This window comes from Kogia breviceps, chromosome 14 (assembly GCF_026419965.1).
Source record: "Kogia breviceps isolate mKogBre1 chromosome 14, mKogBre1 haplotype 1, whole genome shotgun sequence".
NCBI lineage: Eukaryota > Metazoa > Chordata > Mammalia > Artiodactyla > Physeteridae > Kogia > Kogia breviceps.
In genome coordinates, this window is record NC_081323.1 from 81,746,527 (window position 1) to 81,883,233 (window position 136,707).

Below are 136,707 nucleotides of genomic sequence, written 5' to 3' on the forward strand. Positions count from 1 at the left end.
CTTGTAGGGGCACAAGGAGCACGAAACCGTTAAGGGGGCTTCCTCCCTTCCAGCGCAGTGGGCCTGTTACCATGCAACACCCCAGGAGAGCACCCCTCCTTCCACAGAGTTCAGGAAACAAAACTCTTGACAGTGGGTCCTTGGGTATACTTCAGGGTGATACCTCCCCCATTTTTGCCCCTCAGTTCCTGGATCCTCAAATAACACTGAGATCCTAGAGATTTAATGCCACCCAGGCCTGGTGTCATACTTACAAAGCATGATCTAGAAGTACATGGGAACCCCCTAACCCCCACCCCACTGTTGACTTTTTTTAACATATTTTTAAATTTTTATTTATTTATCAATTTATTTATTTTTGGCTGCATTGGGTCATTATTGCTGCGCGCGGGTTTTTCTCTAGTTGCAGCGAGCAGGGGCTACTCTTCGTTGCGGTGCGTGGGCTTCTCATTGCGGTGGCTTCTCTTGTTGTGGAGCACGGGCTCTAGAGCGCAGGCTCAGTAGTTGTGGCGCACGGGCTTAGTTGCTCCGCGGCATGTGGGATCTTCCCAGACCAGAGCTCGAACCCGTATCCCCTGCATTGGCAGGAGGATTCTTAACCACTGCGCCACCAGGGAACACCCCACCATTGACTTTTGAAAGATGTCAAAGTTATCAAAATATGTGGTCTACCACAACTCAGGTGAAAACCACCTTCCCTCTCCTCTCCTCACACCCCACAATTGGTCCTAAGCAAATCTTCTAGAAGCTGCACCCCCCAAACCACTCTTTCACTCCCAGTCTAACGAGCTCCATTCCTCCCCTGCCCGTCACAACACTTTATTATATGTATCTGCATTGACTTTCCTCCAGCAAGCAACTTTTCCTCCTTATGTTCAGTAAGGTGGGAGGGGGTGGGGCAAACTTGGTGCAATTATTATTATTTATTTATTTATTTATTTATTTATTTATTTTTGCGGTACGCGGGCCTCTCACTGCTGTGGCCTCTCCTGTTGCGGAGCACAGGCTCCGGATGCGCGGGCTCAGTGGCCATGGCTCACAGGCCCAGCCACTCCGCGGCACGTGGGATCCTCCCAGACCGGGGCACGAACCCGCGTCCCCTGCATCGGCAGGCGGACTCTCAACCACTGCGCCACCAGGGAAGCCCTGGTGCAATTATTGAGTACTCTTTAGCAGGCCAGGGGAGGAGGAAGTCTGAATACACGCGTGTTCTGTCGGCAGGAGAAGCAGCTCGAGGTGTAAGAGCATTTGCAAGATGGCTGTCCGAGCTGTCACACTGTTGTCTCCCAGGGGGAACCACAGCTGTCTTCAAAGGGCCATTTCATCCCTTCTGCAAGTCCAGATGCTTCTAGATGGTGGGGTTCACGATAAAAGCAGGACTCCCAGGACATCAGCCCATACTTCTTTGGCTGTAAGGCAGCTTCCAGATCAGAAACAATATTGCAAGATTCACTAGAACAGCAAATGAGGCGTGAGTAAGTTCATGAATAGTAGCACTGGCAGATGCATGGTGCTCAAGTAAAACAAATCCAGATCCCAAACGGGCATCTGTCGATGTATGGACACACTGCTGATACCCTCACAACAGCAGTCCGGAGTGATGGCAGTCACATTAGGGTTGGCTGGCCCCTAAGGAAGGACAGTGCCATATCGATTTCAGGATTGGTGCTACTTTGTGGCCAGAGGCCACTGGGTTTGGCCTTGGTGAGAGAAAGCCCTGCGTGGACTCCCTCCCTGCCACAGTGGCCGCCCTAGTCAAAAGGCCATCGAGCAGCGACTGGGCTGTCTGGGGAAGAGGCTTCCTGGTACCCACAGGGCTGCTTATCAGCCAACAAAGATATTTGAGCTCCTTCAGCAGCAAGACTCTCCTTTCGGTTGGAGCTCAGAGTCGGGGCACAGAGTACCACAGGACTGTCCTGGCTGGGGAACGTGGCCTCTGTCAGTGATAACACAGGACGCACTAAGGGTTGAGTAACCTCTGATAGAGCCCTATCTTAAATCAACTACGCTCTCCTTGGGCCTCAGAAGCTGCTTTGTTTAACTTTGTGCTGTTTGCATAAAGATATGATAAGGTTCCCCAAGGTTTAAATAAACTTAGAAGTCAACAGAGTGCATTACCCTCTGTTCCTGGGAAGGGAGGCTTAGTGAGGTGAAGACACAGCACAGTGCAGAGGCTGGCGGCTGGGGTCTCACATGCCTCTCTCCTGCAGTGCCCCCAGCCCCAGCCTATCCCAACTGAGCTTCCCTGGGGTTTCTTTCTTTTCCTTTTCCTTTTTTCTCATTCTGGTTACCAGTAGGAGACCCAGGGCCAAAACACTAAAACTACAGAGGCTAAGCCAGGGGTCTCAAACTCAGGTGGTTACAGGGACCGAGCAGGTAATAAATAAGTGTACAGAGAACCAGGTGAAAGAAAACAGGTGTTTGTGGGGAGGGAATTCCCTGGTGGTCTAGTGTTTAGGACTCCACGCTTCCACTGCAGGTGGCACGCGTTCGATCCCCGGTCTGGGAACTAAGATCCTGCATGGCGTAGCCAAAAGAAAAAGAAAAAAAGGAAGGAAGGAAGGGAGGAAGGAAGAAGGAAAGAAAGACAGCAGTTGGGGGACTGACTCCTGAGAAGATGAAATAGACATACCTGGTCCTATTCCTTCTGCCAAAAGTCCAGCTGAAACCCCTGGACTTTATAGATAAAACAGGCATGAGAAGATTGAAAGGTGGAGGGAAGGCAGACCAACTCGTGACCTCTGGACCCAAGGACACGTGATTCCCTCATCGTTGTCACCACCCTGCTGCCCGCCCTCAGACTCCTGGTAGTTCATGATGAGTGCCACAGCTTTTCTTTTTCTTTTTTCTCCCAGTTTTATTGAGTTATCATTGATATAGGCACTGTACAAGTTTAAGGTGTACAGCATAATGATCTGATTTACATACATCGTGAAATGATTATCATGGTAAGTTCAGTGAACATCCGTCATCTCATATAGACATAAAATTAAAGAGATAGAAAAGAGGGCTTCCCTGGTGGCGCAGTGGTTGAGAGTCCACCTGCCGATGCAGGGGACGCGGGTTCGTGCCCCGGTCCAGGAAGATCCCACGTGCTGCGGAGCGGCTGGGCCCGTGAGCCATGGCCCCTGAGCCTGTGTGTCCGGAGCCTGTGCTCCGCAACGGGAGAGGCCACAGCAGTGAGAGGCCCGCGTACCGCAAAAAAAAACAACAAAAAAACAAAAAGAGAGGGGATGTGACTTTCCTCAGCCTCGCAGGTAGCAAGAGACAGAGCTCAGGGCAAAACCAGCAGGAAGCCCACTCTCAGGACAAAAGCATGTGATTTCAGGCACCCACCCTATACTCAGCCACACCGCCTGAGCGGTCTGCCTCTCCTCCGACCCAAAGCCACGCCACTAACCAGGAAACTGCAGCAGCCAGCAGTCCACTGGATGGACCTGGGCTTCGGGAAGAGATATGGGAACATATGTGTATGTATAACTGATTCACTTTGTTGTAAAACAGAAACTAGCACACCATTGTAAAGCAATTATACTCCAATAAAGATGCTAAAAAAAAAAAAAAAAAAAAAAAAAGAACTTGCTCCAGGGCAGCCCCCCCACCCCCCACCCCACCCCCATCCCCGCCCAGCACCAGCAAGGCCCTCTGGCCGGGCACTCCCAGCCCTGCCCAACCCAGCCACAACAGGCCCAGCCCAAGACCTTTGCCCCTGCGAGAAGTAGGACCCTGGTTTCCATGGGCCTCTCTGGCCCTGTTTACCTCACCCCAGGGCTTGGACCCTTACGGAGGAAGACATAGGCTGCATGCCTACATTTGAGAAATGTGCGGCAAACCAGAAAAACCCCTAGGCCCGGTTTGATGAGGTTTCTCCTCTCGCCTGGAAGTGCCCTAGGTTCCGACTAGATTCCAAAGGCACGTGACAGAGTAGTGTCCCATTATCAGTCATGTATGCCAGGAGGAGGGCCCCCAGGCAGACAAGGTTGCAGGAATGCCAGAAAGTGATGTTTTTGCATGAACTCTCTAAATCAACTTTCTCTTGACCCAGCACCGTTCTGGGCACTGAAGATACGGCAGTTAATAAAACCAGCAGAAACCCTTGCCTGTTTGGGGACCTTCTGGATGTCCCAGTGGAGCTGACATACTAGAGCAGAGAGAGAGAGAATAAAAAATAAGTAAGAAAAATATAGAGTATGATGGACGGTGTTAAATGCTAAAAAAGAATGTAAAGTATAAAAAGGGGACAGGACATAGTGGGGTGAATAGCTGCGATTTTATTTATTTATTTATTTGGCCACACCACGTGGCTTGCGGGATCTTAGTTCCCCCACCAGGGATTGAACCTGGGCCACTGCGGTGAAAGCAGGGAGTCCTAACTCCTGGACCGATGGGGAATTCCCAGCTGTGATTTTATTTTTTAATTTTTAAAAAATAATTGTATTTTATTTATTTACTTTTGGCTGCGTTGGGTCTTCGTTGCTGCGCGCGGGCTTCTTCATTGCGGTGGCTTCTCTTGTTGCAGAGCACGGGCTCTAGGCACGCGGCCTTCAGTAGTTGTGGCACACGGGCTCAGTAGTTGTGGCTCACGGGCTCTACAGTGCAGGCTCTGTAGCTGTGGCGCACGGGCTTAGTTGCTCCGTGGCATGTGGGATCCTCCCGCACCAGGGATGGAACCCGTGTCCCCTGCATTGGCAGACAGATTCTCAACCACTGGGCCACCAGGGAAGCCCCAGCTGCGATTTTAGTGTGGTTAGGGAAGGCCTGGCTGGGAACAAAAACATGAAAGGTGAAAGGAGTGAGTCATGTGGTCTCTGCAATGTCCCAGGCAGAGGACACGGCAAGAATGGGGGCCCTGAGGTGAGGGGAATCGAGGAAGGTGGGGGACAGACCCTCCAAGGCCAACTCTGTAGGGCTCTAAGCAGGGCGAGGGATAGCCCAGGTGTGGGAGCAAGGCCATTGGAGGTAATGTCTCTGACTTCCCACTTTTGCCTGGATTAAACCTCTTTCACCACCGTTTCATTAAGGTGGATCCGAGTTCTGACTCCCAGCCACCCCCGCCGGCTCAGCGGGAGAGAGGACCAGGGCTCTGTGAAGGGAGGGGACTCGATGGGGGCTGCTCTGGGAGGGGAGAGCAGCTCAGCTAAAGGGATCCAGGGTCACCGCGAGTGTTAAGAGCTGAGAGCTGGAGAGGGGCTAGAGAATCTGAGTTCCGCACTGGCTCGGGGGTGTCTTCTGGGAGCCTTTGCGGGTGGTCCCTGGCTTCCGAGTCCAGACGTCCAGGGCTGGCAACCCCATGGGCCTGGATCAGGCCGGGATCCTTTGCTGGGAGCGCTGCCTCAGAGGCCAGAGGGACCGAGGGAGCAGGTGGCGCAGCTCCCGGGGCAACGGCCCACTCTGGGAAAACAGCCGCGGCCACGCCCACAGTGGGCCCTCCCTGTCCCCGCGGATCCCTGGCAGCTGGCAGCGCCCCCTTCCCCACGCCTCCCGGGCCAACGGCGCTGAAAATGCGGGGGCGGGGGGGAGGGGGAGTGTCCAGCACTTTGTGCTTTTCACCCCACACCCTGTAGAATTCGTTTCCGAGCAGTGGGGAACCAGGAGCGAGGGGCGGGGGCGCAGGTCTCGGCCCCGCCCTCTCTTGGCACCCCCCGCCCCCACCCATCCCCGCGCCGTGAGCCACTCCTGGCCAAGTCCTTCCTCCCAGGGCGCTTAGTGAAGGTGGGAAGAGGGGCCACGTCACTGTCCCCGGGCCTGGGAGAGGGCGGCTCCGCCCCTCCCTCCCCCGCCGGAGCGCTGGGCCGGGAGCGAAGACTAACCTGCCCCAGCCCAGGCCAGCCCACTCGCTGCCGCCCGCCTACAAAGCCACAGGCAGGTGCAGGAGCAGCCGCTGCGCGAGCGGGCAGAGCGGACCCTTTAGGGCGCACGCCATCCGTGTGTCTTTCCGTCGGTCCATCAATCCGGGCGTCAGTCCGTCGGCGCACCGCGGCCCCAGCGGCCCCGGCCCCTCTTCGTCCCGCACCCGGAGCCGCCCGCCAGTGACGGCTTTGGCGCGGCAGCCATGTCCATGGGCCTGGAGATCGCGGGCACCTCGCTGGCCGTGCTGGGCTGGCTGGGCACCATCGTGTGCTGCGCGCTGCCCATGTGGCGCGTGACGGCCTTCATCGGCAGCAGCATCATCACGGCGCAGATCACCTGGGAGGGCCTGTGGATGAACTGCGTGGTGCAGAGCACGGGCCAGATGCAGTGCAAGGTGTACGACTCGCTGCTGGCGCTGCCGCAGGACCTGCAGGCGGCCCGCGCCCTCATCGTCGTCGCCATCCTGCTGGCCGCCTTCGGGCTCCTTGTGGCGCTCGTGGGTGCCCAGTGCACCAACTGCGTGCAGGACGACACGGCCAAGGCCAAGATCACCATCGTGGCGGGCGTGCTCTTCCTGCTGGCCGCCTTGCTCACCCTCGTGCCGGTGTCCTGGTCGGCCAACACCATCATCCGGGACTTCTACAACCCCTTGGTGCCAGAGGCACAGAAGCGCGAGATGGGCTCCGCCCTGTACGCGGGCTGGGCGGCCGCGGCGCTGCAGCTGCTGGGGGGCGCGCTCCTCTGCTGCTCGTGCCCGCCGCGCGAGAAGAAATACACGCCCGCCAAGATCCTCTACTCGGCGCCGCGCTCCACCGGCCCGGGCACCGGCACCGGCACAGCCTACGACCGCAAGGACTACGTCTGAGTGAGCAGCCGCGGGAAGCCTCTACCACTCCCACGAGCTGGCGCGCCCTCCAGTCCTGCGTGCGGCCTTGCATCGGAGACCAGCCCACCCAGATGCCAGGCAACTCTCTCGCTGGACTGGGAGGGGACCTCCCGGCGCCCCCTTCCCCAGCTGCCACCCCTCCTCGGGCCGGGGAGCGGGACTGCGGAGCCCAGGGGCCAGCCAGCATGGACCATGACCCCTTGCCCCTCTGGAGCGCGGAGCTGGGCTGACTGCCGCTACTCGTTCGCCCCGTCGGGCTGCGGCCTGACAGCCCTCGTTGAGCAGGGACCCGCAGTCTTGAAAAGGGCCACTTGATATTTTTCAATAAAAACCTTCCGTTTTGCAGTTGCCTGCGCCTCCTTGTCCTGAGCGCGGACAGGCCTCCACCTCCCCGCAGAGCTCTCCCCGCAAGGGTTGGCCTTGGCTGGATTCTGCTCTCGCACTGCCCGGGATGAAGCCTAGAGAGGGGCCGAGTTTCGGTAGCCGAGAAAGTGGGGGCTGTAAGCTGAGCTGGGTGCTCACTAGCCAGTTGGTCCTTTGGCCTGTTCACTGGGGATTCAGACGATGAAGCCCCAGTCTGGAGGGGCGGGATTGAGCGCTCCCGGGCATGGGGGGTGGGCGGAGGATGTCAGGGACCCCCTTCTCCAGGGTTTGTGCCTGGAGCACGAGCCCGCACAGTGCTCCCGCACACCTGAATCTCTCCTGTGGCGTGTGAAAGAGCACATTCAACGCTACGATTTCATATTTGGGAAAGGAGAACAGAAAGATCTATTGTTTTGGTAAAAACACACCACCAAAGGAAGCTGAGCGGAATCTTCTCACCAGAAAAAGAGATGAGAGAGGGGCCTCATTTTCTTCCTGAAACCCTTGAGGGAGGGAAAGAGGGAGGGTGACTCAGAACTCTCTGGTGACATTCTAATGCTAAGGTAAACAAGGTTTGGAAGCACTTGTGTCTTGGAGAAGGTGTAACAGGTTCAGGCAGTGGGAAAGGGGGCTGGTGTCCGGAGCCGGGAAAGTGGAATTCCAGTGGCTGGGGAGGTAGCAAGGTGAGGGAGGAAGTGACAATGGGGCCCTGGGCCCAGAAGAGGCCAAGTCATGGAGAATCTCGTGTGCAGAACTACAGATTTTGGACCCTAATCTAATGTTATGGGAATCATGGAAGGGACGTACCTGGTCAAATTTACGCTCTAAAATAACCTCCCCAGCTGCCCCTGCAGGACTGGGACTGGAGGGGGATGAAGGCAGGAGACCATCTTAGAGGCTGTGCAGCTATTCCCCTGTGAGATGATGCAGCCCAGAAATAGAGCAGGGACAGTGGGGTGGGGGACCAGGCCTGATGGGGAGGGGGCGTTGTAAAAGAAGCAAGATGAGCTGGGCTGGAGAACCATTTGGACATGCGGGGTGAGGGAGTGGAAAGAGCTAGGATAACCCCAATTTTCTGCCTTAGGCCACTGACTGGCTGGTGGTGCCATTTACCAAAATAGGACCAGGTTGCTGGGGGAAGATGATGGTTTCAGCTGTGAGTGAACAGAGTTTGGCAAACCTGTGGGACCTCCAGGCAGAGACGTCCAGGAAGTGACAGGACATACGTAGAGATCTGGAACTCAGACACAGTAAACCTGGCTGTTGTTAGCATACATACGGCAACCGAAACCAGGGAAGTGGATGAGGTCAGTCTAGAAACCAAAGAGAAAAACAAGAGTTTCAAGAGGGCGGGCGTTGGCGATGGCATCCGAGGCTGCGCAAGTCACCGGGCAAGAAGAAGCCTGAAGATTAAAAGCAGCAGGGTGCTCACTGGCGGCCTTAAGTAGAGGCGCGGGGGCAGATGCAGTGGACAGAAAAGTGAGTGGGAGATGAGAACCAGAACCAGAACATGTAGACCATGCGTCCTAGAGGTTTGGCGAATCCTGGCCAGGAGAGCCACTTGCAGGGGAGCAAGGGTCACAGGACAGGTATTTGGGATTGTGGAGGCTTGCAATTATTTCGAAATTATTGTATCTCGAACTTCTTGGCCGGCAGCAAAGCGAAAGCAAAAGGCCCCAGGGGCAGGCAGATTTTTTTCAGTGGAATGCTTCACATAGCTCCCAAAAAATTCTCCTCTAGTTAAGGAACAACAGACATGTTTTTACCCTTTATGACCCGAGGAAGAGGAAGTAGGCTACCATGAACAGTAAGAGTACCCTGGCTTTAGATCCTTCATTCTCTGTGAGATTCCAGGAAAGGACTTGGGGTTGCCATTACTTTCTCTCCAACCCAGTCCCCTTTGGGAACCAGTTTTCTAGCCTGGGGGGAAGGAAACAGAGTGACATGGAATATGAAGGTGAGGGGGGGCTGCTAGTGATGGATCCTAGGGAGAGCTAGAGGGAGGGGATGTGGGCTGGGGTGGGGGTGGGGTGGGACGGCTCCATGGGGAGGCCTCAGGGGAAGGTGGCGTAGCCACAGGGAAGTGAGGGGAGGGAGCCCAGTAAGAGGGAAGGGACTCAGAGAAGGGGGTCAGTGAAGGGGAGGGGGCTCCGTGGGGGGAAGTGTCAGAGAGGGAAGAGGCTTAGTGGTAGAGGGGGAGGGAACTGAGATGGGATTTGGGGGTGTAGGCAGAGGACCAAGGGATTGCATCTGCCTTCACCCACCCCCACGGTCTCTTGGTTAGTGGAACCAGGCAGCCAGGTTGGCCCAAGCCAAAACTGAGGGGCACCAGGTGGCTCCTTTGTCCCAGAGGGCCCTGCAGGCAGGAGCCAGGTTATTCATTTACCACTGGCTTCAAGAGGGCAGCCTGGATGCAACGCCTCCCAGCCACACTGTGGCGGAGCTGCAGCCTGAGGCTCTGAGCCCGCCAGCACCCCCAAACCAGAGGGATGTGGCAGAGAAGGTAGACAGACCCAATCAGATGCTCAGGTGGGGTGGGCAGGGCTCCCCTGGCTCCCTAGTCTCTCCCCAAGCCTGGGCTCTCCTGGGCTCCCCTGGCGGGCAGTGGTGAGGTATCCTACCCCATCCTACACCCTCCCACCCCAACTCGCACACACGTCCTTGCCTGGCTTCAGGATCTGTCCTAACTCAAACTCTTCTTATTCTTTCTGGAGTTTAGGGTCTAAACAGAGGGGGTAGAGTCTGCAGCCTGGAGACCACAAACAGAGGAGGGTCCCACGTGAGGGGTCCCAGGAAATCTTGAGACTGCTAGAGAAGAGAAAGGCGTTTGGCGTGACTGGACTGGGAGTCAGCTGGGATCCGCTCCTTTCCCTGTGTGACTCTGAGCAATTCCCTCCCCTTCTGGGTCTGTTTCCCCGTCATTTCAACATAGGGCTTGGACCAGAGGATCCACGGGGGCCCCTGTAACTTGCCTTTTCCATCCCCACTTGTATCCTTATCAGCCCCTGCAGAAGAAAATTCGTCAGAACCAAACTGACCAGGTAAACAGGGCAGTTCACTCTCTGAGTCTCAGTTTCCTCATCCATCAAATGGGTATGATAATAGCACTGAGCTGTGTTGAGGATTAGTTGAGCCACCCTCTGGATTCCCATGCAGTCTAGTTTCACCCCGTCACAGCACATACTACATACACTATGCTGTTGTTCTGTTTCTTGTGAGATGTCCCCTGCAGAAGGTCATCTCCCAAGGTCAGGGGCACTATCCCGAGCTTCTCTCTGTCTGCAGCACCCAGTACAGGCCAGCGCCCATGTGTGTCCCTGTCTACGTGCAGGAGTAACGCCTGGCCTGGCACAATGCTAGACTCACCGTAGAACGTCAGTTAACGCGAGTTGGTATCGTTAATATTTTGGTGTATTCAGCCAGGCAGGAGTCTGGGAACACGAGGGAGATGGCTGGGTCATGAGAAAGTCCTTGGATTTCTTCAAAATCCACAGCCCCTGGAGCCCCCTGCCAGGCCCTGGGGCTCTGTCCCACCCCACCTCCCACCATTGTGCTGCAGGCTGCCCTGGTCTTGCCACACCTGTTCTAGCTCTTCCTCCTACCAAAACCAAAAGCCAAGTGTTTTATCAAACAAATACAGCATTTATTGTGGCTCCCTCAGGGTCTGCGGCAGGCCTGGAGGGACAGACAGTACCTTCCTTCTCCCTCCCCTGCCAGGGCTCCATTCAAGGTCATCCTTGCCAAGACAAGTATGCACTGCAGAGGAGGTGAAGAGAGAGAGAGCACCTCAGCCCTGGTGAGGGACCTTGGACATTCACTGGCCACCTCCCCCTCTCCTCTGTAAGAGAGGTGATGTTGTCCCTGCTCTATTTGATCTCCATAAGAACCCTGCAAGGTAGGCATTACACGATGAGACCACCGAAGCTCACAAGCTGATGAGGCTGCGCTGCAGGCTCTGCCGCCTCCTGTCAATCACCAGCCTGTTATTATTTCTAGATACGTCCACCTCTCTTCTTCGCCACTTGTACCACCGATTCCAACCAGGCTATCACCATCTTTCTGTAACAGCCTCAAGAGGGTCTCCTATATCCAGACTGCCTCTCCCTACCCTCAACTCTGCTCAGTCCATTTCCAAGCCATTTGGAATAGCCAAGTGACACAGTGCTGAATCTGGCCATGTCACTCCCCTGTTTAAAATCCTTCCAGTCCCCCAAGCCAACATGGATCTTAAGAGCCCACCCAGACACCATGGCGTGCCTATAGAGCCCCTACAAGGGCAGAGCCGTGTTTGCCTCTCAGTTTCTGCCTGCACTCGCCGCATTGCCCAACTCGGCCTCCCCACCCCAGCCTCCAAGGCCCAACCCCACTAGACAGCCTTCCCTTCCTCAAAATTCATGCTCTCTGGACCCTCAACACAAGTCGTTCTCTTTTCTTGGCACAGTTTCCCCATCTTCACCTCACCCTTCTTGGGAAGCTTAGAGGTCACTTTATATCCCAGCTGAGGGATGCTTCCCTGACACCCAGCCTACTCTTATAGAGTCCTGGGCATCCCACGCAACACCATAGCATTTGTTCCTCTGCGTCAGAATCACCTCTTTTTTTCTTTTATTGGCCGCATTGGGTCTTCGTTGCTGCGCGCAAGCTTTTTCTAGTTGCGGCGAGCGGGGGCTACTCTTCGTTGCGGTGCGCGGGCTTCTCATTGCGGTGGCTTCTTTTGTTGCGGAGCACGGGCTCTAAGCACGTGGACTTCAGTAGTTGCAGCATACCGGCTCAGTAGTTGTGGCACACGGGCTTAGTTGCTCCGCAGCATGTGGGATCTTCCCTGACCAGGGATCAAACCCATGTCCCCTGCATTGGCAGGTGGACAGAATCACCTCTTAACTTGTCTTTCTCCTGACCTAGACCATCAGCTCTGTCGGGGAAGGACCTTAGCATCCTGTTCACCTTTGTATGCCCCAAGGCTAGCAGAATGCCCAGCACAAAGCTGATACTCAATAAAGAAGAGACAAGGTTAATGTCCGTGGTGCCCTTTGGAGACACAAATGACTGTGTCTTATGTACAATCAGGGAACAGCAGCAGGTTGGTTCTAGAAGAGTTCAGAGGTCTTGAAGAGCTGTAACAGTCTAGGAAGGCTTTGTGGGCAGGGTGGGGGGGGTCCCTGAAAAGGTCTTGAATAAGTAGGTTTTAGATGGGCAGAGCTAAGAGGAAAAGGCTTTCCAGGCAGGAGTCACTGATTGGGCAAAGGCAAGGTTTCAGACCAGAAGTCAGGAGTTGATCAAAAGGTCAACCTGGTTGAAGTACAAAATTTGTATACAAACCAGTAAGAGAAAGGTTGAAAAACTTGAGTAGGGACACGGAGTTACACCAACGTAAATTTCTCTGCCTGGTATTCCAGACCCTTCAGTGCGTCCTTCCCAGACCCAACAATGCAGCCACCTGGAGCTGTTCCAGCCTCCACAGTTTTTCTTTTATTGAAGTATAGTTGATGTACAGTAATGCTATATAAGTTACAGGTGTACAATATAGTGATCCACAATTTTTAAAGGTTATACTTCATTTATAGTTATTATAAAATATTGACTATATTCCCCATGTTGTACAACATATCCCTGTAGCTTATTTCATACCTAGTAGTTTGTACCTCTTAATCCCCTGCCCCTATATTGCCCCTCCTCCTTTCCCTCTCCCCACCCAGTCTCCACACTTTTTTTTTTTTTTTTTGGCCATGTCGCACAGCAGCATCGGCGATCTTACTTCCCTGACCAGGGATTGAACCCGTGCCCCTGCAGTGGAAAAGAGGAGTCTTAACCACTGGACCACCAGGGAAGTCCCCACACTTTTTACTATCGCTATCCTTCCACCTTGCCCTCTGTCCACATGCTAATCATTGGCAATTCATTGGGAATCCAGATGTGTTAAAGGTCTAACACGACAAACCAAACAAGCAAACTAGAAAGAACTAGAAGACAATGAAGAAAGCATTTTTAGGATATCAAAATGAGGAAAGCCTCCCTAAGCAAGACAGAAACCCCAGAAGAAGTCAAACAAAAGATGATCAGATTTGAGTGCATAAAAAATATAAAATAGGGCTTCCCTGGTGGCGCAGTGGTTGGGAGTCCACCTGCAGATGCAGGGGACGCGGGTTCGTGCCCCGGTCTGGGAGGATCCAACGTGCCGCGGAGCGGCTGGGCCCGTGAGCCATGGCCACTGAGCCTGCGCGTCCAGAGCCTGTGCTCCGCAACGGGAGAGGCCACAGCTGTGAGAGGCCCGCGGTACCGCAAAAAAAAAATAAAAAATAAAAAAAAAATATATATATATATACATTTATATATATGTATATATATATAATAAATAATCTGAAAAGGAAAGTAAGAAAACAATTCCACTTACAATAACATCAAAATGAATAAAATTCTTAGAAATAAAACTTAACCAAGGAGGTGAAAGACTTGTACACTGAAAAGTACAAAACTTTACTGAAAGAAATTAAAGAAAACACAAATAGATGGAAAGACACCCCATGTTTATGGACTGAAAGACTTAAAATTGCTCAGACATCCATACCACCCAAAGTGATGTACAGATTCAATGCAACCCCTGTCAAAATCCCAATGGCATTTTTGTTTTTGTTGTTGCAGAAATAGAAAAATTCATTCTGAAATTCATATGGAATCTCAAGGGAACTGAATAGCCAAAAAGAAGAACAAAATTGGAGAATCCACACATCTGGATTTCAAAATATTACAAAACTATAGTAATCAAATCAGTGTGGTACTAACATAAAGACAGATATATAGACCAATGAAATGGAATAGAGAACCCAGAAATACACTCTCACAAAAATGGTCAAATAAGTTTCAACAAGGATGCCAAGAACACTCAATGAGGAAAGAACAATTTTTTCAACTGGATGTCCACATGCCAAAGAATGAAGCTGGACTCTTGCCTGACAGCATATACTAAAACTAAAACTGGATCAAAGACCTAAACATAAGAGGTAAAACAACAAAACTTTTAGAAGAGTGTGGGGGAAAAGCTTCATAACATTGGACTTGGCAACAATTTCTTGGATATGACATCAAAGGCACGAGCAACAAAAGAATAGACAAATTGGACTTGAAAATTTAAAATTTTGTGCATCAAAAGATACTATGGGGGCTTCCCTGGTGGCGCAGTGGTTGAGAGTCTGCCTGCCGATGCAGGGGACACGGGTTCGTGCCCCGGTCCGGGAGGATCCCACATGCTGCAGAGCGGCTGGGCCCGTGAGCCATGCCCACTGAGCCTGCGCGTCCGGAGCCTGTGCTCCGCAGCGGGAGAGGCTGCAACAGTGAGAGAGGCCCACGTACCACAAAAAGAAAAAAAAAGATACTATGGACAGAATGAAAAGGCAATCCACGGGATGGTTTTGGAATATATTTGCAAATCATGTATCTGATATATGATTAATATCCAGGATACATAGAGAATTCCTAAAACTCAAAAAAAAAAAAAGTAACAACTGTTGGCAAGGATATAGGGAAACTGGAACTTTTGTGGACTGTTGGTGGGAATGTAAAATGGTACCGATGCTGTGGAAAACAGTATGGGGGTAAAAAACTTTAACTATCATATGATCCAACAGTGCCACTCTTGGGTATATACCCAAAAGAGTTGAAAGCAGGGTCTCAAAGAGATATTTGCACACCCATGTTCATAGTACTATTCACAATAGCCAAGGGATGGAATGTAAATGTCCATCTATAGATAAAGGGATAAGTAAAATGTGGTCTATACATAGGATGAAATATTCTTCAGCCTTAAAAAGGAAGAAAATTCTGACATATGCCATAATATGGATGAGCCTTAAAGTTAAATACTAATTGAAATAATCCAGCCACAAAAAGACAGATACTGTATGATTCCACTTATATGAGGTACATAGAGGGGTCGAATTCATAAAGACAGAAAGCAGAATGATAGCTACCAAGGCGGGGAGAGGAGGAAAAAGGGAGTTGTCCTTTAATGGGTATAGTTTCAGATTTACAAGACGAAAAAGTTCTGGGGACTTCCCTGGTAGCCCAATGGTTAAGACTCTGCGCTTCCACAGCAGGGGGAACTAAGATCCCAAATAAAGAAAAAGTTCTGAATATATGTTTCACAACAATATGAATTTATTTAAAATTGCTGAACTATACTCCATAGTTAAGGTGGTAAATTTTTTTTTTTTTTTTTTTTCCGTACGCTGGCCTCTCCCGCTGCGGAGCACAGGCTCCGGACGCGCAGGCCCAGCGGCCAGGGCTCACGGGCCCAGCCGCTCCGCGGCATGTGGGATCTTCCCAGACCGGGCACGAACCCGTGTCCCCTGCATCGGCAGGCGGACTCCCAACCACTGCGCCACCAGGGGAGTCCGTAAGGTGGTAGATTTTATGTTATGTGTTTTTTGCCACAATAAAAAAATTTACATAGAAGGGAAACATGAGCAAATGTCAAAGATAAACAAGAAACAGGGAGAAAATGTTTGCATCATATGTAACAGAAAAATGGTTAAAACACCTACTATAAAGAGTTCCTGCAAATCAACAAGAGAAAGTATAGCAGTCCAAAAGAATAATCGGCAAAGGAGAAGCAATTATAAAAATAACTATTTATGCTAATAAACATATGAAAAGATGTATAACTTCCCTACTTAGTGGTATTTCTCTAAATTCTCTAAGTGAAACAAATTTTCCCCCCTTTTAGATTGGCAAACTTTAAAGACTAATTGTATCACTGGGGGCCTGGCAGAAAGCAGACAGCATGCTGGATTTTATTCTATTTATTTATTTTTAAATTTTTTGGCCGCGTGGTCAGCGGAACTTCCCCACCAGGGATTGAACCTGTGCCCCCTGCATTGGAAGGGCAGAGTCTTAACCACTAGACCACCAGGGAAGTCCAGCATGCTTGATTTTAAAGAGCCTTTATTGGAGGGACTATGTACAGAGAGGTATGGGTAGAGCTAGGGAATTCAGTAAAGGATATTGAGGTACCAAGAAACTAACAATTTAATAAAACTAAAAGGAAAGAGGGCTTCCCTGGTGGCGCAGTGGTTAGGAATCCGCCTGCCAATACAGGGGACACGGGTTCAAGCCCTGGTCCGGGAAGATCCCACATGCCGCGGAGCAACTAAGCCCGTGCGCCACAACTACTGAGCCTGCGCTCTAGAGCCCACGAGCCACAACTACTGAGCCCACGTGCCACAGCTACTGAAGCCCACGTGCCTAGAACCCATGCTCTGCAACAAGAGAAGCCACTGCAATGAGAAGCCATGCACCACAATGAAGAGTAGCCCCTGCTAGCCGCAACTAGAGAAAGGCTGCACACAGCAACGAAGAACTAACACAGCCATAAATAAATAAATAAAAAGAGCTGCATCTCCAGCAACATTTAAAAAAAAAAAGAAAGAAAGAAAGAAAGAAACTAACAGTAGTGGGGAGCCATTACCACCCCCAAGCCTAAAGAAGCAATGGGAGGAAACTGAGTTACAGGGTTGAAAGATGGAGCCATGGAAAACAGGGTTGCTGGACAGTAGCCACAGCTATAGAAGGACACATCCTCTGCTGGAACCACAGCAAACCTGGGAGCAGCAGGAGAAACAAATAGGCCAGCATTTCTCTCTTCTCGCCCTCAGAAGCCAGAAGACAAGGGCTAATACAGCCTGCAAAGGTGAGCCTCCCAGAGGCTCAGTCAAGAGCGGAGAATGGATCTGTGACACTAACCAGCACTTTGATAAGATCCCATATGAGAGAAAATAATAGCTAACAATTTCTAAGTGTAAGTGTTGACTGAATAGTGGTATTATCATCATTATCCCCATTTTATAGATAGGAAAACTGAGGCACAGAGAAGTGATACTAATTGCCCACAGTTTACACAGACAATACACAGAGACGCTGGGCTTTGAACTCAGGCGTCTGGTCTTCTAGAGCCCAAGTTGTTAAGGACTGCTCTCCTCTGCCTCTTGTTTTCCTTTTCCCTTGTTGGTGAAGTATATATTGATACAATAACCAATTTTTTGGAGGGCAATTTGATCACTTCTACAAAAAATAAGGTCCCTTATAAGTATAAAAAAATAGTCAGAGATCCAGTAACTCCACTTCTAGGTAACATTGTTCAGAAATACTCAGTGTGCAAAGAATATGGGATATTCATTTTATGCATCTATAGATAACTAGAGCAGACCCCCACCCCCCAGCTCCAGTGAAAACTCCTGATTAGACTAAGCCAATCATGGTGGTTGGTCTCTTTCCCTCCACGGTGATTGGCTCAGAGTGGGCATGTGACATTTTTGCAGCCAGTGAGACAGGAGGGAAGGTCTGTTGCCGGGCCACAGGACTAGGCTTCCACTTGCCTAGGAAAGAAAGCACCCCATCTTCCCCTGGACGTTGTCCTGTCAGGTGGTGACATCTGGAATTCTATGCCAACTTGTACCTCCAAAGAGAATGAGCCCTAGGACTGCAACCAATGATGAGGACATCGATCTGGAGAGGAGGAACCTGGAGCCCTGGAAACATTTTCTATCCAGTAACTGTCTCCTCTTCAGGGCCCTGAATTTCCTCTAGATCTCTTGGTTGTGGGAGATGCGGCTTTTCTTATTGGTTAAGCCAGTTTGATTTGGGGTTTCCAGCCAAAGGGGTCCTAACCAGTACAACTTGGCTGCCGTAAAAGAAGAATCAAGTACAACACCTCTTGTGAAGTACCCTTGCAGAAAAACAAAAATAAAAATAGTAAATAAATAAGTGAAATCTGAATCTGATCAATCTTCTAGATCAGAAGATCAATTTACAGCACATGCAAAGGAGAGAGGAACACATATACCCAGAATACAGTCAGCAAAATCCAGATGTGGAGAACTCTATAGGACAAACGGGTTCTTCAACAACAAAAAAACTCAAGGAAAAAAGTGAGATGTAGGGACATATGGATCAAAAAAGAAGAAACACAAGACATATCAACCAATCACAGCTGTGGATTTTGTTTCCTGATTCAACCCATTAAAATTTATGGCATTTGTGAAACAATTAGAAAAGTGAACATTGAATGTATAATTGATAATATTAAGGGCTATTAAGTGGTCCAGTGGTTAAGACTCTGTGCTTCCACTGCAGGGGGTGCAGGTTCGATCCCTGGTCAGGGAAGTTCCACATGCCAGTGCTGCGGAGGGGAAGAAAGAAAAAAAGTATGGTATGTAAATGATATGGTGGTTTATGTTTAAAAAACAAATGGGTCCTTAGCTTTTAGAGAAACATACTGAAATATTTACAGATGAAATAGTATGATGTCTGAGGTTTATTTCAAAATAATGCAGAGATGGGAGAGGAGATACATGGGGTACAGATGAAACAAGATTGGCCTTGAGTTGATCATTGTTGAAGCTGGGTGATGGGTGATGGTGATTCTATCTCCCTTCATATATGTTTAAAATTTTTCATAATAAAAAGTTTTTTTTTTTTTAAAGGTAGATCCAGGGAATTTCCCTGGCGATCCAGTGGTTAGAACTCTGCACTTTCACTGTCGTGGGCCCGGGTTCAATCTCTGGTCAGGAAACTAAAATCCTGCAAGCTGCACAGCACAGCCAAAAAATAAAATTAAAAATTTAAATTTAAATTATAAAGAAAGGTAGATCCAGTAAACTAAATTAAATAATAAAAATAAATTAAAATTAAAAATTTTTTTTAATTAAAAAAATAAAAACTAAAAAAGGTAGATAGAAAAAAAAAAGGCTCCCTCAGAAATACCTTATTTCTGTTGCATTAGCAAATACCACCCACTCTCTACTATATCCTTCACATCAACATATAAACATGTTTCTCTCCCATCTTAAAAAAAAAAAGTTCCTTGACTTCACATCTCCAAAGAGATGCCACCCCATTTCTCTGTTCACCTCAAGAGTTATCTCACCCCTGATTTTGCTTCCTCCCTGCCCACATGCCAATCAGCCCCTCCTGTCTGCCCCGGCTCCCACCCATTCACCACTCCAAGCTGCTCCTGGCAAGGTCCCTGGGGCCTCCAGGTTACCATGGCCAACAGTCACTTTTCCATCCGGAGTTTACTCATGCTCTCAGCAGCTGTTGACAGAGGTGACTGCTCTCTCTCCTCCTCAGAACTCTCACTTGCCCTGCTCTTTGTGACACCACCCTCGCCTGGCCTTCCTCCTCCTTCTGTGCTCTTCCTCCATTTCCCTGCCTGCCATCCTCCAAAGGTCCTCTGTCTTAGGCCCTCTTCCCTTCCTCCAGTGCACTTTTATCCTCTGTGAGTGTCTCTCCCATTTCCACGGCTCTAGCATCCTCCAGCTCCCAGACCTCTCCTCCGAGCTCCCCACTCATGCATCCACCTGCCTCCTTGAATGCCACGAAGATAGTAGAGGACACTGGTTAACAGCATGGCCCCTGGAGCCCAACCACTTGGGATTGGATCCCGGCCCTGCAGCCTCCAAGCAATGTGATGGTGGGCAATTAATTAACCTCTCTGTTGCTCAATTCTCTCAGCTATTAAAGGAGGGATTAAATAATACATGTACCCTCTCACCGTCATTATGAGGAGTAAATGAGTTAATGGATATAAAGCATTTAGAACAGTGCTTGGCATGTTAAACTCAATAAATGTTAACTATTATGCTATCTCATGGGCATCTCAAACTTAACATGCCTCAAGTAGAACTCTAGATTCTCCCTTACCACTTGTACCCTATAGAGGGGGATATCCATCTAATTCTTCATCCAGGGAATTCCCTGGTGGTCCAGTGGTTAGGACTCTGTGCTTTCACTGCTGAGGTTGCAGGTTCGATCCCTGGTCGGGGAACTAAGATCCCACAAGCCACGCCCTGCAGCCAAAAATAAAAATAATTGTTCATCCAATCCTATTAATTCTAACTCAGAATATATCTCAAGTCTATCTACCTCTATCTCCACAGCCACCTCACAGTCCAAAGTTACCATCTTGTCTCAGCTAGATAATACAATAGCTTCCTAGCTTATTTTCCTTCCTCTCCTCCACTTCCCCTCTAATCTGTCTCTCCAGCCTTCTCCTGCATAGCCAAATAGTCTTTGTAAAATGGAAATCACATCTCTCCCCGCTTAAACACTTACTGGCTCTCATTTCTCTTTAATAAAGACCAAATCCCTTACCAGGCCCCTACATGGACCCACCCCAGCCCACCTCTTATATGCCTTTTTCCCCATGCTTTCTCTGCTCCAGCTTCCTCTGCCTTCCTCTCTGTTCTTCTAACAAGGGAAGGTCTTGTGTACTTTAGGGCCTTTGCACATACTATTCCCCCTGCCTAAAACACTATTGCCCCTGGTGTTTATATGACTGCCTCCTTCTTATCCTGCAAATTTCACCTTACCTGAGACCTTTCCCTACCACCCTACTTAACATCTCCCACCCCAATTACTGAACACAGCACCCTGCCCACTTGAAAGTAGGAATGCTGAGGGAGTTTTTGGTTTTGGCTTTTTGTGTTCCTTGAGGAAGAGGGCCATGTAACTGCCATATCCCTGACTCTAAAATTCATATTTAGCATCCGCGGGTGCCCAGTAAATATTTGCCGAATGAATGATTGGATTGTTGATTTACAAAGAAAGTCCGTGTATATGGCATTGTGGCAATTATGAAAGTCAGTTCATAAACTGAGCCATGCAATGACATTATTTCCTTGACGCTCCATTCTGCTGAAGGCAGTGGCTGGGCCACAATTCCAGGACATTCAGCAGGGTCAAATTTGCTGGGGGTGTGTTGGAGGGGGGAGATGAGGGCGGAAGCTGGGGGGAGGGTGAAGTTGGACAGTATCCAGCCCTCAGGCAACAGTGATCACTGCTGAGGCATCACCATCTTGTCTCCGTGGTCCCTTTGGTCCTGTGGTTTGTACGGTGTCTGCTTTGGGCTCAGAGCTGGGAACAGTTTTGCAAGCTGCCTACGATCCTGCCTGCCTAGTAAGCCCATGAGCCATTCCTTTCTGGGGACCCTGCCAAGAAGTAAGTGGCAGACCCCTCCCATTCTTGGCCCAAACACTTATCTCTACTGAGGCTTCCTCTTCCCCTCTGGGCTTCAGCTTTTGAAACACAAAAAACCAGCTTTTCTACTCTTTGGTCTGCCACATGCATCCCACGAGCATTGAACACAGAACCCAGAGCACAGAAAAATAGGAAAATGTAAAAAGGAACAAACTAGATTAACATAGAAATATATTATATGTTTGGAAAAGATCAAGCTGCCTACTACGTAGGGAAAATACTAGAAGGGCCAAAATGGACAGGTCCAGTGAGAAGGTGGTGATGGAGGGGCGAGATGGGGCCATGGAGATGGACAGAAGTGGATGGATATCAGAGCTATGTGTGAGATCAAAATCAACAGAACTAGGTGAGGGATTGGATGGGGGTGGAGGAGGTAAGGAAGGAGACATCAGAAATGACGCCTGATTCTGCCTTGAGAAATGGGATGGCTTTGTCATTGAACATGGTGTGCCAACTTCTGGAACACCCTCCTCCACTGTAACCCCTTCACCTGGCCGACTCCTACTCATCCTTCAGATCTCCATTCAAGCATCACTTCTGCAGGGCCAGTCGGATTCCTCTGTTTTATGCTCTCACTTTCCTTTGCATATTTACTGGGTGTGTGATCACACATCCATTCATATCTTCCCCACCAGACTGTCAGGTCTGTGAGTTGATCTGGGCTCACCCCTGCATCCTCTGTGCCTGGCACATAGCGCTCAGTAAATGAAGGCTCCAAAATGCAGGCAGAGGGGGCTGGTGTGCAACCTGCAGCCTGCTGTTTCTCAAGGGGAGTGAAGGCTGCTGGGTTTCAAAATACACAGACTCCCTCCACCCCAAAAGAGGAGGTGTCCTCACCCCACCTACTTTAAGAATGTGTGTCTGTGATGAGGCTGTGACTGAGGGTACAGTTACTGTGCACATGAGTCTGGAGGAAAAATGTTGGCAAGAGTTAGCAGGGCCGGGGCTTCCCTGGTGGCGCAGTGGTTAAGAATCTGCCTGCCAACTCAGGGGTCAGGGGTTTGCGCCCTGGTCCAGGAAGATGCCACATGCCACGGAGCAACTAAACCCGTGTGCCACAACTACGAAGCCTGGGGTCTAGAGCCTGCGAGCCACAACTACTGAAGCCCGTGCGCCTAGAGCCCGTGCTCCGCAACAAGAGAAGCCACGGCAATGAGAAGCCCGCGCACCGCAACGAAGAGTAGCCCTCGCTCACCGCAACTAGAGAAAGCCCAGCACAGCAACGAAGGCCCAACGCAGCCAAAAATAAACAAATAAATAAATTTTTTTATAAAAGAGTTAGCAGGGCCTGTCGGGGGTTCTGGAGCAGAGGAGCAAGGGTGAAAGCAGGAGACGGAGGATCTGTGGGCCTGGTGGGGACCTTGGAGGGGAGGAGGTACAGTAAGGCCTGGAGGTGGCAGAAAGGGTCCCCAGAGGTGTTCTGGACACCAGGGCTAGAGGATGATCACGCGCAGACTCTGTCTTCTACACGGGGTCCCCAGGAGCCTCCCCAACCTGCTCTGAAGAAAATAAATACTCCACACCATCCACTGTTGAGTGGTTCATTAGTCTGTTGTTTTGTTCACTGGCTGTCTCTAGAAAGGTGCCTGTGTCTAGAAAGGCATGAGGCCCCAAGAATATCTGTCGATTGTTGAATGAAAGAAGGCAGGAGCAAATGTTCTCAAAGTGTTCCCTGAGTCAGGGCCGGGTGGGGGGAGGCACAGAGGATTACCACCACTCCTACGCAGAACAGGCTGCTGTGCTGATTAAACAAGATAATGCATACGAAAGTCTTGGCAGTTTACTAAACTCAGGTTCAAAATCTGGGAAGAGAGAAGTTGGCTTGGGGGTGGGGTGCTACGGGAGGATGCTGGATGGGAGTCACTTGAGGGGGGCCACGGGGACAGCCCCAAGGGAAACCTCGAGGGGTCTTCCAGGAGCCCCGGTGACACCCGCCTGACCGACACCCCTACCCCACCTGGCGGCGGGCAGGAATGTGCCCTGGTGACCTCCCCAGGCGCCCTCCTGTCACCATGGTGACCAATCGCGGAAACAAGCAGCCTGATTGTCCCTGCTCAGCGGGGCAGGTGAAACCCTGGCCACGTGACCGATACTGAGCCAGGTGCAGTTAACGGACACCCGCAACCTCCCTGTCTTAACCCATTCAACGCCGCCGCCACCAGGGTGCAGTGTTCCTGCGGCCGCAGGCCACACCCCCTTGGCTCTCAGTCTCCGGACAGAAGCGCGGTGACGAAATACTTGGAGCCTTGCACTAGGAGTGCACTGCACTAGGAGTCACACAGCCGGGGAAGGACTTCGGGTTGCGCCACACCGGGGCTGCATGATTGGAGCTGGGTGACTTCACCTCCCAAGTCTCCATTTTCTCAGCAGTAAAATAAGGATGCTAACACCTTCCCAGGTTGGATGGCTGGGAACAGAGATGCGGAAGTGGAGAGTCGATCACCGAGGTGGAGCATCCTCAATTCTGCGCCCCGTTTCTCCCCCTACATCACCTCAGCGTATCAGGGGCTTGACGCCCCCCAAGAAGGAGACCCTCACCAACAACCAGCGAGGCCACTGGCCTGTTCCTGACAAGATGGGAGGGGTGGACGGCCCTAAGGTTGACCCCTGCCCAGCACCCCAGCACCAGAGTCCTTCCAAGGTGGCAACAACCCCTCTCCTGGCCCCACTGCTTCCAAGTGAAAACCTCAAGCCAACTGGTTTTTCTGCTTGCCGGACAGCCAGGTCCTGACTGACCACATGACACAGCTGGGGCCCAGGACTCAGGAACGTCTCAAGACTGCTTCTGCCCCTAGACCCAGGACTCTGGCTGGGGGCAGATGGGCAAGGGTTGTGGGCCAGGCTCAGGTTACCCAATTAGACAGTAGGCTGGGGTGGGGATGGCGGCCCACCTGAAACCACCTTTGAAATGCTACTCTTCTGAATCACCACCATGACGTCAACCCCCTTCCCCTTTATCCACCAGTTCTAGAAAAACTTCCTACCTGATCTCCTCCAAGGACCCCTCCCAGGCCTTGGACCAACCCCCCTCCAGGGCTCAGATGTTCTCATCATGCCCCTACTGACTATGCTGGCAACAAATGATCACACCACCTGGTGTGTTTAGAGTCCCCAGCGACCTCAAAGCCCTCCTCAGATTAGAACAAAACACCTGCCCATCACCAGGCTGGCTCAAGATGGGGGCCACTTCATTAGGTAAGGCATTTATGAGGCCACGGAGTTAGGATGCCTCCTGCTGTACTGACTCCATCAGGCTTGTCCTAAGGAGGTGGGGGAGAAGCCAGTGGAACCCTGGCTAGCCCAGGTGCCATGTCCTGAAGGGGGCACCGACCCAGCTACCAGCTGAACCTACACCTAAGCCTCAGCTAGTGCTTGAATCTCTCCATAATCATTCAGTAAAATTACTATCGCACTTTGCGCCAGATGAACAAAACATGACCCAGGTCCTTCAGGAGCCCCCAGCCTATGGTGGACACATAGAAGTTGAGACTGACAAATGTTTTGAGAACATGTGGTGGAAGAGATTAGTTTCAACTGGGAAAAGCTGGGAAGGCTTGAGGAAGAGGTGGCAGTTATCCTGGACCTTAAAAGACGTGGAGGACTTGGGCAACTGGCTATCTGGGAAGTGGACACAGCATCCCAGTGGGAAGTGGTGTGGGAAAGGACCTGAAGGGAGGTGTGCAATATAGTCCTTGGGGGTGCCTGGCACTACGCAGCTTGTGGGATCTTAGTTCCCCGACCAGGGATTGAACTCAGGTCCTCAGCAGTGAGAGCACGGAGTTCTAACCACTGGACCACCAGGGAATTCCCCCTGACCGTTTCTGAGCAGAAGAATGCTGTAGAAAGAGCAGCTACTCTTGCAACTGCTGAAGGCTGGACTGCTATGGAAGCCAGCTGAGACCTGAGACGATGTCGCCAACCGCCACCACTACCGGAGACTGGTCAGAGAAGATGGCAGCCAGTCAGTGCTCCAAAAGGAGGTGACTTCCCTGCACGATGTGCTGAGGGGGGTGGGAGGATTATTTATTTCTCTGCTGGTAAATGGGGGTCGGGGGTGAGCAGATCTGAACCATTTCAGCTCAGTGCAGCAAATGCCCCCTTTAGTACAAACACCTGGCCTCCCACCTTGACTCGCAGACCAGAGGTTACGCTCTACCGCTTGTAAAAGTTATTTGCCTCAGTTTCCTCATCAGTAAAGGGCGGGAAAGGGGGTCGAGGGGCGGGTTGGAAATGACCTCTAGAGTCCCTCCTAACTCTTTCTAAAGTAGACTTCAGGATTGGTAAGAGGTGCTCTGTCCATCCTGCCTGGGCCCCCGGCTGTGGAGCACGGCGCCTCCAAGCTGGCGCCTCTTATGGAGCCACTCATGGCTCCCCTCGCCTGCGACCGCCGGCGGCACAGAAAATACAGCATCCAGAGCAGGCCAGATGCGGGGTCCGCAGCGGGCCCAGGCAGCGCCTCCTCGGCTTGCCAAGGATCTGCTCCGCGGCCAGAGTTCAAGCCCCAAACCCAGCACGTCACGAGCTGCTGGAACGTGATTCCCATAACTCAGGATCCTACTCTCCGCAAGAATTCTGCGCGGGGAGGGGTCGGGCAGAGCTTAGCAGGGCGGGGCCAGGGTATTGGTTGGCTCCGCCCAGGGCGTGGCCAGGTGCGGTGCTCTCGCCTGTGGGCGTGGTGCCCCGTTACGTATGACGCAAGGGGCGGAGCCGGGAGGGGACACAGTTTTCCGGGATTACGTAAGGAAACGTGAGCGAAGGAGGGGCGCTCCGCGATAGGGGGCGGGGAGAAGGCGGAGCTCCAGTCGGAATTGGGCGGGGCTCTGAGCGAGGCGGAGCCGAGGGACACCACGAGGTGCGCGCCGGGCAGGAGATCCAGGAGATGCTCCGCTGGGCCCGCGCCTGGAGGCTCCCCCATAGGGGCCTCGGCCCCTCCAGTCCCAGCTTCTCCAGAGTGCCTGTCGCACCCAGCAGCAGCCAAGGCGACACCGAGCCGAGGTCAGTCAAGGGTGTCAGGTGCAAGTTCGTCCTTCGCCCCTCCCCCTCCAGTCCGACCCAGATGGCTCCACTTCCTCCGCTTGGGCCCGCCCTCTCCCCCAGGCCGCTTCGCCAGCCGGCTCAGACCCTTCCCCTACCCTTGCTCCTTCCGCCAGGCCGGTGCCGCTTTCCTACAGACTTCTGGACGGGGAGGCAACCCGCCCGCCCCTCGTCTTTCTGCATGGGCTCTTCGGCTGCAAAACCAATTTCAACTCCATCGCCAAGGCCCTGGCCCAGCAGACAGGCCGAAGGGTGAGCTTCCGGGGGAGGCGGGGACCCCAGGGAGGCGGGGCCTGGGTGGGCGGGGCCCCTAGAGGAGGCCGAGGTGTGGCCAGCTTCTCTGTCCTCGACGCTGGGAGTGGCAGGTCCTTCTCGGCAGAAATGAAAGAAGAGATTGACCTTCTAAGGCTGGTGACTCCAGGGCTGACCCAGGCCCTAGATGAACCCCATTCATTCCCTCGTGCTTTCACCCATCCAGTGCTTCATTCGTGTTACAGGCCTCCGTGCTGCACCCTAACCTAGGCTCTGCTGTCAGATGCCTAAGCACCAATACCCTACCCCCTAAGGGGGCCAGACCCTGCTTGTTCACCAGGGATGACACGGGGCTTTCCACCTTGTACAGCAGCCCGTCCTGCTGTGCTCCAGCTGTTGCCAATTCTTGGTGTCTGCTTTCTCTGGAGTTGCCACCCAGCTAGGCCAAACCTCCAGAGACGTGGTCACACTCCTTGGGCCTTCTGGCACAGTGGCTCCAGGTTCGTAATCTGGGCCTCCAAGGTCTGAGAACTGGGCCTTCTCACTTTTCGGGCCCTTCTTCCCCTTCTGGCTCTCCCCCTGACCCCAGGCTCTCCACCTCCCTCAGCCTGCAGATCTGCCAGGCTCTGGGCTATGCCCTGAATTTGGATGCCAGAGCTGCCCGCCTCGCCCACTCCCCAGGTGCTGACAGTGGATGCTCGGAATCATGGTGACAGCCCCCACAGCCCAGACATGAGCTACGAGGCCATGAGCCAGGATCTGCAGGACCTCCTGCCCCAGCTGGGCCTAGTGCCTTGCGTCCTCATTGGCCACAGCATGGGAGGCAGGACAGCCATGCTGCTGGCACTTCAGAGGGTGAGCAGTCTCTATCCAGGGCTTCTTCCCATCCGCTGTAGACCCTGAGTGCCCAGCAGGCAACCTGGAACTCCAGTGAGCCTTGGATGGCCAAGTTCAGGATCCAGAAACTAGGCCTGAGACCTGCTATGCCTGCCCTAAGGTCCCCAGCCTGCTTCTCTCCCACAGCCAGAGCTGGTGGAGCGCTTGATTGCCGTGGACATCAGCCCAGTGGAGAGCTCGTCCAGCTTGAACTTTCCAAACTACGTGGCAGCCATGAGGGCCATAGACATCCCGGATGAGGCGTCCCTCTCTAGTGCCCGAAAACTGGCAGATGAGAAGCTCAGCTGTGTTATCCAGGTAATGTACCCAAGCCCGTGTATGGTGTTGTGGGCAAAGGAAGAGTGGCAGCCCCGGGCAGTCCCTCCCACCCGCAACTGCTGGACCCCCACAGAGCATAAGCATGCGGCAGTTCCTGCTCACCAACCTGGTGGAGGTGGACGGGCACTTCATGTGGAGGGTGAACTTGGATGCCTTGGCCCAGCACTTGGACAAGATCTTGAACTTCCCACCACGACCAGAAACCTACGCTGGGCCAGCCCTCTTCCTGCTGGGTGGAAACTCTCAATTCGTGCTGTAAGCCAGGCTGGGTGGTGGGAGGGGCATACCTGACTTACCCAGCCGCCAGCCTGGGGAGGGCTGCGGTGTGGGCAGGGGGTGCCTGAAAACCCAGAAACACCACTGGGCAGGTGGACTCACGTGGCTCTCTATCCCTCCCCGCTTGGCCTCCACTTCTCTCCTTCTCTCTCCATCTTCCTACTTTCACCCCCTCTCGGTGGCCTTCTCTCCGGCGGACAGTCCCAGCCACCACCCTGAGATTAGACGGCTCTTCCCTCGGGCCCGGATGCAGACCGTGCCTAATGCTAGCCACTGGGTCCACAGTGACTGCCCACAGGACTTCATGGCTGCCGTCCGAGACTTCCTGGCCTAAGGGGTTGCTGGCCAGAGGAGGCACGAAACCCCAGGCTTCAAGGCCCCGCGGGCTGCTCCTTGTTTCTGCACAGAAGGACTCAGGTGGGCACTGAGAGGGCGCGAGGATGCGTGCGGGGTGCGTCAGACGTTAAACTTTAATGAATAAAGTTACTCCTCCCAACGTCTTGGGCTGAGCTCTCTCACTGCCAACGTCCCCACCGACTCAGGGGGAATCGGACCCAGGGGCTTCTGGCAGTTCCAGGGTCCATGGGGGCTCCCAGAGCGCCCCTGGACTCTCTCTGCAGCTGACTCTCGACCTGCTGTCTCACCAGCCGCTGCATGTCGTCCTGGGGGCAGGAGAGCAGGTTCAGGGGCCAGGCTCGTGCCCGTCTGGCCCTGCCCCCTGGGCCCGGCCGGCAGGTCCACCCTACCTCCCAGGCCTCCACCTCCTGTCTCAGTCTCAGCTTCTCCTCCAGAACTTCCAGCAGCTGGGCCTCCACAGCTTGCAACTTGGCTTTGAATATGTCCAGCTCGGCCTCCACTGCCCGCTTCCTGAGGGAGCAGAGAGAGCAGCCTGGGCGTCAGGCCCTGCAGATCTGGTTCTGGGCCCTGGGCGGGGACAAGTATGGCCACAGCCCCCGCCTGGTGACAGAGTGGGTATTTGTGTGGCTTTTCTTCCAGGAATGCCTGATGTCCCCCCTTCCCCTCCTGGCAGGACAGAGCCCGGGGGTGAGCCAGCCACCACCCTCCCGTCTCCCACAAGCAGCTTCCTCTCACTTGGCAATGGCTTCATCACGCTCCCGGAGGACCTGGTCCAGCGAGGGCTCTGTCTGGGTATCCCCCAGGGCTCCAGCCACTTGGGATTCTGGGCTCTGTGCTAGGGTGACAGAGGAGGGAGTAGTGGTTTGGGGCTTGCCTGGATGAGGTACCCCACTTGGCCCTTCCGCCCTGGCCTTGGCCCTGATGCTGATGTCAGGAGGGGAAGGGTCTGAGACGTTCTGTACCTGCCCCCCAGTGCCCCCGTCTCGTGGGCAGGGGACTGCTTTGTGCTGAGGGGATAGTAGGTGTGGCCCCTTCCCACCTAAAGGAAAGCAGAGGGGGCAGGGTGTTTGGACCCCCCCCCCCCACGCCACGCAAGGAGAAAAGGAATTCTCACCTGATCCCCAGGAAAGAGACAAGGTGGGTTCAGAAGGACACTTACCCCTCGAGGGCCCCAGACTGAGAGGGTGGCCTGGTGACTGGGACTCTTGTCAGCGGGGTGGGGCAGGTGGAGGACGTGGCCCTTTGCCCTCCCTTCCTGTCAGGGCACTCCCTGTCAGGCCCCGCCCCGGGTAGGCTAACCATGCGCCAGCCTCCACTCCTGGATCCTGGAACCCTCCAGCCGGACCCAGAGTTTCCTCGCCCATTCCTTGCCCAGGCATGCGTGCCCCTCACCTCAAGGGGGCGCTCTACTCACATCAGGAGATAAGAAAGGAGTGACAGCCGGATGATGACGTCAACGCTGAGAGACAGGTGCCCCAGTCCCCCACGCTGAAGAGTTGGCATCTTGGAAGCTTGAGTGGCATCACCACACATACAACCATAACCTTAGCTCAGCAGAAAACAGAAGGGCAAAAGTTCAACCGTTCCTGGCAAATGCCTCCTAACATCTCCAACGGTCCGTCCCCGCTAGCAATATCCTCCAGCATTTCCAACATTCTGATCCTGGAGTGTGGGTGGAGGTGCTGTGCTCTGAGGCGGAGGCAGGGGTAGTCTCAGAATCTCAGTATTCCACACCCCCCTCGATGTGACCATTGAGAGCACAAGTGACCTCAAACGTGTAAGAGGGCCTCCCCATTGAGAGGCCTTTGCAGCACGGTTCCATCTTGGGGATTAGACCCTCAACCCCACTCTAAATAGTACATACTTCCACCGAGACCCCCCAGGGAGCTCCCTGCAGACATGACTCCTGGTTGTCTGAGTCCCGCTCAGCCAGGTGCACCTCTAACAGCCAGACTCCAGTTTCTTTGGTTGAACCCAGATGGAGAGGTGGAATTGAGCTGTACCTCCAAAAACCCCTTTTGTGGAGGAGATTGATTCAGTGTGTTTCTGGGGGCTGCTCTATGTCTTGATCCAGACAGGACCTCTGCTCTCGTATCTCTGGGGCTAGCAGGGATGAAGCACAGGTAGAATCAGAAAAGGGTGTCGGGGGGGTCCAGGGACAGTGGGAGCACAAAGGCCCCTCACATCCAGTCACGGGTGTTCCACAGGAGCTTGTCCAATAATGAACCCCGCGGGCCGGCAGGAGTCAGCCAGGAAGGTCTAACACTCATGCCAGGCATTTCTTTTATTTTAACTTTTTACTTTGAAACAACTTCAAACTGCTCTCCTATGTCAATATATATATATATCCTTTTAGGGTTAAAAAAACTAATGGTATCAAACATTGCACCCAGTTGTCACATCTCTCTGGTCTCCCTCAATCTAGAACAATTTGCAGCCCTTCTTTGAATTTTGACCTTGACATGTTTGAAGATTATAGGGAACTTATTTTGTAGACGGTCCTTCAATTTGGGCTTGTCCGTTTCTTTCTCACAATTAGACCACTGTTATACATTTTGGGCAGAAATATCACAAAAACGATGCTGTGCTTTTTTTTTTTTTTTTTTTTTTTTTTGGCCACGCCGCACAGCTTGCGGGATCTTAGTTCCCCGACCAGGGATTGAACCCAGGCCACGGCAGTGAAACCGCTGAGTCCTAATCACTGGACCGCCCGGTAACTCCTGATGCTGTGTTCTTGTATTCAGTATCATTTGGAACCGTGACTGGTGTTGGTAATGTTGATCACTTGATCATAATTAATAGGTATCGGGGAAGGGAGGTACTTTAAGGCTATGAAACATCCTTTTCTTCATCCCACTTTGAACCGTAGGTTTCAGCATCCATTGATGTTTCTTGTCTGAATTAATTATTAATACAATGGTTTGCAAATGGTGATTTTCCAATTTTATCATCTCTTCTATATTTATTAGTTGGCCTTCTATTATAAAAAACTTTTTCTTCACCCCCATTTATTTATTCATTTACTTATTTATCAGATGAACTCGTGATTTCCTGTTTTATTCAATAGGTTATAGTCCATTCCTGTCATTTATTTTGATGCTTAAATTATCCCAGGATTGGTCAGCGGGTGCCCCTTGCTGACCTCTTTTCATTTTGATGTATCACATCATTCTTTGGACACGTCCATTCTTTCTGGTTCAATAAGATATTCCAGGTTCATCTTGTTTTTCCCTGCCCCAGCCCTGGAATTAGCCATTTCGGCAAGAATACCTGTTTCTTTCTGGTGGAGGATAATATTTAGAAACCAAGATCTGGGTGTTAGTTTTGCTCAATGCAATTAGGATAACTTCTACTGCCAGGCCCACTCAGTAGACACATGTTTATATACACACATAAACATACACATTTATACCTATGTTTATTCCTTTATCTGTGTGATGGTTAATTTTATATGTCAACCTCACTGATCCTCTGGATGCCCAGGTACCTGGTTAAACATTACCTCTGGGTGTGACTCTGAGGGTGTTTCCAGAAGAGGTTAGCATCTGACTTGGTGGCCTGGGTAAAGCAGGTGGCCCTCCCTGATGTGGGCGGGCATCATCCAGTTCATTGAGGGCCTGAATAAAACAAAAAGGCAGAGCAAGGTTGAATTCTCTCTTCCGGACTGTTGAGCTGGAATTGGTCTTCTCCTGCCCTTGAACTGGTACTTGCACCATTACAGCTCCCTGGTTCTCAGGCCTTCTGTCTGCATCTGGAACTCCACCACCCTGCTTTCCAAGTCTCCAGCTTGCAGACAGCAGATTGTGAGACTTCTCAGCCTCCATAATTGCGTGAGTCAGTCCCTCATAATAAGTCTCTTTCTCTGTTTTTATCCTGTTGGTTCTGGTTCTCCGAAAACCCGAACTAATACAATTTCCATATGTTGAAAAATAGTTTCCATGCAGACCTTAAATTCCAGTGGCACAGGGTTCATCCTAGCTTTCCCTCTTGCCAGATTTTTACTTCCTTTTCCCCAACTGTCTTCACTATATTTTATAATTTGTTCAGTCTCCCTGTAGGTAGCTAATCCTCTGAGACAACAGGCTGCCCCCGACTTAGATGCCCTCCTTACATGGGGTTGGGCCCAGCAGGGCTGCCTTCCAATCCCACTCCAGTGCCATCTGCATGCATGGTCCTGGCTGCCACTGGGCTATCAAACATTTCTAAGATTTTTATATTCATTCATTCTATAGATATTTATTGAGCACGTACTATGCTTCAGGCATGTTTCCAAGTGACGGACATAAAACAGGAAGATAGACAAAGTTCCCTGACCACCGGAGCTCACATTCTAGGGAAGGGAGATAGACAATAAACAATAAAGAAATAAATGAGTATACCAGATGGTAAGAAGTGCTGTGAAGAAAAAAAAGCAGGGCAAGAGAATGATAAGAGACTAGTAGATTGCTATTTTATATAATTCTGTACTACCCTAGGGAGATCACAAATATTAACCTACCACTGAGATGAAAAATAACCATTCTCATGACTTGGAATAATTTTTCCAGCAACAGCATCATTCATGGATTCAAAAAGCTCTGGGTTCCCCTGATGGTTCAGTGATTAAGATTCAGCGCTTCTACTGCAGGAGGCACGGGTTCAATCCCTAGTTGGGGAAGTTCCGCATGCCATGCAGTGCAGCCAAAAAAAAAAAAAAGTTCTGTATTTCCAAGCACACGTGAAGACGACACATTCGAGAAAACCGTATTAGGGAACTCAAAGGAGATGCTAGGGATGACACATGACATGACAATGAGAAGCAGAAATGCAAGTGAAGGGTTTGAATAAACCTTCACAAACCGTGAGCGTGGACAAGAATTGTTTCGGAATAAAGTTATTTGTAAATATATGTGATTTAAAGTATTTCCATTTTAAATGTTTTCACTAAATATCATTACTAGGGAGCCGCGTATTTCATTTGCATCCCTAAATATTTTAATTAGACTATTGGGCCAAATTCCTTTTTAAAAAATCTTCTCATTGGGAAAAGGAGGGCAATGTATTCAGGCATATAGTGAATTCCATCACAAATACCTTAAATATCACACGCTGAGCAGTGAGACTCATTCCCCAGCTGCCTACTGCCCGTATCTCCCTCCTCTGCTGCGCCCCCAGGATGGCTGAGCCCAGGCCTCAAGACTGAGCTAGAAGATAGTGGGTTGGGGTTGGGGAGTCTGGAAGGGGGAAGGAGAGCTGCCTGCTGGGCAGGGCTGGACTTTGTGGTCAAAACAGCTTGGATTTGCAGGGCTAGGTGGCTTACAAACCATGTCTCCCAACCCTCAGTACCTGGTTTGTGTTTACCTCTCTGAGGCTTATCGTCCTCATCTGTGAAATGGAGCTAAAGGAGGGCCTTCCTGATAGGGCCACAGTAAGAGTGACCCTTACACAATGGCCAGCACTTTGTACAATAATGGGCCAGGGCCAGACTTCCCAGGGGAGGAGAGAGAGGGAGTAAGTCTGCCAGAAAGCAGCAGAAAAGCCACAACAGGAGAACATCAACAACACACACGCACACGCACCCTCCCCAGCCTCGGAGCCTGGGTTGGCTGGCCCTTCCGGCTCTGCGCCCCTCACAACTCTGCCCCAGGGACAGAATTCCTGAATTCTACACAAGCTGCCTCCCCTTCCGCCTCCAGACCCCGAAAGCCCATATACTTCCACATCATTGTCTTGTCACTGTCAGGGTGTCTCTCCCACCAGCCCCAGAGCTTCTGGAGGACAGGTAGTGACTGTCGTCATTCCAAACCTGGGCACACGTGCTCAGCTGTGAGGGCGTGGGCAAGGCAACACCGGCCTTGCCCAGCAGGTGGCAGCAGTTCCCAATATTAGGGATCTCCACTCCCACCCTCCCAGCTGTTGGGATGGAAACCCCAACCCGTGCTGGGGCGAGGGAGCTCCCAGATGCCCAGCCTTTCCTTCAGTGCTCCTTTATAGGAACACGCCTCATTCAAGCATCCAAGTGTTTACAGCTCAGTCTGCAAACACGCTTTCTGTGCCAGCCCTGGGGAGTCAACAAGAACATGACCCCGTTCCTTCCCTTTATGTGTCTCCATCTAATGAGGGGACAGACATTTAACACACACTATATGCACACAGGACAATAGTGCTATAGTCGGGATAAATACAGGCCTTTGTGGGACCACGCAGAAGGAGTCCAAAGCTCATTCTTGGGTGGTCAGAGACAAATTCTTGGAGGAGGTGATGTCTAGGAGGGAAGGACTAGAAGTCATCGGCCAGCTACGTGGGGAGGAGGAGAAAAGAGGGAGGAGAGGGCCCCAGGCATGTGCAAAGGCCTGAGAGGAGGGTGCAGGTCAGGCATTAGGGCTGCTCACAGGGTGGGAGGGAAGGCGGCCTCCAAGAAGCGAGGCAGGGCCAGACCACAAGGGACCTGGAAAGCTATATTGTGGTACCAGCGTCTCCCCCGCTCCTCAAGGAAAAAAGGAAACCTGAACAAGTAGAGGGGTGCAGAATGCCAATGTTGGGGCACAGTGATGCCCCTTTAACGAGAGTGGGGAGAGGGCTCTACAGAACATTGGTCTGGACTGAATCTCCGTCAATTAACCACATTAAAGAATGGGAGTCATGTGTGTTGTGGGGACTGCCTGGTTCCCACAGAGACTAAGCCCTGCTCTCTCACTGTCCATGTCCTTGTTCACAACTTTGCCCCAGAATGCCCTTCCCCCATTCTCCACCTGGCAACCTCCTACTCATCCTTTAAACCCCAAGTCAAATGCCCCACCTCTGCGAAGTAGTCCCCGATCCCAGGGAGGTGGCTGCTCGGGTACTCATGGCACCTTGTGCAGCAGCTTCTACTTTAGCTCCTGCCATGGTTCTGGCTCCTCCGTCTCTGGCCATCCCTCACCCGTCAGTTTCATCTTCAGCCCTTCACCTTCTTCCATAGACACAGACACACACATATGCACACACTTCCCTGGACTGTGGCCCACAAATTCCATTTCCACCCCAAGCCAGACTCCTCCTTCCAAGTCTCCAGCCTGTGTGCCACACTAACTCCTCATTGACTGTCCGCCTGCCTCCTCTGGATGTCAGGGCAGAAACCTTAAATACTACACATCCTGGTCGAACCCCTTCCCCAGGTGCCAGTTCTGTGCTTATCTGCACATGGTCAGTCACAGGACCTGTGGCTTCTAATTCATAATAACTGTCACTGTTTTGTTTTGTTTTGTTTTAAATAAATTTATTTGTTTGTTTGGGGTTTTTTTGGCTGCGTTGGGTCTTCATTGCTGCGCGTGGGCTTTCTTTTTAGTTGCAATGAGAGGGGGCTACTCTTCATTGCGTTGCGCAGGTCTCTCATTGTGGTGGCTTCTCTTGTTGCGGAGCGCGGGCTCTAGGTGCATGGGCTTCAGTAGTTGTGGCACGCGGGCTCAGTAGTTTTGGTTCGCGGGCTCTAGAGCGCAGGCTCAGTAGTTGTGGTGCACAGGCTTAGCTGCTCCATGGCATGTGGAATCTTCCCGGACCAGGGCTCGAACCCATGTCCCCTGCATTGGCAGGTGGATTCTTAACCACTGCGCTACCAGTGAAGCCCCCCTCACCTCCTTTAGCTATTTACTTAAGTGACACCTTCTCAGCAAGGCCCTCCTTCACCACCTGATTTAAAACTGGAATCCGGCCTCAAACCCGGCACCCTACTCCTTCTGTCCTTCTTTATCTTCTTCATAATATATTATCACCGTTATGTATGTTATTTGCTTGTTCATCATCTCTCCTCTACTAGAACCCCATGAGGGCAAGGACTTTGTCTGGTTTTCTGCCATGCCCCCAACATCTAGAATAGTCAGCACATAGTAGATGCTTTTTGATTAAGGGAATGAAAGTCGGACCCTTGGTTGCCTCCCCGCTTGTCTACACGATGAAGTTTAACGCTCAAGGCCTCTCTCACTGGACTCATCTCCCACCCAGGCTCATCCCCACACCTGAGCACCGCAGCAGGCTCCTGAGGTTCTCCAGTTGCTCTCCACCCTCACCCCGGCGTCTGGGCACGCTCCTTCCGTCTAGAACGCCTGCACCACTGCCTGCTGCAATGCCACTTCTTCAATATCCAGCTTGAACGTCACCGGCTCTGGGAAGCCACCCTGAATCCTTCACATATTGAAACCATGTCTGTCTCTCCCACCACTCTAGGAGCACCTTAAGTGCAGAACAGTGTCCCCAGAACATGCATTCCCAGGTAACGTTTGATGAATGAATGAATGAATGAGAGTAAGACCTGTATCAGAAAGGCAGTTTAAGTTGAAGGGCACACATTCATTCTCTATTCATTTTTCACGCTACCATTTAATATTCATCTCAGTAAGTGATGCTTGGCACGACACCAGGATTCTCTGGGGGCAGCAGCTGTGTCTCCCCTTCCTGCCCTCTCCCCACAGGGCCAGACACTGGCCTCTGGGGCTGCACCCATGACTCACCCCACTGAGTCACCCTGCACAGAGGAAAGTACTCTGAACCAGGAATCAGCAGCTTCCCTGCCACCTGTTCCCTGTAACCCTGGGCAAGTCCCTCTAGCAGGTGCGTCCCGGTCTCGCATCTGTCAAATGGGGCACCACCAACACTTGCTCTGTGGGACACTCAAGGTTGAGGTCTGGACAAGTGGAAGGGATGTGGCTGCCTCTCATGCTAGGCTACATCTGAGCTAGTCTTGAACCAGACTTTCCAGGGAAGGAGGGATGGTTGGAATAGTGTCTCCAGCCTGTCTGCCAGCCAGCTAATCTGTGCCCACAGTCTGGGAGACGTGCTGGGCCTGGACACACTGGTCAGCAGGGGGCTGGCCCAGCTCCAGAGCAACACCTTGGCAACCCTGGGGAAGGGAAGGGGTAGTGCTTGGCTTGAGGTCAGAGCATCTGGGCCAGGGCACAGAGGGGGCAGCTGGGAGTGTGTGTGTGTGGCTGCTGCTCAACAAGACGCTGGCAGGAACCAGAAAAGAAGCATCTGCTACTGACTGGCCTCCCCACCCCACCCCTCCACAGTATTGAGAAGACCTTCCCATTAGTCCAGAGGAGCTCGGCACCTGCTTAGCTACTCCCAGCTTCTAGCTAGGAAGCAGGATCTCAGGCCCGGGGCTGAGATGCAGGGCTGGGAATACAGGGAAAGGGGAAGGAGATGGGGCTATAACTTAGATCACCTTCCCCCCAAATAGAGGGGTGTCTGCATCTTGCTGGGAGTGGAAACTAAAGGAAAAGTGGTGGTCACTCAGCATCAGACTCTGAACTGAGGAATCCTGGGGAAAGAAGGGGTCGGAGGCTGAGTCTGGATGAGACGCTGGGGGAAGGCAGGAAGGGTAGGGGCTCAAAGGCTGGAACTCTAGAGGGTTTTGGCTGGAGGAGGCTTTTGGAGGGGGATGCTGGAGGTCCCAAGGCAATAAAATTAAGGAGGGGGGTGGGGTCTAACCTCTAGCAAATCCCCGGGGATATGAGGGCCTCTGGGGGTGAAGAGCCCGGGTCCAGAAGGAGGGATGCTGAGCGGCTGAGTCGAGGGATGGGACGGAGGGAGGACGGAGTTGGGACGGGAGGGAGCAGAGACTCTGGGAACCGACCCCAGGCAGGGATCAGGCGGGCGTCGAGAACGCAGGGGGATGATGTCCCAGGGCTGCGACCCGCCGGAGGACCTGACTGGGTGGGGGGCAGAGTCCCGGAACTGGGCTCTAGGCTGGGACCCGCCAGGGCGGGGCGGGGGCGGGGCGGGGCCGGGCTGGGGGCTGGGGGCTGGGCCGGGGTCCCGGGGGCCGGGGCGGGGCCGGGCTGGCGCTGCGCAGCCGCGGGGCGGCCGCCGCGCATGCGGGGCTCACAGGGCTGCAGCCGGTGCCGCTGCCACTCCCGGGAGCATGAAGGACCGAACACAGGAGCTCCGCACGGTGAGTCCGGCCCCTGCGCGGCGCCCCTCGCCGCCCGCGCCCAGCGCCCGGGCCGCTCCCCGACCACCTCCGGCGACCGCTGGGGCGGTACCCCCTGCGTCCCTGGCCAGGGTGGGAGGGAGTAGTGCCGAGCCGGTGACCCCCATCCGGGTCCCGCCCCTTGGACCCACTGGGGTCACGGGCTCGCGTGAGCTTGGCTCCGATGGTTCGCGGACTGGCGACTGGAGCCCGGGGTCCTGGATAAACTTTTCGACGCCCCCTTCTTTTCGGGGGTCTGGGGGGTATTCTGGAATATCGGTGGCGGGACCGAAGCCTGGCCTCTCCCTCGCCCCGCGGAGCAGGTCCCGACTCTCTCTCCCCACGGTGCCTCATCACTGACCCTCCTGCCCTCCCTCTGGTTTAGACAGACGGCAGGACCGGTGCAAAGGGGCCGCGGGCGGTCCCCTGTCCAGAGCCCCGCTGCAGCGCGCGCTGCGGAAACGGGGCGGTCGGGTGTGGCCGGGCTCCTCCGTTGGGCTCTGTCTCGCGGGGCGACCGCCGCCCCCATCACCTTCCATCACCTGTAGCTCCCATCACCTGTGGCTCCCCACCCGGCGGCGATCGGCATCTGCTGCCCGCCCTGGCCCGGGAGGGGTCAGACCCGCTCCTGGTCCACATTCCTGGCTTCCGGGCAGCCGGGGCCGGCGTTTCCAGACCCTTCCGGGGTTCCCTGGTCTGATTCCGACCTGAACCTATTTTTCCACCTGTGTTTCGCAGGCCCCTGGGGTGTGGCTTCTGGGGCGGGGTTCCAGTGGGGGAAGTAGAAGGATACGCAAAGGTTCTGAGTCAGAGCCCGCCCTCTCCCAGCCCTGACGGAGACCCCTGCCGCCTGCTCCTCATCATCAAGGCCCACCTCCCCTGGCCTCTGCTATTAACCAGGGTGTTCGCACCTCTCCCTTTAGAGATGGCAATCCTGGGATCGGGGGGCTGGGGGGGACAGAGAAGGAAGGGAAGCCTGCCTGTGGGGAAGGGGCATCAGGGCTCTAGACCCAGTTGAGGCTCCTCTGATGCCCTGGCTGACCCCCGCTGCTGGCAGGCCCCCACCTGCTGATCTCTGTGGCGGGGGCGGGGCTAGCTCAGTGTCTCCCCAGAACACTTCCCCTGCTACCCACCTTAGAGCCAGAGACCTGGGTCTCCTTATATGGAAAGTTCCAAGGGTCCTTTGGACTTTGGATCCCATGGCTTGTCCTCTCTGCCCATAGGTTCCCTGCATTTGTGCCTGGGTCTCCCGCCCGTTGTACCAGTCTTATCTCCTGGGCAGCATGGGGCTGGAACCTGTGCTCTCCTGCCTCCGTGTCCCCCTTGCTCTGGATGCCAGCCCCCACTCTCCCGTCAGACCTGTGTTATTCCTGGCTGGGTGCCAAGCCCCCGGAGTAAACCCCACGAGGTTTCAAAGGAAGAAGATGGTCCCTCATGTTGTGTATGGTGTCTAAACACTTACCTCGCCAGCCCTGGTGGTTGCCCTCAAGTTTCCTGTGCTTGGTTGAGTCAGAAGGAGTGTGGTTATCTTGGTGATGAATGGCCGTGTGGTGCATTTGCTGGTGTTTGGGTGCTTGGTGGGTCAGGCGAGGGTGTATGTGGGAACCAGGTGATCAGGGAGGGCACAGTCCTTTCCATCTGACATCCTCTGACTCATCAGCTTCATCCCTTCTGCTGAAGGGAAAACTGAGGGACAAAAGAGATGTGGCTGGCCTGGAAGATGAAGTGGGATGGTAGAAAGGGGCTTCACCTAGTCCTAAAAATAGTCACACTCAGACCTGGCTGAGACCTAAGGCCTAAGAGATCTTGGGCTGTAGGAAGCTTGAAGCCAGCTCTTTGCTCTGGTGTGTCTGTGATTCCCCCCTTCCCCCCAGCCAGCACACATACACGCACACACACTAGCCAGAGTGGTCTTTAGGTGGTGAGGCCTGGCTTCTCTGAAAATAAACTGAGTCTTCTTCTCCAGACAGTCCCCCCAGTCCAGGCATTCAGTGCCCATGCAGGCTGCTGTACTCAGGGCTGGGTGGCTCTGCCCCTTGGGGGTTTCTAGCAGCCTTGAGGGTCCGCTGGCAGGAGCCCACACTGGGTGGGGGGGAACCATTAGTATGGGGGGCTGCCATTCCCACAGCTCTCCCTCTGGGCTGCATAGATTCCTATCTAAGAAGTGGAGGTAGGAAAACCTAGAACCCAGTTTCTCAGGGCAAGAGGGGTGGTCACAGGTCTCCTGACTCTGACTCCATATTTGGGGGAGACCTTGAACCCCAGGAGCCAGAATCCCCAGGAACTGAGACTCCAGTGCTAGCTGCTCTGGACAGAGGGTGGTGCTTGGGACAGCCACTTGCACCACACCCAGCCTCCCTCCCTCCTCCTCCCCCCTCCTCCTCCTTCCCCACCACATTTGGAAGGAAGGCGAAGGGAGCTTATTTATAAAAGTCACACTTGGGGAAGGAGCTAGCACGTTTCCTCAGCGCTGCAAGCCAGGCCCAGCCCTCCAGCCTTCTCCAGCCCTCATGTCTCCTGGAGCTGATCCTCTCATGCAGAGGGAGAATAAAGGGGTCCTCGCGGGCTGGTGTGGGAACCAGAATGCTCTCCACAGCCCTCAGAGATCAGAAGGGCATCCTGGAGGCCTAGGACGGGTGAAGACCTGGGTCACCAGAGCATACTGGGGAGACTTTGGGGACAAGGTGTCCCCAGGCAGCCCCGCCTGGCCTGCAGCTGCCTCCTTCCCCCAGTTCAGAGGCCTCCCTGGTTTTCTTTCCGAGAACTCCTTGGAGCTGACCCACCCCTCCCTGGGCCCAGAATGGTGTTTCTCTACATTCTGGGCCATGTGAGACACAGGCGCCTGCGACAGGAAAGAGGAGGGAGAATGGTGTAGCCAGACCCAGGAAGAACCTCCCTGGAAGGAGAGGACTTGGGATGGCCCAGAAGGAGGAGTTGGATTTGAATGGGAGGAGGGAGGGTGGTCCAAAAGAAGGGACCAGTGTGAGTAAAGGCAGAGGGGCTAGGATGCCCAACCGAGAGAGAATGGTGGGTTGGCCTGACATCTGGTCTAGAGCAGGGCCCAGCTCACCAGGGTAGCACCCTGCTGACCGATTCCCTTTTTCTCTCTCACCGCTGGGAAGAGACTGGGGGTCCCGGGGCAACAGCAGGCAGGTCGGTGCCTTAACTTCTCCATGCTCATTTGTACAGTGGAGCCAGCCGGCTTTGCCCTGCAGAGCAGAAGAAACGGGGGTGTAAGAATAGACCCAGGCTGGGGGCCCCCTCCTTCCTTCGTTCCTTCTCATCACCTCCTTGGAGCTTCCCCCCCACAAAAAAACCAGTGGATTTGGGCACGTGTTCATCTGAGGTACAGATGGCCTCCAGGAACTATCTAGTCCAATCTGCTATTTTACAAATGGAAAACTGGGGTCAGAAAGGGCCAGGAGTTTATCCAAGGTCACACAGCACCTGGAGGGAGGCAGAGCTCAGCCCCTCCCCACAGCCCGAAGCTGCCTCCCTGAGCTGCTCTGGGGCCCTGCTAAGGGGTAGACCCGGCTGAGGGCAGGGATCTGGGGGAGGGGGAGGTTTGCAGGATGGGGAAAGGAGGAAGGGGTCAGAAAGGAGAGCCCTCTCTTTCTGGAGACCCAGCTCGGCCTCGCGCACACCCCTGACTCAGCTCTGGGCCTCTGCTTTAGTAATACCGGCTTTGATTAGTCATTAAAAAGAACAAGGGGGAAAAAAAATAGCCCTCGAGACAGACAACAGCAACTCCTGCTCCAGCAGGAATGAATCAAGCCTGCCTGGCTGCCTGGCTGCCGCCATCCCCCAGGATGGGCCTGGAGGCTGCCTGGCCTCCGCACCCCTTGGAGGATTCACACTCTTACTTCCCGGAGGGTATCCTGGAATCCTGGAGCCTCTGCCTGGAGAGACCACCGGGGCTGCACGCGTGGTGGCTCTCGTGGGGTATTCTCTCCCCTGTCGCTGCAGGTCCCTGTGCTGGGGCAGTGCTTACTCACTGCCACCCCGATTTTCTTTTCTGATTGTTCAGGCCGCAGGTGATGAGGCTGGAGCCGAGATGGCCAGCCGGCCAGAGAGGAGTGAGACCAGACCAGTGGTTCTCAATCCTGGGGGGGGCTTAAAAAAAACTTAACCTCACCAACCCCAGCCCCATAGATTCTCATTTGGTCTGGAAGCTGTTGTTGTTGCTGTTTTTAATCCCCCACCGAGGGACTCAGGTCCTGGGCTAGGGTTGAGAACCCGGGATCACTAGAACCAAAAAACAAACGCCAAAACAAATTGGATGTTGGTTGGATGTGAGAGGAGGAGGAGGAGTGTGGATGCTCCCCCTAGTTTCTGACTTGGGGGACTCTTGAGAATGGGGGTTCTGAGCAGGGGGGTTCAGAGAAGGGGGCTCAGGAGAAAGAGGCGGAACTTAGTTTTGGCCAGGTGGCAGGCAGGGTGCCCATATGATGTCTGGGTGGGTTTGTCCAGAAGACGTTTGTACCTTTGAGCTTATAACTGCCTCACGACTCCAGCTGCCGCCTCCACGCTGCAGCCTCTCAAGTCCCCAACTCTAGTCCAGCCCTCTTTCCGGAGCTGTGACTGCCTCTTAGAGAGGGTTGGCGGATCCCCAAGGGAGCTGGGGCCCTAATCATTCAGGGCTTTGGCCTAGATGTGGATGCAGTTGCAGGGGGCAACAAAGGCATAAACCGTCAGATTCTCACAAACTGAAGCAAGGATCAGAACAAATGAAGATCCTTCCCTTGAGCCCAAAATCCAACCAAGTAAACAGGGTGGGGAAGGGCTTGGGGGCTTTCCTTGGCAGGAAGAACTATACGATCACTTCTGTGATCCCTGGCTGCATTAACAGAGGTAGACTATGTAGAAAGAGGGAGGTGATGGGTCGTCAGCTCTTTGGCACTGCTCAGACCGCAATCAGCAGCAGATTCAGTTTATATCTTGTCCTGCTGGAGAAGACAGAGGCCGAGTGGAACAAGTCTGGGGCAGGGGCTGCAACTTAAGGCCTCTGGGAGGAATCTGAAGGGGAGGGAATGGTCAACTTGAGAAGAAAAACCCAGGAAGGATGTGGATGCTACCTTCAGATCTCTGGCAGGGCCAGCCCAGGGAGAGGGCACCAACAGGCTCTTTACGGCCTGGGGCCAAACCGCAGGAAAGGGAAGGACTTTCTAACAACTGGGGCTGCCCCAGATAGGCAGAAGTGCCCGGGAGAGCTGGTACGCTCTCCATCCCCGGAGGTGTGTGAAAGCTGCGGCTAGATGCTTGGCCAAGGTGACTTTTCAGGTCCCTTAGGGCTTGAGAGTGTGTGCCTGCGGCTCCAGTAGGGATGTGAATAGGGTGTGGGGAACCAGAGGAGCAAGATACCCACCCCAGGGAGCTGGGGAAGGCTTCCGAAGGAGGTGGCATCTAAGGACGAGGGGAGTGTCAGCTTCGTGGAATTGGCACTGCCAGCACAGGGAGCCAAATGGGGAGAGCAGGGAGGATAGTGGGTAGGTTACAGGGGCAGGGAGCTGGTTCTAGGTTCTAGGCGCAGTGTGGTGGGATCAGATTTCAGGCTGGGGCAGTGAGATGAAGAGGGGGGTGAGAGTGAAGAGGTCCTGAGGGGGAAGAAGCAGTAGCACTTGGTAAGGAAGTGGAGCATCCCCTCCATGTTTTGTTCAGAGCCACAGCTGTTTGACCCAGGTTGTGAGGTCAGGCCCTAAACCCTCCAATTGATAGAGAGCATGGAGGAGGGTGTGGCATCTCTCCCGCCACCCTTCTGTTGGAGAAGCTACTCAAGTCCAGCCTCTATGCAGGGAGGTTGTGCAGGTAGCAGGACAGAACTGGCTGGATGCCTGGAGAAGATAAGTCCGTTTCACAGATGGGCAAGCTGAGGCCCAAAGGGAGGCATCAGCCCCAGAGTCCCTGGCAGTGACTCTCATCTCCAGTGACTCCGGCGCCCTTGTCTTTGGCTCTAGCTGGTCATCACTCCGGAAGGAAAGGGAGCTGGAAAATTCTTCTGCCACTTCCCATCCACCCCTATCCTTCTCTGGGCACCAGAAGGACAGAGAAGCCAGGATGCTGAATGGCAGGAACTCCTGGGGCCACTTCCCAACCTGGCAGGCTGCCGGGGAGGGGGCCCTGGGGTTCTCCAGGCTGCACCCTGCCTCGGTGTCCCTAGGGAGTGCTCCTCTGGCTTGGTTCCTGGGCCTTAAAGTATGGAAATGGCTCCTAGATTCTCTGTGGCTAAGGGTGGGCTTGGTGGGGGATGGGGGCCACCTGGTGGCATCCACAGGCACTTGTGGGAGCGAGGATTTATTTTAGCTGCTGGGAGAGGAGGTGTGATCTCTTGAGAGGGGGGCCGCCTCCATAAAGCTCCCAACCAACCCCCTCTCTTGGTTGGTCCCACTTTGGTGGGTAGTGGGACCCCGAGAGCCCCAGGGCCACAGCCCTTCACAGAACATGCCGGGCTTCCCCATCCGTTCTCAGCCCGCCTCCCCCAGCATGGCGTCACTGTCCCCATTTCATAGAGGAGCAAACAGACCCAGAGGGGAAGTCGCTCAGCCAGTCAGTGTCTGTGCCGGGCCCAGAACTCGGCCCCTTCCCCAGCTGGCGGGGGCCCAGCCTCGCCGGCCCCTCAGCCTCTGCCTGCCTCCATCCTCGCAAGAGAGCATCAAGGTGAGGGCTAGTGCCTCCTCCCTGTGGGGCGCTGAGAAATGAGGAGGCATGACCCAGCCCGAGAACCCAGGTGACCGTCCTGCCCTGAGCATCTGGGCCTTGGCTGTGGAGAGGGACCTCGGCCTTGCCAGCAGAGTGGGCCGACCATGGCTGATTCCAGGTGTGGCGCGGCCGGCATGCTGGGAGGTCAGAGGTGTAATCATCACCCCCACCTCCCGATGGGCTGGCTTTTGTACGGCTGCCCCTGGGGCCGTGGGGTGAGGCCTGCACCTGCAGCTGAGGCAGGCCCTGGGCCAAGTGGCAACGTGACTGGCCTCTTGTGCCTGCCGGACCCAACTCTGGGCCTGGAAGGAAAGAGCATCAAGGTCAATGTCAAGACTAACAAGGAGGGAGAGTTCCCGAGCAGTCCGAGGGAGCAAGCCTGGTGGATCACAGAGGCCCGTCGCAGGCAGTAGCTCTCAAGCCGGCCTGGCTGCTGTGGGGATGGCCCCTACCTGAGCCATTCCACCTTTTGGCGGCAGGTGTTCGTGGTGCCCAGGCCTCCCCCTGCATGGCCCTCGCCTGAGAGCTCGGGGCCAGCTTGGGAACTCCAGGCAGCCTGCCTCAGGCAAGGTGTGAGCCGGGGCCAGTGGCCGGGGGACTAAGCCCTGAGGTTTGCTTGCCCAGCCTGTGGCAGGGCCTCCCCAGCGGCACCCTAGGGTGAGGGGTGTGCTGGGAGGACCCCAGTCCTGTGGGGGAGGGGAGGCAGCTGAGCAGGGGAAGGAGTGCCTGGCACGGAGGTGGATACTTGCCTCTGTCACCAACTTGACAGGCAAGGCCTCTCTCCGTGACCATGCTGGGTCCCTAGGGATCCTCCAGGTCTCACTGCGGCTGGGAGCTGAGGGCACAGCCAGGCCTTGTCCCTGCCAAGGGCCCTGGAGCTGCACCCTGCGGGCCTGCTGTATGTAGATGCTGGGCAGTTTGGGTGTCCCAGGCCCAGTGGGACCCAGTGGTCCTAACACAGGTCCGCTCATGTGTGCACACCCCTGTGCAGGCCAAGGACAGCGACGACGATGATGATGTCACTGTCACCGTGGACCGAGACCGCTTCATGGATGAGTTCTTCGAACAGGTGGGAGCAGCACACCTGCCTCTCCCCAAACACTGGCAGACCCGGGGTGGCCACGTCTCACCTCTGAGGCAGGCCGGGGCTCTTACACACCTGCGCCTGGCTCAGCAGCCCACAGGCGCCAGTTAATGAGCCCATTTTGAGAGTGGATAGACTGAGGCTTAGAGGGGAGCAAAGATTGGGATGGCCCATTCCTCCCCACTCCTACCCTGGTCTAGAAGGATCCTTGGAGCAGCCCTGCCTCCCCTCACCTACCCCCTGAAGCCTGGCTCAGTCTGGCCCTGAGCCCTGACCTCCAGCCCTACTCTGGGCAAGCCCTGGGCCCAAGAAGCCCCCTCCCTGGATTTTTACCTCCAGACCACCTGGCCTTGGTCCACAGGTGGAGGAGATCCGCGGCTTCATTGACAAGATCTCAGAGAACGTGGAGGAGGTGAAGCGGAAGCACAGCGCCATCCTGGCCTCCCCCAACCCTGATGAGAGTGAGTGTGTAGGTGTGAGGAGCCCCACAGGCCTCCAGGAAGGCGCTGCTGCGGGGAGGGACGCCCTTCATTGCTGGTCGACTGAGGGCTGCCTGCGCCTGGCCAGGCTGGGGAGGGCTCCATGGGAAGCCTCAGGAAACACAGCTGTCCCAGGCCCGGGTTGAGGTGGGGAGGGGGGGTCAGTGCCCAGTACCACCTGCCGGATGCCTAGTGAGAAGGGCAGGGTCAGGCGCCGGACCCGCCCTCCCCAGGTGAGCTGGCTGTTTTCTAAGGCAGCACGGCTGGCTGGCTGTAGCCCTGGGATTCTGGGAGGGAGCAAGGAGGGAGGCAGCGGCCTCTGATCAATAGAAGGCCTCTCAGCCTAGCCTCTCCCTTTCCCTCGCCTCCCCAGGGGAGCAGATGGCAGCTCTGAGGCATCAGTGCTGTGGGAGGGCAAGCTGGCCAAGCAGGCAGAGCTTCCGGAAAAAGCTGGCAGCCCTGGCACTTGGCCATTGGTACCCCGGAGCCGGGCGTTCTCAGGGCTCCAGGAAGTCACCTCTCTCCCTCTGCACAGGGAGGCTTTGTGGGTCTGCGTTTCACTCTGTCTCCAGACAGGTCCCACTGACCTGGCTGTCACGATTCCCGTGGAGGTGTTGATTACTACTACACTAACATGGGCCAGGCTGACAGCATGCAGGCCCGTGAAGCCCTCCCATAGAGGGGGCTCACCGTCAGCCCTGGGGAGGCAGTGACGGGCTGGGGCCCAGGTCAGCCACCTGGACTCATCAGATTGTGTGTGTGCACTGCCTGCTTGTTCTTGCGGCTTGCCCACCTCCCCTGTCCCTTCTCCAGCTCCTTTGGAAGGCGCCAGCCTATGGGGCCCCAGGACAAAGCACGGGGGAGGGTCTGGCTGCTGCCCAGGTGTTCGTGGGAAAGGACCGTATGGCCCATAGCCCACCACCCAGGCACCCAAAGCTTGATTTTGTTCTCACCTCCAGCACTGCCTCCCTAGCCATGGCCTCTCAGCCCCAGGCCCACAGGCATCCTCAAGCACCCAGAATAAATCTCTCCACGGCCCCAAAGTGTGCTTGAACTTGAGGCCAGTGCCAGGCCCTCTGAAGGCAGAGTGAGTCAGCTGGGAGCCGGGGAGACTGTCCCAGGAAGAGGTGGAAAGGAAAGAGGGACACCCCAGAGCAGGGCACACATCCAGTGCGGTCACTGTGTCGTTCTGCTTTGCCCCTCTCCCTAGAGGTTTGTCTGGGACGGCAGTATATGACGTGGCTTGTCTGTGGGCCCGTGTGTATCTGGGCCAGCGCGTGTCCCTGGTGGGTCACTCCTGGTGGGGCGCAGGAGGGGGCTGGCTGTGGGGTGAGACGATAAAGAGCTGGGAGTTGGCCTCTCACCTGCTGGAAGGTGGGGCAGGCGGGGGGCGACGGACCTGCCCAGCCTTGGCTGCCTTGTGCCACCGTCATCAGACATCACTAGTGACCAGTTTAGAATCGCCACCCGTGAGCTGGGCAGTCAGGACCCGGCTGATGGTCGCTGATGTGGGCTAACAGGCACTTCCCAAGGGGAGAGGGCTCCCCATTAAGGGTTCTAGGGCAGAGGCGGAGCAGAGTTGAGGGGGCATCACAAAGAAAGTTGGCAGTGAGTGGGGGGCTTTCCTGGGCCAAGGCTTGCTCTCAAGCCTCCTCTGGGGGCTGCCATCCAGGCTGGGCTATTCTGGGTCTGAGCGAAAGAGGCTGCGACATCAGAGCAGCTGGTAACCGAGTTTGCCTTTGTTCCTACGAACAAGGCCTCTTCCCCCGCTCCTGGAAGCCCCCCACTCCACCTCATTCACATTCCACTTGGGAAGTGGCCCTCCCACTCGATCAGCCGCTGTAAATGCCCCTCCCAAGTCCCCTGTGGGAGAAGCGCCAACCCCGGAAGCAAGCACAGAGCGGATGAGAAAGGTTCCAGCCAGGAGCTCAGTCCTGGTTTCTCCAGGGGGTGGAGCCATGGGGGGCTGCCCTGAGGCTGGGCTCCACCCAGCACCCCAGAGGGAAGCAGCCGTCTTGCCCCACTTTGCCAGCCAACCCCTCGCAGGGAGCAGGGCTCGCTGGGCACCTCCATGGCCTCTGGCAGCTTTACGGAGATGGTTCCAGTTGGAACAAGGGCCAGAAACTACGCCACAGCCCTCCCCCAGCTTCACCCCCTCATAGGCCTCGCTGCATGCTACCCTCTAGGGCTGACTGTACCCCAGGGGCCCACCTCTTTGAAGCTCTTCTCCCAGCTCCCACCCGGCTGGGTGCCTCCAGCCCCCATCCACCTACCGGGCACTCGGCAGTTGGCCTTCACTGAGCTCAGCACCTGGGGAGGGGGGCTTTGTGAAGAGAACAGCGTCTGGCCTGCCCAGGGTGCTTGATGGGGGCTGGCTTCTGCCTCCTCCTTGGCCCCTGGCCCGCATCGGCCCATCAGCTGGATGTTCACCCCCAGAGCCACCAGGTAGCGTTAGGTGAGCCCGCACCTCCACCTTCAACTCAGGCAAGTTATCAAGTAAACGTTCCCCAGTGCCACCTCCAGCATCACCAGCCACTCCACAATTACTTCTGCCTTAAATTTAGCCCCATCTGTTATCTGCAGGGGGTCGGGGGGAGCCAGCAAAGGCGGAAGGGAGGCTCCTTGGAAGGCACACGAGAAGGGGTGAGGCTGCAGCTGGTGTGGCCCCGGCCCGGGATTGGAGGGGCAGGCGGACTCTTAGCCAGGGGACGAGGGGAGACCCAGGGTCTGCCCAGAGCCCCCTCAGGCCTGAGCCTGAAGATCAGGCATGGGGGAGCCCAGGGTGTCTACCCGCCACCCCTTCTACCTCCCCAGAAACCAAGGAAGAGCTGGAGGAACTCATGTCTGACATAAAGAAGACAGCAAACAAAGTTCGCTCCAAATTGAAGAGTGAGTCTGGGCTCCAGGCCTTGTCTGGGATATGGGGGGCACTCCAGGCCTGCTTCCCCCACACAGCCCACGGGATTTCACTGACTCTGAGGGGGTACATTGGGTCTTGCTTTCCTCTGTGAGGGTACCATCACGCGCCATTTACTCAGCAGCTACCTGGCAAGGCCTGTTTATGCCAGGCTCCGGGCTGGGCCTTGGGACACATGCCTGAGGCTCTGTCCAGGGAGTGTTCCACTCTGGGCACTGTCAGCTAAAGAGAGTTAAAGAAGTGGCCAGCAGTGCCTGGTCCCACACAGGAGCCCCCATGCGCTCACGTGAGCACAGGTATGCATGCCCCGGAATGCACAGGCCTAGGGGTCCTGTGCCCTGTGGTTGTGGCCGCCTAGCCCTGCCCACCCTCCGACCCCCTCCACGGCATGCCCCGCTCCTCGCTCCATGCACAGCCTTCCTGAGCAGGAGAGAGACAGGGTGGGCCTGAGCCACCAGGCCTAGCGCATAGTAGGTGCACACACACACAGATACACAGCTTGGTGCGTGCCCGAGGCCTCACAGGTGTGTCTGTGTGTGTGTGTATGCACGCAGCCACACACACATCGTGCCTGGAGGAGCCCTTGTTGGCCCCTCCTCCATCAGTGCCTGGAGCTCCTCTTGCTCTGCTTCCTGCGTGACCCCACTCAACAGACAACACAAGTCCCCGCAGGGGAGGTCCTGAGCCAGAGCCTGGGTGTGTGGGTGGCGAGGCAGTGGAGAATGGGGCAGGTTATCAGCAGCTGGCTGTTCCCCAGGCATCGAGCAGAGCATCGAGCAGGAGGAAGGCCTGAGCCGCTCATCCGCTGACCTGAGGATCCGAAAGACACAGGTGTGGGCGGGACCTCTGGGGCGGGCAGCCGGGCACCTGAAGCTCTGGGGCCTGGTGGGGCTGGGCCTAACACCTGCACCCCCATCTCGGGCCCCCCAGCACTCCACACTGTCCCGGAAGTTTGTGGAGGTGATGTCCGAGTACAACTCCACGCAGACTGACTACCGTGAGCGCTGCAAGGGCCGCATCCAGAGGCAGCTGGAGATCAGTAAGCTGAGGGGGCGGGGCCGAGGGGCGGGGCCGAGGGGCGGGGCCGGGCTGCCGCTGACCACCCTGGGGAAGGCCGGGCTCAGCGTGACCCCTGCTCACAGCCGGCCGGACCACGACCAGCGAGGAGCTGGAGGACATGCTGGAGAGTGGGAACCCCGCCATCTTTGCCTCCGGGGTGAGTGTGGACCCCTCCCCCTGGGGACCCTGGTGTGCGTGCAGAGCGCTGGATCTGGGCAGTCTTTGGACACAGCCACCTGTGAGGCAGGTTTTAGAGAAGAGAAGGCCGAGTCCCAGAGAGAGTTAGGGACCAGGCAGAGGTCGCACAAATATTAGGGGCAGAGGTGGAATTAAGACCCGTCTCCCGGTTCCTCCCAGTCAGGTCCGCTTCCTAGCTACCCCTGCTCATTTGCTACCGGCTAGGGGCTCCTTCCACCAGCCTCAGGACCTTTTACCCCTCTTGGAGGACACGGTGCCCTTGGTCTCTCTATATGCAAATGAAGCTCCATGTTCTACCCTGCAGGGGGGCTTCCTGAAGGAGGTGGCACACAGGTAGGGGAGGCAGCTTGGGCGTGTGGTTCTAGGAGGGGGTGTCAGCTACATTCAGTGTGGGAGGAAGAACAGGAGGAGAGGGGATGGGAGAAAGGCAAGGCCTGGGCCCCTCGGGGCAGTCGTCTTGGGCTCCTACAGCGCTGGTGGTTAAGAAGTACCACTCAGCTGTTACTATGCACGGGCACAGGTGGGGAGCGTTAGCCCTGTGTTACAGGTAGGAAATCTACAGGTAGGAAATCAGGTCTCAGAGAAATTAGGTAACCGCTAGTAAGAGCCGAGCAGAAAGTGGGGGGAGAGCTGCGGCCACAGAAGAAGCCTAGGCTCTGCTGCCAGAACATTCTGCTCAGGCCACTGCCCTTCCCAGTGGCCTCTTGCTGTCCCGGCCCCCACCCCCACTCCTTTCCGCCGGCCCCTGGGTCCCAGCCCACTGCTCCCGCCCCCTAGATCATCATGGACTCCAGCATCTCAAAGCAGGCCCTGAGCGAGATTGAGACGCGCCACAGTGAGATCATCAAGCTGGAGAACAGCATCCGGGAGCTGCACGACATGTTCATGGACATGGCCATGCTTGTGGAGAGCCAGGTGAGTGCCCGGGGCCCCACCGTCCCTCCCCCAGCCCCCAGCAGCACCCAGGGCTGCACTAACCCTACCCTCTCTGCCCGCCACGCTGCCCTGCCCGGGAGGGACCGAGTCTTCAGGTAACTAACCACGTGCTGTTGAAGCTGCCCCCAGGGTCCTGGCCACCTGAAGGATCCTCTCTGCATGGCTCTGCTTGGCCTTCCAGGACCCCAGGCCCTGCATGGCCCCTACCCACCTTCACCCAGCCTTGTCCTGTCTTGCTCACCAGCTGTGTGTCATGTGGGCACTGTGGATGGGCACTTTTCTAGGAGCCAGAGGTACAGCCGTGACCAGGACAGCTGAGGGCCTGCTCCCTGAGAGCTAATGTCTGTTGGGCAAAAGGGCAGCATAAGTAAACGATGAATGGCATATTCTCCAGTTGTGCCAGACGTTAGAAGGAGGCGATGTAACAGAGCAGCGGTTCTCAAACTTTAAAGTGCTCAAGAGCCACCTGGAGGGCTTGTTATACGTTTCCCTATTCTGGTCCCCGTTCCCAGAGATTGGTAGGTGGGGTGGGGGTTCCTAACTTTGCATGTCTCATAAGCTCAAGGGTGATGCCGAGGCTGCTAGTCCAAGGGCCACACTTGGAGTGACACAGTCACTGCAGTGGCCACTTTGGACGGGGTGGTCAGGGAAGGCCTCTCTGAGGAGGCGGCATTTGAGCTCCGAAGACTCCCCAGGGGAAGAGTGAAGGGGTGGCCCAGGCAGAGGGACCAGCAGCACCACAGTCCTGAGACCAGCAGGAGCCTGACTTATGTGAGGAGCATAAGGAGTCCGGGCGGCTAGAGCACGGGGAGAGCTGGAGATGACAGAGATGGGGTCTTGGCCGGCGGTGCTGGGATGCTGGAGTCTCTTCTAGATTGGAGGGTCTTAAGTGTGGGAGTAGCATGGCCCGAATTAGGAAGCAGGGAGGCCTTGAGGAGGCTGCTGCTTCCAGTGGGGCAGAGAGACCATGGTGCTGTGGACGCCGGTGGGAGCAGTGGGCTTGGAGAGAGCGGCCAGCCCTCAACACGCTGCTGCTGGGAGTCCTGGGCATTGTCATGGTCGAGTGGCCTCTGGGGGCTGCCTGGGACCAGACTGCAGGGCCCACGAGGGCTGTGGGACTGGGCAGGGGGGTCTTAAAAGGTTGAAGACCAAAGCCTGTCAGGGCTGGACGGAACCATCGTGCCTGGGGAGGATGGAGTGTGGGGCTCACTGTCACTATGGCCAGACTCCAGCCCACCCACTCCCGCCACTGCCTTCCTCTGCCCAGCCCCGGGGTCAGGGCCCCTTCCGAGCGTCCTCTGCATGGTCCCCGCCCCCTTGGCTGAGGCTGCATGGCCAGTTCCCGCCCCAGGATGGCTGCATTTCAGGGAGCTGCGCGGGGTGCCTGGCAGAGGCCAAGGGCACAGGTGAGAAGCTCTGCCCCATCCGCCTCACACTCCCCTTTGCTCTAACCTCAGGCTGCTTTCCTGAAATCCTGCCCTGGGGCCCCGTCGTAACGCTGAGGGGGGCCCTCTGGAGCTCGGGTGCCCCTGGCCCTGCAGGGAGAGATGATTGACAGGATTGAGTACAACGTGGAACATTCGGTGGACTACGTGGAGAGGGCTGTGTCTGACACCAAGAAGGCCGTCAAGTACCAGAGCAAGGCTCGCCGGGTCAGTAGCCCCAACCCTGCCTAAGCCCACGTCCTCACGCTCGCACAGAGCCTCCGCGCTCTGCCTGCACCCTCCCTCGGCTCTGACCAGAGCCTCCAACACCCAGTTAAAACCCGACCCAGACACGTTCCAGGCCATCACTTTCTCCCTCAATTCAATCCCCCCGACTCTCCAACCCTTATCCCTCACCAGAGCCCCTCCCCAGCCGCCGCACAGCCTCAAAGCTCTGCCCAGAGGCTCAGCCTCCCTCCTGGCCCCACTTCCGCGCTCTGAGGCCTCTCCTTGCCTCCCTGTGCAGAAGAAGATCATGATCATCATCTGCTGTGTGGTCCTGGGCATCGTCATTGCCTCCACCTTCGGAGGCATCTTCGGGTAGAGACCACCCCACCGCCACTCCGCTCTGGACGGCCCACCCCAGGAGGTGCCCTGGCTGCTGCCACCTTCTGGCTCGAGCCCTCTCCTCCGCACCCCATACCGCTCCTTTCTCTGCACAGGGCCCCCCATTCCCACCCTGCCCTGAGCCGTCGTGTGCATGATCTTTGTGACAGTGTGCGTCTGTACAGAGGAGGCAGAGGGGAGCCAGGCTGGGAAACAGCCGGCCAGGTGGGGATGGGCCAGCAAGGGACAGACTCAGGCCCTGGCCCAGGCCATTCCCCTTATAGGCAGGGCTGCCTGGGGTAGTTAAGCCATGCTCCCCTCCCCCGGCCTTCAGTAATCCCACTCCAGCCTGGGGTCTGCTCTCTCCTGGGATCAAGGCTCTCTGGACCCCAACCTTGCCTCCTACTGACCAGCCCATCTGCCCCATCCTGTGTCCTCTCCAGCTGTCCCCATAAGCCAAGCCCCCCGAGGGTTGGGGACCAGCTGGCCACATGGTGCTGCTTTTCAGGTTCGGGGAAGGGTGGCCCTGAGAGACAGCCCAGCTCTAAGCCTCTAACAGCCACTCACTGCCAGGGAGGCTCAGGGTGCCGTGGCCGGGTGGGTATGGCTTCTGGCCGTGTCAAGACCAGGCTTCCTCCCCTGCCTCGGGGCAGAGTCCAACAGGTCTTCAGCTGCCTCAGCCTCCCTTCCCACATTCCTACAGCCCCAGGAACAACCCCTTTGGGCTACGCCTGACCCCAGGTAATATTCTGGAAGAGGCTGACTGGTGCCTGGTCTCCAGCCGCCCTCGGAGCTAGGGAGGCAGAGCAGGCCCTGGTCAGGCCTCTGCACTGGTGAAGCCCGGGCCGTGGCCCGGGCCAGCCACTCTCCCCGGCAGGCCCTAGTCAGGTCCTCAAGCCATTGTGTTGCATGTTTGGGACAGTGGTCCCTGCTCTCTTGTGCTCGGGAAGTCAGCATCCCTTCAGGCGCCCTCAATCTCATCCTGCCCTTGCTGCCCCCCACAGACGTGCCACGTGGGTGTCAGGTGTCTGGGATGCAGTATTCAGCAGCCAGCCAGGGAGGGGCACCTCCCTCCCCCCGCCACTGTCTTGGGACTTCTCAAGTCTGAGATGTGCGCCCACCCAAAACCCCTGTCGCCCGTTGACAGGCAAGGAGCATGCATGCGAGCGCATGCAGCAGGGGCCGGGGCCAGGTCTGGGCCCCGCCTTCCCTCGGCTTTGCTCCTGCCCAGTGACTGTGACCGCTGTCCGTGTTGCCTTCTTGAACAGCGACTCCCCTCCCCCTCCTCCACCCCTTCACCAAAGGTCTTGGTACAACCAGCTGCCCATTTTGTGACATTTTTATGTAGAATAAACATTTGTACCTGTACCATGCCTCTCTGCTCTAGACTTCTTAGTGTCACGGCCTTAGGACTGGGGCTGATCGTATGTGGCACCACGGGGCTCAGAGACCAAGGATCCCAGCCGCCTCCCTTGGCCTTCAACTTCCAGACCCTCCGGCCCCTCCACCCCAGCCTGAACATCTCTCAGCTCTTGCTTAACACCTGATTCCTATTCTGTACTGTGGGCCCACATCTACCACCTCTTCCCACTTTTCCAGGAGTCACAAGCCACCACTGGATCCCCTCTTATCACCCTGCTAGACAGTCCCCCCACCCCGGGGCAAAACCTGCCCTTCTGACCACTAGTGATTGGAGAGAAGACAGGCCCCAGAGGCAACCAAGTGCTGGACTGGTCAGCTGATGCGGCAGCTCGGGGTTAAAGTCAGCCCAGGCCGCTGGGCTGGGTAGTGCCTTCAGACCAAAGGGAAACCAGAGACCGGGCAGAGGCCTCCGGCCAGTGGGTACCACGGATACCTTTCATTTCTTCCTGCCCGTGCTTCCCAACCTTGCCTGGTGTTGTAATACATAATACAGTCTCATCTAAGTCACATATAAGCAGCCCTAAATTAATCTACCTTGTTCCTTGCAGGTTAAAAGAATGCTTTCATACATTTAAGTTCTGTAAACCTAACTCATAACCTGGGAATCAAGCCCCCAGCAATAGAGGAACTTCAGAAATCTGTTTAGGATCACAGAGCTGGAAAATGCCAGAGCCGGAGTTCCACAGAAAGTGGTTTACTGCTTTTAGAACAAAATAAGATGCTCTCAGAACCTTTTTTAGTGAAGAAAATAACTTTTAGAACTTTAAACCTTTTTAGAACTTTTCTAAAACACTATTTTTGTCGGCTGATAAAGTAGGCACTTCAATATAGAAAACCCTCCAGAAGCAAGTGCCTGGGCTGGATGGCACAGCTCACAACTGTGTGGTCCCCGAGCTGTCCCACTGGACGCGGCCGCCTCCTCAGAAGCGGGGCTTGCGCTTGCGGCCGGTGTACTGAGTGTCAGGTCGGACCTCCCTGTGCGAAGAAGTAACAGGGGCGGGAAGAACAGAACCGTCTCAGGAAAAACAACAAGAACCCCTGGGACCCCTGAGGCAGGTGAGCCCCGGGCCCTGGGTGGCCAGACCCGCCCCCGCCCTGCCCCACCTGCACTCACTTGCCCTGCCGCCGGCGGCGCTCCTTCTTCTCCAGCACCCACTCTCGGCTCTTCCTCACCACCCCCCGCCTCGCCATCCTGTACGGGACCCTGTGCAGGAGACACGGCTGTGAGCAGGTGGACAGAGTGGCCTGGCTGGCACCCAGCTTAATCCCGGCAGGTAAGCGTGGTGAGCTTCCCCCGAGTCAGGTGGCCTCAGATGCCCCTTCCACAACAGACGTCCCCATTCTGGACACCCGCTTCCTGGTGACATCTGCTGGGGCCAGAGCGGTTGTTTAGGAGGAGGCAGGAGAGGTGGGGTCCCCCCTTCGCTCGCAGGCATCCACGCGGTTGACCACGTGGTTAGGCATACATACACACCTGCCTGTGGGGCAGGCAGGGGCCAAGCTACTTTCGGGGCTCACAAGAGCCAATCCAAGGAAAGCAGGCCCTATAGTCTGGCTGTGAGGCCAGCATGCTTGGTACAGACCAAGTTGGGGCTCCCAGCAACTACAGGTGTCTGAGGTAGGAAAACAAGGCTGCCCTGCTCGTGGCAGCCCTGACAATGACCCTCAAGGGGTGATCTTGGCCTCCAGTCCTGGCTGAGGAGAAAGGGGACCTCCCACAGCTCTATGGGAGAGAGGCCCTGGGCACAGGGGAGCCTGGGCCCTCAAACCACATCCCCACCTGGCAGTTGGAATCCAACTGTTTTCAGCACTGAACACACCACGGAGGCTGCTTGCCCTCTGAGTAACCATTCCCTGAGTACCTGCGTGCACGGCCCATGGATGTTCTACAGTGGCTATGAACCAGCCCTGCCCCTAAAGAGTCCACGGCTGGGCGGTGGTAGCGACCACCCGCACGAGGCAAAGCAAGTGCAGAGAGGCCAGGAGCTGCTGAGGCAGTGATGGGGAGAAAGAGAGGGCCACAGAGATGAGCTGCTCCATGCAGAAGGTGGGCCAGTATTCCGGAAAAGAAGCAATACATGAAAGTGAGGCACAAGGAAAGCACTGAAGACGAAGGTTAGGGAGCAGAAGAGCCCTGTTGCCTGGAGTCACTGAGAGTAAGAAGGGGGAGGGTCCAAGTGCGACTCTGAGGGTCAGCTGAGGATTGAGTCATCCTCGTAAGTTTCCTCCTCGCCTGAGGGCCAGTGCCAGCCAGACTGCGTGACACAGCCTTCCGGCTGCTACTTCTCACCTGTTCTAACCTAATAAAAATCAGATTAAAAAAAACCACCAACTCAGAATCCCACTTGGCTGGTCCAGTTCGTGGAGGTGTGGACACCAACCAGCAAGGAGTGTGCTCTCCCTCCAGGAAGCAGTGAGGCTTTCTACCAAAGGAGGAACACAGCATGTCCTAGACTTTGGGGTGTGCAGAGATAGCAGTTCACGAAAGAAAGTTAAGAGGGCCTACAAGGAGGGGGCAGGAGTCCAATGTGCCAGGTGCAAAGCAGGCTGCTGGAGATGCAGGACTAAACAGATGCAGGAGTAATCCCCAGGAGTCTCCAAGGAAGGACAAGCTCTGGGGTAACACAGTGCACAGGGGGCAAGATGTGAGCTGCGGGAGGGATGATGGGAAAGAGTCATCGTGGGGGACAAAGGGAGCAGTGAAGACGGTGAGCGACCCCGACCACAGATGCCAAGAGGGAAGCGGAGTCCACAGTGCAAATGGCCGGAGGGGATGGAGCCTGTGGAGAGAGCAGCTGACGAGTGGTAGGGTAGAGGCTGGGTGGCGAGGATTAAGGAATATATAGGGCAAGCAAAGTTGTTGGGGGACAGGGGGAAGAAATTAGAGATAAGTTAGGTAAACGCTTAAAATACTTTTCCTTGGTTTACCTATTTATTTACAGTAAGTGGCCTGAATGTGATCAGACAGAAGTGACAGCACCGGGAGAAGGCCGATCAGCCTTACAGTAGACAAAGGCCTCCTCCCCACCCTCCTCAAATCTGAGGACTTCAAGAAGAAGAGCCTGTAGGGAAATGAGGTCTGCGCCAGGCACTGTGCTAAGTCCTGTACAGACATGCCCTCGACTCAACACACTGCCCGAGAGGGTGGCACATCCCCCCCAATTTTAAACAGACGAGAAATGGATGATCAGTTCCCGCAACTTACCGAAGTTTACAGTTAGGACTCGTCGTCTGTAGACACCGGCGTGAGGACAAGAGGGAGCCTAAGATGGACGGAGGGGAAGCAGGAGATGGGACCAGTCCCCGAGCGCAAGCGATGGGCACCTTAGAGCAGCAACGGCTAGGAGAGCCCCCAAGTCCCCACGGGGAATGGGCCGAGGAAGCTAAGGGAGGCGACCGCGGAGGGCCAGTGGGTCAGAAGGCATCGATCCACGCATGATCTTCACCACAGGTGGGGCTTTCTAACTCATCCATTCTCGGCTCATTTTTCCTCTTAAACGTCTTAAGAGTCTGAAAGCCTTTCACCCCTACCAATCAGAACTAAGAAATCACCTCCTTCTTTACGACCTTATAATCAATTGTTCCTTCAACAAATATTGAACACCTTTTGCTAACAAGACACTATTCTGGTGTCAGGGATACAGTGCAAGTCCTCACCAAGTTTTCATTCTAGTTGGGGACAGAAGTAATACCAAATAAACGAATACTTATGATTTAGAGCAGTGAAAGGTGGTAGGGAAAATAAAGGTTAACGAGAACTCAACTGAAAATACTGAACAGAGAAATGGCAAGATATGATTTACATTTTTAAAAAGTAAAAGAAAACGGGAAGTCTCCGTCTTGCTGCACAGCAAATGAATTCAAAGAGGCAAAGTCAGAAGTAAGGAGACAAGTGAGGTAGCTTTCAGTAATCTAGGCAGCAAAGACAGAGACCAGGTAGGAGTGGGGAAAAGGGATAGAGTGACAAGATGTGAAATGTAAGGAAAACAGGAAGGGCTGAGAATGGAAAGAATGGAGGGAGGAAGTTTGGGGGTGAAGACCAAGAGCTCTGTTTTGTTCCAGAGACCTGTGGGAAGTCCAGGTATGGATATTTAGGAGGGGAGGTGGTTTGGAAAGCAAAGGTGGGATTGAGACCAAGGATAGAAACCTGGAGGTTCTGAACCTGTTAGCTGGTGTCTAAGGCAGCAGGCACAGAGAGAAAAGGGGTCCAGGGTGGGCCCCAGAGTGGACCGAGAAGGAACAGCCAGTGAGGTTAACAGAAAACTGGGACCATGGCGGGGGAGGCCAAGCGAGAAAAGCATTAGAGGAGCGATAGGCTGCACCAGCTCCTAACGAGCGGGCAAGTTACAATGAAGATGGAGAAGGAAACAAGACTGGGAAGTGACCATGGGTTTGGCGAGACAGCCTGGTGGTGGCCTTGATCAAGAGAGCAATTTGTGATGAGACAAGCATGCGCCAGAGGAGAGGACTGAGAATGGCAGGGGAGGCACGTGAGGAGTTCGGTCACAAAGGGGAGCGATGAACAGGGTGCCCGCCAGGAGCTGTTACGGGGTAAGGGAGGCCCCTTTGTGAAGACAGGCGAAATCGCGCAGGACATTTGTGTGCTGACGGGGATGACTCGAGGGTAAATGTGAGGATGTGGGAGAGGAAAGGGAGCCACAGGGCCAAGTGGGGACGGGGTCCGGGATGTAGGTTAAGGAGGCAGCCTTGGGAGGAGAGGACAGCCTGCTGGGTGTGGCAAGAAGGCAGGCAGAGAGGAAGGCTGCCCACAGACATCCAGAAGGGCTCCACTAGCTCAGCCGGAGGCAGGTGCAGGCACAGTCCCAAGGGTTCCCAGGTCCTATTTCCGCCTTGGCGTCTCTGCCACACTGGACCCTGACAGACTTGGTGAAAGCAGAGGGAAACGGAGGAGTCTTGCTGCTGTGTCTAATGAACCTGGTGGCAGCAACCGCCTGCGCCTTAGGCTGAGCAACGGCCTTACCTCTCAACCGTGAACGTGGACTCCCTGGCCTCCTCTTCCTCATTAGCTTCGTTCTGGGCCTGCAGGAACGAAGGCTCTCAGATCACCCTGGAGATCTCTCAACCCACCTGCCCCACCCCAGAAGGCCTGGCACCCAGGCCTGAGCCCTTCTAAACAGGTCGACGATGGGGCTTCCCTGGTGGCGCAGTGGTTGGGAGTCCGCCTGCCGATGGAGGGGACACGGGTTTGTGCCCCGGTCCGGGAGGATCCCACGTGCCGCAGAGCGGCTGGGCCCGTGAGCCATGGCCGCCGAGCCTGAGCGTCTGGAGCCTGTGCTCCGCAACGGGAGAGGCCACGACGGTGAGAGGCCCGCGTACCAAAAAAAAAAAAAAAAAAAAACAAAACTAAACAGGTGGACGGCCTGGCCCCACAAGAAGGGAAGCCAGAAGAGATGGGCCTACAAACTCAAGGTCCCTCACCATTGGTATAAAGGTCGAAGGTCCAGAAAACAAACAGAGGTAGAACCTGAAACAAGAAAGTGCAGAGTGAGGGCTGGGCTCAGAAAGCCTCACAGAGCAAGACAAGCCCTCCCCCTCCCTGCCACAAACAGGTACAGACACAGCCAGGCTTCTTGCCTGCCCGGGGCCCCAGTGACCCAACCCAGCACTGCTCTGGTCCACGCATCAGTGGCCTGTGAGGGCCACACCACCACCCTCTCTCCTGCAGCACGGGCAGCACCCTGGCACCCGGCACTCACTTCTTGGCTCTGGCGCTGTTGGGATAATCCACCACCACACCACCAGTGAAGCCGGCCTTGGTGGCCTGGGTCGTGATCAGCTCCAACTGGGGAGAGAACAGCATGCAGTCAGGCAGGGTGGCTGGGGGAGCAGCGGCTTCCCGCCCCCTCCCCTGGCCCCCGTCTGGTCCCAGAATGGACCTTGTCTGGGAGGAGTGAGGATCTTTATCAGACTATTCCCAATTCTGAGTCCCCGAAAGCCATGCAGAGAAGGTGCAGCCTAGAACCAGCCACGGGAGATACCTCCCTCCAGGGATTACAGAACGACCAAGTCCCCCCGATTCTCACTTTCTAGCCCAGGGACCCACCTCCCCACTCACATCTCAGGAGATGAATGGCCACCAATTGCGAGGCAGACCCATTCACATGTTATTGGTCAGGGACAGCTCGCCACTTGTCCGTCAGAATCGGTACCTCCTACCCCTCACTGCTCACGAATCACACTCCACAGAACAGACAACTGTTGATGTCCTCTCCCCCACCCCCAGTTATTTCTTCGGTTATGGAAATCAGTAATATCAGATGGTTTATCTGTCAAGAGAAGACAGACATCCTCCCCCCATCCTGCCCCAGGTACCCCTCTTCCTTAGGACATTAGGTCATAAAATGTGCCAGCAGGGGCCACAGCGACCACTCTGGGGAGCTCAGCCCCTCCCTTCCCACCAAGCAGCCTAAGGTTGCTTGTTCTGTCACTTCCCAACAGCAGGAGGGCAGGTGGCTGAGGAGCAGGACAGCTTACCTATTCTGGGTCCCTCCCCCTTCCCTGCACCTCCACTAGCCAAGGGGTTCACCTGCTCTGAGTTCTCAGGGTACAGCTGCAGGACAGCCCGAGCTCCGTGGACCTGCAACAGAAACGTGGCTATCTTTCAGATATCCCGTGGGGTCAGGACCCAGACACTGCTTTCGTTATTCACGAGACATTTATTGAATTCCCATTATGTGCAAGGTATACTGTTCTCAGGGCTGGGAGACAGCCATGGACAAAAGAGACAGCCTCCGAACTTCTGCAGCTCACATTTTAGTGGGTGAGGTAGCTAATCTACAGTAGTGACTAAGCGCCAAAAAGAAAAATAACTTAGGACAAGGGATGGTGCATGACAGCAACTATCAAGTTTACTTTTGGCTCAAGGAAGGCCTCTCTCTCTGAGGGTCACTGGAGCAGAGACCGCAATGTAGTAGACGGCTGGCTATTTAAATGTCTGAGGGAAGAGAATTTCAGCAGAGAGAAAACCAAACACAAAGGCCCTCAGAACTTCAGGGTTAACCCCAAGACCTGAGAGGAAGAGAAACCACGTAACGCACAAGACCCAGCTATGTGCCAGAACAACCCACTCTAAGAAGCCAGGGTGAGGTGAGGGGACTAAGGGGACCAAGAAACACCTGGATCCAAAAAAAAAAAAAAGTGAAAGAACTCACTTTTAGGACTTAGAATCGCAGACTATCATCTAATCCTAGTAAACAGTGGAAATCAACACCATCACTTCTAAAGACAAGGTAGGGAATTCCCTGGCAGTCCAGTGCTTATTACTCGGTGCTTTCACTGCAGGGGCCTCAAGCCGAGCGGTGTGGCCCGAATAAGTAAATAAACAAAAGACAAGAAAAAGCCAATAAAGGCCCTCTCAGTGGTGAATAACCACCCTGCTCCCCATCTGAGCGTTGGCAGGAGGTGGAAGGCAAGGGGCGAGCTGGAGGAAGTGCGCACTCTGGAAGGTGCCCTCTGTGTGGCCTCGAAATGCCGTCCCTGTCCTCACCCTGAGGAATCCAGGCCCCGAAGCCAACTTCTGACTGATACTCAGCAGAGCGGACACAGGAGTTGTGATCACTCTCAGATCCTGACATCAGTGTCTTCGCATTTCACTAGCATGTCAGTCCCGAGCTTTCCTTTTTTGGGGGCTGAAGACTTGGACCGAAGTAGCCAACAATGAGGTCCTGCCATCCCACGTGGTCCCATCTAAATGGCATTGCCACGGGGCACCTCCACTGCATCATGCTATCTGCAGGGCAAGGGAGGGACAGGCAGCCAGCCCAGGTGGGAAGGAGATCTCATACTCACCAGAACAGAGTAAAGAGCAGAAAAGAAGCAGTACAGGCGCTTGGCAGGAATGTCGGACTTCTTGTTAGCACTACAGAGCCACTGCACTGCAGAAATGCTGAAAGAGGAAGGGACCTAGTCAGGAAAGGGAGCGACATGCAAGGTTTGATCTCCAGGCGAAACCCTCCTGCCCACGACTCTTTGTTGGCACGTGCAGGTCCACTCCAGGTCACTATTCTACAACGCTGGACCAAACAGGGTCTACAGCAGGTGAATGTGAACTTCTCGTGGCCAGTCCAAGGAAACATTTCCTCAACCTTGCTTCTGTACACGTCGCAAGTTCAGCATTACTCAGCAGGTCAAGTCTCTCCCTGCCACCTACCCCTTCATTCCCTTCCTCCAATCAAGGGAAATATGCTTTGGACTTACACAAAGCCATTCGCTCTCCTCCTAAATCACTTCCTTCAACTGTACCTGCTGTCTCCACAATCCCCAGATTTAAAGCCTCAAGCAGCTCGCATGTCCTTCTTTCCGACATTCCACTCCTCACTGCTGTGCACATACATCTACAGAACCCCAAACCCTGCTGATGTGTCCGACCGCCTCTCCCCGCTTTTCCGTTCCTCCACTACTCTCCTTGGTCAGCACTCATTACCACCTCCATCGCTTCGACAACCTAACTTATCTCTCCTCTCGCGTCTTCTCTCTTCTTTTAAATAATCCTCCTACAACACAGACCTGATCTCGTCACTCCCCAGGTCCCCATCAACTACTGAATAAAACCCAAACTTCTCAGGGTGACGGAGAAAAGCCTCTAGGAACCGACCCCACACAACCTCATCTTCCGTAGAATTTCTCATTCCTCTCTGCATCTATGAGACTCCTTTCCCCACCCACTTCTGTGCCTTTGCTCACACTGTTCCTTCACTCTGAAACCCTCTCTTTTTTTTTTATGTTTTTTTTTTGTTGTTTGTTTGTTTGTTTGTTTGTTTTTGCGGTACGCGGGCCTCTCACTGTCGTGGCCTCTCCCGTTGCGGAGCACAGGCTCCGGACGCGCAGGCTCAGTGGCCATGGCTCACGGGCCCAGCCGCTCCGCGGCACGTGGGATCCTCCCGGACCGGGGCACGAACCCGCGTCCCCTGCATCGGCAGGCGGACTCTCAACCACTGCGCCACCAGGGAAGCCCTGAAACCCTCTCCTTGACTATCCAAATTCCTCCCAACCGCAGGACCCAGCCTCAGCCCCTCCTGCTTTCCTGTGCTCTTACTTCTCTTCATAACTCTGGTGCGTCCCATGATTCCCTAGTGCACACCCCGCACTGGGGCTCACGTTTAGTAACTTGGTCCACATCTTATAGCACCTACACTTGATCTTAGCCAAAAGGCCGAGAAGCGATTCTTATAGCACCTAAAAAACCATGGAGTCTTAAAAACAGGGACCTTTATTTCCACAAACAGCACAGCACCTCGGACAATTTCTTGCAGGTAACAAATGTTGAAAAGAAAAAGCCTGCCATACCACCCCTCCTCTTAAAAACAAACCAAAAATGACTATTTACTCCTGAAACATACAAGACCAAATTGCTGGCCTTTGGTTTTCTGCAGCTTAGAACATCTCACCCGATCATTACTAAAAAGCAATTGCTATCTGTGAAATGTTTATATTTTCCCCTCCTATTTTGTTCCCACATGTAAGCTAATCCCATACCCTAAAAGAAAATCTTCAAATCCAGATTTGCACTCCTCACCCAGATTCCTACTGTGCATCGCTAGAGCTCAATCTATTATCACAGGAGGTCTTCCCCCAGGTAATGATTAAACTATGACTTCTTACCCGAGACCCTACCCTCCACCCCACCAACAAAACACTAAACCAAACACTAAACAGAACTTACTACAGAAAACAAAGAACAACTTCACGTTTCTAACTGTAGTTTCAGTGTTCTAAGATCTGTTATCAAAGTACTACGTACACATTCAAAACTTGAACCTGACGCCACAGAAAGGACTCCTAAGCCACCGAAGAGATTGGAGCAACTGGGGCCACTCTCCACTACAAAGTCCTTTGAAAAGAAGTCAACAAGATGGCTGCTGGGACCCACAAAATGGCTCCTAGAGGCTTAGAAGACCACCCCCCCACACACACACCCCCACACACAAAGCAGAGAAACCTATACCATGGTGCCTGAAGCTGGCAGCGCAAGATAATCACAGGAGTAGTTTTGAAATACAAAAAAATACATATTTGGGGGCCTTGCTCTGACCTTATACATCTGAAAATCCTGGGAGATGTGTATTTTTAAGTATTCTGTGTGATTCTGCTGCACAGCCAGGTTTGGGAAGCACTGGCCTGTAGGTCTAAAAGCAGGACCAGAAGACTCTCACCTGATACAACCATCAAAGGAGCCCGGTTTGAATGGGATGCCCTGACCCATGTCCCCCAGAAGCAGGTCTCCCTCCGTGTCTCGGTCCAAGGCCGCATCTACATTGGAGAAGAGTAGGTGAGGAATCAATCTGCATCACTGTTCCATACTCATGCAGGGGTGTCCACCCCAGTGCTAAATAGGACATACTTACCCAGCATGGCAGGGCTGATGTCAATGCCCACCCAGTAGTGCCCCTCATCCGAGAGGTAATCTCCACTCAGCCCAGAACCACAGCTGGAAGACACAATCAAATGGGGACTCAACAGGGAGTAGCAAAGACATCCCACCACCTACCTGGACTATCTGAACTGAGCTCCAGGATCTCACCCAATATCCAACAGGTAACAAGGCTGACCCTCAGGCAGACAGAGGAGCTCCAACGCTCGCCCAGCCATCTTGGTTTGGACATCAATCATCCGTGAGCTAAAAAGGCAGAAACACAAGCAAGTGGTAAAGGAGTTCTGGGCTAAAACCTCACCCAGACTAAGAAAAGCCAAAGAAAGAGAAAAAGGAACAATCATCCTGAGGTACCCTTTCCCAGTCAACAAACTCGACTACTACTATTGAAAAGTGACCCCAAAAGTCCATGTAATACAACGTGTTATTTTGTTCTGACACAAATTAAAACTGTACTAGCTGCAGGGCTAATGTGAAGTTAACAAATCATTTATCTAATGACCAACCATTGGGTATTTTCAACTCTACCAGGCTTTGACATTGTATTACTTAAATACACGTTTACTAGAAGAATTATCCACTGTAGCTACTACCATATAGAAGGGTGACGGAGACACAAAAAAAATTATAGCAGTGCTGTCCATGAGAAACAACGCGAGCCACTTGGGACATTCTAAAAGCCACATTTAAAAAGAAATTAAATATGTAAAGTTAACTGTAGTAATAATTAACCCAACATACTCAATATTATACTTTATTTAAACCAGTATACTCAAAACATCATTTCAATACATAACATAAAAAACAATAAAGCATTCTACATTTTCTTCATATGAAGTATATCTGATTAAATATGTTTCAATAGATGGCTGATGACTACTGGTTGCCATATTGAACAGAAGAGATCTAGAGTGTATATGGCTTTCCCAAGATCCAGGGAGAGTCACACGTACCAGTTTTCAAAATGCCTAACACAGGGCTCTGCAACTGGAAAAAAGTTTCTATTTGCTACATAATGACAACTGACCAAAGGGTTTTTGCTGACTCTGTCTGATACTCCAATTTGAACAAGAAAGAGAAAAGAGGTATCTGCAGAACTTTCTTACAGAGTACAGTATCGGAAAAAATAGGTTTGGAAGTCCTTGCTCTAGTCCTCATCTGTTAACTGACTTCATAATTATACAAAAAACTCTCCTCTACGAAACTCAGATACTCTACCAACAGCTGTTCTAAGGATTTACTGAGATAATGTAAACTGCAGCGTACAGTAAGCATCCCGTGTATATTATTTCCCTCCCCCCAACAGCACTGATCCCTTACACATCTCCACTGCGTCCTACCTGTTCTATGACATGCTTAAAACAAGCTGTCGTAAGAGAGAAAGATAAGCGTGATTCCTCCCATTGTGATGCTAAGGTTACTGAGACCCATTCGAAAGTTTAAAATTGACTCTTCCAGTGTCAAAAATGGGATCAACTCAGGTCTCTTCCTTCCCCCACCCCCAAATTCTGCGTGCTTTCCAAGCAACCTCCGCAATCAGGGCAACTTGCCGGTTCCCGACCCCCAACGCCTCGCAACATCCAGGCTCCCCTTACTTGCGCACGTATTTCCGGGCTTCTTTCTTGTCGTAAAACTGCAGGGACGAGAAAAAAAAGGGGGGGGGGAGTCGGGGAAGAAATCAAGACGCGGAAGCCCTAGGAGAGGAGAGAGGGGTGTCCGCGGAACACAGGCCTCACCAGCTCCGGAGGCCCGCTGTGCTCGGGTCTCTGTCCGCGAGACGCCATCGCCACACCTCAGCAACAGGACTCGTGAGATTTGCTCCGGGAATCCGGCTTTTATGTCCTCGTCTTGGCGCTCGCCTCGTAACACGCATGCTCCACCCATCTCCCCGCCTTCTCTTTTACTCGATTGGCTACAAGGGCCGACCGTACGCGGAAAAACGCACGCCTCCCATTGGCCAGTTCATCTTGCACCGCCCGCCTGATTCATTCAAGATGGCCGTCCAGCGAGATGTGAGGTGGTCACGGCTATTACTGTGGAGGTTGTGGCAGGCCCGGGGGGTTCCACAAAACTTGGGATCGGGCCCGGTCCTAGAAGCGAGAACTTATTCCCGGAGCGACGGCCCGTACTCGCGCACGGCGCTCTATGAGCTGCTCGGCGTCCCTTCCACGGCCACGCAGGCGCAGATCAAGGCGGCTTACTACCGGCAGAGCTTCCTCTACCACCCGGACCGCAACGCCGGGAGCGCCGAGGCTGCCGAGCGCTTCACGCGCATCTCCCAGGCCTACGTGGTACTGGGCAGTACCACCCTGCGTCGCAAGTATGACCGCGGCCTGCTCAGCGACGAGGACCTGCGCGGCCCCGGGGTCCGGCCCTCCAAGACGCCCGCCGCCGACCCCGACTCGCCCCGCACCCAGCCGCCCGCCTCTCGGACCCAGGGCCACGGTCGGGCCTCGTCGGGAGCCAACCGCACCATGTTCGACTTTGACGCCTTCTACCAGGCGCACTACGGCGAGCAGCTGGAGCGCGAGCGGCGCCTGAGGGCCCGGCGGGAGGCCCTTCGCAAGCAGCAGGAGGACCGGGCCAAGAAGGGCTTACGCTGGGACGAGACCCGAGACACGGCTTTATTCTTGCTTCTGCTCACAGTTTTCATCGTCATGGGCTTTCGTTTTTAATCGGAGAGCGGAGGGAAGGGGAGCAGCCCCCCGCCCCCAAGAATTGGCCTTTCCTGTCTTCTTGAACCCGCTGCCTCCATTGTCTACTGTTGTCTACCTCTACTGGGGTCCGAAGGAACTGCTCTCCCCTTTCCCTTCCTCACCCGGCCAGCTTAGCCATTGACCTGCATATCCCTACTCCTCTGGTCCAGAAAAGGAGGCTTTTCGATGCCCAAGAAAAAGGCTCCCAATGAGGAGTCCCGAAAGCCCAAGAGTGAGGGGTTTCCTGGAGGCCCTGGGGTGCCTGCTTCCAGATGTTGTCAGTGTCTGGAACACTTGCTGTGGCTTTCCTGTAAAGCTCCGAGCAAGACTCGTCTGCTCCAGCCCCACGTGTGTAGCGTGGGGCTCCTCTGTAACCTTGAAACGTGCAATGTGACCAATTGTGACTGCCAAAAGAAAAATTCTGGGGTTATAAGAAACTTGTGTTTCTGTGAGTTCCCCAAGCCACAGGTGAGACCCAGTGTAGGGTAAGGATGTGATCTGTGGGAACCTGGCCATTCTTTGGTGGTCACACCCCACTCCGCCTTCTGTTGGTGGTGAGCCTGAGTGGGAAAGAAAGCAAGGTCATGAGCATAAGGAATGAGCCTTCCTGTGCCCGTGCTTATCCACTGTATGACCTCGGAGAAGTTACTCTGTGGGCGTGATGGCAGAGGAGCAAATCGTTGGCTCTGTTTCGGTCTGTCACACTTGATTATCCATGTTCTAATAGGCTCAGTGATTAAAGTATGATGCCAGGGACTTCCCTGGTGGTCCAGTGGCTAAGACTCCGTGCTGCCACTGCAGGGGGCACAGGTTGAATTCCTGGTTGGAGCTGCAGCATGTGGGGGGGCGGGGAGGAAATATATATACACATACATATATATATATATATACATACATATATATATATATAGTGCCAGTAGAGTCAGGTTTGTCCTTGGGACACTGTGCCTGGCACCTGGTCATCCCTTGACCAGCCAGCCCCGTTGCTAACTGTGCAGCTCCTCCCTTCCCCCAAATAGAGCAACAAACCGGGAGTTTTGAGTCGCCTGAGTGTGGCCCAGCCTCCTGTTTCGCTGGCAGTGCTTATCGCAGGCCCTACAAGCCAAGTCCTTGAAACACGGCGACTTGAAGCTGTGGGAATTGGGGGAGTTTGAGTAGACTGGACTGTTTCGTGATGGGAGGCACAGGATGGAAGCGCACTTCCTTATTCAGAGCTGGCTGAGGGTTTTTTGGGTTTTGTTTGTTTCCTCTTTTCCTAATTGGCGCAGTGGGTTGTCACTTGGCTAGAGCTGTGGTGATCCAGTTCTCTTAACCGTGAGTCACTGATTGCACGTGGGGTGTGGCTTAGCCGTGAGATGGTAGGTACTCAGGTATGTGCTGTGGAGAGTAAAGCTGTGGGCTAGGAAAGCCTTTGCAGGAGATCTTCTACAAGGGTAAGGGCCTAAGTAGGTTCTAAACAAAGCCAGAGGTGCTTTGCTCTATTAACACCAATTCCTGCACTCAATCTTTTGTGGCAGTCCTTGGATAAATTGGGAGAAACCCATAGCTAGTGCAACTTGGTCTCTTGGGAACCATTCTGTTTTCTCTAGGCTTGGAGGTTGGGGGCAAACTCTTAGTCATGGCTTTGCAGTGACTATATGATTCAGTAGTAAAGATTTAAGCCTACTCTGGTTCAGACATGCTGGGCTCATGGAGCCTTGGTTCGGGGGCAAGGGCATATGTACTTTAAAAAAGAACATTTAATGTTATTATGTTTCATATCTGGAAAACGAGGGAAAATCTTTTCAGAACACAAACTACAGGAAGTGAAGCTTAGTAAAAGGTACAGAGGCTGGTGTTTCTCAACCAAGGAGTTGGGGGATGACAGAGTGTCCTTGGGGCAAGATTCTATCAAAGTTTCGATCAAATGGGATTGGGGTTCTTTGGGGTCTTGTTTGTAAAAGCACTAGTGGTCTGTGATAATCTGGGATCGTTCTCATGGGCTCTTTGACATAGATCTCTCAAATTTGTTTTCTCTCAGTGAAGATCAGAGCGAAGCACATTCCCTCGGACCCCAGAACATGGAGGTAGACCCAGAAGGTGTGGAGTGGTGGGGTCCAGACTCTGTGAAACTTCTGGAACATTGCATGCAACTCCAAACAGGGTAGTCAATAAAATTTATTAATCATCCAACCTCTAAGCCTCTCCTTAGGCCTAGAACTAGGCCCACTCTATTCTCTAGTGCCATCCTGCCTGCCTCTGTTTTTTTTAGGCCAGAGCTAAACTCTGAGAGACCCCATTCCCTACCATCCCTGAAACTCAGTCTAGGCTCTTCATGGGAGGGGAGATGTGTGGGAGGCTTTTTGAAGGTCCCTCCCCAGCTGGTTCCTGTTACATCATTTCTCCCTTTCTGGCCCCCCTGCAGTTGTCCTTTCTCAGCTTCTTACCTGCCCTGGGGAGGAGAGGCTAAACCAGGCCATGGACATTAGCCCCTGCCTTCTAGGGGCTGCTCCCCAGTTTGTGATAGAGGAGGAAGGCTGAGACATGGTCAGCTTCAGTCCCTTTTCTCCCTTTGGTCACAAACTGAAACAAAACTATAAGTTTGGACCTAGGAAGAGAGACTTTGGACAAGAGGGGCCCAGCTTGCTCCATGCTGTGCTCCTTGGGTAAGGGGTGAAGAAGAGTACCAGGCTGAGTGAGCAGCACACAGCTCCTAAGTGGGAGACACGGACAAGGGGATGGGAATCAAAGGTGCACGTGTCTAGGCAATTGTGATATTGTCTTTGGGCTTGATCAGGACTTCATTTTATTCCTCCTGAGCCTAACTGTTTTCCCCTCCATTGTCCTTTACTTATTGTGGGGTGAAAAGATCCTTTACCCATCCCAGTGCTGAAGGAGTGAGATTTCTTGCTTCCTTCTGAGCTTCTGGCATTTCATTCGCTGAGTGCACCTTGCCCTCCGTAATGGTCCCAGCATGAGCCAGGATGAATAAGAATAGCCTACCTTAGGCCAGTGAGTTGTCCGTTGGTCATTACTGACCATGTGTATATATCTCCATCCCTTATAGCCACAGCCTGAAGCTGAGACACCAAGGGTGGAGCCCAAGTCAGTGGCCACCACACCTGCTTATGGAAAATGGCGAGGAGTAGGGGTGTTGTCTCGGGCCTTTGGGCTTCCAGGAATGTCACCAGATCCCATGAAGGGAGGCTGAGAGAAGGGACAGCTGGTAAGTAGCGGTGTTACTTCAGTCCACTCTGGAATTCAGTGCTCTCTCCTGGCCTTTGCCCTCTCAGTTCCTCAGCCCTGTTATGAGGTCACACACTGTCTCCTGCCTCTGAGCAGGACTGTAGAAGACGCACCTTGCCTGCCCTCAGCGGCTTGGCTCTCAGGCCAGGCTTGGAGCCCTGGGGGCCATCGGGTTTGTGCAAAGCAGCTGGGGTCCCTCTGTTAGTGTTTTAGGGTGATGGCAAGACCTGAGTCTGACCTCATGAACTTGCATATGCTGGGGATTGCTTGGTGCTCTCATCCCCCAGAAGCAGAGAGCTCACCTTCACCATCTGTTGTAAGGTCATAGCATCACTATGGATCTAGCCATCTCGCCACTGTCTCTTAAGGCTATACAAACCTGGGGCCCTGTCGATAGTCTTGAGGTGGGTTGGCCGTCCCATCCTGCCTCTGCCCCGTCAGTGTTCACATCCTCGGTCCTGGGAGGGGACTGCTGCTAGACAAAAGAAGGCCTGTTTCCGGAGGACGAAGAACTGACCGAGATTCGTGGTTCACAGGCCACAGCTGACCTGCACACAGCGTTTGGCTGTGGCCAGCCAGCACAGTGTCTTAACTTTAGGCAATATTCAAAACTTGGAAGACTTCGCATAAAAATCTAGATTTCTGACTTCTCTCAAAAAACTGAGAAAATGTGCCACCATTGAGCTTCCTCCCATACTTTCATGACCGCCTGGGAGAAGCTGTAAGGTCTGCCTTTCAGATAGGACTTTGCTGCCCAGTCTGCCGCACTCTCCCCAGCAGAGGGGATGTGTCAGAGGCCGCGATGCACACACTTGCACCATTTTGCTCTTGGTAGAGAAATCTCTCTCTATATCCCATGTCTGTTAAGAGGAAAAACAAAACAAGGCGGGGGGTGGGGTGGGGGGATCATGCATTTCCAGGAAAATGGGGAAGGGTGTACTTTGTGGAAACAGCTGCTTTGCACTGTGACCTTCTGGCCCCTATAGGCATTTGAATTTGCAGATCCCTAGGTTACCTCCTATGTTGTTAAAAGAGCTCACACTTTATGCAGGGAGGCAGAGTGTAAGTCTTATTTTCATTGTGGGACAAGAAGAATCTTTTGAGAGGTCTACAGCAGTGGCAAGGTCGCAAACAAAGCCAGAGGTCCCTTGGTACAATAACACCGATCCCTGCACTCAATCTTTCGTGTAAAATCCTTGTATAAATTGGGATAAACCCTCAGCTAGTCCAACTTGGTTTCTTGGAAACCGTTAGATTCTCTCTAGCCTGGGAGGTCAGGGGCAAGTTCTTAGCCATGGCTTTGCAGTGACCACACGATTCAGTTGTAAAGGTTGAGCTCAGTAAGCCTTGATTAGCAGGCACACACAAAAGTACATTTAATGTTACTGTGTTTCAAATTTGGAAAACAAGGTGGGAGGCTTAGGAAAATACACAGAAGCTAGTGATTTCCAAACAGGGAGGTGCATATAGACTTTTCTTGAGGGGGAGGAACACCTTGTTTTTATCAAAAAGGAGTGAGAGTTTTGTTATTTGGGCAATTTTTTTTTTTTGGCTGTGTTGGGTCTTCGTTGCTGTGCGTGGGCTTTCTCTAGTTGGGGCGAGTGGGGGCTACTCTTCGTTGCGGTGCACAGGCTCCTCAGTGCAGTGGCTTCTCTTGTTGCAGAGCACGGGCTCTAGGAACGTGGGCTTCAGTAGTTGTGGTTCGCGGACTCTAGAGCGCAGGCTCAGCAGTTGTGGCACACGGGCTTAGTTGCTCTGCGGCATGTGGGATCTTCCTGGACCAGGGCTCGAACCTGTGTCCCCTACATTGACAGGTGGATTCTTAACCACTGAGCCACGAGAGAAGCCCTTTGGGCAATTTTTTGGTTTTGGTTTGTAAAAGCACTGGTCTGCAATAGGTAGGACCTTTCTCATGGGCCCCTTGAGGGTCTACCTCAAGTTTATTCTCTCTCACAGAGGATTATAGCCAGGAGCATTCCCTGGGACCCCAGTCCTGGAAATAGGAAGTTCCAGAAGTGATCTGGCAGGAGAGCCCAGACTGCCTGGAACTTTCCAGAATATTCCATGTACCTTCAAGCAGAGGGGTTAATCAAGTTTATTAACCATCCAACTCTAAGCCTTTCCCATGGCCCAGAACTAGGCCCATTCCACTCTGGTGGTATCTCTACCCACCTCCCTCAGGTCTTTGGTGTTTTTCATGCTGGAGCTGAATACAGAGGGGCCTCACTCCCTGCGCGCTCTAAAACTGAGTCTGAGATCTTGAGGAAGGTGAGGGGTGTGGAAGGCCTTTTGAAGGACCCCATCTGGTTCTCATGGTAATACTTTTCTCCCTTCCCAGTCCCTCCCTTGCCTGGGTCATTCCTTCCTCTTCTTAGCTGCCCTGGGGAGGGGAGGCTGAACCAGACTGTGGACATTAGCCTCTGCCTTGTAGAGGCCGCTCCCTGATTCACTAGTGGAGGGAGGCTCAGGCAAGACCACCATTAGCCCTTCTTCCTTTTGGTTACAAACGAAAAACTCCCTAGAAGCATGGACCAGAAGTGGGAGGCCAGGCAGAGAGGGGCCCGGCTTGCCCCAGGCTGTGTGGAGAATGTGGGAGGGCTTCTGGGGCTGTTCAGTCTTCTGTCATCTCAGGCAGGCACCTGGTGTCCTCTCCAGCGTCCCTTGTCTCCAGCCCTTCAAGTGCTAGCAGTGAGGAACAGGAGAAGCAAGGCCACTGTGGGATGAAGCTTCTCAAGTGGGCACTATAAGTGCTTTGCCCCTGCTGGGGGTGAACCTGACTGGACTTGAGGGGCCTTCAAAAGCCCAGATGGGCCAGTCCCTCTAACTATTGCCTATATTTCTTAAGAGCTCATCAAGCAGTCACTCAGGTGCTGCTCCCTCATCTTTAGGGATGGGGTCCAACCTACCGGCAGTAGCAGCCATGAATCAAGAGCCTCATACTGAGCCAAAATCTGGCTCCCAGTGGTTTCCACCCGTTGGTCTTGACTCTAACGTCTCGCTCTGTGTGAAGCAGTCCGTTAGAGACTCAAAGGCTAGCCATCACATACTTGTACGTAAAACAGATCTCTCAACTGTTCCGTAGGGGACTTAGCCCCAGTCCTCTTTCTCATTATACTCCAAAGGTGCTGTTTGGGGGTTCCCTTAGAGTTTAAAACTTCAGTGAAAAGTAAAGTCAAACCAGCACTTGCCTCATTCTAGATGGTTATAGCCCCACTAACGTGGACCAAGATCACATTAGCTTCTACAGCACTCTGACTGTCCCCTCTTAGTTGCAGGACCTTCTGTGACTTCCTGCCAAACTTCATCTCATTAGACTTGACCTAAGCTGATCCAAGACATATTCCCACTCTCCCATCTTCTTGTCCCACAGTCATCAGCCAAGCTGGCCACCTGATGTTTACCCGAGCTGAAGACGGGTAGCTTCAGCCCTATAGAACCCTCTCCATCACTCAGTGGGGGTGGTCATTTGGCAGGCCAGAGAAGGAGCAGGTACAATCCTGATTGGGCTTACAGGCCACCCAGGAAAAGAAGGTGCATACAGGTGAGGCAATTGGAGAACTGTGATGAAGCAGAGTGTGCTGCTGGCCAGAAGTGCTGGGAAGTTTAAAGAGTTAGGGAAGACTCCCATGGGTTGGTAATCGGAGAAGGCTTCATGGAAGAGGCAGAAGCAGTGCTGGACCTGAAGGAAAGCCGGGCTTTGGATGGGCAGAGAGGAAAGGAGGGCATCTCAAGAGTAGGAGGCACAGGAGCTGCGATGTGGAGGCTGCAACAGCAGAGTGGCTGGATGAGGGAGCAGAGAGGAGTCAGGCAGCATCGTCATCCTCATCATCACATTTATTGACGGCCCCTGGGAGGCGGGGCTGGGGACAGAACATACAAAGACAAGGACCTGCCCTCAAAAAGTTTCCATTCTAAGGAGACGGGGACAGAAAAATACAGGATGGTCTTTCCGGGGGAGGGCCCACTCTCACCTGGTGCAGGTCAGAAGCCCCTGGCCTACCTTGCCCCAGGGTCTGGAGCATGAGCGGGGCAGGTAGCAGCCCTATGGCCTTGCCCCACAGCTGGGGCCTGACCACCTGGCTCCTAGGTGGTGGACCCCAGAACTGGGGGAAAGGTAGGCTCAGGACATGATGGAAAACACTCCTGTCAACCTTGACATTGTGCGAGCCCAGTGGAGTGGCAGGGGGCGATAGGCCCCCTAGGCAGGGCCCTTGAAAGAAGTGGGCATCTTCCCAGGCCCCCATGAGTAAAGTTCTTTCACTGGGGCTGGCCCATCACCCGGGAGGCCCCAGCTGGGGAGAAAAAAAGGCAGAGTTTCCTCAGCGGCAGAGGCATAATACCCTGCCCACCCCACTCCCGGCCCTCTCTCTGGGCATCTTCCAGGTGACCCTCCTCCCCAGTTCAGCCTCCAGGGCCAGGGCCTGCCTAGGGCCAGGGGGAGGGGCCTGCCCCTCCCCCCACCCCGGCAGTGGGGGAGGAGGAGGAGGAGCCACGCATCAAGTTTGTCTGGGCCCCCCAGAGGGGAGCCATACCCTGGATCCTACCGGTGGGGGGGCTCTGGCTGCGAGGGCCGAGGGCTCAGCAGAGGGGCTGGGCCTAGAGGGCACCCGGGGGAGCCCTTCAGCGGGGGCACTGGGCGGGAGTCCAAGGGGGGCAGGCTCCGGGGCACTGCTGGTGGCCCCCGGGTGGCCCCAGTGGGCAGGACAGCGGCAGCAGGGAAGGATTTGGGGGGATCCGCAGCAGCAGTGGGGGCTGGCTGGCCAGACCGCTCCCGGCGCCGTAGCAGCTCCTGCAGCTTCTCCGCCTGGGTCCGCCTCAGGTGGGCCAGGGCACGGCCTCGTTGGAAGGCGGGCAGGAAAGCCTCCAGGCTCCGCTCCCCCAGCAGCAGCTGCTCCATCTGCTCCTGGGACAGGAGGGAAAGGGCAGTTTGGGAGGAACATGACCAAAGCCCGAGGGCTGGTCCTCGCTCCTCCCACCCTGAATCCCTCCCGATAGCGGCCACCCCACAGCTCAGGCATGGGGCACCTGAGTTCCAGCCTGGGCCTGCCACTTGCTGAGTGACTGAGGATGAAGCTCCTCTACTCTCCAGCCTTGATTTCCTTACTATCACCAGACCTGCTGGGCCAGGGATGAGGCGGGATCAGAGATGGAGGCACACTTGAGGTAGACAGGTGTCTCTCATCCGGGCCAGGGCCCTCCTCCTCCACCTCTTCAACTCACTGTGCACTGTGCTCCCAACCCAGCACTGAGACATCTGTCCCAGCTCCTCTGTAGACCCAGCCTAAGCTGCCCTGAGATGTTCACAGGACGCTGGGGGAAAAGTTACAGGTGCGGATGGTGGGCCTTTGTGTCCGGTGCAGACAGCAGTGCAGCGGGCACTCCTGGGAGCCAGGCACTCAGGAGAGGCTTCCTGGAAGGGGGGCTCTCAAGCGTGCAATGTAAGAATTGAGGGGAGGGGGATGATGATATGATGGGGCCCCCCTCCCGGTCCCCAGGCCCAGCTGCCCCTTCTCTCACCTCAGCCTCCTGCTCAGCTTCTTCCAGCTCAGCCTGCAGCCAGCCCAGCGCGCAGTGGGGGCTCCAGCGGTGCATGCTCTCTTCTGAGGGCCACAGAGGGACAGAGTGAATTAGCCCCTGGCCTCAGGGCCTATCACCCAGGGCAGACAGGCCAGAGCCCCAGGGCCCAGACCTGACTCTCACTGACCCTGTGTGTGATTCTACGCTTCCCCTCCCCTCTCTGGAGCCTCAGTTTCCTCATCTGCACAAAGCCCGCCGGATCCATTTATGCTCCTCCCCCCAGTGCTAGTGCAAAAGAGGGAGCAGGGGCTTTGTCTCCTAGAGCACCCCAAGCCCTTGGGTTTTGGGCCCCATTTTGGCCTCTCGAACCAGCTCTACCCATCGACTGCTCACTTTCCCAACTCGGTAATTTTCCAGCAGTAGCACCCCTCAGACTTGCCCGGGGAATAGGTCTGCCCAAGTCCCAAACTTCAGAGTCTGGCACTTCCCAAGGCCACCCAGCCAGATGGCCAGCTGCCCCCCACCCCAGGCAGTTCTCCCGGCCGTCCCTCACCCAGTCGCTGCAGCTTGTCTGCACAGCTCTCGGCCACCTCCCGAAGCTCCTGGTACTTGATGGCCAGGGCAGCGCGGCCCATCTCCAGGCGGGGCCGCAGTGCCAGGTTCTCCTTGGCTAGAGCGTAGTTGGAGGCCAAGCATGCCTCGCGCTCCAGCTGCAGGCCCTGGAACTGCCGGCAGGGAAGAGCCCAGAGGCCCATTCAGGGAGTCTGCCCATGGCCACCTACTGCCACCCTGGGCGACAGTGCCCACGGGCCAAGCCGAAAGCACCCCAATCTCAGGATGGCGAGCCAACAGGTGGAGGGACAATAAGAGCCCAGACCCCGCTTTGCCTCAGTTTCCTCTTCCACAAAGTGAGCTAAAAACATCTCCCTTATAGGGTTGTTGTGAGACTTAAGTGAGGAAAACTACGAAGGCCTCTACAAATGTTAGTTAATTTTTAATTTTCAATTAATATGTCTGCTTAGGTCCCCGAGGAGTCCCCCTCCCTCCTCTGTCCCATTTTCCATGCATGGGCAGCTTCCCTCTCATTCCAGGCCTTTGTCTGTTTCCTCCTCAGGTGTTTGTGCCGAAAACACTCCCACCCCCTGCTCTTACTCTCCAGTGATGTCTTCACCCTGTCCCTGCACAGCACCCCCTCAAACCCTCCTCTCTTCCCTCGCACCCCCCCCTCTGCCCTCCAGTGGAATCCCCACACCCCAAGGAATACACACCCCCTTTTCCTCCCTGATCCCCTAGCACCTGCTCCCAGCTTTCCTTCTCTTGCAGAAAGCAGATCCCTTTCTTTCCTGGCCCTGGAGAACGCTATTTCCTTCTGTTACTAGGCGGGCCGAGCCTCCACTCCCTGCCCCTGGAGAACGCACTACCCTCCATCTGTCCCCTATAGGATGTACACGCCCCTCCTGCCTGCCTCCCTCCAATGTACACTTTCCCTTTCTGCCCCCCCGCACCCCCCCGCAGACAACCAGCCCGGGCCTATCTCCTGTGAAAATATACAACTTTCTCTTATGGTGGCCTATGGAATACACGCCTCAGCTTTCAGTACCCCTCCCCACCGGAAGACACAAAGCCCCCTCTTACACCCCCAGACCATGGACGCCCTCCCAACGGCCCCCCCAGGTGTCACACAGGCCCCTAGTTCTCCCCATGGAAGGCGCCTCCCCTTTCTGGCCCTACGGAACGTGGGTGTGCGAGCCAGAGCCCCCACAGACAGCCGCCCCCCGCCCCCCGGAACACACCTCCCTGGAGCAGCCGCTGTAGGACACGCCTCGCGGCCATCCGGGGGGTGCACGGGCGCCTCCCTGGGTCTCCGGCGCTCCACCCGCCCCAGGCCAGCTCAGGGCGCCCCCTCCCCCGGGGGCGGCTCCGCCGGGCCCACTCGTACGTGCCAGGCTCCGAAGGCCCCTCGGCCCGGCCGCCGCGGCCCTTCGGTCTGTCGGCAGGTCCGGCAGGCCGCGGCCCGTCCCCCGCGCCCCCCGCCCGCGCCCCCCTCGCTACCTTCCTGCTGAGCCGCACGATCCGGTCCAGCTTGGGCTCATCCTGAAGCAGGTCCCGGAGCTGCCCGGTGCTGAGGATCCCAAAGCGCCCCGGGCTGCCGGGCTCCGGCCCCGCCCGCGCCGCCCGGGCCCGGTACATGCCGCCCGCCCGCGCCCCCAGCTCGGCTGCTGGCTCGGCCCGCTCGGCCCGCTCCGCCCCGGCTCCGCTCCGCTCCGGCTCCGGGATCCGGCTGGGGCTCTGGCTCCGGCAGCGCGCGCCGCTCCGCCGCCAGAGGGCGCCCCGCCCGCTCTTAAAGGGGCCGCGGCGTGGAGGCTGGGGGTGGGGCGGGCAGGGGGCAGGCCTCGCTTCTTCCCACCCTGGCCGAGCCGCGCCTTGCCGCGCCTCCAGCATCCGCACATCGCCTGGCAACCCATCCTCCTTACGCCGTCCGGATATCTAAGGCGCCTCTCCTTTCCTCTCCTCCCCGCCATCATTCACCACGCCCCCAGGCACGGACTCTCCCACCCCAGGCCTTTACCGTTTGCGAGGCTATTTCACATTTACCCCGTGAATTCGCACAATTTTATGAATTTGGCCGGGTGCCAGGAGCTCTTGCCCGCTGCTAACTTGGACACGTCATTCACCTCCCCCAGCCTCAGTTTTCCCTTCCGTAAAATAGGATGATGATAACACAATGTGAGGATTAGAGGTAGTGAATGTTGAGTCCCTTACCTGTAGTTAAATGAATACCTAATACGAGTTATTGTTATTTTAAAGATGAAGGAACAGATTCTCAGAGATGATGTCACCTCTCCAAAGTCACATTACAAGTAAACGACAGACAATCTCAGTTCTTCCTGTATGTGCAGTGTCCATGGAGCACACAATGCCTCCATGCTGGGCACTGGGCTGGGCCCTGTTGGGGCATTGTCTCTACCCTCTAAGAGCTCATGGATTAAGGCAGAGTCACATTCTCGCTCAGCTTACTTTAGTACAAGACAGAATTGTGGGTGTCACGGCTCTATGTCTTCCTTTGTGAGTCCCACGTGATGCCTGAGGATGTCATGTACCTTATCTTCACAACTAGGCTTGGCCAGTGCCATTGTCAGGAAACAGACACTCAGAGATTGTCACCTGTCTAAAATCAAACAGTAGTGAGTGAGCTTTTTCCACTTCACCACGCTACTAAGAAAGCGCCAAGGTGGCACCAGGGCAATCAGAAAGGCTCACCAGCAGAGGTGACATTTGAGCTGGGTTTTGAGGGATGAATAGGAGTTCTGAAGTTGAAGGAGAAAATAGTGAAACCAAAGAGAAGTCCATAAGCCAAGGCATAGAAGCTGAAAGTGCCCAACAAGGACTCTCCCAATCCAGCCAGAGCACAGGGGGCGTGGTGGAGATGTCTGAGAAAGAGACAAAACTGATGGAGTGGGGCAGGACAGACTTGCTGATAGACTGTGAAGGCAACACGTCTTCCACATTTTTATGGCAACTGAAATTTGGTTTTCCTTTTCAAGACTCAGCTGGAACATCACCACCTCCAGGAAGCCCTCTCTACCTCCCCAGACTGCATTGTGTGCCCCACAGTCCCTGATGTCCCTCCACCATGGTCCTGGGTATTATCAAGAGCTCTTCCACACTTCCCAATTTCCTGGCTATGATCTCCCTGATTCTGGTCTGTGTCCTCCAGACCCACTGTTTCCACTAAGCTTCCAGGGGTCTCCTAGACACTCCCCCTGTCTGGCCCTCCTTTGACTGGGCAACAGGCAGTCTTCACTCTAAGAGGCCCTGGTGAGATCTGATGGGAGCTCCTTCCTTGGCTTGTCCCCTCTTCGTCACCAATACCCCTTTGTTCAGCCCAGTGGGCCCCCTGTGGAATCCCACAACAATGGCCCCTGTGAACCTTCCCCGCACTCCTCAGACCTCCTATACCCACTCCTGCCCCCTCAGTAGGTGACTCCACTGCCCATCACATGGGAGAGCTTCTGCCACTTCCTGCCCCACCTCTTTGGATCTTCTCTGCACCTGCCCCAGTGCCCTTTCTTCTCTCCTTCCTCCAGGAGGAGGAGCCTCCCCTCATTCCAAAGCCAGCCCAGGTACCCTTGCTATGGGTCTCACCTTCACCTGCCCCCTGCAGGATGCCTCCCCCACTGTGGTAGTTATGTCTCTTTCTTTCTCTGTCTCTTTCACCTTTAATTTCTGCCTTTAGACTGATACCTCCCTTTCACCACCCCCACCCAATATTTTGAAAGTACCCTGTTATGAACCGAGTACTTCCCCAAAAAACTGATATGTCGAAGCCCTAACCCCCAGTGTAATGATATTTGGACGTGGGGCCTTTGGGAGGTAATTAGGTTTAGATGAGGTCATGAGGATGGGGCCTGATGATGGGATTAGTGCCCTTATAAGAAGAGGAAAAGAGACCAAAGTTCTTTCTCTCTCCACCAGTGTGAGGTCACAGCTAGAAGGCCACTGTCTGCAAACCAGGAAGAGAGTTCTCACCAGAAGCCAAATCTGCTGGCCCCTTGATCTTGGGCTTTCCAGCCTGCAGAATTATGAGAAATAGGTATCTTTTGTTTCAGCCACCCAGTGTGTGGTATTTTGTTATTGGCAGTCCAAGCCTACTAACATACCATCTAGACTCTGTACTCCCTGCATCCATTTCCTCATACCCCCCCCCCTTATTCCTTGACTCAGTCTGACTTCACCCCACCACCACCACCACTTCAAGGGCACTGCACTAGCCAAGGTCATGAACTGCTTCTTACTGCCAGGGCCCTTCTTTTTCACATTCAACGCTATTGACCATCATCTCTTTCTTGACCGCATAGCAGTCAGAGTCCAGACATTTCACAGATGTCAAGTTGGCAAAAATTAAAAAGTCAGAAAATATCAAGTGTTGGTGAGGATGGGAAGTGACAGGAATACTTTTGTACTGCTATTGGGAGAGAGAATCAATTCACTTTGGAGGGCAGTTTGACAAACTCGTAATTCAAAGGTGTTCGTATCACACTACCCAGCTGTTCCCCTCTGCAGTGGACAGAATAATAGACCCCAAAGGTGTCCACATCCTAATCCCTGGAACCTGTGAACCTGTTACCTTCCATGGTGAAAGGAACTTTGCAGATGTGATTAAATCAAGGATCTCGAGATGGAGAGATTATCCTGGATCATCCGGGTGGGGCCAGTGTAATCACAAGTGTCCTTATAAGGAGGAGGCAGGAGGGTCAGAATCAGAGAAGGAGGTGTGACAGTAAAATCGGAGGGTCAGAGTGAGAGAGAAATTTGAAGACACTACGTTGCTGGCTTTGAAGATGGAGGAAGAAGCCATGAGCAGGCAGCCTCTAGAAACCAGAAAAGGCAAGGAAATTGATTCTCCTTTGGAGACTCTAGAGAGAGTGTGCCCCTGCCAATAACTTAATTTCAGCCCAGTGAAACCCATTTCAGACTCCTGACATCCAGAAATGTAAGATAATAAATCTGTGTTGTTTTAAGGCACTATTTTGGTAATTTGTTACAGCAGCGATAGGAAACTAACACAAACTCCTAGGAATTTTCACTGTCTTGGACTAGGAGACAAGAACGGGAATGTTTGCAGTGGCTCTACTTGTAATGATGAAAAACTGGAAGCAACCCAAATGTCCAATACAGTGGAACACTTCATACTACACAGCAACAGAAATGGGCAAATTACAGCTACACACGTCAACTTGGCTGAATCTCACAAACAATACAGTGAAAAAAAGTCAGCCTCAGAAGACTACATTCAGTATAATACTGTTTATGTAAAGTTTAGAAACATGCAGAACCGTACTTTATATTATTGCTTGGAGATACGTACAAAGTAAAAGTACAGGAACAATAAGTACCAAATTCAGCAGTGTGGGCTGTCTGGCAGGAGAGGGATGGAATCGGGGAGGAGACAGAGGGGACTTCAATGGCATTAAGAGATAGTCCAGTTTCTTAGGCTGAGTGAGAGTTCACAGGTGTGCACTGTATTATTCTTTCTATTAATACTTTGGGATAAGCCTGAAAACTTCTGTATAAAATTAATAATTTTTAGGGTCTATTTTTAGACCTTAGCTTTGAAGTCAGACAGACCTGGGTCCCATTCTGACCTCTGCCACTTCCTATGTGACCAAGAGCAAAGTCCTTAATTTCCTGAATCTCAATTATATCATCTGTAAAACGGGTAGTTGAAGGATTAGGTGACTTGATATGTGTCTACCACAATGCCTGGCACTTAGTCGGTTTTCCGCAAACAGCAACTGCAATGGGTTCCTCTTTCTAGAAATGATCCACTGGATTTAATTTATGGGTTACCTACTATCTTCGAGGGGCTGACTGGAGAAAGGGAACACTTCATCTTCATGGTTCTGCTCCCTGATTCAGTCTTTTTTTTAAAAAAAAATAAATGTATTTATTTTTGGCTACGTTGGGTCTTCATTGCTGCGCGTGGGCTTTCTCTAGTTGCGGAGAGTGGGGGCTACTCTTCCTTGCGGTGAGCGGGCTTCTCATTGCGGTGGCTTCTCTTGTTGCAGAGCATGGGCTCTAGGCTTGTGGGCTTCAGTGGTTGTGGCGTGAGGTCTCAGTCGTTGTGGCTCGCGGGCTCTAGAGCGCAGTCGCAGCAGTTGTGGCGCACGGGCTTAGTTGCTCCACGGCATGTGGGATCTTCCAAGATCAGAGCTTGAACCCGTAACCACTGCGCCACCATGGAAGCCTGATTCAGTCTTTAAATTCATTATTCTCTAAGGATTCAATCACCACCCCCTCAAAAAAAAAAGCAGCTTTATTGAAATACACGCCATACAATTCAACAATTTAAATTGTACACTTCAGTGGTTTTTGGTATATTCACAGCGTTGTGGATCTATTGGCACAGTTTTAGAACATTTTCATCGCCCCCCAAAAGCAGCTCTGTGCCCGTTAGCAGTGACTCCCCATTTCCCCCAGATCCCACCCCAACCACCAGCCCCAGGCAACTAACCTACTTTCTGTCTCTATAGATTTGCCTGTTCTGGACATTTCATACTAATGGAATCCTATAATATGTGGTCTTTTGTGACTGGCTTCTTTCATTTAATATAATTTTTTAAAATACATTTATTTATTTGTTTGTTTATTTTTGGCTGCTTTGGGTCTTTGTTGCTGTGCGTGGGCTTTCTCTAGTTGCGTTGAGCGGGGGCTACTCTCCATTGCAGTGCGTGGGCTTCTCACTGCAGTGGCTTCTCTTGTTGTGGAGCACAGGCTCTAGTCACGCGGGCTTCGGCAGTTGTAGCATGCAGGCTCAGTAGTTGTGGTGTGTGGGCTCAGTAGTTGTGGTGCATGGGCTTAGTTGCTCCGTGGCATGTGAGATCTTCCTGGACCAGGGCTCGAACCAGTGTCCCCTGCATTGGCAGGCGGATTCTTAACCACTGCCCCACCAGGGAAGTCCTAATATAATGTTTTTAAGATTCATTCATGTTGTAGAATTTATTAGTAATGATTCCTTTTGATTTTTTTGTGGTACATATGTGACATAAAATTTCCCATTTTAATCATTTTAAAGTATACAGTTCTGTGACATTGTCCATTACCCTTGTTCTGCAACCATCACCACGATCCATCTCCAGAACTTTTTTATTTTCCCTAACTGAAACTCTATGGCCATTAAATACTCCCTCCCCATTCCCCCCTCACCCCAGCCCCTGACACCCACCATTCTACTTTCTTTTTTAAAAAATAAATTTATTTATTTATTATTTATTCGTGGCTGTGTTGGGGCTTCATTGCTGCACGCCGGCTTTCTCTAGTTGTGGCGAGCGGGGGCTATTCTTTGTTGCAGTGTGCAGCTTCTCACTGATGTGGCTTCTCTTGCTGCGGAGCACGGGCTCTAGGCGCTCGGGCTTCAGTAGTTGTGGCACTCGGGCTCAGTAGTTGTGGCTCGAGGGCTCTAGAGCTCAGGCTCAGTAGTTGTGGCGCACGGGCTTAGTTGCTCCCTGGCATGTGGGATCTTCCCAGACCAGGGCTCGAGCCCATGTCCCCTGCATTGCATTAGCAGACGGATTCTTAACAGCTGCACCACCAGGGAAGTCCCCATTCTACTTTCTGCTTCTATGAATTTGACTACTCTAGGTGCCTCATATAAGTGGAATCATACAGTATTTGTCCTTTTGCAACTGGTTTGTTTCACTTAGCATAATGTCTTCACAGTTTTTCCATGCTGTATAGCATGTCAATATTTCTTTCCTTTTTAAGGCCAAATCATATTCCATTGTATATCTATTGATTCCTTTTTATGACCAAATAATATTCCATTGTATGTATATACCACAATTTGTTTATCCATTCATCACTTGGTGAACATTGGGGTTGTTTCATCTTCTTGGCTATTATGAATAATACTGTTATTGGCAGCATTGGCATACAAGTTTTTATGTGACGTGTTTTTTCCTCTTGCTTATATACCAGTGAGTGGGTATATGATAATTCCATGTTTAATCTTTCTGAGGAAAGGCCAGACTGTTTTCCAAAGCAGTTGCACCATCTTACACTTGCACTAGCAAAGTATGAAGTTCCAGTTTCTGCACCAACACTTGTTATTGTCTATCTTTTTTTATTATAACTCTCCTAGTGGGTGTGAAGTGTTATCGCATGATTTCAATTTGCATATCTCTGATGACTAATGATGTTCACCATCTTTTCATGTGCTATTGGTCATTTTTATATCTACTTTGGGGAAAAGCCTATTCAGACACTTTGCTCATTTTTCAATTGGTTATTGGTCTCTTTATTTTTAAAAATTAATTAATTTAATTTATTTTTGGCTGTGTTGGGTCTTCTTGCTGCACACGGGCTTTCTCTAGTTGCGGCGAGTGGGGCCTACTCTTCATTGTGGTGCGTGGCCTTCTCACTGTGATGGCTTCTCTTGTTGCGGAGCATGGGCTCTAGGTGCATAGGCTTCAGTAGTTGTGGCACATGGGCTCAGTAGTTGTTGTGGCTCACGGGCTCTAGAGCAGAGGCTCAGTATTTGTGGCGCACGGGCTTAGTTGCTCCATGGCATGTGGGATCTTCCCGGACCAGGGCTCGAACCCGTGTGCCTTGTATTGGCAGGAAGATACTTAATCACTGCACCACCAGGGAAGTCCCATGTCTCTTTATTTTTGAGTTGTAAGAGTTCTTTATATATTCTGGAAACTAGTCCTTTATCAGATATATGGTTTATAATTTTCTCCCATTCTGTAGATTGTCTTTTCACTTTCTTGATGGCATCCTTTGATGCACAAACGTTTTTATGAAAAGTCTGATGAAGTACAACTTATCTATTTTTTTCTTTTGTTGCTTGTACTTTGGCATCATATCTAAGAAACCATTTTCTAATTCAAGATCATAATGGGGCTTCCTTGGTGGTGCAGGGGTTGAGAGTCCGCCTGCCGATGCAGGGGATACGGGTTCGTGCCCCGGTCTGGGAAGATCCCACATGCTGTGGAGCGGCTAGGCCCGTGAGCCATGGCCACTGAGCCTGCACGTCCAGAGCCTGTGCTCCTCCGCAGCGGGAGAGGCCACAACAGTGAGAGGCCCGCGTACTGCAAAAAAAAAAAAAAAAAAAGATCATAATGATTTGTTATACCTTTATGTTTTCTTCTAAGGGTTTTATAGTTTTAGCTCTTCCATTTAGGTCATTGATCCATTTTGAGTTAATCTTTGTATATGGTGTGAGGTAGGGATCTGACTTCATACTTTTGCTTGTGGATATCCAGTTATCCCAGCACACACACACACACACACACACACACACACACACACACACACACACACACACACACACATCCCTTTTAAAATCTGGACCTCAGGAATTCCCTGGTGGTGCAGTGGTTAAGAATCCGCTTGCCAATGCAGGGGACAGGGGTTCGAGCCTTGGTCTGGGAAGATCCCACATGCCGCAGAGCAACTAAGCCCATGCGCAACAAATACTAAGCCTGCGCTCTGGAGCCTGCGAACCACAACTCCTGAGCCCATGTACTGCAACTACTGAAGCCCATGCACCTACAGCCCATGCTCCGTGACAAGAGAGGCCACTGCAATGAGAAGCCTGTGCACCACAACGAAAAGTAGCCCCCGCTCACCATAACTAGAGAAAGCCCACATGCAACAATGAAGACCCAACACAGCCAAAAATATAAATAAATTAATTAATTTTAAAAAATAAGTTCCCTTATGTTCTTTTGTAATCACTCCCTCCAGTCTCTCCCACACCCCTCAACTCCATCCCCAGATAACCCTGATCTACTTCCTGTCACTGCAGGTTACACTGCATTTTCGAGAATTTTACATAAATGGAATCATACAGTGTATACTGTTTTTCTTATTTGGCTTCTTTCACTCAGAATAATTCTTTTGTTATTCATCCAGACTGTTGCATTTATCAGTTTGTTCCTTTTTATCTCAGTATAATATTTCATTGTATCGATATACCACAATTTGTTTATCCATTCGCCTGTTGCTGGACCTTTTGATTGTTTCCAGTTTAAGGCTTTTTTTTTTTTTTTTTTCAGTTTAAGGCTTTTACAAACAAAGCTGCTATTAACATTGCATATGTCTTAGTCTGGACATAGCCTTTCATTTTTCTTGACTAAATACCTAGGAATGAAATGACTGGGTCAGGTGGTAGGTGTCTGTTTAACATTTTAAGAACCGCCAAACAGTTTTCCAAACTGTTTTAACATACCCACCAGCAGTATATGAGTTCTAGTTACTCCATATTCTTACCACCACTTTATATGCTTACTCTTTTTCTTTTTAGCCATTCTAACGGGTGTGGAATTCCTTTGGTTTGTTAAAAATAGTTTTGGTATATAGACACAGGAGTCTAAACAATAGGTCATTTGTAGCTGTTTTGAACCTCATAAAAAGTGAAGGCTCTGACTTCAGCCGTCTTATCTTTCTGCTGAAGGGGACACTCTCCTACCATATTATGAACATGTTCCCACAAGCACGGGGCTAGGTACACGGGAGGCGTCAATCCAGGCTGAAGAAATAAGCAGCCTGACACCCTCAGCAGCCTCAGAGCTCCACCATCTCCCTTGTGAGAGGCTCAGACATTACCTGCCATCCTGAGGACAGCAGCCTCCTGGATGTCACCCCACAGCAACCCTTCGAGGCAGTATCTCCCACCTCTGCCCACAGTTTCCCCCATACCCCCTTATTTGATTTAGATGGTCAGCATCCTGCCAGGCACTTAGGCTCAAATCAGGAAATCCTTTCTCACCCCTAAACCTTTGATCTATGGACAAATCCTCTTCACTCAATTCTGCCGACATTTACAAGTGTGTTATTTTGTTAACAAAGGTCCTGTTCTGGGGCTGTATCTAGAGTTGAATGAGACCCAAGACCTTTGGCAAAGTGACAGTCAGTTCCTTCAGCTGGGCAAGTCCTCCCTCCACCTCCCCAAGGCAGGTGTGCAGTCCTGGCCCAGCTGAGGCAGACCTGCCACTCCTGCGCTGAGTGCCCCCTCCCCTCTTTTATGGCTCCCTGTCCTCTCCCGGATGGGGTCTACATCTCTTTGTCCAATGTCTGTGTTCCTCTATGATTTTCTTCCTTTTTCCTTTTCCCCCATCTCATACTTGCCTATAGACTCCCTTCCAGTCAAGCCAGACTCTTGACCATTCCCCAATCTCACACTGCATCTCTACACCTCTCCTGCCTTTGCCCAAGATGTCCCTCTACCTAGAATGCCCTTCATGGGAATTCCCTAGCGGTCCAGTGGTTAGGACTCCGTGCTTTCACTGCCGAGGGCCCGGGTTCAATCCCTGGTCGGGGAACTAAGATCATGCAAGCTGCGTGATGTGGCCAAAAATAAAAAGAAAAAGAATGCCCTTCCTCCCAACGCCTTGTCCTAAAACTATTGAAGAACTGACCCACCCTTTTAGCCTCACACACACCTCCTCCTCCACAGGCAGAATCAATCCTACCTTCCCAGCACCCTCTGTCCCAGCCCTGATCCCAGCCTGACCTGTACCAGAGTCATTAAAGACTCACACATCCCCACTCCTTGCTAGACTCGAGGTCCCCTGTGAGACAGAATTTGTGTCATTTTTCCAATCCCAGCCCCCAGCACAGGCTCTATTACATGGCAGGTGCAGGGCCGGGACACCTGGACTCAAATTTCACTGTATGAACCTCAGACAATTTACTCAGTCTCTCTGTGCCTCTGTTTCCTCATCTGTAAAATAAGGAAAAACACCCACCCCATTTGGTTGTTGAAGAGATTCAATGAATAAACCCACATAAAGGGCTTAGGAAGTGTAGGCAGGACCCTGGCAGGTGGTCAGTGCTTGACAAATCTTAGCTAGAAATGGTAGTAATTTGTTGCTGAAATGAGACCCTGTCCTCACTCTAAAGAATCTTCGTATAAAGGGGGAGATACCTTCTACTTATCTTCAGGAGACTTCCTTAAATGAGGAGACCCCCCCCAACCCTCCCCAGTTTCCATTAAGGGAGGGGGAGCCATCCACCAGAGTCATTTAACTCACCTCCCTTCTTTCTCAGCGTCAAAGTAACCATGAACGTCCTCCTCCTTCAGGAAACCTTCCAGGATTGGACTGCCTCAAGGAACTTCTGCTTCCCTCTGTCTTTCTCTGATGTGAAGGCCACCCCCTCCACCCCGCTTCCCATCTTCACCTTGCTCTCCTCTTATTCTGCAAGGGATGTAACATCCTGCAGACCACTTCCAGGTCAACCTGAGGTTTTTCTATAAGTGTAGCTGGAGCTAAGAGGGGCCCTGGAGAGAGAAGATCCTGTCAGAACTTCCCTGCCGCCCCTGTTTGGGTAGGCTAAATCTAGAATTTCAGATAAACAGTATGAATAATCTTTTAGTATAAGTATGCCCCAAATATTGCATGAGACAGACTTAGACTCAGTGGTGGGGTTCAGGGAGAGGGCAGAGGCATAGGAGGAGACAGGGACCCAGGGGAGAGAAAGGAGGTCAGAAAGAGGTTCCAGGAGGAACGGGGAGCTCAGGGAGGGTAAAGGGTGTGGAGGGGGAGGGCTGCATAAGGGGTGGGGGGGTGTGAGAAGGGGAGGGCTGCTCAAGGAGTGGGAGTGGCGATCGGTGAGGACGATGGGAAATCAGGGAGAGAGAGCAGATCTCAGAGGCAGGAGGGGTCTCAGGACGGGGCACGAGTGGCGCTGGCGCTCAGGGAATGAATGGGGCTCGGTGAGCAGGATGGGAACTCAAGAGAGAAGAGGGGCTGCGGCTCAGGGCGTAACCGAGGCTGTCCCAGGCTCCGCCTCTGCCCACCTGGGCCTGGCTCCACACCTGTGGCTCCTCCCTTCTCCAACCCAGCCCGCGGGTTGGGAGCCGGGCACTAAGCCCCGCGGAGAGGGAGGTTAAACGTGAGCGGGCACGAGCCGGTCGCAGACGGGGATTGGCAGGCGCCTGGGCCCGTGGCCCGGGCCAGGGCTGCCCCACAGGCTGCCGGCTGCGGGGTGAGCGGTTGCCACCCACGTGCTAAGGAGAGAAGGAGGCACCGGATCAAGGGGCAAAGGACACCCTGAGGGGGCGGGAGGGCGGGGGCCGGGCAGTGCCAGCGTCCACACCCGCTGCGTAGGCAGCGCAGAGCCCTCTGCCGCCGGCGCACAGGACACCCAGAGCGAGTGGCCTCGGCCCGGAGCATCCCGCGTGCGCCCCGGATGCCGCACGGACGCAGCACGGGAGACTCCGTGGCCCTGGCTGGGAGCCACCACGCCCTCCGCAGATCGCGCGGAATCCAGGTACGGGGCGTGGAGAGGGTCAGGTGGAGGCAGGTGCCTAGCCCGAGGAGAGTCGGAGCCTCCGTTATGCTGGACCTCAGTCTCCCCACCTGTCAAATGGGGAGGAGCGCTTCTATGGCTCTGCTGAGCTGAAGGGGTTAATACTCTAGTGTACCTGCCCCCCTCACTCAAGCCGGGGGAGGGGGGGGCGGGTAGCAGAGAGGCAAGCTCCTACCCCAGAGAGGTCTCAGGATCAAGAAGCCAAGAAGAGTTCATCCTGCCTGCCCTTCCAGGAGGCCCACAGGCTCCCGCTGCTTCCTGGGTCCCACTGGCTGGGCCGGGATTGAATCTTGGTCCAGGGGGCTCTCCATGGAGCCGAGTGTGGGTCCAGGAAGCCAAGAGCGAGGGCCTTCCTCCCTGTCATTCCCCCCTGCCCTGGGCAGTTGTGGGTGCCAGGAGAGAAGCTGGTTCCAAGTGGGCTCTGGATCGGGGCAAGGGCCCAGACTCCTCCTGGCAGGTCAGGAAGAAGCCAGCTGTCTCCGTGGGGCAGGGAAGCCATGTGGATTCCCAGTCACCAGGATTCTAGTCAACAGGTGGGGACTAGGGAAGCGGTGAAAGGCGTGCCCACTGGTCTGGCTCAGGGAGACCAGGGCTCCCTGGTGGCTCCCAGCCACCCTGCCCCCAAGCCCAGGGCTCCTAAGTCCACCTGCGGGGCCAGGCAGCCAGAGTCAGGCCTGGACTGGGTTTAGGAGCTTCGGGCTCTTGTCTGTGTCTGGCTGTGTGACCACGGGCATGTTACTTCCTTTCTCTGGGCCTGGCTCTCCCTCTGTGACATGGGGAGGCTTGTTCCTGGGCCACTGGTATGGAGACAGGGACAGAACAAACTGGGACACCAGGATGCTTTGGGGTACAGGGCAGCGCCCTCCAGACAAGGTCTCTCTGGTCCGTCACAAGGAGGAGGATGTGACAGGGTCAGTTGGGTCAGGTGGCAGGTGAGGCCAGGGATCTAGCCCTGACCTCCCTCTTGCCTAGGTTCCTCAGCATCTGGCCAGATCCTCAGAAGAGGGGCCTGGGGCTCTCAGGCCTGGGAACCTCAGCCCTGGGCTCAGGCCCACCCCAGGGGGGCTCAGCTCCTCAGCCTCAGGGCAGAGACAGCTTCTGGGGGGGGAGGGGGACTCCAGCTGAGGAGCTCTGAGCTGTGACAGCCAGGATTCTCCCTCTCCTGAGCGGGTGATTCTTCTGAATGTGCCCCTCCACCCCTACCCCCTCACCCCTCTAAGGACACAATCTACCTTAGACCTGGGCTCAGTTTGGAATCGTGCTCAGGGCTCAGGCTGGGATCTGGACTCAACCTGGGCTCAGGTGAGAGGGCCTCTGAGAGCCGGGGTCAGGGCCCCACGTGGGGTCTTGGAACGCTGTGAATGAAATCCTCTGACACGGGTGCGGGTGACTTCGTAAGCGGAGGTGGATGGTAATGAGCTTTGACAAACTGCAGAGTGGAATGGAAGGGGGAGGGGCCGCGCTTCAGAGGCTCCCACGACCTCACCTGCCCAGACACTCAGACTCCCCCCCCAGGGTCTTCCCTCTGAGGCTGCCCTTGACCCCGCTGCTGGCCCTGTGGCGGGCAAAGGCAGGTTGAGACCTATGTTGGCGCTGTTGGGCTGGGAGCGGCCCTCTTTAGGCCAATTCTCGCTCCGGTCAGGGCTGAAGAAGGGGTCTGGGCTCGGAAGCAGAGGAAGGAGAAGAGAGGGTTAGCTGGGAGTAGGAGGAGGAACTAAAATTTGCTGTGCACCTACTGTGTACCGGGCACTGTGTGGGGGCTTTTCTGTCTCTGTTTCCTGCTTCCTGATAACCTGAGATGGAAGAGGATATTCTCTCCACTTTACGGACGAGGAAACAGAGGCCTAGAAAAGTCAAGGCACTGGCTCAGGGTCACACAGCCTGGAAATGGCAGGGCTGGGTTCAAACCCAGGCAGCCTGATTGCAAAGCTCTGGTTCCCGTTCCCACTGCTGCCTCCGACTCTCCTCCAGGTGACCCTGTGCTCTCCTGGGCCTCACTCTGCTCATCTGTAACCTGGGCCTAAGCGTTCTTACCCGGACCGTTGGGCAGCAGCTGTGGGCGAGTGTGTGCTCTGCATATTCAAGGAGCCACACACAACAGGGGGTGTATTCATGGGTGCTCATGGGGGTCCTCATGGCCTGTGCCCACCTCATCCATTTCTCCATCTGTCTTTCCTGCTCCTGAGATACAGGGGCAAGGCAGCTCATGTTTGCCTCTCCTTTGTGAGGTGGGCTAAGCTGACCTTGTGTAGGGGACCCTGACAGCAGGAAGGAACAGAACATTCCCAGTGCAGGGCCTGGCACCAATAAAGAGGTGACGCCTCCTCCTGGCTGGCCCTGAGTTATGGAGGTCAGCAGACAGGTGGGTGAGCAGGTGACAGTCAGCTGCTGGGGGCCCCCAGTAGCCTCATGACTCTGGGTGAGAGAGATGTGCCTCCCTGGGACCCCCTTTCCATGTCAGTCCAGGAGTCTGAAGCCCTGATGAGGCTGGGGTGGGACCACAGTTGGTATGACTTCCAGAGCTCCCAGCACTGAGAAGGCCTGGGGATTGTGGGCAGGGCTGAGCTGACTGTCGCCCACCCACAGCTGGTTTGAGAAGGCTTTTTCCATCCCTGAGTCCCCTCATTGTATCCTGCAGCACCTAGTTCTTTCTCTAACACCATACCCAGAGCTGTTGGCTAGGAAGAAAGGAAAAAAAGAAAGGGCAGGCGTGGGAGAGGCAGAGAGAGAAGGAAGAAAGAAACCCACACTTACCATGTGCCGAGCACTGAGCATCATTCACGTATTTCATTTAATCTTCACAACAACCCCCTAAAGTAAATAAAACATCATATCACCACACCCATTTTTTTGTTTGTTTGTTTGTTTGTTTTTGCGGTACGCGGGCCTCTCACTGCTGTGGCCTTTCCCGTTGAGGAGCACAGGCTCTGGATGCGCTGGCTCAGCGGCCGTGGCTCACGGGCCCAGCCGCTCCGCGGCACGTGGGATCTTCCCGGACCGGGGCACGAACCCGTATCCCCTGCATCGGCAGGCGGACTCTCAACCACTGCGCCACCAGGGAAGCCCCGAGACCCGTACTTTTTGATAGAACAACTGGGTGCTTCTGATATGAAAACTCATCCAGTCCAACGTCCTCTTTGATGTAGTCGTATTTATCAATTTTCTCTTCATGATTTGTTCATCCATTTTTCAGATACAGAAACTGAGACCCAGACAGGGGAAATGACTTCCCAACTTGCCGCCGGTGAGACACACAGCTAAGACTCCTCTGTCTCACTCTCATCTACCTCTCCGTCCTCTATTCCCTCAACTCACTCAGCGATCTCTCCCCCTGCCAAATCCTCCTCTGGGCCTGATGCACCATCGCTCTCCCCACCTCCTAGATGCCCGATGCACCCCCAGCCAAGGCAGGCTTCCGTGAGGCTGCATGTGCACGTGCAAACTGAGTCTCTCTTTTAAAAAACTTGTAAGTCTAACGTCCATGTAGCAAGTGTACATCATAAGTATCCAGCTCAGTGAATACTCACAGTGAACATACCTGTTACCTGAACCCAGAGAAAGAGACAGAATGTTAGCCGCCCCTTCTTGATCCCTTCTAGTCATCCCAAGGCTAAAACACAGCCTAACACCAGAGATTAGCCCATTTTGGAGATTTATATAAATGAAGCCTTACAGCACCCACACTTGCATGTTAGGCTGCTTTTGCTCAACAGACTGTCAGTGAGATTCATCCATATGGTTGCATCTGGTGGTAGAGTGTTCGCCTCATTGCTGTGTTAAGATTCCATAGTGTGTCTGTGCTGTGATATATTTATCCGTTCACCTGTTGATAAACATTTGAGTTGTTTCCAATATTGAGCTAATAAGAATAACGCTGCTCCGAATACTCTTGTACATGTCTTTTGGTGCACATATGTGCACGTTTCTGTGGAACTTCTGGGTCATAAGGTACGTGGATGTTCAGCTGTGGTATATACTGGCAAATAGTTTTCCAAAATGACTGTGCCAAGTCACACAGCGGTGGTGGCAGTGGATGGGGTTCTGTGCCCACCACATCCTCACAAACAGTTGCTAGTCCTTTTAATTTGAGAAAGTAGGTATTTGTAAGGCAGGCTTCCATCAGATTGCCTGGGTTTGAATCCCATTCATTTTTTAAAAAATTTTATTTTATTTATTTATGTTTTTTGGCCGTACCACGTGGCATGTGAGATCTTAGTTCCCTGACCAGGGATCGAATCCGAGTCCCCCTGCGGTGGAAGTGCAGCGTCTTAACCACTAAACCACCAGGGAAGTCCCCTCCATTCTCTTTTTACCTTGTGACCTTCAGCAAAGCCTGTTTCCTTGTCTACAAAACGGGTTGAAAGTCCTGGGGCTGTTAGGAAGATTCCCTAGACTGAGTAGGTTAGGCTCCATAAACATTAACTATTTATAGTTAATTCTCACAACAACCCTCTGAATCACTTCCCTTCCTCAGTTTCCCCTTCTGTAAAATGGCAATAAAAATATGAACACCCCCCCGACACACACAGTGAGGAGGATTATCGGTAAGTGAAATAATATATTAAATGCTTCATTTTTTTTACTGGGATATAATACACTTATTATCAAATTTACCCCTTTTCACCGGCTTTTAGTATTTCACAAAGTTGTGCAAACATCACCACTATGTAATTCTAGAACATTTTCATCACCCCAAAAAGAAACCCCATACCCCTTGTAATCATTCCTCATTTTCCCACACCCAGCTAGTCTCAACCCCTGGCAGCTGCTAATCTACTTTCCATCTCTGTGGTTATTAAAAGTACCAAATCTTCGCTTTTCTATATGTTTTAACTTTCACAAAAGTGAAATACCTAGCACTTGGACAGGCACATAATGTGCACTTAATAAATGTTATCTATGTGTGTGTATGTGGATGGATGGATGGATGGACAGATGGATATATAGATAGATGATAGATAGACAGATAGACAGGTGGATAGGTAGAGCACACTTAATAGATAGATATAATATAAACTCATTCATTCAACAAATACCCATTTGCACTTGAGAGGAAAATGGCCCATTGAGAGAAGTAAGATGTGATTCTTGCTTTCAGGGAATTTGCCATCTAGTGGGAAGAGAGGTAGGTGCATGTGACTGCAGTGCAGAATGAAATTACAGTTGTATCTGAACAAGATGCCAGAGCAGGAAGTGGCATCTAGGGACCACCTAGGATGGGTAAGCTTTCCTGACGTCGAATGGCGGTCTGGGGGAGCAATCCTGAGAACTAAGGCTGGGAGACGGGGAAGCTTTGGTGTCAGGCAGGACCTCTGGCACGGCCACGTCTTCACACCCCAGTCAAGACCCCATCCTACAGCTCCACAGCTGTGAGAAAGACTTGTCTGTAGTGAGAGGTTATAAACACTGGGTGATACAGGCCAAATGGGAAAGGAGCGAAGGGGTGACCTGGGCTAGTGCACGCAAGTCTGCACTGTCATCTGGGCAAGGACACTCTGAACTGGCTATGCCCTCGGTCTTTGGAGAGTGGCAGCGTCATAGGTGTAGGAACCAGGACTTCAAAGTCAGATCTGGCTCTGCCTTTTCTCAGCTGGGGACCTTGAGCAACTGCTTCCCCTCTCTGAGCCTGTGTCTTCAACTGTAATATGAAACTCATAACACTTACTTCAGTGGCATTAGAGGTGATGGTTCAAAAGTGTTGGACACAGTGCCTGGAGTGAGGAATACATACTCCCTTAAATGGCCATACAGATGGGTTGGGGGAGGCTGGACAAAGTGAATGAAGCACACATTCAAGGCCTCAGGAAGGTTGAGGCATTTAGAACACTTTTTATTTATTTATTTAGACTAGTGACGGATTTTATTTATTTTTTAATTTATTGGCTGCGTTGGATCTTCGTTGCTGTGCACAGGCTTTCTCTAGTTGTGGCGAGCGGGAGCTACTCTTCATTGCAGTGCGCAGGCTTCTCGTTGCAGTGGCTTCTCTTGTTGCAGAGTACGGGCTCTCGGCGCACAGGCTTCACTAGTTGCAGTGCGTGGGCTCAGTAGTTGTGGCTCGTGGGCTCTAGAGTGCAGGCTCAGTAGTTGTGACACACGGGCTTAGTTGCTCCGCCGCATGTGGGATCTCCCCGGACCAGGGATTGAACCCATGTCCCCTGCATTGGCAGGCAGATTCTTAACCACTGCGCCACCAGGGAAGTCCCAGAACACTTTTTATTTATTTATTTATTTTTAATTTTTATTTTTATTTTTTTTGCGATACGCGGGCCTCTCACTGTTGTGGCCTCTCCCGTTGCGGGGCACAGGCTCCGGACGCGCAGCATGGCTCACGGGCCCAGCCGCTCCGCGGCATGTGAGATCTTCCCGGACCGGGGCACGAACCCGCGTCCCCTGCATCGGCAGGCGGACTCTCAACCACTGCGCCACCAGGGAAGCCCCCCAGAACACTTTTTAAAATTTAGTAACTGATATACATATTTTTAAAATTGAAGATGTCATCATGGAAGAAATCAGAATTTGTGGACTTCCTTTTTTTATTCAGATAAGTGAGTTTATTTTTTTCCAAAATTCATTTGGGTAACTGTTTTGTATTTTTTGTGTCATATTTTTTTAAATTGAAGTATAGTTGATTTACAGTGTTGTGTTAGTTTGTTAGGTGTACAGCTAAGTGATTCCATTTTTTATATATGTATTCTTTTTATATATACATATATTTTCATATATATATAATATATATTCTTTTCTGATTCTTTTCTATTATAGATCATTACAAGATATTGAATATAGTTCCCCGTGCTATACAATAGGTCCTTGTTTATCTTGGACTTCCTTTTATTTGTTGTAGTGTTGTTTTGTTTTGACTTATGTGCAGAGGGATTGTCTTTTCAGTGCTAACTAAGCCTCCAAAGGTATTATCAGGCCCTCAGGAGGGCAGAAATGGGGTGCAGATGCCTGTGGAGGGTTAGGGCAAGGGGTGAGGGAGATAATCCACCCTACTGAGAGCCAGCTCAAGGGAAAGTCTTTTGAACCACAGAACACAACTCTGAGACTTTCTCCTGGGGACAGGAGGCCTGAGGAGCATGGCAGGGTGAGCTGGAATGCTGATGGCAGGGACTTAGAACCAAGGGTGGTTCAAGTTGCAGGACCCTAAGAAATCACTAAATTCAACTTCCCCATTTTACAGAGAGACAGATCCCCAGTAAGACAGAGACTTGCCCAGGGTCATTCATGGAGTTAGTGGCAGAGCAGGATCAATTCAGGTGTCTGCTTAAGCCAGGGCCCCTGAAGTTAGGAGGTGCCAAGGGAGAGGAGGCCCTGCTTCCTACCCCTTGCCTCCACAATGCATTCCCCAAGTCCCTGGGTACCCAGCATGGGGGCTCAGATACTCTAGGACACAGTTCTGCCTCAGGGCCCGGAGGCCAGGGGAGAAGTCGGACAGGCACATAAGGGAAATCCACTGTGCCACGGATCCCAAAAGGGCCACTTAGGGAGGGCCCTCTCTCCAGAGGAGGCAGGCTGAGGTGGGCACACGAGAAGCCCCAGAATTTGGGAGAGATGGGCAGGGAGAATGAACCCCCTGCAGAGAACAGCAGGAGGCAAGTGGAGCAGGGCAGCTGGGGCTCCTGAGAATGTGAGGTGACTGTTTGTCGGGGACAGAAGGAACCTGTCCAAGGGACGTGGTGTGTGAAGGGCTGGCCTGTGACCAGCCTGGGTAACCACTTCAGCACCTCAAGCGGTCCCAGGGGCCCTCGGGGCACTGCTGTTTGATTGTGGGAGCTGTGTGATCCTACCATGGGAATGGAAGAAAGTGTGGGGGGGAACCTTTTCCAAGCCTTCAGCCCGCAAAATGACCACTTCCTCCCCTTTCCTTCCTGTGACTTAACTAGGCCACACCCTCTGCAAAACCAAGGGAGGTTAACATTTGCCTCCAGCCCTCACCTGCCCCCGCACCAGAGATGGCCCTGGGTGGGAAGGCCGGAATTCTTCTAGACCAGGCTTTGTGGCCGTCCCTCTGTAGATACGTGGGCCTATTTCCACTCCTGTGGACTCTGGTGCCCCCTCTGATGTGGGGCAAGAACTCTACCTCTAAGGATTGTTAAAGGCGCCAGTGGGGTGACAGGTGTGATTGCCTCAGACCGAACAGCCTAGTTTGTGTCCTCTGGGTGAGAAGAGGGCCTTCAGAAACAGGAACACAAGGTGGCCCACTGGGTCGGTGAGAGGAGGGGGCCCAGAGCAGATGGCCTGCCTAGGGGATGTCCAGGGGAGGGTGACCAAGGCTCTGCCTTGCCAGCGATTACCCATCACCGCTGGTAACGATCCTGCGTGGCCAGGCAGGATTCACGCTCATCTAACCCCCAGGACCTCTGTGCAGGTGCAGTGATGATTATAATGGTAACTGGAGGTATTGAGACCTTCCTGTGGGTAGGCCACGCAAGACTTCTGAGAGGTGGGTGCTTCCAGCTGCGTGGAGCACTGAAAGGGACTGAATGTGAGCCGGGAGATCAGAGAGCAAGGGGGCAGTAGTTAGGTGAGGGGCTTCACGGGAGGGCACCCCTGGGGGCAGGAATCCCTGGCACTGAGGCGCTTTCTGGCTCAGGTGTGAACGACTCTTCTTGAGACCCCTTTTGGGTGAAGTAAGGGCGGTTCCACCAGGACTCCAAGTGGTCACAGCATAAGGAAAGACGGGAGGGGAGATAGGGACCTCCTCCTCTTCCAAACTCCAGACCCGCGGGAGCTCCAGGCCAGCGTTCTCACACCTGGCGCATTGATTATGCTAATTTAAACCAGCCCCGTCTGCTCCCGCACGCCACGAGGCCCCCCCCTCGAGCGACCTATCGTGGTTTGAGGGCGGGGCTATGCTAATGAGCCGTCCTGGCCCCAAGGGCTGCGCGGGCAGCTGCACCTAGCCCAGGAGAGGCGGCGGCGGCGGCTATGGCCACGGCCGGAGCGCTGGCGGGTCTGGTCGCGGGCTTGCAGGGCCCGCGGGTCGTCCCCAGCCCGGATTCGGACTCAGACACAGACTCGGAGGACCCAAGTACCCGGCGCAGCGCAGGCGGGCTGCTCCGCTCGCAGGTCATCCACAGCGGTCACTTCATGGTGTCATCGCCGCACAGCGACTCGCTGACCCGGCGGCGCGACCAGGAGGGGCCCCTGGGGCTCGCCGACTTCGGGCCGCGCAGCATCGACCCCACACTCACCCGCCTCTTCGAGTGCATGAGCCTGGCCTACAGGTGAGGGGGGCTTCGGGGCCGACGACCTCAGCCCTCCATGACGGGACCGCGCGCTGGGGCCCCGGACACCCCACCCGGCCCCCCAGCCTTGGTCCCGGCTGCTCTCAGAGACTCCGGCCACATCCTGGATACCCTCCTCTCCCCAGCCCAGAGCGTCCTCTGACCCCGGCCCAGCCCACTGGCCCCCGACATGCTTGCGCGCCTCCTGGTTCCCATTCCTCACCACCAAGACCCCTTCCCTAAGGCTGGGATCTCCTGCCCTCCACCTCGACCTCCGTAGGCCCACCGCGGGCCTCTCTCCCCCGTCCCGACCCCTCTGCCCCCAAAGAATGCCCCCAGGGCATCCCTTGCGCTCCCAGGACCCTAGGCCATCCTAACATCCCCACCCTCCACTCCGGGGGCCACTCCACCGGACAACCTGCAGCCTTCCGCTCCCAACGCGGCAGTCCCCGCCCAGGCCCGCTCTATTCTTGCACCCTCGCGATTGCACCTCGCGCCCATGGGTGTCCCAATTCATAGCCAACATCGACTGAAACCCAGTCTCTCGTCCACCCTGCACCCCTCAATTGCCGAGACACCTGTTCTTGACCTGCTAGGTCGAGGGTGGCGGGAGGAGGGTGCCCGGCCGGCACCCAGAGGGGCGCAACTCTTAGTTTCCCAGTCGTGGTCCGGCAGGGGGTGTTGCAGGCCGCGCGGGGCTGGTCTCCGGGAGTCCTGGCCTCGCCCACCCGGGTCGCCACGCGAGGCTGAGCGCCTCATGTTGCCTGGGACCCCTGCTTGGCGCGTCGCAGAGCTCGCCGGCCGCGCCCGGCCCCAGCTCCACGCCTGTGTCCCAGGGGAGGGCGCGAACCGGGGTCCTGGCTCAGTGCCCCGGAGAGCAAAGTTCCCCGGAGCGGAGGGACCAGGATAAATTATCAACCGAGAACCGTAGGGGAGAAAGGGGGATCGGGCAGCCTTGATCTTTTCTCTGTGTAAATATTCCTCTTCCTCTGCGGCGGCTCCTCCTCTTCTGAGAACCGCTGGCTACAGACCTGCACTTGCTCTGACTGGGATCGAGAGCTGGGGTGGGGATTGGGGGGAGGGTGTTGCCCGCCCCCCACTGTGGCGCCCAGCCTCGACTCCATTGGCTGGACGCTTTGTAACCTTGGCCCAGGCGCTCTGGCCCCGGGCCCAGGTCGTGTTGCAATCTGATCATCCAGAGCACCAGACCTGTGTGGAAAGTTCAAATTCCCATCCCTTTCCTCCCTCCCCTCCTCAGAGATCAGGGGAACCTCCTGGGACAGGGCATCTAAGGTCATAGTACACCAGATTTGGGCACCCCTGCGCCCCAGACTCCCCCACGGCCCCCCTTTTCCCATCCATTCCCAACTTAAGCTTTCTGCTTTACATTACGCACTGCTCTGCCTGGGCTGGCTCATGCCCCTATCGCAGACCCCAGTGACCACGAGGGGAGGTTCAGGGGAAATGGTAAGGCAGGGGGCAGAGCACTCTCCAAGAACCGCCCACACTAGGAGGCTGGCTGGAAGCTGATGTGAACCCATTCAGGGGCAGCTGGGGTAGAGAGGGCTGGGCTTTCTCCCTAAACCCCCAGAACATTCAACCTCTGTGGCCTGCCCCGAGTGGGGTCCTAAGTGCCAGGGATGGTAGTGGCTCAGTATCAGAGGAGTCTTTGAGTTCCCCCAGAGAGGAAAAAACTGAGGCTCAGACTGGGACAGTGTTTTAGCCCTTAAAGACCCCTAACTGTAGGGGTTCCTTGGAGGGGAGAGGATTGTGGAAGCTGGGGTATCCCAAGAGAGTAAGGAGATGGGCAGGGACTGCAAGGCAAGGAGTCCAGCGGTGCCAGGAAGAACTGGCCAGCTTGACCCGGAGGACAGCCTGCAGACGTCTGGCCAGCTTTCACCCTCAGCAGGGCTGTATGGGCAGAGAGAGAACTGCTCCACCGGGAGGAGGCCCGTGTTCCATGGTTCTGTGGGTGGAACCCTCGGGGAGGCAGGATCTGGAAGTTCCAAGAAACACTTGTTCATGGTCAGAGCTGGCTAGCTATGGAAAGAATGGCCTCAGGAGTGAGGGGGAGAAAGCAGGACTCTAAGGAAATTTCCAGGGAAATTTCCACAAGGTAAATATGTGTGGGTGGGTGGGGCAGAGGGGGGTGTTCTGAGTTTTCTCCATTCCATCCCCAAGATTCCCAGAATTTCTATTGGTCATAAGAATCCCTTGAACCCTGGTCACAGGCTTTTGGCTCCAGGCTGGGCCCCTCTCCTCCCCTCCCAGCCAACAGGCCCAGCACAGACCAAATCCTTTCCTCCTGGGCGTGGATGTCACTGTCTCACCTCCCCCAGCCCTGCCTGGCCACAAACGCTGTGGCCTCAGCAGGGAAATGGAGGAGGGAGGGCAGGCAGGCTGGGGGTAGGACGCCGGGTGACCAGAGTGGGCTGGGAGGTTGCTGGGATACAGGCTGGGGCGACAAACTCAGGAGTCCCCCCAGGTGCCCCAGAAGAAGCTGGCCCAGGAGGTATCAGAGTGCCCCTACTCCACGTCTCCCTCCTAGACAGATGGTGTTTATCTGACTTAGGAGGGAAAGGGGCCAGCCAGCGGGCCTGGGTGCTTGGGCCATGTTCTCTATTTGGGTAATGAGGCCTGTTGTGCCTGGGGGTAGCAGTCCCCCCCCAACCCCAAAGCAAACACAGGAGCTTGGAGACCGGAGAGTAGAGGGGACCCAGTGACCCATGCACTCAAGGGGCTGCAGGAGCCAGACCGCCACCCACCTGCCCCTCACCCCCAGGAACTGGGAGAGGGCCCTGGAGAGAGCAGGCCTGGTGTTCTGAAAGACTAAGCCTTGGGGCCTCAGCCTTCCACGTGAGCAAGGGTTGGAGAAGCTGGGCCAGAGGGGACTCATGCATAACCCCAGCTTGTGAACCATGAGGAGCCAGGGAGGAGGGAAAAGGGAGGGACCAGCGGGGGTCTAAGACCCTGAACATCTTGGCCTCCTAGGTCAGCTCCCCGGGGGTGGCAGACTTGGCCTGTGCCCATCAGGACCCTGAGAGTCAAGCCCCTCACCTGGTAGAGCCCTTCCGTCTCATGGATTTGATTGACTACTAGGGTTAGAGTCAGGGTCAAGGTTAGGGTCAAGGTGCCCCCTGCCCATGACTGCACCATCCCAGCTGCCTTCCTTTGGGGGGGCCCTGGTAGCTATTGTGTCGCGCACACCCCTGGGAAGGGGCGCACCTTCAGGTCAGTCCAGATTGCCATCCTGGGATTCTGGGCTGTGCAGACACCAGAAGGGCAGTGAAAAGGCAGTGGCTGGCTGCTTGGAGGCTGCCTCTGGTGAAGAGGCTCCGTCTCTGCTCAGACAAACCTTACCCATCCCCTAGGCCTGAGGGGGCCAGTGAGACTGGTGGAGAAAAAGCCGCAGGTCCTGAGTGAGTCTCCATCATGTCATATGACCTTGGGCATGTCCCCTTCGTTTCTTTTTTTTTTTTTTTTTTTTTTTTTGCGGTGTGCGGGCCTCTCACTGTTGTGGCTTCTCCTGTTGCGGAGCACAGGCTCTGGACGCAGAGGCTCAGTGGCCATGGCTCACGGGCCCAGCCGCTCCACGGCATGTGGGATCTTCCCGGAGCAGGGCAGGAACCCGTGTCCCCCGCATTGGCAGGCGGACTCTCCACCACTGCGCCACCAGGGAAGCCCCACTTCGTTTCTTGACCCTCAGTTTTCTTAAGTAAGAAACAGACGAAACCCTCCTTAGCCAGCCTATGAGATAGACGCCTGGGAGGCCAATGGGCATTGTCTTTCTGACACCTGAGCTGACAAACAGATTTCAGCAGGTCTCACCAAAGAACACAGACGCCCCAAGTGGGGACCCGGGAGAGTATTTTAAAGGTCTGCCTCTCAGGGTAGGCGTTTCAGGCAGATTAGAGTGAGGGGCAGGATTTGGGAGGGGTGTCCCTCAGGTTGCCCACCATAGATGAGTGCCTCGTGCATGGGAAGAAAGCGGAGCCAGCCCCCTCCAACCATCCGCTTTCTCCACGCCCCTCCTGACCCAGCCCTCTCCCTCTGACAGTGGCAAGCTGGTTTCCCCCAAGTGGAAGAATTTCAAAGGCCTCAAGCTGCTGTGCCGGGACAAGATCCGCCTCAACAACGCCATCTGGAGGGCCTGGTATATCCAGTGTGAGTGGGCACCACAGGCCCCAGCAGGAGGGCTGACGAAGGGGCTGCCCCAGAAACCCCCGGGGCCCTCAGGGCCCCAGCATCAGGACCTCTCAACAGCTTCTAAACCCAGAGGGTGTTGGGGGATGTGTCCCAAAGGGCGCTCTCCACTGTGAAGTTGGACACAGCAGGGGTCACCCTGCAGAGGTCCTAAAGTGAGCCGAGATTTGGGGAACAGTTCAAGGCCCATTCTGCATCCCATCAGTGTGGCCAGGTACCTCCAACGCCAGGGTAGAGAGGGGCATTCAATACTATCCGGGCCAATCGCACCCCTTTGCAAAGGGGAAACTCAGATCCTGGTGGGTCTCCACCAGCCTTCCATTGACGTCCTTAGGTTCCCCACCGTGGAGATTTTGGGGGAGGGGGCCCAGAGAGGCCACGTGGAAGGGACTGTGGTCTTGGAGTCACCCAGAGCTGGTTTCCCACCCTATCTCTGCCCCTTGCTGGCTGTGTGACTGCAGGCAAGTTGTCTAAGCTCTCTGAACCCATTTTTTCATCTATAAAATGAGGCCAAGAGTCCCAACTTTGATGGCTGGCATGGGGATAACGGGTATGAACAGGCCTGGCACAAAGTTGGTGCTTAATAAAGGCTGGTTGAATCCGATGTACCCTTGAGGAGGTCACGGTCATTCATTTGGGGATACAAAACCCACTATGCCCTACGGCAGGGTAGCAGAGGCTGAGAGACCTGTGCTGGACCTTGTCCAGCTCAGTAAGGTCCTCCTGTAGGATCAAAGGCTGCGCTGAGCTGGGAACACACAGCGTAGGAGGGACCGCACGCGGTATTCTCTGTAGCGGCCCCACTGGATTCCATTCAAGCAGAGAAAAGAAGTGGGTTTTTTTGGTTTTGTTTGTTTTTGTTTTCTATTCATCTCTGTGCCCCGCCACTTTCCTAAATCATCTTATTTAAGGCTTCCTAGCAACCCTGGGAGATAGGTTTTATCACCCCCATTTTACGGACGAGCAAGTGACACCCAGAAGGCGAGTGACTTACTCAGGGTCACTGAGCATCAAAGGAGCAGAGCTATGACTGGCTGTGAGTTCAGGGCTCTCCGCCTCAGTGCAGCTCTCCTTCCACTGCTCCCAGCTGGCCGGCTTCCAGCCCTCGCCTGAGAATGTCAAGGACCGGCCCTGCCCAAACCAGGAAGCTGATAGGCCAGGGGGAGAAGGTGTCTCTGACTCCCTCACCCTTCTACCCCACCCCAAGTTTTCACCCTCTACCCTTTCCCCTCAAAGTTGGATGGGGTGCAGACCCTTCTCTCTGCAGAAGAAATTTCTGATGCCACCCAGGGGTCCTCCCCCAGCTTGTGGCACAAGTTGATGGAAGGACCCCAAGTTCTAAGTCAGAGGGGAGTTGAGTCAAGTTCTAGTACACCCTAGCTGTGTGACCTTGGGAAAGTCCCTAGCCTCCCCCAGTTGGTGCTTGCTCATCTGTAAAGTGGGACGCATAATAGATCCTATTGCTGAGGTTTGCTGTGAGTTTTCAGCGAGATAGATGGTCCATATCTCAGCACAGAGCCTGAAACACACAAGGGCTCCCTGAAGGTGAGCTGCTGGAATTTACTACTATTATTGTGATAATAGCAACAGCAGGCCTCTAACAAATGTCAGGACTCCTCCTCCCTGAACACGGAAGGTTTGAAGGGGGGCTTCAGGAAAGGGGGAGGAGTGGGATAGCTGGAGGGCTGCCTGGCTCCTCCCCCTCACACCCCCACCCTTTCGGCAGGCTCCTGGCCTCCAAGAGCCCTTCCTTTTCCACACTCCCAAGTCATCTTGATTTCCTCTGATATCCCAGAGCACCTCTCATGAGCTGACTCTCCACCTTGCTTTAGCTCGTGTGATGTGTGTGCTTTCCTTGTCTCTCCCACTAAGCTGGGAGGTTCATCCCCGATTCATTCACGGATCCCGTCCCAGCATCTGTCCCAGCATAGGTGCAAGGACCTAGGAGGCTGCGTGAATGGATGAACTTATCATTGTTAAACAAAGCATGTCCCAGCCCTAGGAAGCCACATGATCCCTGCCCTTCTGTCCAGAGCACAGGGTTGCCAAGTGGAGGAGGGCAGAGCCTGACCAGGCCTGCTCAGCGCTGACTCTCTGGGGGCCCTGGGCAAGCCCAGTCTTTCCTGGTGCTCATATCCTCAGCTAGGAAGCCAGGAACAGATACTCTGAGATCCTCCTTGCTCTAACCCCCAGGAGTCCACGCAGCCTGGACTGCTGTGTGCCAAGCTCTGTGCCAGATGTAAGGATTTGGGGCTAAAGGGCACAGCTTCTGCCTTCACTCCCAACGGAGAGGCCAGCATGTAGAGAAATGGCCAAGGCAGGGTGGAAAGTGAGGCACGTGGGACCATGGCGTTTCAGACAAGAACAGGGGCAGCCCTAGGCTATCCTGATGGGAGGGCAGACGTGATGAGGCAGGGAAGGGAAGGGGATTCCACGTGGAATAAAACCAGAGGGCTGTTGGGGGTCGGGGGTTAGGCTCTGGCTTCAAGGTGGGGCATATCAAGGTGATGGAAAGGCAGGAGGAGAAGCAGTGGGGCCAGTCCCAGAGGGCTTGGAAGCCAGGCTAAGGGGTGTGGGCTTTATCCTGGAGGTTCAGGGAGCCACGCAGGGGTTTAGGCCTGTACTGCCCTTTAGGAAGGATTGACTTGGCCACAGCAGGAAGATGAGCTGGAGAGCGTGAGGCTGGAGTCAGGGAGGTCTAGGTGAGAAATGACACCAGACCAGGGGGAACAGTGAGACTATGGAGGGGAGGGGACGGTGGAAGAAATGCCACACACCCTTGGGATTGAGAGGGTTAGTCCATGGATTAGATGGGGACACTGGGAGATGGTGGGGAGCTGGGAGACTGGGAGGCAATGTTGGCAGTCCAGAGGAGGCTTGGGCTTGGGAAGGAAGTTCCCAAACATCTGAGACTGATGTTTTGAGACATCCTAGTGGAGGTCCCCCAGGCAGCTGGAAGATGGATCTGAAACTGGAAAGGAGCAGGATGAGAGAGGTTAGGGGGAGTGGGCCTGGCAGAAGGGGCAGTGAAAAGTGGTCAGGGAGGTAGGAGAACAGAGGGGAGGTTCCCGGGGCTTAGGGAGGAGGAGGGTGCCCTGCAGCCGGGGTCTCGGAGGACGGGACTGGGGAGGGCCAGAGCCTTGAGTTCAGGAGCCGGGCCAGCGGGGTGGGTGTGCGGGCAGATGCTGAGGTACCGGAGGTGACAATGCAACTGGGAGGGCAGAGGTGGATGTGGTGAGTGACAGGTCTGCCAGAGTCTGGGAGGAAAGCAAGGGGGTGACAGGAAGAAATTTAGCCTGTTGGGAAGCAAAGGAAGGGGAAGGTTTGAGAGGTAAAGGAGAGCCTGGAATTTGTTTGTAGGCCAAAAAGGAGCCTGGAGAGAGATCAGGGTTGAAGACAGGGATGGGAGTGGAGGAGGCAGAGAGAGGACTCAGGCAGGTGGCCTGAAGTGGGCCAGCGGTGGTTCTCTGAGATGGCCTTGGGCATCCTGGAGCAGGGGACCAGGGCTCTGGACGTCTAGCCCGCCAGCCTGACCAGGACATTCTTGGGGCAATTAACTTCGTGTGGCCCAACGATCCCGTTCAGCAAGCGTTGCCTGCACACCTACTAGGCTCCCAAGGGGGCAGAGTGGGTGGGGAGGTTTGTTTTACAGGGTCGCATAGAAGAGGGAGATCTGGGAGAGCTAGAGCAGGCGGCAAGGCTTCCTGGAGGAGGTGGCGCTTAATCAGAGCATGGAAGGCCAGGCTGGATTTCATAGTGTGGCACTTGAGTCCCAGTCCCCTTGGAGTGGGAGATGAGGGAGCTGGACACCCCTGACCTGGCGCCCTTCTCTCAGATGTGGAGCGGAGGAAGAGCCCCGTGTGTGGCTTCGTGACCCCCCTGCAGGGGCCTGAGGCTGATGAGCACCGGAAACCGGAGGTAGCTGAGACCACGGGACCAACCACCTGCCGCCCCACCAAGCCGGGGCCCTCCTGCCCATCACTCCTCATGCTGAGCGGGAGGGGCTGGCCCAGAGGGAGACTGGGTGAGGGATGGGGTCAGTGCCACCCCTCGCACTGAGTCCCCTATCGGGCCCTCCTCAGGCCGTCGTCTTGGAGGGGAATTATTGGAAGCGGCGCATCGAGGTGGTGATGCGCGAGTACCATAAGTGGCGCATCTACTACAAGAAGCGGGTCAGTGGGGGCCCCTTTCCCCTGCGACTTCTGGCCACGGCCTCTCATGCAAAAGCCCCGGAGGGCTTCCCCCCAATCCCAACCCCGACCCTGTCCTCCATTAAGACCCAGGCCGACAGCGCCACCTAGTGGCCACAGGGCCTCCTCGCAACCTCCTTACCTCCCAGGGCCAAAGAGCTTCCGAGGGGAAGTGAGGGATCCGGTTGGTCTGGGGGAGCTAGTGAGTACGGGAGGCCTTGGCGGGGAGCGATGGAGGAGCGGAAAGGGATCCAGTGTCCACCTTTGTGTGTTCCTGCAGCTCCGTAAGTCCAGCAGGGAAGGGGGTCTCCTGGCCCCAAAGCAGGTGGGTGCTCCCTGGACCCAGAGAATGGATGCTTCCCTCTGGGTGGGCGAGGCAGTGGGGGGGGGGGTGAGGGTGAGTGGAGTGGGTGTGGCCGCTGTCCTCTGGTTGGTTAATTGAGCTTTTCTCCTCTTGGGACGGGCAGCATTGGAGCGCAGTGGTGGGAGGACCCCCAAACCTTCTGGTTCACTAAGCAAGTGGTGGGGAAGTATGGGGGAACAGAGGGCTCTAAGAACTGGGGACCCAGGTAGGGAAAAGTGTAGGGGCAGGAAGGGACCCTCATCTCTTCAGCAGGCCATCCCAGCCTCTGTCCCCGGAGGAGTTGTTGGAGGCCAGTGGGGTGACTGTAGCCTTTCAGGCAGCAAGCTGGGTCCACCGGCGAGAGGAGAGGAGGGGCTGTGTGCAGAGAGGCCCTCTGGATGGCTGACCACTTCACCCCACAGGCAGGGGGCGGTGGGAGACGCCTGTGTCTCCAGACTGGGAAGGAGTAGGGCAGTGGAGCCCACCTGGGGCTGCTGACAGCTCTGTCTCCTCAGGTGGAAGGGGGGTGGCAGCCACCGGAGCGATGGTGCGAGCAGCTCTTCTCCAGTGTGGTGCCCGCGCTGCTGGCAGGCCCAGAGGAGGAGACTGGCGGGCGGCAGCTTCTGGATCTCGATTGCTTCCTGTCCGACATCTCCGACACACTCTTCACCATGACTCAGCCCGGCCCTACACCCCTGCAGCTGCCCTCCGAGGACGGTGAGGGGCTGCGCCAGGACAGGGAGGCCTGAGGGGATCCAGGCAGCCAAGGGAGGATGGCCGGGCATGGGTGCCCCCACTCCGCCCTGCCTGATGCTGCTGACGTCACCACTGCCCCCTCCAGCCTATGTCGGCAACGCGGACATGATCCAGCCGGACCTGACGCCTCTGCAGCCCAGCCTGGATGACTTCATGGAGATCTCAGGTGGGGCAGGCCCCTCCCCCTGGGTGAGTGGATGGTCAGGGTCAGTGGGAGCAAAGCCGCAGTACACCTGAGGCCTCAGGCCAGTCCCAGGCCCCTCTGGGAGGGCGGGTGATCTGGGTGATTTCTGAGGGATCTTCCTGGTCTCCCTTTGTCTGGCCTTGGGATATGCAGGTGCTGTGGCCTCAGGTGAGAGCCAGCCAGACAGGGGACCTAGCAGGGGACAGGGGACCAGGAGCATTGAAGCTGCAGGCTCTGGGGAGTTCCCAGGAGAGCAGTAGATGCTGGGACTCTCTCAGGGGAGAGAGGGACTTTGATGGCTCTCCTTTGTTTGAGTCTATTTATTAGTATTTATATAATTCATTAAAAACACTATTTATTAAAGAACATTTCAAGCATACACACAGGTAGGGAGAGAGAGTAGTTCACTGACCCTCATGGAATCCTCACCAGCGTCAACATTTATCAACTCTTGGCCGTTCTTATTTCATCTAGACCTCACCCAATTCTCCCCTCCTCTGCTATTTTTAAGAAAATCCCAGGAATCATATCTTATAAAGCATTCTTTAAAGTAGCCCTTGGCCCTGGCTCCCTCTCCTGAACCCCCGGGCCACCAGTCACTGGTTTCTCATGTCCTCCAGAGATGTCACATCTATATAGCACATGTGGGCAAATGTCTCTTTTTGTCTCTGTAGCAGCCTGTGTCCCGCATTGCTTTTCTTCGCTTAGCTGTCGACCTTGGAGACTGCTGCAGATAGTCACACACTTAGGGGGCTCCGGAGCCGTGCTGGGGGTCAGACATGGAGGCTGAGCCTGTCTCAGCCGAGACCTCTGGTGCAGAAAGGGGGTTCCTGGGATAAAGACTTGCATTGGGTGACCCCTCCACTCCTTCCTGACTGGCAGGGTCCTGGGCCTGTCAGTTAAGAGGTGGAGGCCTATGGGGCGGGGACGAGGGAATGAGGAACCACCCCCATGCCTGCCTGGGTGGGGGCTGGGGGCTGGGGGACAGCAGTGTTGATGGCAGTGCCCTGGGAGCAGACCAGCCTGGGAGGGCAGCAGCCCCATCTGGGCACACAGACCCCTGCCGCAGGTAGGAGCCCAGCCGCTCCCCCCCAAACCCGGGTTCTGGGCAAAACTTGACCGACCAGGGCTGGAAAGCGACTTCTCTCAGCGCAGGGTGGCTGCCAGAGTAGGGGCCAGCGAGGGCAACCTACGGTAGGGGGTGTGGGTCACACAGGGGAAGGGGCTAGTGTGGCCCCCTTAAGCGCCCGTGACCTGGGAGGGCAGGGAGCACCAGGGCCGTCAGGGCTGCCGCTTGGTCCCCAAGAGCTCCTCACTTGAGAGGAAACCTAGTGAGGGGGCCATAACTCTGTGGAGGGAGGGGGCCTGGTGGAGGGGGCTCGGGGAGAGGCTGGGTGAGGGCCACTCCGGGAAGCGTGGGGTCGGGGAGGGGCTCAGCCAGGGGGTGGCAGGTCAGTGGGGGGACAGGGTGGGCGGGCTCTGCGGGTGGCTGGGACTAGGAAGTGCCTTCTGCCGACGTGGGGTGGGGACACGCCATGGTAAGGGGCCGTGGTGACTCAGGCTGGGCTGGGCTTGCTGCTCTGTGAGCCCTGCCGGGTTCTGGGGAGTGGGCGGCACGGTGAACAGGAGATGCTCTCTGGCCCTGAGCATCCTGGGGCTACATGATGAGGCCCGTGGTCCCTGGGGGCTGGGGCTGGAGGATCGGTGGCCTCTCACCCTCTACCACCCAGTCCTCCTGTTGAAGGGAAGCAGGAGGACAGCAAGAAGCTCCCTTCTGACCTTGTGGCCGAGAAAGACACACAGACACACACAGAGGTGGGCACAGGGCAGACCTGTACATACCGAGCACCTCACACCGGGGCAGGTGCACACGGACTCAGACAGAGCTCCAGACAGCGGGACCGACACACAGGGAGGCAGACAGACAGGTGCTACATGAGACTGACACACGCAGAGCCGGCCATCCAGCAACACACGGGCCCCCAGTCACGTGAGATGCACAAATAAGACCCAGTCAGGCTCGAGGTTTGATGCTGGTTTATCCCACTCCTGAGTTTCCTTCAAGGGGGCCCCCGGGAGAAAGACCTGACCACCTGTCTTGGCCAGGGGGCTGGGGTCCATCCAAGGCCGGTGGGGTCGCGTCTGACCAGACCAGGAGGCCTTGGGAGCTGGCGCAGACAGGAGGCTGCTCAGGGTCAGAGAAAGGTGCCCGGAAGGGAGCGGGCAGGCGGGCGGCGCCCCGGCCCGGGATGTGGTTAGGCCACAGGCAGCTGCTTCCCAAAACCAGAATAGCCTGGGGCTTACACAACCCGCACCTCAATCTGGCTGCCCCGCTCCCTGGCAGCTCTTCCAGGCCTTCCAGCACCCCCTCACTCCTGCCCGCACTCTGAGCCCACCCTCTGACCCCTGCTCTGACCCCCCTTCGTCCCTTCACCCACACTCCTGAGCTCTGTCCTTGTAGCTCTACCCATTGACCTTCCAACAAACCCAAATTGTCCCAGACCCACTGACCTTCTGACCCCTCTCACCCCTAATTCACTCCGTGAACTCCTGACCCCACGATGTCCTTCCCCATCCTAGACCTCCTCCCCTTGGACCCCACCATTTCCCTCCCCGGTAGTGTGTAGTACCACCCCTCCCCACCACGTCCCCAGCAGAGCTGGTAACAGAAGCAGACAAGGCCGGGGAGGGGGGAGGGGGTGCCTCTGGAGCCAGTTTTGGGGCTCGGTGGGAGGGCTGCTTCCTGGAGTGTTCCACTGACACCCCCACACATTCCCCTGCTGTCTCCCACTCAGGCCCATCCCACCAGAGCCTCTGCCGTGGCTTCCCCTGAGTGAGACAGAAACTCTCCCAGTTTCACAATCTCCTGTGGAAGGCCCCCCCTCCCTCGCCGGCCCCCACCCCACTGCCAGCCCAGCCTGGGGACAGGGCCAGCCCGCTGCTTCCAGCCGCGGCCTTAGCCCTGACAGCTGCCACCCTGTGTGTCTGAATTACAGATTTCTTCACCAACTACCGCCCCCCACAGACGCCTGCACCTTCAAGCTTCCTGGAGCCCCCCAGCTTCGGCCCCATGGCTGACCCGGTCCTCAGCAGTGGGATCCTGGGCTCGGAGGTGCCCTCTGCCTGCTCGGGCATGACCCACCTCTCGGGACATAACCGCCTGCAGGTGAGCTCACCCTGCCCAGCTCACCTGCCCACACCCCGCAGGTGTTCAGGGTACCTCCTGAGTATGCGCAGTCCATCGAGAGAGACTGGAGGGGGAGAAAGACCCCATCTGTGCCCTCCAGGAGGGCACCGTTCAGCTGGAGAGGAAAGACCCTCACGAAGCAGAACTGACAAGATGGTTGGGGGGACGGGAAGCCTGAGGACAGAGGAGCGTGGAGCCGGGCTGCTTGTGGAAGACTTCCCGGAAGAGGGGGGAGTTCTGGGCCTTAGTGAATGACTTGGGTTTGGGCAGAAGAAGAGACCAGTAGAGGGGAGGAGAAGCAGGAACGGAAGCATGGAGGCCGAAGCTGAGCGTGTGCATTTAGGAAGCAGTGACTCTGTCATTTTGGTTCAGGAACTCCCAGGCCCACTTCAGATGTTGCCCGCATGATGCTAGGATAGCTGCCTTTTCCCTCCGGATCAGACTTCCCAGGCACTAGCATAGTTCGTTGTTTGAGAGGTCTCTCTCCTTGACTAGACTGCGAGCTCCTTGCTGGACGGGCTATGCTTTACTCACCGCTGCATCTTCTCATACTTAGCACAGTTCAAGCACATTCACGGCACTGGGTAAATGGTTGCCCAATGAGTGAGCAAGTGAGTGAATGGATGAGTGTGTGGATGGATGGGTGTGTTGGAGAATAGATCGCTGGGTTGTAGATGGGGGTAGATGCTTACATGGTTGGTATGTATATATATAGGTAGGTGAGTGGTTGGTGGGATGGATGGGCTGGTGGATGAATTTGTAAATGAGTAAGTAGTTTTGTGGATCAGTAAATGCGCTGGTGGATGGTTGTGCGGCTGGTGAGTATACAGATGGTGGATAAGTGGACGGACTATGGATGGGTTGGTGGGTGAGTGAAGGAAGTATAGGTGGTTGGATGGATTGGTGAATGGGTTAATACCTGGTCGGCTGGTAGAAATATAGGTAGATGAGCTAGCTCGTAGATGAGAGAATAGGTAGGTGAATGGATGGATATGGATGGATGGATGGATGGATGGATATGGATGGATATGGATGGATGGATGCATGGATGGATATGGATGGATGGATGGATGGATGGATGGATGTGGATGGACGGATGGATGGATGGATATGGATGGATGGATGGATGGATGGATATGGATGGATATGGATGGATGGATGGATGGATGGATGGATGGATGGATAGATGGATGGATGGATGGGTAGCTAAGTTATTTGGTGAATGAATGGGCAGGCAGGAAGATTGATGGTCTTCCTCATGCCTAATTTGTGCATAAATGGGTTCCACTCTTTCCCCTCATGAGATTATAATTTTCCTGGGGTGTGTGTCTGAGGCCAGGGACCATTTCTGCCAACTCTCCCAGTGCCCCAGTCCAGAGCTCAGCCAGGGCAAGAGGCTGCCTGGGAGGCCTCAAAAAGGCTAGGTCTCTCCCCTGCTCTCTGTCCCCCAACCAGGCTCGGAGCAGCTGTCCTGGCCCTCTGGACTCCAATGCCTTCCTGAGCTCTGATTTCCTCCTTCCTGAAGACCCCAAGCCCAAGCTCCCACCCACTCCCGCACGCCCACCCCTCCTCCAATACCCCAGCCCTGCCAAGGGGCTTGGCCTGGAGCCCTGTGCCCCACCCCCTTTCCCTCCCATGGCTCCGCTGCCTGCTGTGCTGCAGGAAGAGCCTCTCTTCTCTCCCCGATTCTCTTTCCCTCCTGTCCCTCCAGCCCCGGGAGTGTCCCCGCCCTCTGCTCCCACAGCCTTCGCACCCACCCCCACGCTGGGTCCAGGCCCTGCCCCCGCCCCCTTCTCCATAGACCTTCTACCCTCGGGGTATTCGGAGCCCCCATTGGGGCCTCACTGCACCGTGCCCCAAGGCACGCGGCCCAGAGGCAAGCCCCCTACCCAGTCCCCCAGGGGGCGGAGGCCCAGCCCCCCCACCTTGGCCCCTGCCACCGCCGGGGGCAACAACCCCTGCCTCGCACAGCTGCTCACAGCAGGTGAGCTGGGAAGGGGACCTGGAGACCGGATGCGGGAGCAGGGAGCCTGTGGGCTTAGAGGGTGGAGGCTAAGGGGCAGGCTCAGCCGGAGGGCAGGGTGACGAGGAATGAGGGACCTGGGCCCTGAGCCCCAAAGCGGTGTGGGCAGTGAGGAGGGGAGGGACGGGGTCTTGGGAGATGATGGGATGGGGGCCCCAGCAGCCCTCACAGTTCTGTCTGTGCACAGCCAAGCCTGAGCAAGCCCTGGAGCCTGAGCTTGTGTCCAGCGCCCTCCTCCGGTCCCCAGGGTCCCCGGTAAGACGGCGGGCACTGGGAGGTGGCGGTGAGCCCCGGCTTCACCCCAACTCTCTGCCCTTCTCCACCCCAGCAGGAGATAGCCCCCGAGCTCCCCTGCACCTTCTTCCCCCCGACCCCGGCCCCTACACCGCCCCGAGCTCCTCCGGGCCCAGCCACACTGGCCCCACCCAGGGCCTTGATTGTCCCCAAAGCGGAGCGGCTCTCGCCCCCAGCACCCAGCGGTAAAGAGGGGTTGCAGGGATGGGGAGCTCTGCGGGAGGGAGGGAGCGAGGGGAAGGAAGAAGGGGGGACTACATCCGGGGCCAGGATGAGAGGGACAGGGCAACGGGACCCTCTCCCCTGTGTTGGTCTGTCTGTGCGTCTGTCTGTCTCTGACACAGGTGGTGAGCGGCGGCTGTCTGGGGAGCTCAACTCCCTGCCGGGCCCGGGGAATCTGAGCATGTGCATCTCTTCCCCTCAACGCATCCTAAGCCGGGGCCACCCGGACAACAAGGTGGCACCATTTCTCACCCTAAGGTCTGTGGGCTCCCCCCAGGCCCTGCCACACCCCCCTCCTAGGCTCACCCCACTTTCTGCCCCCTCAGACCGAAAACCGGCGCATCACACACATCTCCGCGGAGCAGAAGCGGCGCTTCAACATCAAGCTGGGGTTTGACACTCTGCACGGGTTGGTGAGCTCGCTCAGCACCCAGCCCAACCTCAAGGTGCGTCTCCAGCCCAGGCTGGCACCCCCCGAGCCGCAGGGCCCTCCACACACCCGGTTGCCTCCTCCCATCCCAGTGCCTCAGTGGGTCCCAGGGCGGCGGAACCCCAGTCCCTGAGCCCAGCCCTGCGGTGCTGCCGCAGATGAGCAAAGCCACCACGCTGCAGAAGACGGCCGAGTACATTGCCATGCTGCAGCAGGAGCGGGCCGCCAAGCAGGAGGAGGCCCAGCAGCTCCGGGACCAGATCGAGGAGCTCAATGCCGCCATCAGGTGGGTGGGGGGGGCCCCGCAGGCGCTGGGCCGGGGGGCCTGCTGCCTGACTCCCCGCCCTGACCTGCCCCCTGCCCCCAGCCTGTGCCAGCAGCAGCTGCCTGCTACGGGAGTGCCCATCACACACCAGCGGTTTGACCAAATGCGAGACATGTTCGATGACTATGTCCGGACCCGCACGCTGCATAACTGGAAGTTCTGGGTAGTATCCTCACTTGGCCAGTGGCGGGGTGAGCGCTACAGCCGGACCAGGCTGGGCCCGACACACAGGCTCCGCTCCCCGGGCCAGGCAGGGTCTCAGAGCTGAGCCCAGAGGAAAGGGCTCCGATTCTACCCCCTCCTTCAAGGCCCCTGGCATCTTGGCCAGCAGCATTACCCAGTGATGGACTGGGAGCAGAGGGAAACTGAGAGGGGGAGCCCTCTGGGTGAGGGGACCACAGCCCTGCCCTCAGAAAGTCCCAGGGGCAGTTTGGGAGAACCTAAACTTGGAGTAACATGACTGGGGTGGGCCTGTGGGAAGACATAGAATCTCTCACTCCCTTACCCGGTCAAGCCCTTGGCTGAGCCAGGGCAGGAAGCCCAGGGATGGGGGATAGTCCAGCCCAGAAGGAAGGTCCTGGAGGAGCTGGGGGAAGGGCCTGAGAGCCAGAGAGCTGGGAGGGCCTTAGTGTATGGGAGGGCGGCTACAGGAGGAGTCCTTAGGGTTCAGGGCTGGACAGTGGCCAGATGTCAGGGCTACATGTGAAATGGGTGAGGGTACCAGCTGGATGACAGAACTGCTCCTTGACCTGGGTCCAGTTCAGCATCCTCATCCGGCCTCTGTTCGAGTCCTTCAATGGGATGGTGTCTACGGCAAGCCTGCAGAGCCTCCGCCAGACCTCACTGGCCTGGCTGGACCAGTACTGCTCCCTGCCTGCTCTCCGACCAAGTGCGTGAGCCACCTGCCTGCTCAGCAGAGTGTCCAAGCCTCAGGGCAGGGGGTTCCATCCTACTCAGACCCCAGGTCCAGCCTGTCTTCACTGTAGCCTAGGGTTTTGTCCATCCCCACCATGCCCAGATGGGCCACCAGGACAGCTGCAGACAGAGATCCTAGGAGGGGCTGACTGACAGTCTTGCTAACTAGTACCTCCCCCGATCCCTTTGTCTTCAGCATCCAAGGGTAGGGCCCTGACCCCAGAAAGTGTCTCTCCCTCTCTCTCCCTTTTCGCAGCTGTTCTGAACTCCCTACGCCAGCTGAGTACATCTACCAGTATCCTGACGGACCCGGACTGTATACCCGAGCAAGCCACACGGGCAGTCACAGAGGGCACCCTTGGCAAATCTTTATAGTGCTGGCCGGACCGTGCTGCTCACTCAGCTGCCCTGGGTCTGCCCTCCCTGGGCGCTCTCCTCCTGCTCCGGGTCCTGACTGTCAGGCAGGGTTTCTTCTGATCTCCTGGGAGCCAAGAACTGAGTTCCAGTCCCTGCTCTACTATAGCAACAATGCTGTGACCTGGCGAGCTCATCCTCCCTCTTTGGACCTCCATTTTCCAGTCTGCAAAATGGGAACGGGGAAGCTTCAAGTAGCAGAGGATCCAAGGCCTTAGCAGCTGTGGCGCTTGGGGGCCTAAGCTGGCAACTCAGGGAGTTTGAAAGAGGGAAGGGGACGATGCTTCCTTGTCACTCCCACCTGCTCCCCCCACAGGTCAGGCACAGGCCTCTGTTTCTAAGCCGGGAAGGAGAAATGGAGGTTCCTTCTCTCTGCTCCTCCACTGGTAGCCTGGAGGGACTGCAGGATGGCATCCCTGAGTGAGGCCAGGAAGGTCTGATCCCAGAAGAGAGAAGGGCAGGGGGTGGCCAAGCCAGGGGAGGCCTCTGGTACGTGTGTGGATGAGTGTGTGTGGATTTTGTAAAGAATTCTTGACCAATAAAAACAGAAACTGTCAGGGACTGTCAGAGTTTCTCGCTCTGGGATGGAAAGAGAGTGGTTTGCAGTGGGAGGTGGCCTTGTAGAGGGCCTCACTGGCCATGAAGGGACCTTAGCTTGTTCTCTGAGCTGGAAGCTCCTGGAGGGTTTTGAGTGGAGGTGAAAGAAGATCAGACAGAGTTTCTTAACAGGATCCCTCTGGGGGCTGAGTTGTGAATAGGCCACAGGGAGTCAAGGGAGAGATGACAGACAGACACTCAGCCTGGAAGTCCTCTATGGCCAGGGCAAGGTTCAGAGAGGCTCACCACCTTCCACGCTGGAGGAAGGCAGAGCCGGGACCCCAGAGTGGAAGTGACAGGGCCTTCCAGCTGAACCATCCAGAAGGAGAACGTTGCCTTAGGGGGTAGTGACGGCCTCACTGTGTGAGATGTGCGAGCAGAGGGTGGGTGGCCACCGGGTCGGGATGTCTTAGAAGGAACCGATACTGCAGATTGGAAGTTGGGGTAAATGGCCCCAATACTTTGTCGATCCTTTTACTGATCCTTTTTTTAATTTTCTTTTTTGGCTGCACCGCTCGGCTTGTGGGATCTTAGTTCCCCGACCAGGAATTGAACCCGTGCCCCCTGCAGTGAAAGTGCCAAGTCCTAACCACTGGACCGCTGGAGAATTCCCTTTCATGGATTCATTTAACAAATATTTCCTGAGGGCCTACCACAGACCAAGCTATGGTCTTGGCCCTGGGGAATCTGTTCACCACTGCACCCCTCTCCTCGTGGAGCTTACATTCAGGCCTGGCGAGTCTGAACCCTCTCACGTGCTCAGAAACCTCTGGAGATGTTTGGGGAGACATTTGCAGGCTAGAAACAGGAGCCGGTCTTCTGGGGGCTTGGACTTTCCCTCAGTCATGTAGAATAATAATAACGATAACGTGAGTAACTGCACCGTCATCTAGTGCTTACCACGTGCCAAGCACGAGTCTAGGCACTTTATTTATATTCACCCACGAATCCCCTCCACACCTGCCTCTATAGGCCTGCGGTGAGGATTGAAGAGTAACTATACATAAAGCACTTACTACAGTGCCTGGCATATAACGTGATGGAAGAGTTATCGTAACGATTACTATTGTCCCCACTTTACAGATGAGAAATTGAGACAGTGAGAGGTTAACTAGCCCAAGTTTGCACAGTTTTTGAGGTGCCCACCCAGACTGTCTTGCTTCAGAGTTTCTGCTTTTAGTCACTTTTTACTGTGCAGGTGACAGATGTACCCAACCTTTAGGTGGTATTTGCTGCTGCAGACAACGGCTTGAAGAGGCTCTCTGAAAGGTAAATTCCTGGCAGTTTGTCTTCTGCTGTTTTCACCCACTCATCCTGCCAGGAGGGTCCCCATAAGACATCCCCTTGACCCTGTGTCCCACTCTAGAGGCCACCTTCCCTTAAGAGAGTCATATACACCTGCCTTCTCTCCTTCCCCTCCCGTCTGCCCCCAGCCCCCTGCCTTTGGGCTCCTCCTCCCTCCCCCCTTCCACCCCAGCCTCACCCCTGCACAGACTCTGCTCTCTCCAAGGTCACTTGGCTCCCTTATTGCCAAATCCAACAACCACTTCGCAGTGCTCCTGGGCCTTCAGACCTCCTTCTTGAATCACTCTTTCCCTGCAGATCCAGAATTCTCGCCAGGCTCTCCTCCTCCCTGGCAGTGCCTCCCCAGTCCCTGCTGTGGGAGCCTCTTCCTCAGCTCACTGCCCTTCTCACTCTGTAGCAAGCCCTGGACACTGCCATCCCCTTCAGCCTCTCTGCTGAGGTCTTCCTATTCTGTATCTGTGCTGCCCTCTCCCCAGAGGGACACAACCACGTATCTGACTGCCACCCTGACCTCCCCCTCTGAATGTTCCACAGCTCCCTTAACCTTGAAGGAGCCAAAATAGAACGCATCACTTCCAAGACGATAGCTCACATTCTTCCCCCTCCAACCTGAACCTTTCCATGCTCCCCAGGAAGGGTACCACCATCCAGACACTTGTGCCAACAGGAAACAGTCATCTTTGGCTCTTCCCTATACCCCACTGCCCTGTGGTGTGTTACCGAGGCCTGGCCAGTTTGTTGCAGGAGAGAATGGTCATGTCCCAGGTCTTAGGTGAGTCCCTGGGATGGGTCACCAAGTGAGGGTCCTTGGCTTCGCACAGGAAAGAATTCAAGAGCAAGCCATAGTAAAGTGAAAACAGGTTTATTGAGAGAGGTACACATTCCATAGGCAGAATGTGGTCTGTCTCAGAAGGCAAGAGCAGCCCCAGGGCATGGGGTCGTCTCAGAAAATGAGAGCACCCCGAAATATGGGGTGGTTAGTTTTTATGGGCTGGGTAACTTTATAGGCTAACAAGTGGGAGGTGTATTCCAACTATTTTGGGAAAGGGGCAGAGATTTCCAGGAATTGGACCACTGCCCACTTTTTGGCCTTTTATGGTTGGCCTTGGAGCTGTCACGGTACCTGTGAGTGTGTCATTTAGTATATGCTAACGTGTTACAATGAGCATATAGTGAGGCTCAAGGTCTACTGGAAGTTAAATCTTCCGCCATCTTGGGTCTAGTTGGTTCTAAGCAGTTTTTGTTGTATCCTCAATGGCTATGTCATCCTTTTAATGGTTGTGCCCTGCTCCCCTCCCTCTTGTCTCAAGTTGACCTCATAAGCATCCATAAATATGGCCACCACCCTGGTCTGACAGAATATCACTTTTTTTTCCTGTTTTTCTGTTTGTTGTTGTTTTTTTGGTTGCATTGGGTCTTCATTGCTGTGCGTGGGCTTTCTCTAGTTGCGGTGAGTGGGGGCTACTCTTCGTTGTGGTGTGCGGGCTTCTCATTCTGGTGGCTTCTCTTGTTGCAGAGCACGGGCTCTACGTGCACGGGCTTCAGTAGTTGCGGCATGGGGGCTCAGTAGTTGTAGCACATGGGCTTAGTTGCTCTGCGGCATGTGGGATCTTCCCAGACTAGGGCTCGAACCCGTGTCCCCTACATTGGCAGGCGGATTCTTAACCACCATGCCACCAGGGAAGTCCAGAATATCACTTTTACATAGACTCTTACAGTTACATTAGCCTCTCGTATCCCTTACAGCTACAACTCAAACTTAAAAGTACATTTGAATAAGTTGGGCCTTTTAAAAATCTTGAGCAGGTCTAGTCTAGGCCAATTAAATCAGAATCCCTGTCTGTGGGAATTAGACATAAGCATTTTTAAAGGTGATTCCAATATGCATTCAAGGTTAAGAACCACTGTAATGGAGGCTTTGAGCTGCAAATAACCTACATCTGGGGCTCAAGTTAGTTTAAAGCATTGGCTCTTACACTTTAGCGTACATCACAATCACTTAGCAAGCTTGTTAAAATACAGATTGCCAGGCCTCCACCTCCAGAATGTCTGACTCAGCAGATATGGGATGAAGTCGAAGAATTTGCATTTCTAATGATGCCGGTCCAGGGCCCACACTTTGAGAACCACTGCTTAAACAATGAGGAAATGTACCATTTTACCTAACACAGAGGCCAGAGGTAGAGAGGCTCCAGTCAATGCAAGGTGAATCTTCAATTGCAAATTGAAGTTGTGCTTGCATTGCTTCTCTGGCTCTTGCTTGCCTCTGATGAGGCCAGGTTTCTAGCAGATGGTCAAGGCGCTTTGCAACTGAGCCCTGCTATCCCTCCAGCCACACCTTTGCTCATGCTTTCCTTTCCCTCCTAGAATTCCCTTTTACCCTCTGTCTCCCCTGTCTAAATGCCCACGCCTGAAGGTACAGCTGAATCTCACTGCCCCTCAAAATCCATCAGCAGATCTCCCTCCCTGAGCTGCCCAGTTTTCCCCTCTTCTGTCATTACTAACGTCCTTCTGAGTGTTAGCCTTGGATTCCAGCTGGGCTGTAGGAACTTGAGGGTAAGAGCAAGGCCCTTACCACAGCCCAGTGGCAAGGTGGGGAGGATAAGGATTCTGGAGTGCAGCAGACTCCAGTTTCACTCTGGGTTCTATCCCTTGTTGACCTTGGGTAAGTTACTTGACCTGAGCCTAGTTGTGTGGTTTTTTGTGTTTTTTTTTGTTTGTTTGGTTAAAGTTATTTCATGGCCTCACTTGTCTTAACGACCACTATAAAGATCAACTGAACTTACAATGTAAAAGAATCTGGTAGTCTCAACTGAGCCGTAGCCCTACTCTTGCTTGTCCCCCACATCGATAGACTGGAGTCACAGACCTGCTTGTGTTCCCAGGTTCACTCTTTATCTGTGTCACCTCTGGAAAATCACTTAATGAGCATCTCCTAGAGCATCAGTCCCCTAATCTGTGGGGTGGGAATGTGAGAAGATTAAATGAAATGCAAAGCTCCTGGATCAATAAATGTCACCTGCAAAATGCTTGGTGAATGAAATTCTGAAACGTACCACTTTGTCTCTAGGAGAAAGTGGTTCATGGCTGGGCCTTCGGTTCTAAATAGCAAATTAAGGAGGAAAAGCCCTGGAATGCTCTGGATACCCCCTCCTAGCCCTCTCCACCCAACTGCCCACAGCTGAGTCAATGCCAGTCTCCCCTTCTCCCCTCACCAAGGACAAAAGGGAAGGAAATGAGGCCACTTCACTTGCTCTCTGACTGGATCTGTTTCCTCACCCGAGGTTGTGGGTGAGTCTGTCTGTCATCTAGTCTGCAGGAGCCTCTGTCCTCGTAGGATCCTTCTAAAGGCCAGAGGACCTGCACTGCCAGGAAGGGCTCCCTGGTGGCCATGGAAACGTTTGAATCTGGCATCCCTGACCCTGGCATTTCGACTCGCTCTGGTCTGTGGGCCTGGGAGGCCCACGGAGCATGCTTGTTCTGGGAATATTCCCTCTCCAGCTAGTCTGCCCAAAATTCTATCACTAGTCTTTCAGAATATCTCTTTTTTTTGGTGAATAAACTCTGTAGATTGTATTAATGTCAATTTCCTGGGTTTGATATTGCACTATAGTTATGCAAGATGTTACCATTGGGGGAACCTGGTTAAAGGATACATGGAACCTTCCTCTTCATTTTTTTTCCCAACTACCTGTGAATCTATAATTATTTCAAAATTAAAAGTGTCTTGTTTAAAATCACCTTTTCAACGTCCTTTCTATCCCCAGGCCACCCCGAGTCCAGGCTCTTATCACCTCCCTCTTGGACCCTTGTAACCACCTCTTGGTTTTCCTTCTGTCTTTGGTCTTGGCACACACTAGTCCATCCGAAGAATCTCCAAGACCCCGATTTTGAGCTATCTCACCCTGAAATAACCACCAGAATCTACTCCCTGTTTGCTGGATTGAGCTGGCACTCAAGGCCCTCCAGACGGTTCCAATTTTACCTGCTACTTTTTTTTTTGGCCCATGCCGCGAGGCTTGTGGGCTCTTAGTTCTCCGACCAGGGATCGAACCTGTGCCCCCTGCAATGGAAGCGTGGAGTCCTAACCACAGGACTGTGAGGGAATTCCCTTACCTGCTACTTTTTATTTTGCTTATGCCCTGCCTCCACACAGCATCCTCCTGCTCAGGAGGATGAAGCTGTCCCACACCCTAATTCCAGAAATACCCTTTGGCTTCTCCATTAACAGTAAAAGCCCATCTGAATTTCCCCCGATACTAAGAAGACTTTCCCACCAGTTGAATGGGAGTAATAATTTGTCCCATGGCTCCTTGAAAGGATCCAATGTGATGACGACTGGAATAACACCTTTAATAACGATTATCAGTAAATTATTCAAGAGGAGGCCTGAGCAGAGAATGCATTACCTGCCCCCTATCCTGTGTGGCCACACAGCCTCAATGGCCAGACCCCCTTAAATAGCCGGGCCGCGTCCTTCCGGATGCCCGAGGTCAGGCCCCGCCCCTCGGGACGCTCCAACAACAGGCCCCGCCCCCGGAGACGGGCCAAAGACCAGGCCGCGCCCCTCGGGACGCACTAACGGCCAGGCCCCGCCCCGCGTGCGTGCACCGCCCCGCGGAGACGTGCAGGCGCTCGCGAGGCCAGAGGCTGAGGTGGCAGTGACTCTGCCGACATGGAGCTGTTGCAGATGCCGGAACTGATGGGGCTGTCGCTGTTGCTCGGGCTGCTGGCCCTGATGGCGACGGCGGCGGTAGCGCGGGGGTGGCTGCGCGCGGAGCAGGAGACGTGCGGCCGGTCCGCAGGTTAGTGGGGCGGGGGCGCGTGGGGGCGACCCGCCGGACCTGTCGCTCCCGGCCTCCCCGGTGTCCAACCGGCCGTTTGGGCCTGCGGGGGTGCCAGAGATTCCCCCCCCCTCCGTCCGGCCTCAGTTTCTCCTCTTGGGACATCAGTTTCACTTCGGGACGACCTGTTAGAACCTAGGCCCCGCGCTGCCGAGCTCTCCGTGGCCGAGGCTAAGCCGCCTTCCCTCGGAGCCTGAGCTTCTCCCCGGGGCTGCTGCGGGGGCGCTAGGAAACTCTCCAGCGCGCTCCTTGTTCGTTATTTTCTGAAAACGGGGAGGAGGGGACGGACATTCATTTGTGAACGCTCTGGTTCCCCGACATGCAGCATTTATTGAGTACCTGCTACCTCCTGTAGGCTTTGGGGTCTTTTCCTTTAGAGAGTCCAATGTCGGGTAAAAAAGAACAGGTGAAAATGTAAGTGAAAAATATAGTGTAGAGTAGGTTTCATAGGAAGGTCAGTACTAGACACAGGAAACCCAAGGGTGGGAGTGGTCAGCCCTGCTTTTGTCGGTGGGTGGGGGGCGTCAAGTAGGGAACACTTGACAGGGGGTCTTGAAGGATAGACGTGTAAGAGTTTGCCAGGAGGCCAAGAGAGGGCGAATATTCCTGGCAGTGGCAACATGCGTGAAGCCAAGGAATCCTGGAACAGCATTTGGTTTGACTGTAGTGTGAGGGGAGAGGGGAGGGCTTGTTAGACGAGGCCAGAGAAGCAAGTGGAGGGCAGCAAGATTTGTCTTTGTATGTGGCCTCAGGAGTTTTCTTCCTGTAGGAATTGAGCATCTGTAGCGATCTAACACATGCCAGCTTTGCTCCTGGCCTGATTTTCAATTAAATTCGCTGTTTGATACAAAAATGACTGGCACCATTTCTAGCACACGGGATGTAGTCAACTCACGTCAACTACCTCTCACCTCTGGGTTCTCTCTGGGATTCCTTGGAGCCTTTTAATGCTTGTGTTGGGTACTGTGCTTGTCATTTTGTATATATTATCTCACCCAATTCTCAACTTCTCTTTTAGAAAACCAAGGCCCAGGGTAATTACCTGAGATCAGGGTTACTCGATTCCGGTGTGCACATTATCCCCCACTTGGAGATGTCTGGCCAAGAATCTGCATTCCCCTGGCCATTCTGTGTACCTGCTGAGCTGTGCCTGCCCAGAGAGGGCGCCTTTTCTGATGTGCAACGAGGCGCTATGTGGTTATGTTAAATACACTAACGGCAAGCAGCCTCCTCAAGATAACTCAGTGGTAGAGATGCAATCCAAACCCAGGTCCGATTCCAAAGCCTCTGTTTTTTCCCCATCCCCCTCTCTTCTTGAGGACACAGGGGCCGTATCTGGACACCTCTTGTGCCTCCATCCAGTGCCAATCATGGGTGGTCAGTAAGTGCTTACTGAGTGAGTGAATGGACGAATGACATGGGCCTTCCTTATAGGCCAAAGAGCAAATGGATTTCCACCTGACAAGTCCTTGAGATCCAAGAAGCAGAAACAACATCAGCGGATTCACAAGGAAAAGCCTCAGCAACACAACTTCACCCACCGCCTCCTGGCTGCAACATTGAAGGTACATGGTGCCCATGCACAGGACATGTATACAAAGACTCACACCCCTGTAGACTTTTCCTTTGTAGTATTCTGTGCATGTTACAGACCCCTCTGCCTCTGACCAAAATCAGCAGGGATGCCCCGTCCTATCCCTTCTCGTCACATCCCATCAGCAGCTTGCTGTTAATCTAAGCAACAGGGCCCCAGAATCATGGCTGCATGGGTTTCCCCATTTGCCCAAGGGGTTCCCGTTCATACTTGCTGCAACCCTTCCCCTAGAGCCACAGTGGGAACATATCTTGCATGGACTTTAGCAGCAATGGCAAGTACCTGGCCACCTGTGCCGATGACCGTACCGTCCGCATCTGGAGCACCAAGGACTTCCTGCAGCGGGAGCACCGCAGCATGAGAGCAAATGTGGAGCTGGACCATGCCGTCCTGGTGCGCTTCAGCCCTGACTGCAGGTGGGACAGGATGGAGCCCCAGGTTTGCCTGCAGAAGCCCTGACCCAGGCTTATGGCCTTCCCATACCTTGTTTGGGGTAGTGAGGGGGGACCCAAGGTCTCCCTTGAGATGGCAGAAAGGGAACATCCAGACAGCTTGAACACTGCCTGAGGCTCCTTGGAGGGCTATGGAGCTACATAGCAAGGAAGCAGAGCGGGGAAGATCTGTTCCTCCTTGGGAAGTACCAAAGCCTGACTTCCAGAGTAGTCTTGGAAGCTCTAATGGTTTTCTAAACCCTAGAGAGAAGCTAAAGGAGCCAGAGCTATGAGAGGCTTACCTTGTAAGGAGTTTTAAGAGATTTTGAATTAAGGGTTTAAGTTGTGAGGCTGGACTATAAGTCCTGAAGGGAGATCTTGATTTTCCTCAGAGCCTGCTTAGCATAGGACCTGGCACACACAGGTCTCCGTGCCCAAAGGAGTGAGAGACTTGTCTGCTCCCTGTCTCTAGAGCATTCATCGTCTGGCTGGCTAACGGAGATACCCTCCGTGTCTTCAAGATGACCAAGCGAGAGGATGGGGGCTATACTTTCACGGCCACCCCAGAGGACTTTCCTAAAAAGCACAAGGCAGCCATCGTCAGCATTGGCATTGCTGACACAGGTGAGGCATTCCGAGGGCGGAGCTTGCCCAAGGCACGAGGGAATGGACCCAGCCCAGCCTGAGCGTTATGCTTACCCCAGTGTGACAGAAAGGGCCCTGGCTCTGGGCTCCCCTGGCGTCCTGGGAGCCACAGCAAGTCCCCTGGGGGAGGCAGGGTATAGCCACAGTCTTCAGCCAAATCCTTATCTGTGGTGACCCTTGGCTTGGGAGGGAAGCGTGGATACATTACGCTGGGCAGCAGACGCCTTCATAAGTCACTCGATCAGGTCATGGGCCTCAGCTCACGGCACTCCTCTCCCCTTCAGGGAAGTTCATCATGACTGCTTCCAGTGACACAACTGTCCTCATCTGGAATCTGAAAGGTCAGGTGCTCTCTACCATCAACACCAACCAGATGCACAATACATGTGCTGCTATATCCCCTTGTAGCAGGTGAGGGAGGAGGGACTTTGGCCTCAGGCATGGGCAGAGGTTGGGGCTGGGGGGCCGGGGACAGAGCAGAGAGCCGGCTTCAGAGAGCAGAAGGGGCAGGCAGTGTGGAGTCAGGGCACCTAGATTCTAGTCCTTAGTCTCCAGTTCCTCAGCCACAGTTTTTAAGAGGTTGGGGTGGGGATACTATGTATCTTACAGGCTGGCTGTGAGGATGGACTGAGGTCATGTATAAAAGCAGTTTTCAAAGGTAATGTTTTAGGCACAAGATTAATTAGCTTTCTCAGGAAAAAGTTTTGGCGGATTTGCAGAAAAAGACGCCCTTAAAATTAAGTTTTAATGCAACCTGGGTTGTATGGCAGGTTTGTGGCCTCATGTGGCTTCACCCCGGATGTAAAAGTTTGGGAAGTCTGCTTTGGGAAAAAAGGGGACTTCCAGGAGGTTGTGCGAGCCTTTGAACTGAAGGGCCACTCTGCAGCCGTCCACTTCTTCGCTTTCTCCAGTGACTGCCGGAGGTGAGTGGCTCCTCTGGTTTCTTACCCATGACCTGCGGCCCCTCTTGGCGTCCGGGATCCTTCTGGCGTTCTCTGCAGCGCCTCTGAAGTGGGGGGTGCCTGGCCCGCAGCAGGAAGTAGACGTAGCAGTGGAACTGGCTCCCTAGCTGGCGTCCCTAGCGCTGTTCCAGTGCCCTCCCCTCCAGGGTGTGTTGGGGCTAGAGCCGTGCCTTTCCCTGCTGCAGGATGGCCTCTGTCTCCAAGGATGGTACGTGGAAACTGTGGGACACAGATGTGGAATACAAGAAGCAGGACCCCTACTTGCTGAGGACAGGCCGTTTTGAAGAAGCAAGCACCGTGCCGTGCCGCCTGGCACTCTCCCCTGACGCCCAGGTTTTGGCTTTGGCCAGTGGCAGCAGTATTCATCTCTATAATACCCGGCGGGGTGAGAAGGAGGAGTGCTTCGAGCAGGTCCATGGGGAGTGTATCAGTGACTTGTCCTTTGACGTCACTGGCCGGCTTCTGGCCTCCTGTGGGGACCGGGCAGTGCGGCTCTTCCACAACACCCCTGGCTACCGGGCAGTGGTGGAGGAAATGCAGGGCCTCCTCAAGCGGTCCTCCAGTGAGAGCACCCGCCAGAGGCTACAGCAGCAGCTGACGCAGGCCCAGGAGGCCCTGAAGAGCCTGGGTGCCTTGAGGAAATGACTCTGGGAGGGCACAGCAGGAAAGGTCTGGCCTTCTGCCTTTGCTTCCGTGGCTTTTCCCAGGTACTCCCCAGCTGGAGGCCTTTTGAAAGGGGTGTGCTGATTTTCTTAATGGTGACTCCTCTCTCCTTTTTCCCATTGAAACTATTCTTGCCTACTTAGATCTCTCTCTCTTCTTGCTGGTGTGACTCCTGGCCTTACTTGACCTCCCAGGCCAACGACCAAGGTGCTTCTCTTTTTCCTGGGCCCAAGGGGTGGAATCTGTCTTCACCAGGCACTGAGGAGAGTGGTAATTAGAAGAGAAAGAAAGAACATGGTCTTTGACCTTGTGGCAACACACCCTGCTATCCAAAGAAGCGTGTAATTGTGGGACTTCCCTGACGGTCCAGTGGTTAAGACTCTGCGCTCCCAATGCAGGGGGCTTGGGTTTGATCCCTGGTCGGGGAACTAAGGGGGGAAAAAAAAAAAAAAAAAAAAAAAGACAAGCTTGTAATTGTGGAGGCAAAACCTAGGAAACACTTGAGTACTAACCAGCAGTCTTGCAGGGATGGGATATTGGGATATCTTCCAATTCCATAACTGGTATGGCTCAGGGAAAGGCTGATCTTAACCCAGCAAAGCGCCTAACTTCATCAAAAAGGGATTAAGGGATTTCATTCTGTGCCTCAGTTTTCTTATTTGTGAAATGGAGAATAATTATCTCTTGACCTCGTTACAAAGATGTTGTGAGAGTATGAGGGTATGAAGTCCCTAGATTTGGAAGAAAAGTAGAAAAGAGTCATAACATATGTTACCTGTTGTCCCACATCAGTTATTAACTACTGGGTTAAAACAGGGCAGTTTGAAACTCACTTAGAAAGAAACATATCCCTTGGGAAGGCCAAGTTTCTGGGGCTTGATCGTACATTTCATATCTGGTTCTGCTTGAAGTTGTGTGGGAGAATCACAGAATCCCGAGATCGGGCTCTTCGCTTCCAGGAGGTTATATCCTGTTTGAGGAGAACTTCTTTTCAGTTCACCAAACGTTTGAGTGTCTACTCTGTGCCTAGCACGCAGCACTGGACTCTGGAGATAAGTATGAATAAGACATGATTTCTGCCATCAAAGGTGGCTGGTGGGAGAGAGGGTCACATGTCTATGAAGTGCTTTTGTTAGTTTATTCATAGCTGTTGTAAAAGTCGAAGCGAGAGAGAGCATTGAATCAGGACAGAGGCAATGAATATGGAGTTGAAGTTGAAGGGTAGATTTGATCGATTGGGTATTTAGAAGTTCAAATTTGGGGACTTTGAGGACTGCTTGGATGTGAGATGGAAATGAGGACTCTTAGGAAGACTTGAGCCTAGGGAAAATTTACTCATCCAGAATAAATTCTTCCTCCCTCTCCCTAAAACTGGGACCTCCGCTAGTCACTCCCAACTCGTAGAGGTATTTGAACAAGTCACAACCTTGGAGTTATCCTTAGTTACTCCCTTTTCATACTCTCTCTGCCCTACTGCACTATTGCCATCCACTCCACCAGAAAGTTCTTTTGGTTACGGTCCAGTTTATATCCTGAATCTTCTACCTCTCTCCATCTTTTCTGTTACCATCCTGGTCCTAGCCACTGCCACCTACTGGACTGCTATAACGTAGCTTCCTCATTGGCCTCCCTACTTCCTCTCTTGCCTCGTTAAGTCACGTTTCTATGTAGCAGGGTGATCTTTTAAAAATGTAAACCAGATCACATTGTTCCCAAGTTAAAACCCTGAAAAGACTCCCCATCACAGTTGGAATAAAATCCAAACCTCTCACCATGGCCTACAAGGTCCTGTGTCATCTGGCTTCTTTTTTCCTCCTGGACCTTGTTACCACTTTCCCAGCCACGCCAGCCTTGCTGTTCCTCCACCAAGCCAAGTTATTTCCAGCCTCAAGGGGGACTTGTGCCTATGCTTTTCCCTCTGCCTGTTAGCATTTTTTTTCCTTCTGTTGGCAGTCTCGTCATGCTTGTCATAGTTCAGTTCTCAGTTTCGATTATACTTCAGAGAAACCCCCCCCCCGACCACCCAATCTGAAGTAGCCCTTTCCACCAGTCATATCACATCCATCACATTAGCTTATTTTATTTTATTTTGCATTACTTAATGCCATCTGAAATTATCTTGTTTGGATATTTGTTGGCTCCAGGCGTTTTCAGTTTAAATGCTTATGGATGTCAAGTGGGTAATATAAGTGGGTGATTTGGGCCATAGTCGTCTGGGTGTAAGACAGTAGGACATGGTGGGAACTGAGGTGGTCTCTAGGGGGCATGTGTCCTGGGTAAAGGGCAGGCGTGGCTGCGACTTAATGTTTAGGATTCCAGCAGAAGTTGCCTGTTTCAGAGAAGCTAGAAGTTGGCAATTTGTTATAAACAGAAAAACTTGGGCACTGTAGGGACCAAACAGAATGCTGCTGTGGGCCGGATGCAACCCAGCAGTCTCATTGGCAGCTTCTGGATTGTTCATTAACCCACTGCAATGTGACAAGAATCCTTGTCTGTCTGATTTGCTCTGTATCCCACACACAGTACCTGGGACAGAGTAAGCACTCAATAAATGTTGAACTCAAACCAGGGCAGTTGACAGAAATTTCAGTACCCTCTGTGTATTGTGGTTTTATGTTCCTAAGAATAGGCTTCTGATTGATAATACCATGCACCTGGGTCCTGGTGAATACTTGCTTTCTGATTGTTTGAAGAATGAGACTAAAACACTTTGCATATCTTCTTGGCTCTGGCTTTACTCTTGTATATCCAGGAGAGGAAGTGACCACAGAATGTTGAGTTACGGAAGTCAGAAGTCTTCAGTTCCACTTTCAGCTGGGGCGCTCACTGACTTGAGACCTTGAACAGACAGATCACTTGACCTCTCTGAGTTTGTTTCCTCATCTGTAAAATGGGAATAAATCCTGTCCTTCGTGCTTTGCAGGGCTTTGAATTTCTAATAAGATGAATGAAAGCACTACAAAAAAGTCATTACAGAGACTTCCTGAGGACAGAAAACTCCTCTCACTAAAGGTGAGGCTGCTTCGCTTGTAAGCATGGAGAAGTTACCTGGATATTCATGTAGCCTAGAGGCCACTGTGTTTTTTTGGTAAAAAATCCTTGTGTGTGAAGGCAGTGTTAATACTTTAATATTACTATTTCAATGTCTGTGGGTTTGAAATTTTTCAAAATAAAAATTTGGAGAAATATTTTAAAATGGTGGTTTATAGATTATTTTTATCAGTCATCAAAGATAGAAAAAATATTTAAGCCACAAAAGTGCACATCTAAAGGCCTGTTGATAGTCTTCATCAATTTCAATTGAGGTAATGAGAATACTCTTATTTAAAAGATGTTCTGGGGGATTCCCTGGCTGTTCAGTGGTTAGGACTCTGTGCTTCCACTGCAAGGGGCATGGGTTCGATCCCTGGTCGGGGAACTAAGATCCTGCAAGCTGCACTGTGCAGCCAAAAAAAAAAAAAGATGTTCTGCAATTAGAGATTATAGGAGGTAAGTAGGAAGCACGTACTACAGTGATGAGTTATCGAGATGATAGGTTGGGACTCCCCTGGTGGCCCAGTGGTTAAGACTGCGCTCCCAGTGCAGGGAGCCCGGGTTCGATCCCTGGTCAGGGATCTTATTAGATCTTATTAGTTGCATGCCGCAACTAATAAGAGTTCGTATGCCACAGCTAAGGAGCCCACCTGCCGCAACTAAGACCTGGTACAACCAAATAAATAAGTATTAAAAAAAATGATTATAGGTTATATCAGAGACCCAACATTGCCCCCAATTGGGCACATATCTAGAAACAATAATTTGGGATTCATGTCCTCCTCTACAAAATTCCAGAAATATGAGTCTTCCAGGTGATCCTGGCTTGTTTTGAGCACACAGCCCGTGAGGCTGAGGCCCACCGATAGAACAGGTTGGCACTGCAGGATCAGCCACAGCAACGGAAAGCATGATTCATATACACAAACCTGGGAATGTCTTCTTGAGATTGTGACTGTATGTCCAAGTCTTCATTTCTTCAAGCTTCCAACTCTGATCCCAGGGTTCAGGGCAGTTGGAAAATGAGTGTGGTTTCCACTTGCTTTCTATTCCGTATACATACCCAGTTTGAGTCCATTTGCATTTTCTTGGTCACATTAATAGTGGCTAACATTGAGTGCGAAGCCTTCAATCCCTACCAACTCACTATTGTTTTTGCCTCAGCAAAACCCAGTAACCAACCACATCTTAGTTTTTATTTGGTGAAGTCCGACTTTCCCAAGTCTTAATCTGTACAATTTATAGGGGATAGACCCAGACCCTCCACGGTGGGCATATAACCAATCAGCGTATTCCTGGACTTTGCCAGAACTTTAGAAAAGTGAAAATATGTTTAGTTTTCTGCTGGGATTGCTTAATAAGTTGAACGTAAAGAAACTATGTGTAGTCCTGTCCAAGAATGAAGCCAACACAGGAAAGCAGCCAAAGATGTAGAGAGATGCTGTGCTGAGGATGCTGCTTGTTTAGACAGCTGGATCCAGACACACCTGAGGTTGCCACCACTGGACTGTCAGTTATAAGAGCCAATAAATTCCTCTTTATGATTGTCCATTCGAGAGAGAGCCTTGACATCAGTATTATTAGAGAGTCCAAGTAAATTGCCCAAGGCACATAACCAATAAATGGCTTGCCCAGATCTTTAAGTTTAGGCCTATCTAGTTCTAAAATACATTCCTTTAGGGAATTCCTTGGCGGTCCAGTGGTTACGACTCTGCACTTTCACTGTCGAGGGCATGGGTTCAATCCCTGGTCAGGGAACTAAGATCCCACAAACTGTGCGGCCCGGCCAAAAAAACAAAATTAAAAAAATAAATTTCTTTCATTTGCAAAGCCAGAGGCAAGAATACAAATGAAAGTCCACATGCCATGCCATGTCTTAATATTTCTTATAAATTAAGCTGAGCTCAAATATGTTCAATCCTCCTACCTTCATATAACTTCCTGGAAGGCCAAGTTCAAATTTAGCATTCTCAGACTCAGGTCTGTGCCACAAAGTGTTGTCGAAGCCAGCCATCCCATGATCAAGGCCGTCCCCCTTTTCCCACCTGATTCCCACATTGCAAGAGATACCCCAGCCCACACCTCACATGCTATCATATCCCTGCAAGACACCACCCGCCCCTTGGCCACCAACCGCTCGAGCCTTAGGGTGTGCACCGTGGCAGCCCCACCTTTGGGAGAATGGACCTGGCGAGAGGCTGGTACAAGCCCTTGAAGCAGGCTTGTGTCTCTTTGGACAGGGAGTCCAGCGTCTAGTGGATGAGATGGGGACAAAAGCTCTGGGTGGTCACATTTCCCTGGTCCTGCAACTGTGCCTTGTGGGGAGGGGCGTGGCAGGAGGAGGGCCAGGACAGGTGCCTCCGGAGGAGTCCTCTTTGCCCACATCTAACACTGTTAGCACTGTGTTGACCACACTCCATCTTTTCCCTGCAATTTCAAGTTCACTATGCTAAGCTCTCCTCAACACGTCAGAAATGTAATACAGTATTTTATTGTGAGTTCCTGGGGGTTCGACCAGGTATGTATCAGAGTTTTTCCAAAAGTTCTGGATACGTGAAAGCAGTCTTGTGCATTTTCTTTACCAGTATCTGTGGTCTGATTACAGACTGTCCATTCTCACCTTCAGATTCTTCCACGCATCCCAGAGACCAGCTGCACCCAGGGTGCCAACATGGAAACCATGTACACCTTCATCCTTCATCACAGTCCTAACCCCTGGACTGCCAGGGAATTCCTATACCCTTTGATTCAAAAGCCCTCTTTTGCATAGTTTCTGCACCCAATACTCAGTGCTTGCCACTGGGAAGCAAAGATGGATAGATGGCATTCCTTCCATCCAGAAGGAGCTTGATCTGGTATCGGGAAATACAATAATAGTAACAAAAGCAAACACTGATTATGTGGTAGGCAAGGTTGTAAGTGCTTTGTACACATTAGGCTATTTAAGCTTTACCACATCCTATTGGGTAGATATTGCTATGCCCATTTTAGAGTGGTGAAACTGAGAGACCTAATTTGGTTGCACTCGGTCTTAGTTGCGGTGGGCGGGCTCCTTAGTTGTGGTATTTGAACTCTTAGTTGCAGCATGCATTTGGGATCTAGTTCCCTGACCAGGGATCGAACCCAGGCCCCCACGATTGGGAGCACAGAGTCTTAACCACCACGCCACCAGGGAAGTCCCTTCACTGTACCCCTTAAAAAAAAACTTTTTATCATGGAAAATTTCAGCATATACAAAAATAGAATAGTATAACAAACCCCTACGTTTCCATTACCCAGCTTCAACACTTACTAACATTTTGTACCCTTTTAATTTTCTAGCATGTGCATATTATATATCAAGATAAATAAATAAAATGAAAATAAAATACATGTGCCAAAGCTGTACCGCAGAGAAAACCTTGGGGACAGGGCCCAGGAGCCTGCGTTTTTTTGTTTTTTGTTTTTTTTTTTGGCATGCGGGATCTTAGTTCCCGGATAAGGGAACAAACCCGCACCCCCTGCAGTGGAAGCACAGAGTCTTAACCACTGGACCGCCATGGAAGTCCCCAGAACCTGCACTTTAACAAGCTTCTTGGGGGTCCTCATGGTTGGGGCAGCACTGGGCTCTCTCTGCCTCTGACTGGCCCTCACTGCCTGCTTTCTTGTTCCTTTCTGGCACTTCTCATTAGCAAGGCATCAAGAACCCATGCCTGTGAATGTTTTGAGGGGCTTTTTGAACCGTTTCCATTTTTAGCCCATGTAGCCTCTCTTTTAATGAATTCCAGTAGGTTCGATGTTGCTGCCTAAGGACACACAGGGAGCGCCCACAACCTCCTACAGGTCTCCTTGACTCCTCAGGACTGTTGCCTGGGCCTTGGTGGCCTTACAAAGGAGCACAGCCTACAAAGTGGCTTTCAGAGGAAGAAGACCTGATCCAGGTCCTCTGTCTTCTCTCTCATCCGGGCTCTAACACAACCCAAGAAGGAGAAAAGAGAGAACGTCAGCGTAGTTCAGGCTCTTAGTCTTCAAGGCTTTTCCTCAAACAGATCTTCATAGATACCAGTGCGGGAGATAAATACACAGGTTCTAGGCTAGAACGACGAGACTCAGCAGGTTCCTCAGACCCTGTCTTCCACTGAAGCAGCCTGGGTGAGGATCTCAGCTTTTTGGGAGGTAAAATAAAAGGAAAGGGCCGAGAGAGGTGAACGCAATGCTCTAGGGGGACCTAAGCAAGGGTGGGATTACATGCTTTGGGAATAATTGTGGAGGAGGTTGAGTCTTAAAAGATGGGTATTTCAGAAGGAGGATGGCAAGTGGGGAAGGAGAGGGGGCGGCATTCCTCAGGGGAGAAGCAGTGTAAGAGCACAGGTGATGTGCAGAAGCCGTTCAGGGAACAGGTTTGTTCAGCTGGAGCTAAGAGTATGGCAGAAGCAATGGCACGGGAAGCCAAAAGGAGAATTTCTGCCTGCAAGGCGCTTTGTGGTTTACAAAGCTTGTCGGGTCTCTGCCTCACCAGGTCCGTGGTACAAGCCTATGAAGTACAGAGCCATTGTTATTGAAGTCATTTCACAGAAAACAAAACACAAAACAAAACTAGTATTCAGAGTGGTTAAGTGACCTACGCAAAACCACGAGACAAGTTCACGGCTGAGCTGGGATTCCGACCCAGGGTTTCTGCCTCCTAGCATTCTTTTCCCTGTGACTGAGATCATATTTGAGACCCTGATTAATACTATGGTATGAGGTTGAACTTGGGCAATGGGGGGGCATGGAAAGGATTTTGGAAGAGGCCTGGTCATCAAAGGCGCACTGGCCCTGGGCACACGTCCTGGTTGGGGGAGGATTGAGTGCAGCCTAGGAGCTAAATCACTCTGACAAAGAAAGTGGGATGATTTCCAGGTAACATGGATGGCGCAGAAAGGGAGAAAACAGCTGATGGCAGGCCCTAGAGAGAGCCTGTGGGGAGGTGTGGTGGTCATTCTCTCATTCATTCATTCGATAACACTCTCTTAAGCACCTCATCTTTGCCAAGTGCTGCGCTAGGCATCGGGGATGTGCTGGTGAACTTGACAATGGGGTCCCTGCCATCACAGGGCTGCCATTACAGGGGACAGCCAGATAATACAGAGCAAATGAAAAGTCAAAGAACTCCTAATTGTGATTAAGCTTATGATCTTCAGGAACATCCGAGGACGTCCACCCAGGTCACGTGGTCTTCAGGCTGGCTTATCCTTCCTGCCTGTGGTGGTTCAGGGGAGCGAGGCTTCCTTCCTCCTGCTTCT

At 54.0% G+C, this 136,707-nt stretch overlaps 8 protein-coding genes and 1 non-coding gene across 21 annotated transcripts; 6 read left to right on the top strand and 3 right to left on the bottom strand.

The window, feature by feature from the left end:
• Window positions 1-5,673: 5,673 nt before the first annotated feature.
• CLDN3 (claudin 3) lies at window positions 5,674-7,081 on the top strand. The gene has a single exon (XM_059037275.2). It carries the CDS (start codon window positions 6,053-6,055, stop codon window positions 6,713-6,715), a length of 663 nt encoding a protein of 220 aa, XP_058893258.1. The 5' UTR covers window positions 5,674-6,052; the 3' UTR covers window positions 6,716-7,081.
• Window positions 7,082-25,930: 18,849 nt separating this feature from the next.
• ABHD11 (abhydrolase domain containing 11) lies at window positions 25,931-28,400 on the top strand. Of its 3 annotated transcripts, none has more exons than XM_059037259.2 (6): window positions 25,931-26,122; window positions 26,278-26,413; window positions 27,095-27,268; window positions 27,437-27,607; window positions 27,702-27,883; window positions 28,106-28,400. In XM_059037259.2, exons 1-6 carry the CDS (start codon window positions 26,007-26,009, stop codon window positions 28,236-28,238), a joined length of 912 nt encoding a protein of 303 aa, XP_058893242.1. In that variant the 5' UTR covers window positions 25,931-26,006; the 3' UTR covers window positions 28,239-28,400. The 3 variants fall into 3 exon arrangements, with proteins under 3 accessions (XP_058893242.1, XP_066869447.1, XP_066869448.1); XM_067013346.1 differs by having other exon boundaries at window positions 25,934-26,122; window positions 28,190-28,400; XM_067013347.1 differs by lacking the exon at window positions 27,095-27,268 and having other exon boundaries at window positions 25,934-26,122.
• Window positions 28,401-38,040: 9,640 nt separating this feature from the next.
• Window positions 38,041-54,953, top strand: STX1A (syntaxin 1A). 2 transcript variants are annotated; one of them, XM_059037271.2, is made up of 10 exons: window positions 38,041-38,168; window positions 45,874-45,951; window positions 46,328-46,427; window positions 49,260-49,334; window positions 50,120-50,193; window positions 50,293-50,401; window positions 50,505-50,578; window positions 51,397-51,534; window positions 53,097-53,207; window positions 53,506-54,953. In XM_059037271.2, exons 1-10 carry the CDS (start codon window positions 38,139-38,141, stop codon window positions 53,581-53,583), a joined length of 867 nt encoding a protein of 288 aa, XP_058893254.1. In that variant the 5' UTR covers window positions 38,041-38,138; the 3' UTR covers window positions 53,584-54,953. The 2 variants fall into 2 exon arrangements, 1 of the variants encoding a protein (XP_058893254.1); XR_010836580.1 differs by having other exon boundaries at window positions 38,081-38,168; window positions 51,397-51,650; window positions 53,013-53,207.
• Window positions 54,954-55,648: 695 nt separating this feature from the next.
• Window positions 55,649-67,279, bottom strand: BUD23 (BUD23 rRNA methyltransferase and ribosome maturation factor). Of its 2 annotated transcripts, XR_010836581.1 has the most exons (13): window positions 67,134-67,237; window positions 66,993-67,030; window positions 65,548-65,643; window positions 65,372-65,454; window positions 65,180-65,276; window positions 62,817-62,913; window positions 61,555-61,605; window positions 60,725-60,810; window positions 60,447-60,492; window positions 59,989-60,047; window positions 58,213-58,270; window positions 56,122-56,211; window positions 55,649-55,982 (listed from the first exon to the last, which is right to left on the bottom strand). XR_010836581.1 is itself a non-coding variant. In XM_059037262.2 (12 exons), the coding sequence occupies exons 1-12, from the start codon at window positions 67,179-67,181 to the stop codon at window positions 55,928-55,930; spliced, it is 846 nt and encodes a 281-aa protein (XP_058893245.1). In that variant the 5' UTR covers window positions 67,182-67,279; the 3' UTR covers window positions 55,649-55,927. The 2 variants fall into 2 exon arrangements, 1 of the variants encoding a protein (XP_058893245.1); XM_059037262.2 differs by lacking the exon at window positions 58,213-58,270 and having other exon boundaries at window positions 67,134-67,279.
• On the bottom strand, window positions 56,615-56,746 carry LOC131741903 (small Cajal body-specific RNA 20). The gene has a single exon (XR_009331258.1). It is a non-coding gene; the product is annotated as a small Cajal body-specific RNA 20 (non-coding RNA).
• Window positions 67,280-67,384: 105 nt separating the features above from the next.
• DNAJC30 (DnaJ heat shock protein family (Hsp40) member C30) lies at window positions 67,385-70,265 on the top strand. Its single transcript, XM_059037274.2, has one exon. The coding sequence runs from the start codon at window positions 67,392-67,394 to the stop codon at window positions 68,070-68,072; it is 681 nt and encodes a 226-aa protein (XP_058893257.1). The 5' UTR covers window positions 67,385-67,391; the 3' UTR covers window positions 68,073-70,265.
• An 879-nt stretch (window positions 70,266-71,144) lies between these two features.
• MLXIPL (MLX interacting protein like) lies at window positions 71,145-118,429 on the top strand. 8 transcript variants are annotated; one of them, XM_067012335.1, is made up of 17 exons: window positions 90,389-90,614; window positions 103,941-104,047; window positions 107,922-108,004; window positions 108,169-108,258; window positions 108,557-108,601; window positions 109,135-109,336; window positions 109,461-109,541; window positions 112,556-112,725; window positions 114,202-114,730; window positions 114,957-115,024; window positions 115,098-115,248; window positions 115,408-115,520; window positions 115,612-115,731; window positions 115,874-116,001; window positions 116,083-116,206; window positions 116,800-116,929; window positions 117,212-118,429. In XM_067012335.1, the coding sequence occupies exons 4-17, from the start codon at window positions 108,217-108,219 to the stop codon at window positions 117,328-117,330; spliced, it is 2,022 nt and encodes a 673-aa protein (XP_066868436.1). In that variant the 5' UTR covers window positions 90,389-90,614; window positions 103,941-104,047; window positions 107,922-108,004; window positions 108,169-108,216; the 3' UTR covers window positions 117,331-118,429. The 8 variants fall into 8 exon arrangements, with proteins under 8 accessions (XP_066868434.1, XP_058893209.1, XP_066868436.1 ...); XM_059037225.2 differs by lacking the exon at window positions 90,389-90,614 and adding an exon at window positions 99,539-99,883; XM_067012331.1 differs by lacking the exon at window positions 90,389-90,614 and adding an exon at window positions 99,539-99,883 and having other exon boundaries at window positions 115,101-115,248.
• VPS37D (VPS37D subunit of ESCRT-I) lies at window positions 75,135-79,045 on the bottom strand. Of its 2 annotated transcripts, none has more exons than XM_059037266.2 (4): window positions 78,888-79,045; window positions 77,389-77,560; window positions 76,836-76,918; window positions 75,135-76,221 (listed from the first exon to the last, which is right to left on the bottom strand). In XM_059037266.2, the coding sequence occupies exons 1-4, from the start codon at window positions 79,023-79,025 to the stop codon at window positions 75,859-75,861; spliced, it is 756 nt and encodes a 251-aa protein (XP_058893249.1). In that variant the 5' UTR covers window positions 79,026-79,045; the 3' UTR covers window positions 75,135-75,858. The 2 variants fall into 2 exon arrangements, with proteins under 2 accessions (XP_058893249.1, XP_066867860.1); XM_067011759.1 differs by having other exon boundaries at window positions 75,135-76,215; window positions 78,888-79,029.
• A 5,391-nt stretch (window positions 118,430-123,820) lies between the features above and the next one.
• TBL2 (transducin beta like 2) lies at window positions 123,821-131,606 on the top strand. Its single transcript, XM_059037238.2, has 7 exons — window positions 123,821-124,076; window positions 125,550-125,680; window positions 125,941-126,125; window positions 126,613-126,764; window positions 127,070-127,196; window positions 127,556-127,708; window positions 127,933-131,606. Exons 1-7 carry the CDS (start codon window positions 123,947-123,949, stop codon window positions 128,390-128,392), a joined length of 1,338 nt encoding a protein of 445 aa, XP_058893221.1. The 5' UTR covers window positions 123,821-123,946; the 3' UTR covers window positions 128,393-131,606.
• Window positions 131,607-136,707: the final 5,101 nt, after the last annotated feature.

Bases quoted from the DNA above. Each gene is read 5' to 3' on its own strand.
- STX1A (XM_059037271.2), top strand. From the start codon at position 38,139: ATGAAGGACCGAACACAGGAGCTCCGCACG. The intron at 46,428-49,259 runs GTGAGTGTGTAG...CTACCTCCCCAG, and splicing joins CTCCCCCAACCCTGATGAGA to AAACCAAGGAAGAGCTGGAG. The intron at 53,208-53,505 runs GTCAGTAGCCCC...CTCCCTGTGCAG, and splicing joins ACCAGAGCAAGGCTCGCCGG to AAGAAGATCATGATCATCAT.
- BUD23 (XM_059037262.2), bottom strand. From the start codon at position 67,181: ATGGCGTCTCGCGGACAGAGACCCGAGCACAGCGGGCCTCCGGAGCTG. The intron at 65,644-66,992 runs GTAAGGGGAGCC...CTGCCTTTTTAG, and splicing joins GCCCGGAAATACGTGCGCAA to CTCACGGATGATTGATGTCC. The intron at 62,914-65,179 runs GTGAGAGTCTTC...TTCCTCTTTCAG, and splicing joins TCCTTTGATGGTTGTATCAG to CATTTCTGCAGTGCAGTGGC.
- TBL2 (XM_059037238.2), top strand. From the start codon at position 123,947: ATGGAGCTGTTGCAGATGCCGGAACTGATGGGGCTGTCGCTGTTGCTC. The intron at 125,681-125,940 runs GTACATGGTGCC...CCCTTCCCCTAG, and splicing joins TCCTGGCTGCAACATTGAAG to AGCCACAGTGGGAACATATC. The intron at 127,709-127,932 runs GTGAGTGGCTCC...TCCCTGCTGCAG, and splicing joins TTCTCCAGTGACTGCCGGAG to GATGGCCTCTGTCTCCAAGG.
- CLDN3 (XM_059037275.2), top strand. From the start codon at position 6,053: ATGTCCATGGGCCTGGAGATCGCGGGCACCTCGCTGGCCGTGCTGGGC.
- ABHD11 (XM_059037259.2), top strand. From the start codon at position 26,007: ATGCTCCGCTGGGCCCGCGCCTGGAGGCTCCCCCATAGGGGCCTCGGC. The intron at 26,414-27,094 runs GTGAGCTTCCGG...CCCACTCCCCAG, and splicing joins CCCAGCAGACAGGCCGAAGG to GTGCTGACAGTGGATGCTCG. The intron at 27,884-28,105 runs GTAAGCCAGGCT...TCCGGCGGACAG, and splicing joins GGAAACTCTCAATTCGTGCT to TCCCAGCCACCACCCTGAGA.
- DNAJC30 (XM_059037274.2), top strand. From the start codon at position 67,392: ATGGCCGTCCAGCGAGATGTGAGGTGGTCACGGCTATTACTGTGGAGG.
- MLXIPL (XM_059037224.2), top strand. From the start codon at position 99,585: ATGGCCACGGCCGGAGCGCTGGCGGGTCTGGTCGCGGGCTTGCAGGGC. The intron at 104,048-107,921 runs GTGAGTGGGCAC...CCCTTCTCTCAG, and splicing joins GAGGGCCTGGTATATCCAGT to ATGTGGAGCGGAGGAAGAGC. The intron at 116,930-117,211 runs GTGCGTGAGCCA...CCCTTTTCGCAG, and splicing joins CCTGCCTGCTCTCCGACCAA to CTGTTCTGAACTCCCTACGC.
- VPS37D (XM_059037266.2), bottom strand. From the start codon at position 79,025: ATGTACCGGGCCCGGGCGGCGCGGGCGGGGCCGGAGCCCGGCAGCCCG. The intron at 77,561-78,887 runs GTAGCGAGGGGG...CCCTGCCGGCAG, and splicing joins TCGTGCGGCTCAGCAGGAAG to TTCCAGGGCCTGCAGCTGGA. The intron at 76,222-76,835 runs GTGAGAGAAGGG...CTCCTGTCCCAG, and splicing joins AAGCTGAGCAGGAGGCTGAG to GAGCAGATGGAGCAGCTGCT.